Genomic DNA, 144,179 nt, shown 5'->3' with positions numbered 1-144,179 from the left:
CTTAAATATTTTTTTCTTTGTAATGTGTGTGAGTATGTGATACATAACTCTTACACGGCAAAAATTAAATTTGGATAGATGAGAAAAAGAAAACAAAAAGAAGTCCTGATTTCACTTTGACAGAAAAACATAATATTTTGTGTCTTTGCATATATTTACACTTGCCATTTTTCCTAATGAGATCATACCGTACATATCATTTGTTAACCTGTGTGTGTGTGTGTGTGTGTGTACACACACACCTCTCTATAGAGTTGGAACATCTAAGTCATGACATGTTCTTCTACCACATTACCTGAATGCCTGTTCCATAAAATATTGTATAGATGTTGGATTTATCCAGTTTTCCATAAGCAGAAGAGGCATTTCAGAGTGTCGCAGCTGGGAGCCTTGGTCAACTACACTCCTTAGAGTCAGAGAATTGTGAAGTTCATTCTCAAGGCCACCAAAGATGTGTAAACATTTATTTAAGCAGTAACGTGATACATAAGGTGGTTGAATTGTTTGTTATTATTAAAAATGCTGCAAAAGTATCTCTCTAGTTAAATTTATTTTCTTTTCACATCAAAGAATATCTTTTTAAATTAACTTCCAGGAAGTATAAAAGCAAGGTCAAAGGTTACGTACATCCGATAGGCATGAAAAATTTGCCTTAAAGAAAGGTGGAGCCAACTTATACTTCTGCCAAGAGTTTGGGAGAGGGCCCGTTTTCCATACTGGTATGGTCATTTAAAAATCATGAACATAGGGAGGGAAACAAAAAAGAGAGAGAGAGAGAGAGAAGGAGGCACATTGTAAGTAGAAAACAGGGAGGGGCTAGATGGGTGATGGGGACTAACCCTGGCACTGGCTGTGATGAGCACTGGGTATTGTATATAAGTGAGGAATCACTGAATTCTGGTCCTGAAGCCAATATTACACTCTATGTTAACTAACTAAAATTTAAATAAAAACTTGAAACGTAACACAAATAAAACAAAAAATCATTGCCAATTTAAGAAGTGAAAAATGCTGTCTCATTTTCAATCATATCCTTTTAATTACTCATTAGATTCATCACCTTCTTCCTAGTTTTTGGTCATTTATGTATTTTTTTAAAGATTTTATTTATTTATTTGACAGAGAGATCACAAGTAGGCAGCAAGGCAGGCAGAGAGAGAGAGGGAAGCAGGCTCCCCACTGAGCGGAGAGCCAAGATGCGGGGCTCAATCCCAGGACCCTGGGATCATGACCTGAGCCCAAGGCAGAGGCTTAACCCAGGCGCCCCATAGTCATTTATATTTTATAAATGACTTATCCATAATGTCCTATGCCTATTTTTTCTGGCAGAGGTGTTAAAGATTTATTTATTGATTTACATATATTCACATATGTAAGATTTGTTTATTGTGTAATAACAGCATTGAGATTATAATATATTCTTGCTGTACTACATAGATAACATATAATAGTATAAGAGATAATATAATAGATAAGACAATAATACACTTTGGTCTGCTTTAGAAATTGCAAATATTTTTCTTAGTTCATTATTTATCTTCTATTATTGTTTAGGGCAGGTTGGTTCTCATTTTGCTTTGTTTATTGTGTTTTGAAGTACAATTTTTTTAATATAATCCACTCTATCCATATTCCTTTCCCTTCTATTTTTCTTCCTTTTTTTAAATTTTATTTTTCATTTTTATTTTTTTAGAAAGGCCCACTCTACCAGAGATCATTTAAAATTGACCTATATATTCTTCTCCAATTATTATGGTTTCTAATGCAGCTGTACTTTATGTTGGTGTAGAATATAAAGACAAGATCTAATGTTCATTCCCATATACTTAGCTGGTGGTCACAACACCTTTCACCAAACAAATCATTATATTCTCTTGCTGAAAGTACTACTTTTTCGACTGATAATGATAGCTTACCCTGAGGGAAGGATAACTGTGTTCCAGGAACTATGCTAAGTGTTTTTCACATATTAACCCTTTCCTCCCCACTCCAGGGGAGCTATTACTATCTTGATTTCACGGAGAAAGACACAGAAGTGTTTCGTGACTTAAACAAGGCCACGCAGCAAGCCGGGACTCAAACCTAATCAGGCTAAGTCTAGACCCCAGACTCTTAAGTACTTACTATCCTATCCTGCATCTCTAATTTTTTTCCATATCCTTAAGTTCATTTCTATTCTCTTTATTTGTATCTTCCTACTATGCCATAATAGTAAGTCTCACAGTGTATTTGGGTGAGTCCCTGTGAGTCAGAGCCTGTCCTTATGGTTCCTTAGCTTGCCCTATGCAGTAAGGATGCAGTTGGCAGGAGCACATAGCTACTGGTCTCTGTGCTGGAACTGGAACCTTCTCCTCCTGCACTATCTCCATTAGACATTTAAGTTGGAAGCATTAGGGGCATTCTTCTGAGCATCCCTTCCACTGACTCTCAGTGAAACTCAAGTTTGTCGATGCTTGTACCATGGAGTCCATGCTCTACCATATCTGCATAAAGTTCCTTGACCTTTTGGGGATGCAGATGCTTCCTTCCCTTGTCCTGATGCAGTTGCTCAATAGTGATTGGGAAATAAGTGCATTAGCTCAGAACAGTCTTGAGCTGGACCACAGTAATAATGTTTTTATATTCATTTCAGACATACAAGATAACAATTCAAGGTTGTATATATTGCAAAATGATTACTACAGTAAGCTTAGTTAGCTTCCATTGCCACACATACTTACAATTTTTTTTCCTTGTGTTGAAAACTTTTAAGATAAGTATTACTAACTCTAGTCACCTCACTGTATATTCCATCCCCAGGACTGACTTACTTTATAACTGGAAGTTTGTACCTTTTGACTACTTTCACCCATTTTACCCACCACCCACTCCCTGCCTCTGGCAACCACCAATCTGTTCTCTGTATCTATGAGGTGATTCTCTTTTTTCTTTTCTTTTCTTTTTCTTTTTTTTTTTTTTGGTTCCATACAAGTCAGACCATATGGTATTTGTCTTTCTGTGTCTGACTTATTTCATTAGAATAATGTCTTCAAGATCCATCCATCTTGTCACAAATGGCAGGATTTCCTTCTTCTTTAAGGCTGAATAATATTCCTGTATACTATATATATTTATTCATATTCTCCAAAACATTCTACTCTCTTACTAAAACAAGATGTGATTCATTCTCAAAGAGGAGCCATCTCAGATGTACATACCAATAAAAGAAAACTTGGACCAAATACAACAAAGTTGTAAACAACCACACAAAGGGTGTATGTTTTCATGGAATGTCCCCAAGGATCTTAGGCAGGGATCATTCTACCTGCATTTTACTTAATTAAGTCTGTGGTAAAATTAGTTTCTGTTTTTTTTAATTCCCATGAGATTGCAACGCTGTGGGTGCTTGGGGGTGATCTGAATAGAGATAGAAATGTTGTCTGAGACCTTATATTTCTGGTGTGCTTAATCACTCCCACCAGGTTGATAGATTAAAGAACAAAATTGATCATTAAAAAGTCAAAATTGCCAGAATTTGTGGGGAGAGCTTTTCAGGAATTACCAACTCTGCTAAAAATAAACAAAAAATGCCCCATAGTATTACCATGGTGCCTGGAACCCAGCGGTCTCTCTTGAAATGTTTCTTTAGTATGGAGAGAGAATATATTTTATAAATTCAAAGGCAGTCAGGTGGGCCACATAAAGTTCACGGTTAAGGACCTGACATCTCAGGCCCAATGACTTTTGAAAAAAACTCAACTTTTAATTAAACTAATTGGGAAATTTGGGCCTTTCTTGATCTTTTTATGATGTTTTAGAGAAGGAATTAAATAAAGAGAGAAATCCAAGTGCTCACCCGGAGCTTTATGGAATTTGTCATTTACATAATCACTCTTTAAAAACCATGTCAAGTCTTGGAAGAACTTAAAGTCTCTTTGCCTATGTGCAAGTCCATTTCTTTTTACTTGGTATGAAATTATTATGAAATTATGTTATTCTACTTTCTGTTGACATTCCTCTAACACTGAAACATTCGCACACTCAGGCACGCTCACCCAAAGCACCAATGTTTCTAGCAGGGCATTTTTATAAGCATATTTGATTGGACTCAACTGAATTTTCTTCTCTTTATAATTCAGTTTGAGAGTCTAGATATGGCCAAGATCAAATCCACTCTCGTTTTCATTTATACTCTGTTACATTATGTAGATGATAAAGGACTGTTGTCTCCTATTGTAATCCTGAGTGAGAACAGATGTCAACACCACCTCTGTAAAGACAGAGGAGACCATAGTGTTCTCAAGTGACATTTCTTCACTATCATATTTTAAATTGAATTTATGCTTAGATTTTGGAACATTTTTTTCTCTTTTTTTAAAATTGATAATTATCAGTCAAAGACAGTATCATCTACATAGATAGCATCTCAAGGTCTCTCACCACCCATTTTCAAGTGACTCATCTTGACAGATGGTCTTTCAAAGGAAGATCTGTTCTATTTAAACTTATTCTGGTTACAATGACACAAATTTGTTTTTTTCCTGTAAAGTTTGTGCATTTTAAGCATTGTTTAACATCAACAGAGTCAAAGACCAGACTTATTTTCTCTCTCTTCACTCTGTGAAATTGTACAGGTTCTGATGATTTCTGATGTCTTCCTTAGTTTTATTAGAAGTGTCAGCTACAAACCAACTATTAACCAACTATTAAAAGCCTTGACTCGATGCTGTGTCTTTTTCACCTATTCATTTTGAATTTAGTTCTATGGTATCTGTCTTTCAAGGCAGTAAGGAATTCAATAATTCCTTGAATTTAACCCTCATATAAGATGATAAGTAAATCTCTAGCATGCAGCCCCATAAGCTGGAACCAAGGTAGCCATATAAAATACAGGACCCAAGGAATGCATGGGATAGACTTATATTAAAAAATTAAACCCTGGGGGCACCTGGGTGGCTCAGTCAGTTGAGCGTCTGCCTTCAGCTCAGGTCATGATCCCAGAATCCTGGGATTGAGCCCCGCATCGGGCTCCCCGCTCAGCTCCCTGCTCTGAAACTCAAATTTAACTGAGTATTTTGTGTTTTCATTCACCACCTAGCTCAAACGTTAACCAGAACAAATTCTTCAGTCATCAAGCAGGCTAGCCCCATAGCATTAGAAGAAAATTTCATCATCATTTCTATTAGCCATACATTATGTTCCACAATAGGTAAATTACAGTTGTCTAAAGCCCTGTAATCTCCAATAGTCTCATCACTATTTCCCCGTGTGCAGCAGGGAAGCCAAGAACATCTGATATAACAGAAACACTACTTATTAATCCTATTATCCCCTTGGCCTCTAGACCATTGTCTTATATGCACACTACACATCCAGGGAATCCTGTTAAAATGCAAGTTGTTGTTTAGGTCAGGGTGGTGTCCAGGTGTTGCATTTCTAACAAGCTTCCAAGAGGCGCTGCTGATGGTGACCACCATTAGTTAGCCTAAGAATAGGCAGGCTAACTAATACCATTCATTGGGCAATTTCACACCTGTTCAGGGATGGACAAGATACCTAGTTGTTCCAGTAAGGCAAGAGATACAATCAAATCACTTAAAGGTACCATGAAAATCATCGTAATATTATCCTTTCCCCCCATTCCAGGTAAAATTCCCCCTTTCTAGCTGCTTAGCAGCCCTAACACATAGCCTGAGGGCCAATTCAACTAAAACAGTCCTGGAGTAGATTAAATTTCATAATCTCTGACCAGTTAGCACTACATTTATTTACTACTTAAAAAAAATCATTATCGAAAAGATCAATCAGGAAAAAGACAACACTATTAATTGAAATGGCTTCCCTACTAGGCTTTTACAGTTTTCCTATTGATATGGTTGGTACAATTCCCTCACTATTGGGGCACCTGGGTAGCTCAGTCAGTTCAGCATCTGCCTTCGGCTCAGGTGGTGATCCCAGGGTCCTGTGATCAGGCTCTGGATCAGAGTCCCTGCTCGGTGGGAAGCCTGCTTCTCCATCCCCAGCTTCCCGAGCTTGTGCATGCTCCTCTCTCTCTCTCTCTCTCTGTCAAATAAATAAATAAAATCTTTTTAAAAAAAAAGATTTCCTTACTGTTAATTGCATAATCTCCTTGATTTATTCAGAAAAACGTTCTGGATCCCATAATAATCAACCTGTTTCCAGGACCCATTCTGCCCAAATCACTGCAAGGTCAATGACAAAGCTAAAACAGAAAAAAAAAATCTATTCTTTTCCTCAAACATAGAAACATTAAATGCCTACCAGCATTTTTCTTGACTATTTATTTTGCTTCTTTGAATTTTTACAAGAACCCTCTGGAGTGTTGATGATCCTAATCTCCATTCTTTTTTTTTTTTTAACTTTTTTTGGAATATTTTATTTATTTATTTGCCAGAGAGAGAGATCACAAGTTGGCAGAGAGGCAGGAAGAGAAAGAGGGGGAAGCAGGCTCCCCACTGAGCAGAGAGCCCCATGCGGGACTCGATCCCAGGACCCCAGGATCATGACTTGAGCTGAAGGCAGAGGCCCAACCCACTGAGCCACCTAGGCGCCCAATCCTATTCTCCATTCTAAAGTTGAAGAACTACAACAAATTCAAAAGCTTCTGCATAACAAAGGAAACCATCAAAGAAAGGAAAAGTTCATTTATGTAGTGGGAGAAAATACCTGAAAACCATCTATTTGATTTGGGGTTAATACACAGATTATACAAAGAACTCAAGCCATTCAATATAAAAAATCCTAACTTAAAAAATGAACAAAGACTTGAATAAACATTTTTTGAAGAAGACATATAGATGGCCAACAGGTATTTGAAAAGGTGCTCAACATCACTGATTATCAGGAAAAGACAAATCAAAACCACAATGTGGGATATCACCCCACATCTGTTTGGATGTCTTTTATCACAGGGATAAGTGGTAACCAGCACTGGAAAGGGTATGGAGAAAAGCAAACCCTTGTGCACTGTTGGTGGGAATGTAAACTGGTATAGTCACTGTAGGAAAGAATATGGAGTTTCCTCAAGAAAGTAAAAAAAGAACTACCATACGATCCCACAATCCCACTTCTGGGTATAATTCCAAAGGAAATGAAATCACCATCTCAAAAAGAAATCTATACTCCCACTACACTGCAGGGTAATTCACAATAGCCAAGGCATGGAAACAACCTAAGCACCTGTCAGTAGTTAAATAAGTAGATAAAAACAAAACAAAAGTTGAACTCCTAGAAGAAGAGAGCAGAATGGTTGCTTGGGGTTGTGGTGTGGGGGGAATAGGAAGAAGCGGGTAAAAGTGTACAAACTTTTATTTATAAGATGGATATGGTCTGGGGTCTAAAATATAATATGGCGACTATAGTTGATTATAATGTGTTGTATAATGAAAATTGCTAAGAAAGTAGAACTTAACTCCTCCCACATCACACAAAAGTAAATATGTCAAATGATGAATGTAGTAACTTGAAGTAGAAATATTTTAACAATGTCTATATGATATAAAATCATCATGATGTACATTTTAAATACCGCATAATTTTTTGTCAATTATACTTCAAAAAGCTAAACAAAATTGAAGAAACTGGGGACAAGTTGTTTATTCAGGGTCACATGGCTAGTAGATGGTAGATCAGGGCTTGAACTCAGAAAGTCAAGTTTTGGTGCCTGGATTTTCAAGCAGTGTGTTCTACTGCATGCCTGTCTCATTGAGGCAGCCATAGATATATCTACTTCTTGGAAAGGATAATGACAAGTGGATCTGGAGTCTGGAGAATAGTTTGCTATGCAAGTAAAGATACTAGGATTTCCCTTTCAAGGCCAGGGGCATGGGGGATGGCACAGAACACACTGAGCAAACAGGTGTGGTCCAGCCCTGGTGCCAGTACTTCTAGTGTGATCTGGGGCTGTGTATTCAACCTCTTTAAAATTTAGTTTCCCTTGCGTAAATGGGCCACCTCATGTAGGTGTTATTATAGATAAAGAAAATAATACAAGTATAGAATACAGGTGCCCTCCAAAATGTTAGCTGGTAGTGTTAAACAATGCCCAAAATCAGGTGGCAGCATGGAAATGAAGGAAGGGAATGAAGACACCTTTTGCAAAGACAATCCACACACAGCTTGGCAGTTAGATGTACGAGGCAAAAGAGAAAAAAGAGGGAAAATTCCTGAGGTCTCTATGACCAGGAAAATGGGAATGCCACTGATGTAGGCAGGACAGCAGGAGAGAGGGTAAGTCATGAAAAATATGAAATTCATTTTATTTAGCATTTACTATATGCCACCCTACTAGCTGTTTAGAACCACTGCTTTTTTCAGTCCTCACCAAGAGGGAGATACCATTTTTAGTATTAATATTATCATTCCTGTATTACATATGGGAAAATTGAGACTAAAGAGGGTAAGAAATCTGCTGAAGGTGACACAGCCAAAGACAGAGCTGAGAGATAAACCCACCTGTCAGACTCAAACCCATGCCCTTGGGGAGACTGGATGGCTCAGAGGCTAAGTGTCTGACTCTGATCTTGGTTCAGGTCTTCATCTCAAGATTGTGAGATCCAGCTGTGTTGGGCTCCATGTCTAAAACAAAACCAAACAAAGCCATGCCCTTAACCCTTCTGCTGGCTGTGACCTCAGAGGAAGGACTTGAGCAGGAACCAGAGCATGAAGCATGTGTTTCTCTTTCCTCAATACTCAAGTTACTCTTTTCCTATATATTTTTCATTGTATATCAAGTATTCATGTATATCAGAAGGATGTTTTATTTCCCCTTCTAGATTATAAACTCTTTGAAAGCAGACTCTGAAAATCTTGACTATAAGTGCCTAGCGCTTAGGAGGTGCTCTCCTATCTAGTGAATGAATGAATGAACAAATGAAAAAATAAGAAGAGTCATAAGGACCAGACAGAAGGATCTTGAAACAATTGTACAGGGAGCCTGGGTGGCTCAGTGGGTTAAGCCGCTGCCTTCGGCTCAGGTCATGATCTCGGGGTCCTGGGATCGAGTCCCGCATCGGGTTCTCTGCTCGGCGGAGATCCTGCTTCCCTCTCTCTCTCTCTGTCTGCCTCTCCATCTGCTTGTGATCTCTCTCTGTCAAATAAATAAATAAAATCTTTAAAAAAAAAAGAAAAAAAAAGAAACAATTGTACAGATGTAGTATTTTACATATTCATGAAAAGAAAGCTGATAGAAGTTGGTATTAGAATAGCATGAGGAAAAACACATTCAGACTAAGGCACATCCCTGAGGTCTGTGAGCATCTCTTATTATTTTCCCAAGCTCCTTAATTTTTCACAATTGCCTGCCATTGAACCCTGTGAAGATCAAATTCATGGGAAATGTCCACCATTTGTCAAGATGCCATCTATTGCAATTGTTCATTTTCTTTTCTTTTCTTTTTTATCTGCTTTGCCCTCCCATCCGGAAAATTAAAACAATGTGGGGTTTTTTTTCCCTATAATATTTGAACTTCTAAAGGACTATTGGCATCACCCTTCATCCATTTATTAAAGTCCTCTTCCTAATAACAATGACAATTGATAAAGAAACCGTGAATCCATCTCTACTACAATCTAGATAACTTGTATACAAAGGAAAGACAATAGTACAGAATAGAACATTTGAGTTTTTAGTCAAACAATAGTAATCAGCAGAATCTTCAGAGACATCTCAGCTCAAATATTCTCTTGTGTTTAACACCAAGAGATGGGAAATAAACTGAGGAAGAAGATTCTGTGCCAGGAACATTCCTCAGTTGGACTCTGACTCACAATCCAACTTGCCTACTTGCCTAGGATCAGCCAGTCATCTTGGGTAGATCTGGACCAAGCTTCCACTCAAATCAAGGCAGAGGAACCTTGTCTTCCAGAGTAAAGGCTATGTCCAGGAGAATAAAAATGAATGTGATTTTTCACTGCACACAAGTCATTTCCTGGCAAAACAGACACTTACCTACAAAGAGCTGAGTGCTGCAGAAGGACCTGCCTTTCCAAACACCTTAGAAGCCTGACACAGGGCTGCTGTCCACCTCCATGGAGCTGTCTGGAAATTTTAAGCTGGAGTCAGAACTTTGACCAGAGGATCAATGTTAGGCCTTTAAAATATCATAACGTTAATGAAGCATAGGCTGCCTGGATAAGGTGGAAGTTTTTTTCTTCCATCCTTCTTCCTGGATTAAATAAAAAAATATTTTCTATCACTGGAACATAGGCTCATGAGAGTCAAGACCTAAACTGTTGTGTTCACTTTAAGTTTCCTGCATTTATCACAGTGCCTGTCAAAGAAGAGGTGCTCAAAGAATATCAGGGAATCAGTACTCAAAGATTATTGTGAAGCAAACAGATGAATGAATGAGATAATTCATTAGCATATAGGATATGCCATCTGGTATATGCCTTCTGTGCCTGGTGTTATTAAAGACAACATTCTCTGGGCAATGCTAACCTGTCTTTTTCTTCTGAAGATTCCAGAATCTTACTCTAAAAGGTCAAGTCAGGTCCACTCATACCAGATACACACTTCTGAGCACAGGTGAAGGACTCTTAATTTGAGATTTATGAAAAGATAAAAGCCATTGATGAAGACTGAGGATGACGGATCCCATGCCCCAAAGGAAAACAAGTTCCAGGGTCTTGAACACAGTCACACATGAGAAACTATAAAGGAGGGACAATGGGTTTTGTCTTGGGTTTTCGTTCCTTTTCACAAAAAAGCTGGTTTCCAACTTAACCAGTGTGACTAAGGCTCTTCGTGAGTCCCATCTGTATCCTTTCTCGAGTGTTCTGTATTTTGTCTCCTAAGCTCCCCTTCTTGCTTAAGAGTCCTTAGTATCATCACAGAGAATCTTTAGCTTATGTTAACCTGTGCTCTTTGCCCTGATATCTTGTCTGCATTTCATGACCCTCATAGTCTGATCAGGGAGAGGCTTTCCCAGGGTGCTGGATGATGGGACAGTTTTGTTAGCTCCTTTTCAGGGAATCACTTTGTGTTCAGAGTCCAACAGAGATTGTGCTCCCCATTTGTTGACACCAAGACATTTTTCAGGCATCACCATGAAACAGCTCTCAGATGCTGAAACAATACTATTGTCTTCCATACCTGAAGCCCTTGCTTATACTTTCACATACAACTCCAATTAATCCTGATATCTATCCTGGGGGCAATGATCATTATTCCATTTTTCAGAACTTGCTAAAGGCAGACTTGCCCTAAGTGCACACCATAAAATACTACTCACCTAGATGCTTCATTTTGGAAGGAAAAAAAAAAGCATTCATTGATCAAAGAAGTTTGAAAAAAGATACATAAATCCCCTTCCTGTATATTCCTACATTAATCCTGTATCAAGGAAATTTATTTAACTTTGTTTAACCTAGAATATCCCACATTTGGATCTCTCTGTTCCTTTATAATGCCTTTGGAAATGCTGTCTTAAATCACAGAACAAATAAGGGAGCAGAGGATGGGAGAGACGTGAATCTACAGTCTTCACACAGCATACCACATGGTATACCTTCCCTTAATAGTTCATTAATGTATATAAGTTTATCTAATATTTATAAATTTATCACAATGTACATACTATACCACACCATCTTCTTCTTTTTACCAGTTCATTGACATGCAAAACTTTACCTGAATATCTAGGTACAGTATTGAAAGTAGAAAATATGAGCCTAAGGGAAATACATACAGGACCGTTTGGGGAAGAAGCAAGATTAAGGACAAGCACACAAGACAGAGAAATTTTCTCCAGACTAAGTGTCTCTGTAGTGACTTAGGAGAAATAGGAAAATGCTGTAGAAGTGGTCCAGCAGATTCCAGGCTTTGGTATTACCATTAACAATATCTTTCATATTTACATGATATCCTATTCCAACACAGGAAACACATTCTTGCCCCTGTGAGGAGTTACCCCTCCTTTAGTAGAGGCTGGTGGGACATTTGGGAATGTTGAGAATGAAATAAGTTTGGGCAAGAACTTTTACAGGTTGGGATCCCTTCCCCCAGAGCAGGCATTGAAGAAATTGGAGAGGCTGGTAAGCCAAAACAGGGTTAGGGTTCCTAGGCCCAGAGTGGGAGGATTTGAGTAATTCTGAGCTAAGAGGAAAGAGGCAGCTTGGCAAGTGGTAAAATTAAAAGTCCACACGTAAAAGGGAAAGAATTCTTCAAAAGAATGAGAACCAAGTGTTCAGACATCCCAGAAGGAGAAACTTCAAGGGAGTCCTAATTAAATCGTGATGATTGAGTCATAAATTATTTCCACGGGAAAACACAATGTATTTCCTTCTCTCGTGCATCATTTTCTTAGAATTTCTTTTGTATCTATTTTCCCAAAACACCAAGCATCGTGGCAAGATTAAAAATGGCTAGTCCCATTGACCATTACATGAAACAAAGCATAATCACCAAACTTTACTTCAAGGGAGAAAAGAGTAGTGATGCCTGTCTTTCCAGTTTCCTGTCTTCTTCATTTTTTTTTAAAGATTTTATTTATTTATTTGATAGACAGAGATCACAAGTAGGCAGAGAGGCAGGCAGAGAGAGAGGAGGAAGCAGGCTCCTGCTGAACAGAGAGCCTGATGTGGGGCTTGATCTCAGGACCCTGAGATCATGACCTGAGCCGAAGGCAGGGGCTTTAACCCACTGAGCCACCCAGGTGCCCCAGGTTCCTGTCTTCTATGTGCCATCCAAGCTCCCAGACTACATTTCCGCCCCCCCCCCCCCCCAAGAAAATTAAAGGTTAGTTCCTAAAACCCTGGATTTTGAGGTAGAAATAAAACTGTTCCTTTATCAATCATAACCAGATTTCTTCCTTCACATCTGCAGAATGTTAAGGCAAGAGCCTCCCCATCTTTTCTGGGACTCCTACTTCTCCTGGCAACTTGCTTCCAGAACTAGAAGCACCAGGAGCTTCCTGAATTTCCTCCAGTAGCCTGTGACACAGGTCAGAATCCATATACCCATCCAAACATGCAGCATGTCTGCCTCAAACCTCCACCCTACATAAAATACTTCAGTGGTCTCCCCAACGCCTGCTGGATAAGGTCAGAATTTGTTAGCATAATATGTAACGCCTTCATGATGTGTCCTCAGTCTACATGTCTAGTCTTAACTGCCAAAGGTCCACTCCCCAGTTTGCACCCTACACCTCAGACTCACTGGGATTTTTGCCTTTACTCAAGCAGGTCAACCATGTGCTCTCCCACCTCCAAGGTTTGGCTCAAGGTGTCACCCCAACTTGAAATGCTGTCCTCATAAGCTTCCACCCCTGTGTTCTCTGTTGGCCTATCACCTTATAATCAAGGGTTCGGTTTAAAGATCATTTCTGGAAGTTTTTCCTTATCCTACCTACCCCACAACCCAAACCACATTAGATGAACACGGGTGTTTACACTGCCATCACACTGAATATTGTAATCATTTTCTGACTTGTCCCATCAGTCTACATATATCGCACAATAGTTTTTTGAGTACTCACTAGATGTTGAGTAGTCAACGGTGAGCAAAACTAACATCCAGCTTATAGTCTAGTGGAGAAAATCAGCAATCAAAAGATCCCATATAAAAATAAAAGCATTGACTGTGTTGAGTGTAATTAAGGGAAAGGATTCCATTAATGCTTAAAATTATAGGCTGGAGGAGGATTTGGGGGGGAGGTGATTACTGTGTCAAAACTTAAAATATGAATAAGAGTTAATTAAATGAAGAGAGGAGGAAGCATTCCAAAGAGGACAGAAAGTCCTGCTTTTATTTATCTATGAGCCCTGATGAATGGAGGCATGAAGCCATTTGTTGGGAGATAGAAAGCATGAATGAGTGAGGGATTTAATAAATAAATGATAGCTGGAATGCTAGAGTTCTGAGAATGGCCTCAGGCCTCTATGTTAGCAGCCAAAGAATTTAATCTGAAAGTTGTTGGATCTGCCCTGTGAGCCTGGTGTCAAACCCCCTCTTCCCACTGCTGTAGGATAAGGAAAACTGTTTCAGTTGTCAATCCCAAAGGACCACCTGCCACCAAAGGATGGTCAAGAGGAAGTCAGTAAGAAAACAGCCTTTTGGAAATTGAGACCAAAAGTCTGAGGCTAAATTATCTGAAAAATAAGGACAACATTAGGAAAGGGGAAAGGAAGGAAGTACAGATGAAAGAAAAGAGTGGGAACCATGCAAAGATGGTTCTGGCCATAGAAAAGGCAGCCGTTGAACCCTTTAGTTTGGGCAGAAGCCAGGCATAATTATTAAGAATATAATCCTGTTCTAGAAGTGGTGAGAGGAAATCTGAACCCTTGGGCTCTGTGTAAGTAAAAGTTTGTTTTCCCAGCCCACAGTGTCTGTTTGCTTCCAAGCCTTAGGGCTATTTGTCGCTGTCAGACCCCTGGGGGAGAAGGCCAGAGTCTCCATGGAGAATGGGGAAACTTAGGGACTGTTGTTTATATTTTTGATATTATAAAGGGTGTCATTGTTATCCTGATCTCATTAAGTCATTTTCTCTTTCATTTTTCTAATTCACTATGCAGGGAGCCTGGGAATTTAATTTCATTTACTCTTAAACCTCTAAAGTCATGCCAGGAGCAGATATACAAGTGTTCCCTTTGGGAAGGAACATTGCCTTCCAATCTGGAAAAGCATGAAGGTGCTGGCCTCTATTGATTTTTAGTCAAAGCCATTGTCACTGGCATAATCATAAGCATCTGCCCCATGTTGAAGGGAGCTGTTTGTCCAAATATCTGCTTTTTCATGCTGTTGTGGACTCAAGCACTAATCTGAAATTTCTTCTTTGGTTTTATAAAATGACCCCATTGCTTTCCAGAAACAAGAGCACATTCCACTCCTTGGAGTATGCTATGAAGTATCTTTGACAAGAAACCTGTCACCTGAAATTTCAACTTTATAAGGAAGGTAGAAGGAAAGAGAGGAAGAAAGAAAGAAAGAAAGAAAGAAAGAAAGAAAGAAAGAAAGAAAGAAAGAAAGAAAGAAAGAAAGAAAGAAGGAAAGAAAGAAAGAAAGAGAAAAGAAAGAGAGGAAGGGAAGGAGGGAGGGATGAAGGGGGAAGAAGGAAGGAAGGAAGAGGAAAAGTGAGAACCAGAAAATTAAGTCCCATCAGCAGTAAGGAGCCACAGTGTAAGTGTCATGAATGGAACTTTTTACACATTACCTGAAAGAACACATTTCCAGGTCCTCACTAAAGCAAAATGACAGTAAGAAAAGAATGCTAACTCTAAAACTAGACAGAACTCAGTCCAGCCCCATCCCTGCCACTGATAAACCATGTGAACTGGAACAAATTTGGGGGATAGGCCTCTCCTGGTTCTCATTTCCTCCATCCATCAATGGGCAGTAGGAAACTTAGCTTAAAAGATTCTGATGTGATTAGGAGTTAGAAAATAAGACCTCAAAGTTAATGGTTACTTATTTAGTCTTATTTCCAACACAAATATAGCACACTTCCTTCTCTGGATTTCTCAAAGCCACCACTGAGCAGGCCTGGAATTCGAAGCAGGAAGAGGTTCCCCCATGTGGTGGTGAGAAAGGACCTGTGGTCAGCTGATAGCAAAGAAGAGCTGACTCACCAGAACTCAAATAGGCATTCATCTGCAGTGTTTGACCCCAGAGCCAGAGACACTGGTCCTACCCTTCTCAGTAGGCCCTGAGGACAACTTAAAAATTCAGCAAGATGAGAGTGGTTCAATATAACACTCCCCCCTACTCCAAAAACAACAACAACAACAAACAGTTTACGTTCTTTCTAGAATATCATAGTTAAGGAGGCAGGCAGTAAGGAAGATTTTGGAACCATTTTCATCTATGATTTTTTAAGTTTCCTTCATTCTACATTCACCCAGTTGAGCACCTGTCACATTCCAGGCACTGTTCCATACTTGAAATGTATCAGGAAATAAGACAAAAATCTCTGCCCTTGGGAAGCTTAAATTATTTGCAGAGAGAAACAGGCAATAACCAATGAATACAGCAAAGAAGTAAACAAATACATTATGGCCAAAGGGGCTAAATGTGATGAAAGAAATACAGGGCAGGGGTGACGAAAGTCAGGAAGAGAGAGACAGGTTACATTTAAAATAGAGTAATTGGAGACGACGCAAAAACAGTTCTGTACTTTTTGATATCTGAAAAACCTGAAAGGAGGCTGGTTCTGGAAAAGTCAAGAAGTCACAACTCTTTTTCTGTTATTGGATTCCTAAACTGAAGTCTATCGTACTGTCCAGGTAGACATAAATTCTTTAAGAATGAGCTCAGACGGGGCACCTGGGTGGCTCAGTGGGTTAAGGCCTCTGCCTTCGGCTCGGGTCGTGGTCCCAGAGTCCTGGGATCGAGCCCCACATCGGGCTCTCTGCTCAGCAAGGAGCCTGCTTCATCCTCTCTCTCTGCCTGCTTCTCTGCCTACTTGTGATCTCTGTCTGTCCAATGAATAAATAAAATATTTAAAAAAAAAAAAAAAAAAAGAATGAGCTCAGACATGTTCCCACAGTGCCTATGGTTATCAACAGACAGTTACACACTCAAGCTATTCTGACATGTGAATGAATGAGTACTCAGTGGGACATTCTCCTCTGAGAAATCCTGGCTTATTTTGTTCCAATTGAGCATCTATTATCTTCCAAGGGGTTTAGCCACCTTGTCCCCCAGACCAAGCATACTTCCTCTTCCCTTTCTCTATCCCTGGTCAATATCTCATTCACTGTCCCCCAGAGAGTAAATCTCTTGGGACCAGTGTGGCACCTTCACCACGGAAGTCAACTCAAGGCAGCATCCCAGCAAGCTACCTCATGGCTGGATTTCCTTATAGTTCTTTCCTGTTATGGCAAAGAACAGAGGTCCAGTCTATTGTGAGCAGGAGGACAGAGACCCTGGAGTAGGCAGGGGAAAATAAAGACTGAATCTCCTGAGCCACATTCTTCAGAAGGAAGCTACAAGAAGAACAGGCACCATAGTTTCAACAATAAATTAGAAGAGAAGGAACATGAGACCTAGGTTATTAGAGAAGCTCCTGACTTGTGTGAATTTCTATGGTTTTAATATTGACTCATTTCACTGCAAGCTGTAGTAATAACTTGAATAGGTTCAGGCAGCTGTACAAAAGCAGGCCCTTAGCCAGAAAACAACTAAAATAGTAAATTCTCAAATGTAGAATGTGTTTCATTGTATATATTTGCATAGAGTGGTGTTTCTCATACTTAGACTTAGCACTTCCTATACCATAGACCCATCTGCAAAATCCCAAATCTTAAGAGTCAGTATCATAAATAAGCACTGGGAGAAAGGCCATACTTAAGAAAATGTGTCCAAACCAAAACCAAAACCCCAGGAACTGAATTTTATGGAAGGGTTCACTGAACCACAAGTTTGGGCTTGAATCAGTTCCCAAACCTCTGAACTATATCTACCTTTTGTTGCCTTTGCAGGAAGATCCTTCTGGGCCAAGCAGGCATCTGTTTCCTCTTTGTAGCCATCTCAGGGCCCTGGACAAGACCTTGGGCAGAGTAGCAGCGGGATAGAAATGTGCTGAGGTTGCTCTAGTTACAAAGGGATGTGGTTAGGAGGATGGCCTGGTGTGAATCCATCTGGTTTCAAGAGGAGAGGAACACCAACTGCAGCCCTTTGGGTTTCATTTTTAAGGTGTGATGGCATATAGGATTATGTATCTGATAACGAACCTTTTCTTTGTTAGAAAGAATAAGAAGGAGACATTTGCAGTGGGCCTAGATCTGACACGAACCAATAGTAACACTCTTCTCTGACGAGGAGGTTTGCTTGGTTCTCCCCCAAGGGAATCTTTTCTCAAATGTCTGGGACTGTTTCAGACCATGCTCATCAGCAGTGAGAAAAATTTTGCCTGTGGGCATAATACAGGTCACAGGTAGTTTTGATGGGTCTGCCCTGACTTTGGGGAAAAAAAAAAATTGAAAATTGTTTCCGGTATTTAAAAACTGGGAGGTTTCATATAAAAATCCTGATATCCAACTTCTCTTGACAAATCAGAAGATTTGGCAGGTGACAGGAAAGCGGTACATGTGGGACTGGTCACATACTTTCTGATTCTCTTACCTGATTTCACTTATGGGACTTACCTGTCTTGCCCTTAATTTAAATCAGTGACAAACTGCTCCAACCATTTTGACAACTTGTCCAAAGCAGAGAGCAATGACCATCACTTATCAAGTGTTCATGATGAGCCAGACACTCCACTGAGGTTTCTTCATGAATGAACTTATTGAAACCTCAAAGGACTCCATGAGGCACATCCTACAGATTATAAGAGGGGAAACTGAGGCAAGAAAAACTCAGTATTTGCCTGAGGTCACAGAGCTAGTAAGTGGCAGAAATCCAAGGAAAACTAAAGAGGGTTGACTCTGGAATCCCAATGCCCGACTTCTGAGCTCTGCTGCCATTCAGACTGACCAAATGCACTCTCTTCTTAGAATGTTTCCAGTTCCGTGACCTCTCTCCAGTTTGGTTCTAGCCTCACAAGTTTATCTCACCATAGGTGTGTGCACATTGCACCTATAGGCTGACAGGATGTGTAATAAATTTCATATTCATGATATATGTGCCGGGGCCAGTGTGTGTGTGTGTGTGTGTGTGTGTACACCAATGATCAGATTCAATATTTTTCCATCTGTTCAAACTCTGAGGGTCCTAAAGGAGCAAAAGAACTGAGTAATAGTCACTGGAGCCACAACCTGCTCTCTGAGGAGGTGGTTGCAAGGGTGTAAAGAGTTGACCATGTGGCAGTGAGGGGACCTGAGAGCTTCCAACCCCGCTGGCTCTTTGGACCTACATGTGCCTGGGCCCAAACCACACACTGAGTGGAGCTTCTCAGATTCATCCCAGAACCTCCTTTGCTCAAGTTCCTGGCAACAACTTTAGGCCAGTCCCTCCCAGACCACCTTGCAGAGCCTCCACATCAGCCAATCTTGGCTCTCCCCCAGAAGCGGCTCCCTGGGGTTCCTCACATCCTGCCTGCTTCCCCTGCAGGATATTCACTCTGTTCTGAAGCCTCCTTTATTAACAAGGTTTGAAGGCTGAAATCGGGTTTTTTTGTTCTTTTGTAACAAAATAAACTTCTTCCATGTTATTTGTTTTATTTCTGAAGACTCCTGCTTTTGGGGTGATTTTTGTTGTTATTATGTTCTGAGGGTTGTTTAGGTTGTTTTGTTATTATTTGTTTAATGAAGCCCAGGCTGAAGACACTGTGACACCCCGGAGGCCCTGCCTCTAGGCTCTGGAATTTTCCTTCCTCCCAAGCCAGCCACGCCCTCCGCTTCCTGTGGGCCCTGGCTGAGGGCTGCCTCCCAGTGCCGTCTCGTGCTCCTCTGTGCTCAGGTCCTGCCTAGCCTCTCTGGGAAACTGGAATACCCCAATTCCCATGGTCCTCCCTGGACATTCTCAGATCCCTAATCTTCGTGGAGAGCATTACCTATCGTTATTGTCCAGCACTTCATAATTTAAATATTTCGTGTTTCAGGAGAGGTGAAATTGATATCTTCCGAAAAAAAAAAAAAAAAAAAAAAAACACCTTCTTGGGAAGTCTTTAAAATGAACACTCCTACAATGTGGTAGCTGTCCTACCTCCCGTAATTTTTAATTTTTCCTTTAAGCATGGGGTACTGCTATCAACACTGATAATCCCTGAAAATTGGGGAATCCTTTGGATTTCAGCATACTACAAAAGCAGGGCCCTTTGTTTTGTATACTGATACATCCCAAGTGTATTTAATAGGCAATCAGGAAAAAGTTTACAGAGGGAAGAAAAAGCCTCTTTATCTAAAAACCATTATTATAAACTAGAAAACATATGAAACACCACTGATGTGGCTCGTTAAGTATGAACACTGAAGTGGTCTCATCTAAGGTCCTTACTGAGACATAGTGTTCCCTTCAACCTGTAGTCACCCTATGAATTTAGGTTAAGATTTATCCCACTCCTTATGCTCCTGGATATCAAATAACCACGATGCCCCAAAGAAGAAGAAGAAGAAGAGACAAGAATACAGAAATTGAGGGTGTTAATTTTGAAACTAAACATCAAATTATCTTTTTTAATACTCCTGCAGTCCAAAATTTACCTGAATTTTCAAGATAATGGTTTTTGTCAATGTTTAGAGCAAATATATATGTAATAAAATATATCATTTGCTTAATACCATTAATTCTAAGACATTCCTAGAAAACTTTCTAGCAATAAAATCCTCCCTTTCTTCTAATAAACACAATGTTTAAGCAAAAAGGCTGCGTTTAATATCTTTATACTTACAGAACCTAGTACATACTAGAGACTCAATAAATATTTATCAAGGGAATGAATTCAGTGATACTTTTCCATCAGGTTATTAGTACCACATTTTGAAAGCTAAGTCTGACCAAATGGCCAGTAACCTTGGCATACAAGCACCATGGAGATACAGTCTATTCCCAGAAGATATTATTGTCCTATATTTTGAAAGAAGAACTAAATGGTTCAACCTGGTTTATTTTGCAGAAAAAAATAGGGTTGGTAGAAGTCTTCACTTACTTCATCAATCTCAGAGAGGGAGGATGTTGTGAGTGAAATACAGTAGACTAGAAAGTTCTGTAGATTTTTCTGAGAGTACTGACGGGTGCGGAATTGAATAGAAATCACAACGTTGTGTAGTCTTAAGATGGACATTGCTATCTGGGGCAGGGCCTGGGAGTCTGTATTTTTAAACAATCCCTACAGTGTATTTTTTTTTTCTTTGAGATTCTCAAACCCCTCTGCCCTTCCCCATATCCATGTCATTTGCAATGTGGCATGGCAGCTTCTCTTGCGAAGATGTAACGTCTATGTCCCCACATTGGATCTGGGCTGGTCTTTGGACTTGCTCTGACCAATAGAGTGGTGCAGAAGTAACACTGGGCCAGTTCTGAGCCTAAGCCTCAAATGGCTTTGCTTATTTTCACTTGTTCTCTTACTCGCTTGCTCCCAGGTGAGCAGGGCCTGTCTAGTCTGCTGCATTATTAGAAACACATGAACTCTATCACCCCGACACCCAATTGACAGCCAATCAGCCATCAGACATCTGAGACCATGCAAATCTGCGTGGGAGTTGAATGCAGACACACAGTGAGCCTGGCCAAGATGAGCCAACCTGAACTGACTAGCAGACACACAGTCAGCCCACAGGCTTGACGGCAATAATAGATGATCATTTTAAGCCACTGAGTTCTGGGGTAGATCACCAATGCACTCTTTTAATGATCCGTGTAATCATGCAAGCTTAGGAAATGTTAGTCAAGAAGATACTTGCAACTTTCTTGGAATAAAGAAATGTCTGCATTCCAGCTTCTATAAATCTCTTAATACATGGTTCTTCTGCCCCATTAATTGAAAACAAATTAAAATACAATTAGAAAAAAAAATTATACTGACTTTTAATAGCTTTTTAAAAAGGCCACTGACAGCTGTAAAAAACAAAAAAACAAGAATTATGACTTTTGGGGGTGGGTTTGGGGTTTAGGTTATGGAAATAACCACTAGTACTCAGGTGTACGATCATTACAAACCAACACATATTTCAGTTTCCCCATCCCCAGAAGTGATATATAAAGCAAATAATGGTGCTTAAATGTGTTAATCTTAGAGTTACAGGTTATGTATAGCAATGATATTCAGGTGCATAATTTGGAGGCCTGGAAATGGATACTGAATTCTTTATTTTTCAGCAATGGACACATTCCACACTCCTAATCCCTTGCCTAATGACAACGCTGTATTTTAATATTAATGATGAATGTCTATTGCTGATACATGCAGATTAATGGTTGATGACTGGACAGGAAATGCTGTGCATGTCCACAGGCAAGTTGCCTTAGTTAGTTATTAATCACCAAAAAGTGAACAGCAGCAAGTGAGAGAGAATAAAAGCTGGTTGCATTGATCATTTTGAATTTGCCTTTAGGTCAGCTGGAATGCATAAGGCAAGACATTATAGGAAAGTTATGTCTAGGAAAAATACCAGGAGCCAAGGTGCTTGAGTGATTTCACATTCCTCCTCCTTCTTCAGAGGCTGATGAATTACAACATGATCCTAATGATCTGACAACAGCAAGGAAAACGAACTCCTTTTTCAATTAGCACATTGATTAAAGATTTCACAAGTACTTTTATCCTCCTTTTACCAGCTAATTGATTTTCTTACTGAAATTAAAAAAAAAAAGGCAGCCTAACATGGTCTTACCTATTATGATATTTGGCTAAGATCTGTGACATTTTGAAATAATAAAAAGAAAATAGCACCATAAAGGTGATCCAAAAAGTAACCCCTTTTTGAAAATTATGCTTGATAATTTAAAAGTTCTATGATGTTTTATTTAGCATAAAATAGGTTTAGAAGAGGAAGAGTCTGTAGTTTGTGAGAAACTTCCTTTATGAACCTGGTTATATAAGACATAATAACCATCTCACACATGGGAGAAGACTGAGGGAATAAAATAAACCCTAGCTGTGTGCAGTTTTTGGGTTTCATAAAGCCCTTTGCATGCATGTGATAATTTCCTTTGATCCCATCTAAGTAGACAGGCCCCGTTTTTTAAATTTATTTAATTAATTTAACTATACAGATGAAGAAATTGAAGTTCAGTGATACCAACTTGCCAAATACTCAGGTTGCATATCCTAGAATCAATAATCAAGTACACTTAAAACAAATAGTCAACTTTGGTTCAAAGTGATGAATTAAACATATATCTATCTCCCTCCTACCTGAGCCTCCACTAATCTGTTGCAAGGAGAATAATAATAATAATAATTTTTGAAGGTATAAACTTACAACAAAGAAGAGAAAGGGGGTTCTCAGTAGATTTAAGGTGTCAATACATTTCTTAAAAATAGAAAGCTGATGTAGGCATTGTGGACAATCCAAGTAGAACACTTTGTGGTCAAAAATAGTCAGAGATGGGTGAGCATCTGAGAAGGAAGACAGCCTGCCTTGATTTCAGGAACCACAGAAAAGCTTGAATTTGGGGGTTCTAAGTGCAACAGAGGGTCAAGATGGACAACTGAAGTCTTTAGACTAATAGGTCAGTCCAACCTTCAGCCCAGGAGCAGATGCCCCAGTAGGTGGGAATTTACCCTTCCAGGAAGGAGAGTTCTCTTCTTAAAAATCCTAGAAGAGAACATAGGCAATAACCTCTTTGATATTGGCCAGGGCAACTTCTTTCAAGACACATCTCCAAGAGCAAGGGAAACAAAAGTGAAAATGAACTTTTAGGACTTCATCAAGATAAAAAGTTCCTGGATAGCAAAGGAAACAGTCAACAAAACAAAGAGGCAACCCACGGAATGGGAGAAGATATTCGCAAATAACACTACAGACAAGGGCTGATATCCAAGATCTAAAAAGAACTCCTCAAACTCAACACACACAAAACAGATAATTACGTCCAAAAATGGGCAGAAGACATGAACAGACACTTCTCAAAAGAAGACATACAAATGGCTAGCAGACACATTAAGAAATGTTCATCATCATTAGCCATCAGAGAAATTCAAATCAAAATCACATTGACATACCACCTTACACCGGTTAGAATGGCAAAAATTGACAAGGCAAGAAACAACGAATGTTGGGGAGGCTGTGGAGAAAGGGGGACCCTCTTACACTGTTGGTGGGAATGCAAGTCGGTGCACTCACTTTGGAAAACAGTGTGGAGGTTCCTCAAAAAATTAAATAGAGCTACCCTACAACCTAGCATTTGCACCACTGGATATTTACACCAAAAATAAAGATATAGTGAAAGGAAGGGCTGTATGCACCCTTAATGTTCATAGCAGCAATGTCCACAATAACCAAAGTGTGGAAAGAGCAGAAATGCCCTTCAACAGATGAATAGATAAAGAAGATGTGGTCCATATACACAATGGAGTATTACACAGCCATCAGAAAGGATGAATACCCAGATTTTGCATCAACATGGATGGGACTGGAGGAGATTATGCTGAGTGAAATGAGTCAAGCAGAGAAAGTCAATTATCGTATAGTTTCACTTACTTGTGGAGCATAAGGAATAACATGGAGGACATTAGGAGAAGGAAGTGAAAAATGAAAGGGGGGAATGGGAAGGGGAGATGAACCATGAGAGACTATGGACGCTGAGAAACAAACAGGGTTTTAGAGGGAAGAGGGGAGAGAGAGATCAGTCAGCCCGGTGATGGGTATTAAGGAGGGCACGTATTGCATGGAATACTGGGTGTTTTAAGCAAACAGTGTATCTTGGAACACTATATCAAAAATGATGTACTATATGGTGACTAACATAACATAATAAAAACATGGAAAATTCTAGAGAACTAAGGCCCTTGTGGGAGATGTTACCTTAAAGAGATGATCTGTACATTTTAAGATTAGGTTTTAAGAGCAACACCACTGGAATACTGCTCTTTCACCTAAATTAGACAATGAACAAGCTTCACCCCTTTCTATAGAGCTGCTTTCTTTAGAAACCTTTCTGGCATATTTGACTTTTTAATTATATATTTTTTTTCATTTTTAAAAGCTGTTTTCATATATTTGAAAATTAAAAACTAAAGTAACTTTCTTAGTAAATTCTCCATCATCTTAGAGTTCATTTCCCATTCATGTTTATAATTTGACATTAATTATGAATTATAACATTTACCATATCTTCAACCTTAAAAAACCCTACATACTTTAAAGTAACTTTTTAAGGATGTGAGTTGATTACCAGATTGATTTTCACAGCATCAAATATTATTACAAGGAAAATGTGGGGGAAAAGATAATATGGGAATGATTAATTAAATCACTTACATATAAGGATGGGCTATGAAGTTAGTCACATTTTTAGAATATGACTTCTTTTCATGGAGATACATGTATCATGTTATTGAATGAAAACATAAGTTACAAAATACAGTATAAGGTGTTATGATAGTTTTTATTTAAAAGTTATACTTAAATGTGTATATGCATATTGAGAGAAGTCTAACAAGATATTCAACAAAAAAGAAACAGTGCTTAGTCCTGGATGTTGAGATTATATAGAGCTTGTATTTTCTTTCTTTTTAAAATGTGTTTTCTAAATTTTCTATATAAACATGTTTTATTAAATGATTTTATAGGTTTTTTTCCCACTTAACATCATAATATGAGTTAAAGGGTTTTATTACAGTCTGCTGTTAGTAAAAATGTTTTATCTGATGCATTTAGACTCTTGTTTTTTGGAGACTATGTATATAAAATTAAATGACTACAGCATAATTTATATAAACATTTCCCTGTTGGATATTTTTGGGAATAATAAATGATGCTAAAAGAAAAATCTTTCTTCAAAAATCTTTATTTCATATCTGAGTTTTCTAAGGATATTTTCCTAGAAGTGGGAATGTGAATTTTATTAAGGCTTATGGGATATGTCACTGTATTTTATACTTATAAATCTTTCTCCAACTCTACTTTTTTCATAATCTTATGTCTTGGATTTAACTTTCATATTTTTGTCATAGCTATAAGATTTTAAATTTAATATTACCTCTAGATATTTTGTCAGTATTCCCAACAATGTTGTTGAAAATCATTCTTTTATATTAGACACAATATCTATATATGCACATACTCAGTTGATTATGGAACTACTTGCTTTTTCTGATGATTTTTTTACATCACTTTTTGGTACAAAGAATGACACTGTTTTGATTATCAAAGTCTTAAAGTAAGTTTTAATATCTTAACACACAAAGCCTTTTTAAATTCTTCTTTTTCAAAATATTCTAAGCAATTCTTACTGTATTAATTTTCTCTTGTTCTGCAATAGATTAAATCACCAGAAACTTAGTGGCTGAAAACAACACCAATTTATCATCTCACTGTTTTTATAGGTCAGAATTTCCCAAGACTGAAAGGGTTTTTTTTTTTCCAAAGATTTTATTTATTTATCTGTCAGAGAAAGAGAGGGAGAGAGAGCGAGCACAGGCAGAGGGAGAAGCAGGCTCCCTGACAAGCAAGGAGCCTGATGTGGGACTCGATCCAGGATGCTGGGATCATGACCTGAGCTGAAGGCAGCTGCTTAACCAACTGAGCCACCCAGGCGTCCCAAGATTGAAAGGGTTTTAAAGTGCCAGTAGGGCTGTGATTCTCATCTGAGGTCTGGCATTCTAAGTTCACTGGCTCCTGTGAAGGAGCCAGTGGTTCAAGATTCAGTTCTGTGTGGCCCTGTGACTCCATTTCCAGTAGTGAAGACAGCCAGTGATCTAACAATAAAGATACTCAATACATCACCTTTTGATACTCCTAATCAATGACTTATAAGAAGCATGGATCTGGATGACTTTACATGGATGACATTATGCTGATTGGACCTAGCCAACTAAGAGTAGCAACTACTCTAGATTTATTGGTAAGACATTTGTGTCTCAAAGGGTGGGACACAAATCCAACTAAAAACTGGGAGACTTCTACTCCAGGGAAATTTCCAGGGGTCCAGTGGTGAGGAACATGTCCAAATATCCCTTCCAAGGTAGAGAATAAGTTGTTGCTTCTGGCCGTTCTTACAACAGAAAAAGAAGCACAGCACTTAGTGGGCCTCTCTGGACATTAGAGGCAGCATATTCCTCGCTTGAGTGTGTTGCTCAGGCCCACTTACTGAGGGCCCTGAAAAGCTGCTAGTTTGGGGTGATGTCCAGAATAAGAGAAGCCTCTTCACTAGGTGCAGCCTGCACTGTTACTAGGGCCATAGAATCCAGCAGGTCCAATGGCTCTTAAAGCATCAATGGCAGAGAGGGATGCTGTCATCTTAGGCCCCTATATGTGACTCACAGGAGGCCCTTTGAATTTTGGAACAAAGCCCTGCCATCCTCTGCAGATAATGACCCCTTTTTGAGAAAGAGCTTGTGCCCTGCTGCTGGGCCATCGCAGACTGAACACATAACCATGAGCCACCAAGTTACCACGTGACCTGGTCTACCCATCAGGAACTGGGTGTTGTGGGACCCACTAAGTCATAAAGTTGGGTGTGACAAGCCACACTCCATCATCAAATGGATGTGGTCATATTCAGGACAAGGTCTGAGTAGACCCTGCAGGCACAAATAAGTTACATGGAGAAGTGGCCAAAATTCCTATGGTCTCTCCTGCTACACTGACTTTTTTGTCTCATCCTGTACTTCATTGGAAGTTCCTTATGATAAGCTGGCAGAAGGAGAGAAGATTCAGATGTCTGACAGATTATTCTGCACAGTATGTGGGTACCACCTAAAAGTCAGACAGCTTCAGCAGTCTGGAATATCCATGAAGGGCAGCAGTAAAAGGAAATCCTTCCAGAACTTTGAGTAACATACCTGGTTGTTCACTCTGCTTGGAAGAAGAAATGACCAGACATGTGATTATATTTTAATTCATGGGCTACATGCATTGGTTTGGCAGGATGATCAGGGACTTGAAAGGAATGTGATTGGAAAATTGGTGACAAGGGAATTTGGGGAAGAAGTTTGTGGCAAAAAGCAAACTGTGTCCTATGTGAATGCTCACCAAAGGGTGAATTCAGCAGAGGAGGATCACAATCATCACGTGACCCATTCTGTGGATATGAATCAGCCTTTTCTTTCCCCAGCTACTTCTGTGATCACCTAATGAGCTTATGAGCAAAGTAGGGATGGTGGCAAGGATGGAGGTTAGGCATGGGCTTAGGAACATGGCCTTCAACTCACTAAGGTCAAGCTGGATTTGGCCACCACTGACTGCTCAGCTGCTAGCAGTAGAGAATAGCACTTGTCCCCAATATGGCACCATTCCCCAGGATGATGAGCCAGTTGACTTGTAACAGATTGATTACATCGGACCACTTCCATCATGGAGGGGACACTCTTTTCTTTTTAATGGAGCAGACTTTTAGTCTGGATACAGATTTGTCTTCCCTACATGTAATGCTTCATTCAGAACTATAATCTGTAGGCTCACGGAATGCCTTTGCCACTGTCAGGGTATTAACACCCAGCACTGCTTCTGCTCAAAGAACCCACTTTACAGCAAATGAAGTGTGGTAGTGGGCCCATGCTGATGGAATTCAGTGGTCTAACTATGTTTCCCCCACCATCCTGAAGCAGCTGACTTGGTGGAACAGTAGTATGGCCTTTTGAGTATGCAGCACTAGCTAAGGCAAAGTTCTTTTGAGGGCTGTATATGCTCTGAAACAGTGTCCAAATACAGTGTGGCAACCGCCATTGCCAGGATTCCACAAGTCTCATAATCGGGGGTGGAAATGAGAATGGCACCATTCATGATTACCCCTAGTGACCCATTAGCAAAATCTTTGCTTCCTGTTCCAGAGACTATATGCTATGCTGGCCTAGAGGTCTTAGTTCCAGAGGGAGGAATGCTTCCACAAGAAGATACAACAATGATTCCATTGAACTGGAAATTAAGACTGCCACCCAGCCACTTTGGCCTCCTCAGGCTTCTGAATCATCAAGCAAAGAAGGGAGTTACTGTTGTCTGGGGAGATTGACTTTGCCTGCCAACAGGAAACTGGACCACAACTCCACAATGGAGGAAAAAAGAATACATCTGGAATACAGGAGATCCCTTACAGTAGCTCTTAATACTGCCATGCTCTGCCATTAAGGTCAATAGAAAACTATAACAACCCAATCTAGGCAGGACTACTAATGGCCCAGACCCTTCAGGAATGACAGTGTGGGTCATCCCACCAGGTAAACAACCACAACTAACAAAGGCATACACTGAAGGCAAAAGTAATACAAAATGGGTAGTGGAGGGGTGCCTGGGTGGCTCACTGGGTTAAGCCTCTGCCTTAGGCTCAGGTTGTGATCTCGGGGTCCTGGGATTGAGCCCTGCATTAGGACTCTCCGCTCGGCAGGGAGCGTGCTTCCCCCCCACTTTGTCTGCCTCTCTGCCTACTTGTGATCTCTCTCTCTGTCAAATAACGAAATTTTTAAAAAAATCTTAAAAAAAATGGGTAGTGGAAGAAGGTAGCTATAAATACCAGCCTTGATGACGTGATCAGTTACAGAGATGAGGATTCTAATTGTCATGAGTATTTTTTCATTTTTTGATGAATATGTGTGTCTCTTAACATATATACATATAAACACATATATATGTATATATGCATGTATGTGCAAACATAGCAGATATCTCTACATGTGTATTTATATACCTATACACACATATATGTGTGTATATAACAGATGTCTCTATTTTCTTTCCTCTATTATTCCCTTATCATGTAGCATAATATTTATATTTATTATTTATATCATATTTAAATACTGTTAATTTTTATAATAGTATTTAAATTACATGACATCAAGCAGAAGAGCAAGGACTATACCTCTCCTACTAGTTAGTGTGTTTTTAATTGTACATAGGATAGTTGGATCACGTTAGGTGGAATTATGACTGTTATTGTTTTTATTTGGAGATCAAGTATGGTTCAAGGAGATGCATATGGGTGCCAAGTTGACAAGCATTGGACTGTGGTGGTTGATTTTTGTGTGTCAATTTGACTGGGTTACAGAGTACCCAGGTATTTAGTCAAACATTACTCTGGGTGTGTCTGTGAGGGTATCTGTAAATTAGTAGGCTGAGTAAAGCAGATGGCACTCCATATGTGGGTTGGCCTCATCCAATCAGGTGAAGGCCTAAATAAAACAAAAAAAGCTAAGAAGGAACTGTTCTTACCTGACTAAGTTTGAGCTAGACATTTTGTTCATGCCTTGGGACTCAAATGGAAACACCAGTTCTTGCTGGATCTCCAACCTGCCAGCTTACACACTGCAACTATATCATTGGCTCTCCTGAGTCTCCAGCTTGCTGACTGCAGGTCTTGGGACTCGTCAGCCTCCACAATCACATGAGTCAATTTCTTAGAATGAATATATAAACATTTTCTTTGTGTTTCTCTGAGGAACGCTGATTAATAAATGCACTTACTGTTATAATTTTCCAAATAAGCTTCAGAAGAGTTTGGTCAAGTTCTAAAATAAAATCCTGTGGAACCATGTCTTTACTCTTTACTTGCAGGTGATGTACACATCTCATGAGTATAAAACATACCTACAGAAAAGTACACGTCATGAGTGTACACCTAATTTTCACAAAACTAGTACTTTCTTACTTAGTTTCCAAATCAAGAGCCCCTCATGGGGCGCCTGGGTGGCTCAGTGGGTTAAGGCCTCTGCCTTCGGCTCAGGTCATGATCCCAGCGTGCTGGGGATCGAGCCCCACATCGGGCTCTCTGCTCTGCAGGGAGCCTGCTTCCTCCTCTCTCTCTCTGCCTGCCTCTTTGCCTACTTGTGATCTCTGTCAAATAAATAAATAAAATCTTAAAAAAAAAAAAAAAGAGCCCCTCATGCCCTTTCCAGTCTTTACTCCTCCACAGTAGCTACCATTCTGACTTCTAACGGTACAGATAGCTTTTGCCTGTTTTTGAATTTTATATAAATGAAGTCATACAGTATGCGTTATTTTGTGTCTGACTTCTTTTATAAACCCTATGTTTGCAAAATTTATTCATGCTGTAGTGTAGCTGTTTTTTCCCACTGCTGTATAGAATTCCATTTTGAGATTACACAATTTTTTTTATATATTCTGCTGGCTTATTTCCAGTTTTCAGCTACACTTGAATTGTGCTGCTACAATCATTCTTGAACACGTGTTTTGGGAACATATGCCTATGGGGATTTTAATTGGAATTTTTGTTAACTCTATATGTAACTGTGGTAATAATTGAATATCTATACCCTCTTTGATCCAGGAACATGACCTTCCATTTATGAAAAATTCATGTGTCTTTCCATAATACCTCTCCCATAGTCACCCAGTTTGATGTCCATTGTTCCCGGTCAAAGAGACAAAAAGAAGACAGAAGCGAGGAAATTTTAACCTTTCTTTTATTGCTAATGTTGCACCATTTTGCAAAACATTGTTCTGAGTCATTTTTCTCATATTCTGTTCTGAGAATAGATATTATGCCTTTTGTTTTCTTGACTTTTCACAGTGTTAAATTGAGCCTAGTCATTAGCTTTTACAACATACTCCTTTGTTTTTCATTCTTGGTTATCTCTTACTCAATTTTTGTGTACATGACCTTTTCAAATGTACGTACACTGGAGAGCTCCTTGGGAGACTGTTTAGGCTGTTTTAAAGACTTCCTTTCCTGCCTTATGCGCTCTTGCCGATGCCCTTCCCTCTTGAGTCATACTCTTGTTTAGAACCCTTTCTTCACACTTAAGAAATATCTGTCTCAGTAAAATCTTGGAGACACATCTTCCTATGTCTGAAACTCCTCCCAAACAATGAAATGGCCATTAAGGCATGCCATGAAGTGACCAGAAGTCCTACTTTAGGCAAACAAAGCTTGCAGCTGATGGCGTAGTGTTGACACCTCCTGTCACTATTCTATCTTAATTTCTGAGCTGAGCTGGCTTGATAAATCTTCATTAGAAAATCATCAGTAATATGATTTCATTAGAAAATCATCTGTAGAATAGTCTACAAATAATGAGGTTTTGACATAGACAGTGACTTGTATGTTGGGACACTGAGCCCCTTCCAACATTCCCCAGGGGACATCACCTCTCTGAAACCTGGTCAGGACTACAACTCTGTGCCCTCCTCCTGCCTCTGTGCTCCTTGACCTAGAACATCAGGAACCCTGGAGGTTCTCTTTCAGGCTTTCTAGGGGCTGTGGGAAATGCCAGTTTTTTCAGGTACCTCAGACCATAGTGCATATTCACTCTTTTGGCTCCATCTGTTCCATTAAGCATTCCACCTTCAGGTAATTCCAGGTGAAAAGGAATTAACAATCTTTGTGTTTAACAATGACCCCAGACTCCCCCCAGAACCCATTAAACTCTAATAGTACTACTTCACCACACTGTCCATTCTGTAGCTAGTCAATCATCTATCATCTATCCAGGGAGCAGATAACAACCTTCCTTCAATGAAATCCCCCAGCTCTAGGAACAAATCTCTTGTAGACTCTGGGGTCACTTGGTTGGGCTGGATGGTGGTGGGAGTAGAGGAAGTAACATCCCAACATTCCACAAGGCCAGTAAACCCTGACCCGCCCCATCTCTCTCCCCATCCCCAACTATATCCAGAAACCTCTCCCCAATCTGTTGGGGGTAACAGGGACATATCTGCAATTATTTAGTTAGATCCAAGGGAAGGACCTGGACTTGATCTTTTATGGCAATTTTTAGAATTCGGGGGTATATAACAACTTACTTGTCCTCAGCTTTGAACCTAAGTCAGCTATTTAAAAATAATACAAAAGGTCTCAGTCAACAACAGGTTACAGAAGGAAACTCACAAGATAATGAGTTCAGATAATTATAAACGCTATGCAGAAAATGCTGTCATCAACAGCAACAGTGAACCATTTTAGCTATGAAGGTCAAGGACAGGTGATACCCAAGCACCCACTGGAGTGACAGAAATTGCCAAGAACTTTGGAGATCTGGGAGAAGAGCATTTTGAGCAAAAGAAGCAGCATATTCAAAGACTCTGAAATAGAAGTAAACTTGAGAAACAGAGAGAAAGCCAATGCTTCTTACATGCATTTTGCCTGAGCAGGCAAGACTACACCCCCATCCTCAATCTCCCAGCCAAATGACACCATTCATTTACCAAGGAGTCTACAATGAAGAGCGTCTCTTCACAATCAAGAGAGGGGATAGGTGATGCTCAGTGAAGCCATTCTTTAAAAGAACAACCTAGAAGCAAGTTTGACATAATTAAACCCTGGGCCCTTAGATCTCAGTAATGTAAAAATCATTCTTATCTACTTTTATGTGATCTATATGCTACTGGAAACACAACATGGGGTAATTATCTTCTGTTGTTGACTGGACGTTCTTTAAAATGAGGGAAATAATTGAAGCCTTCATAAAGGTCTCTGGTACCTGGGAAGCAGCAGTCTACAACTTTAAGTAATATAATCAGGAAGGCTTTAAACAACTGGGTGATCCAAAGAAAATGTTTCATGCTATGCATGTTATGAGCAACAAAGCAAAATAAGCTTGTGAACATTTCATTGCAATTTCTAGAAAGAGAAATGATAAAACCGTTTCTAGGAACAAGGGATGATAAAATAGAAATTAATTTCATGATTCCTATTCTGAGCTAGGATTAGGAAATGCAACTGATATTTCTTTACAAATGAAATTTTTATTAATTTTTTTTAATTTTAGAAAAGCCACTCAAACTTATCTTCTCAATGTGGAATAATCACCAAGATTGATTGTCCTCGACCTCACCATTCCCCCGGTGTTGTGAGGTCCTGTAGCTCTGACAAAATGGCTTCTTCTGGGTACTTTTACACTGAAGGTTAAAGTTAACATAGGTGTTGAGGGCTGTTGGGTATGAGGGAAGTTTGAGGTCCGCCACATCTGTTACTAAAATTTGTGTTCCTGATTCCCTGAACTCAGTCATTTTCTGCTTACCTATGCTCTTTCCTCATTCTCTATAGGGGCTCAGAGTCAGTTAGTTCATGGTGGTGATGAGGAATGTACAGGTTGTTTTCTTATTCTCTTCCCTCACTTGTGGACACCATTGACAAAAACAAGGCAAAACAAAAGTTCTCCTCTTTCTTTCTTTAGTCAAAAAAAAAAAAAAAGTCTCTACACATATCAGCTCATGTACTCAAATAAAAATCAAACATAGTCCATATAGACTTTTGCTTCATTGTCTGACCCTCCTGCTACACAAAGAGGGAAGTCTTTTAAAATACCAATAATTGTCAAGTTTTGGTACTGTCTACCACAATTGTTAGATGGTCCCCTCCTCCAAGCCCAATATGTACTCTCTGCATAGTTCATGTGACTGTGAACTATGGTGGATTTTACTCCCATGATTAGGTGATGTTATATGACACAGTTGACCTTAAGATAGGGAGATAATCAGGGTAGGGCTGACCTAATCAAATGAGCCCCTTAAAAGCAGAAAGTTTCTCCAGCACATCATAGAAAAGAAAGTCAGAGATTGGGAGCTGAAGAAGGAGGTCATACACCCTTGCTAGTTAAAAGATGGAGAAGACCAGGTAGCAGAGAATATGGGTGGCTTGGAAGAACTGAGAACAGCTCCTGGATGAAGGCCAGTAGGGAAATGGAGACCTCAATCCTACAACTTCAAGAAACTGAATTCTGCCAATAATCTGAATGAACTTGAAGTGAATTCTTCTCTAGACCCTACAAACAAGAATTCAGCTTGATTGATGTATTGAATTCAGCCCTTTGAGACTCAGCAGAAAACCCAGCATGTGCCTTCTGACTTATGACACTGAGAGTTAATAAATGGGTGTTGTTTTAAGCTATTCAATTTGTGGAAATTTGTAATGCATCCATAGAAAACTAATCACTCTTCAGGGAACTAAAGTCAAGATTCTAAAATAGCAGTGATATCCTCAGTTCAGAGTCCTATCCCCTGCTCCAGGAAGGATGAGACATTGAAGTACACTCCCAAGCCTTGGGAGAGTTGCAAAAGTAGGTTCTGGGACAGCCAGCTTGATCTCAGAGAACTGTTAGAAATACATTATTTCAATTTTTATGTATTTCCCAAATCTTTCTTCTACTATTCTCTGATATATAGGTACTGTGCACGCTCTCTCTCTCTCTCTCTCTCTCCCTTTCAGTCTTATTAGCTATTTCCTTCCTTTCTTAAATATTTTCTTAGACATAAGAATTAGTTTTTATTTTTTCTACAAGGGCTCAGCATAGGAGCACTGAATGAACAGATAGATGATGGTATATAAGACAGAAGAGGAAAAAAGGTAAGAGAAGAAAAAAGGAAAGGAAGGGAAAATAAATGGAAGGGGAAAGGGAGGGAGGAGGGAGGGAGAGGGAAAGGTAAGGGGAATGAGAAGTAGTGTTTTAATTACCTATTGCTGCATAATAAATCACTCTAAAACTTATGGCTTAAAACAACGGCTATTTTATTATCTCATGATTCTATGGGTTGGCTGGCTCAGGTCAGCATCTCTTCAGCTCAATATGATATTGGCTGCAGCTACAGGCATGAAGGGAACTGGCTAGGCTGACAAGTTCAAGAGGGCAGCTGACCAATAGTACTAACTGCTATCTGGGAGCTCCCCTGGGGTTGCTGACTGCAGCTTCATTGTTTTCCTCTACGTGGCATCTCTATATGCCTTGGGTTCCTCATAGCATGGCAGCTGAGTTTCAAGAGATAGAACACAGAAACAGTTCATCTTCAGGTCTGGACTCAGCAATCCAATGATTTTACTTCCCTTGCATCCCTGTGGTCAGAGCCAATCATAAGAAAAATTCAGATACAAGAAGAGAGGAAATAGGCTCTACTTCTTGTCAAGAGGATGAATGTACATGTTACAGATTGGGGAAGAACTGTGAGCCATTTTATTGAGACCAACTACTAGAAGGAAGAAAGAAGTACACACACCTTCACCATAGGGATCCTTCTAAAGCTTAGGTCAGATCATGTCGCTCCTCCACTCAGGGTATTACCATGATCTACAAAGTGGTGTACCATACGCTCTAACACTTGAGTCTTTCCTGAGTCCAACCCTTGCACTCTCTCATTGGCTCATTGCACGCCACACCTGCTGGTCTCTTAGCTGTTTCTATTGTCAGTCTCTCTCCACACACATTCTTATTTAGGGGACTTTGCTCTTTTGTCTATCTGGAAAGCATTCTCTGGTTATCCACAAGATTTCTTCCCATACTTCTTTGGGTCTCAGATCAAATGTCAGGGGAGCTTATCCTGACTATCCTACGTAAAATAGCAACTTTCATCATCTCAATGTGATACACTGTGTCCCTCCAGTATTGATATGTTGAAGCCCTAACTTCCAATAGGACTATTCTTGGAGTTAGGTATCAACTAATGTTGAATAAAATCATAAGGATGGGGACTCAATCTGATTAGTGTCCTTATAAGTGCCCCCTCTCCACCATGTGAAGAAGTATCTGTCTATAAGCCAGGAAGAGAGTCTTCACCAGGAGCTGAATCAGCCAGTACCCTGATGTTGGACTTCCCAGCATCCAGAACTTTGGGGACATGAATTTCTATTATTTAAGCCACTCAGTCTATGGTAGTTTTTATGGCAGCCTGAGCTAATTAAGACCACTACCAATATTCTCTCCCCTACTCAACTTACCTGGTTTTTCTTCATAGCCCTTTATTTCCATCTGAAACACTGTACATTTATTTTTTTTGTACATTGCCAGTCTCTCCAAACCAGACTGCCTTCTCTATGAGAAAAAAATTGGTTTGTTGAAATCCCTGCCCTCTCTCTAATACCTGAAAGAGAACTGCACAAAGAGACTACTGATAAATATTTGCTGGAAAACTAGGATGAATGAGTAAATTGGATTTTTAAAATTTTTTATTTTTTTAACATTGGTAAGGGTGGAAACAGCACATTTCTCCCCATTACTAGCAAAGACAGCCGATGTTTTCAAAAGATAGCAAGGATGAATCTGCAGAGATAACACCTTAGTTAAACCTTATGAGAATGGAGTAGAAGAGGAAATAAAATGGTCTGAAGATGGTAAATGACTTTGGACAGTTCATAGTCCAGAAACTCTGATATGGTGGACATACTTCGTTTTCATATTTGTTCATGTCTCTGTGTTGCACTTGAGTGCCTTGCACCCCCAGGAGCCTGTCAGTGTAGCATGAGTTAGGTAGATCTCTTCACTGGGAAAAAGTACTTCAGCTCTTTGCAGACCCATGGCGTGTGTTTTGCATCTATGGCAACACTAAAGGTATGTCTCAGTGCATCTTCTAAGAGCCCTGGGGGTTCGTTTCCATAGCAGGCTTGCTGCTGGTGCCCACTGAGACTTTGCCTCATGAGTCTGAATATTGTGATGCTAGAACATTAACCCTTTGCGGGGTGTGATCACGAACTCTTTAACACCACAGGACAAATCTGCAACAATCTCTGGGACAGAAAAACTGGAAAGCAACTGTGACACTTGTCCCTCGGGCTTAGTATATCTCAAGCCTGTAACATTTCCTAAATACAGACTACTCGATCTTTCTGGCCAATGGCTGAATAAAGCAGCTCATGGTGCAGTCCTGTTTACCAACCAGGAAAGTGATACTGATTAGATTGCTTAAGGTTAAGCCACAGAAGGAATTAAAGAAGAATCAAGATGAGGAGTTGGAAATTCAAACTAACCATCTGGTTTTTAGTGCCAGTTTAGACCATTCCACAGAGAATATAAAAGCTACCACCTAAGAGGTCACTTTAAGGAATGCATCTTCTCTAGTTCTAAACTGGAATAGCCAGCTCAGTTTCCCTCTTATCAAATCATTTCTCCAAAGAAGCTCCATAAACCCCTGAGAAAAACCTGAGAGCGATAAGAAAGCAGGTCCACAGACACGCATGTGATGGGCACTCCGTATTGGTTTCCTAGGGCTGCCGTAACAGATTACCATGAATTTGGTGGCTGAAACAAAGAAATTTATCTTCTCTTAGTTCTAGAGTCCAGAAGTCTGAAATCAAAGCATGAGAAAGACTAGTTGGCTCCTTCTGGAGGTTGAGGGAGAATCTCTCCTCTACACCTCTTTCCTAGCTTCTAATGGCTCTGAAAATCCTTGGTATTCCCTGGCTTATGGACAAATTACTCCAACATCTGCCTCTGTCTTCACATGGCTTTCCCTCTGTGTCTGTGTCTTATTTTCCATCTATTATACGATGCTCATCATATAGGAAATTCATTAGGTTTAAGGACTCACCCTAGTGCTTCATGATCTCGTCTGGATATTCTTACCTTAATTATGTCCGCACAAACCCTAATTCCAATTAAAATCATATTCTAATGTTCCATGGTTTAGAACTTGGACATACCTTTTTTTCAGGAGAGGAGCGTTACTACTTGACCCACTGTGCGCTTTTTTTTTTTTTTTAAGATTTTATTTATTTGACACAGAGAGAGAAATCACAAGTAGGCAGAGAGGCAGGCAGAGAGAGAGGGGAGGAAGCAGGCTCCCCGCGGGGCAGAGGGCCCGACTCGGGCCTCGATCCCAGGACCCTGCTGGGATCATGACCTGAGCCGAAGGCAGAGGCTTTAACCCACTGAGCCACCCAGGCGCCCCCCCACTGTGCACTCTTAACCCAGCTTCTCAACAGGTTCCCAGCTCATAGCTACAAATAGTTGCATTACTTGGTTTCAAAGGCACAGATAGGATGGGTGACATTGAGCTCTTTGTAATATTAATCAGTAGCAACTTCTCGCCACTCTAAAGCTCTTTCATTCTTTCCTCAAGTCTCAATGTGTACCTTCCTGAATACAGACCAATAATTTCTTAGATTGTAGCCTCTCACCCACCCCAAAACCCACTTGTTTCTCAAACATATATCTAGTTGTACAGTATATTGGCATTAGATCTGTCACTTTAGCTTTGTTATGGCAGCTTGGATGAAGTACATACCCTTTCTGAAGTTCAGTCTCCTTATCTATAAAATAAGAGTTGCCAGAGATAAAAAGCACCCAGTTCAATGCCCTGCTCATACACAGCAAGGGCTCAGTCCGTGCTAGCCAGTATTACAGTTCTGCTAGGGACCACATTTCAGTTGTATGTTGAGTGCCTACTCTGGTTAGGACATCATAACAGGCATTGTGGGAAGTTTTCTGAGGCCAAAGAAGAAACAGAAGGGCCCTTTGAAAACTCATAAATGAATTTTCCCATGTTTTGAAGTTCTTAGAAGGCGTTTGGTAATATTCTTGATTAAGAATGCAACTTGCATGGATTATGGCTCTTTCTGTGTCTAGGAAGGCATGCACTTTCACAATTACTGATGATGGGCATTTATCCTAATTTAAAACCTCTCCCAAAAAGAAATTATCTTTCAATAACAACCCTCTTTCTCCTGAAAACTTGCTTTCTGTAGCAGCTTTCTGGCAATTCCTACAAATGAAATAAACCCATCTCCTTCTAATTTCCTAGGTGATTACTGATTTTTACCCATTTGGTCACTTTTTAGCAATCTTCTCTTGTTTTAAGTTATGGTGTTTTGATTTGCCCAGAAAATGCCATTGGTCTAATCTCACCACAGCAAACCTCCTATTAGCTCTTGTACTATCAAGTGAAAAAATCCCTACAATATGAATATGACTCTTGGCCAAGATCATGCCCCAGAAACATTGCCAGCTTCCTCCAGTGCCTTCTGAATCATTGGAATAATTGATAATGATCAGTCTAGTTTGGAGGCTAAATATATTTCTCTCTTTGCAATTTCATGGGAATGGAAAATCTGCATATTGTTTGTAAGATAAAGCTGGATTATAACCACAAATCATGATGTTGATAAGCCAATTATTCAGTTCTCTAACCTTACTTGCTAGGAATATGCCACTATTTTCTAGGATCATCCTAGCTATTATTACTGAACTTCTGCTTTTCCTTTTAAGGTCAAGACAGGGATTACACACTGTCATGGCTTGTAATTAATTCAGCCCCCAAATAAATTGTGTTTGGAAGACATAGTATAAAATTTTTTCTTTTACTTTTAGGGGTCAAGTCCTTCCCAATTCAATACAATGTCTACCCCTCTATATTACATTTTTACCCATTTGTGCTCTTGCCTCAGGACTTTGAAATAGTGAGCCCTAGAAGGATTTAGCAATTTCATTGGAAGATGTTCAGTAAGATGTTGGCTAACAGGTCCATTCAGGGTTACTAATAACTCCTGGTCTGTAGGCACACCCATGCAGAGTCGGCTTGGTCATGCTGACTCATGGATTCATATTTCAAGCTTACTCAGACAGTTAATTGTCAGATTGTTTGATTCCAAGAACCACATGCTGAATTTCATTGAGTTATGGTACTTTGGTATTTCCTAAGCCACGCTGTGAAAGGACCAGAAACAATATGCTTGAAAACTTTTCCTCTGTAGAAAATTTTATTTTTTAATTTAGCATTTTAAATAAAATCTAAACTAGCCCAATAAAGCCCCCCCCCAAAAGTTAAAAATGTATCCAGGAGCTTGTGTTCATGTGGCAGAGCAAACACCAAACAGATACATCAGTCTCTCCTGCATGGAAAACTTGATCTACTCCAGTTAGTGGGTATTACACAGAATAAGGGTTTCTTGGTCAAATATATTGGGCAAACTCTCTGATAAATATAGAGAACTTCTTTCTTTTCTTTTTTACTGTAAAACATTTTGGGTTGTTAGAATGTTTCAAGAAGAGCTGCAGTATGTTATTTCCCAAGTTCATTTGTTTAGCAAATTCTTTTTTCACGAACAACTGTTCATCAGTATTCCAATGCACATATATATTTTTTATAATCATTTTTTAATTTATTTTCAGCATAACAGTATTCATTGTTTTTGTACCACACCAGTGCTCCATGCAATCCGTGCCCTATCTAATACCCACCACCTTGTTCCCCCAACCTCCCACCCCCCCACCTCTTCAAACCCTTCAGATTGTTTTTCAGAGTCCATAGTCTCTCATTGTTCACCTCCCCTTCCAATTTCCCCCAACTCCCTTCTCCTAACTCCCCATGTCCTCCATGCTATTTGTTATGCTCCACAAATAAGTGAAACCATATGATGATTAACTCTCTCTTCTTGACTTATTTCACTCAGCATAATCTCTTCCAGTCCCATCCATGTTGCTACAAAAGTTGGGTATTCATCCTTTCTGATGGAGGCATAATACTCCATAGTGTATATGGACCACATCTTCCTTATCCATTCGTCCATTGAAGGGCATCTTGGTTCTTTCCACAGTTTGGCAACCATGGTCATTGCTGCTATAAACATTGGGGTACAGATGGCCCTTCTTTTCACTACTTCTGTATCTTTGGGGTAAATACCCAGTAGTGCAATTGCAGGGTCAATTGCAAGTTCTATTTTTAATTTCTTGAGGAATCTCCACACTGTTCTCCAAAGAGGCTGCACCAACTTGCATTCCCACCAACAGTGTAAGAGGGTTCCCCTTTCTCCACATCCCCTCCAACACATGTTGTTTCCTGTCTTGCTAATTTTGGCCATTCTAACTGGTGTAAGGTGGTATCTCAATGTGGTTTTAATTTGAATCTCCCTGATGGCTAGTGATGATGAACAATTTTCCATGTGTCTGATAGCCATTTGTATGTCTTCATTGGAGAAGTGTTTAGTCATATCTTCTGCCCATTTTTTGATATGATTATCTGTTTTGTGTGTGTTGAGTTTGAGGAGTTCTTTATAGACCCTGGATATCAATCTTTTGTCTGTACTGTCATTTGCAAATAACTTCTCCCATTCCGTGGGTTGCCTCTTTGTTTTCTTGACTGTTTCCTTTGCTGTGCAGAAGCTTTTGATTTTGATGAAGTCCCAAGAGTTTATTTTGGCTTTTGTTTCCTTTGCCTTTGGAGACATTTCTTGAAAGAAGTTGCTGTGGCTGATATCGAAGAGATTACTGCCTATGTTCTCCTCTAGGATTCTGATGGATTCCTGTCTCACGTATTTTAAGAAAGGCTGATGGAGTCATCTGGCCATAGAGTCACCCCTAAAAACTATTAGACCTTTATGAGACCTTGGGCAAATGTCACAACTGCCATGAGTCACCCTTTTCTCATCTAGAAAGTGAACAGTTTAAGTTCTCTTCCAGCTTGAGTATTTTTTTATTTTCCCCAGAGCTTTATAATATTGTATTTGGTCATTTTCACTAAAAGACTACAGAGGAAGAAGAAAAAAAAAACAAAACAATGAGTACTACTCTATAAAACAGAGTTCCATGACTTCCCAGACCCACTTGACTTTGCAGAAATACAATTAGGACTCCAAAGCCAAATGGTTATTATTTTCCTAAAGACTCAATGCATTTTCCTTAAGTGGAATTTCAAGACTTGAGTATTAAAATCACTAAAAATTTCTACTCTTGGATGCTTCATTAATCCAAGATATTTTATGGTTCACCAGAACCCTGAGATAGTCTTACTTGAGTAAGGACACTTAGAGATGATAATGCATTTTCATTTCCTAACCTTGGCAGAAGTAGGTCTGAAGTTAGGCTCCCCCACCCCCACCCAGGTTTTCCAGTTTATCCATGTGTTGAGTTTTCTTTCTTCACTGTGGTGAATGAGGATGGAAATGGAGGTCATGGACCCATCTCCTCTCCTTCTGAGTCTTTACTTCCTGGGGTTTAAATATAATGACTCATCTTCAGGATTGGCTTAAGTGGCCTGGCAACAATCCCACTATTTTCAACAGTGATTTGTCTTTTGATGGTTCAGGAAGTTGTGGAAGCAGTTTGCACAAGTCACAAATACAGACCACCAACCTCTTCAATTTATGACTCTTTTTTATAAATCCAGGAAATAGAAAAAAAAATATTTCTGTTTATTTCTCAACCTAAGAAAGAGATAATTTTCTGGTTACAGATGAAAACAGAGCTTTGTCTGAAAATAATACCTACAATTATGTAATAGGGTTGTAATAAAGTACATTCAAAAGGAAAATTAATTCCCATTAAGCAACTCATTTTTGGCATTGTTTGCTCTTAACACAGACGCAAACATACCCTTTGACTTTTCTTCTGGATGGTAATCTGTACTTAAAGCATTGAAAGTCTTCTCTTACAAATTTGAGTGTGTCCAAGAAAACTACTCAGCTATCCTACATGAGAAATTGGCAATGTTTGGTGGTGAGAGAAAAGTTTACATGAATTTATATCTACTCTGTATAGCAAGATTTAGTGGAAATGAAATATACATACATACATACACATACACACTCTTTTGAAGTAGATATATATTACTTTGAAAGTATATACCTACTGATTGTAAGAGATACAAATCCAACTCAAACTAGCACTTAAGGGGCGCCTGGGTGGCTCAGTGGGTTAAAGCCTCTGCCTTCAGCTCAGGTCATGATCCCAGGGTCCTGGGATCGAGCCCCGCATCGGGCTCTCTGCTCAGCAGGAAGCCTGCTTCTCCCTCTCTCTCTCTCTGCCTGCCTCTCTGCCTACTTGTGATCTCTGTCTGTCAAATAAATAAATAAAATCTTAAAAACAAACAAACAAAAAAAAAAACTAGCACTTAAACCCAAAAGGTAAAGCATTGTCTGGAAAGTCTGAGAAATGCATCTTGCTTCAGGTATGGGGAAATCAGGGGGCCCAAGTTGTGATGCCTACACTTTCTTCCTCTTTCTCTCCATCTCCCCACTCACATCTGCAGTGTTAATGTCAGTCTTTTTCTCTGCCTGGAAACAAGGTGTCTGCCCATCATCCTAAACCCATTTTGTCCTTAAAGCTTCTAATCCTAGAAGGAAAGACTCTCCTCCAGCTTTCACATACCAAATCTGGCAGAAGAGTTCTAGTGGCCCTTGCTTGAGTCATGTGTTCATGGCTAAACCAATCACCATGGCCAGAGTAATGGTCTACTCTGATTGGCCAATCTTAGGTAATGAGTCCACCCTAGAGTCAAGGCAAACAGGGCCAACAACCTAGCAATATGATGGGAGGGGCAGTTTCTGGAAGGAATAGGGTTAGCAGGCATACACAGAGATGGCTAGTACAAAAGACACTAACTTCTTGACCAGCACAGGTGCTGAAGAACTGAAGATAAGCTCAGAGCTAAGCTAGACTCCTCTTTCCTACACAAGGTACTCCTGAGGACTCCTGATGGTTGGGGTAACCTATAGCACATTTGCAAACCTTCTTCTCCCCAAGTAGTATTACTCCTGTCTGACATGTTAGCTGAAAGGAGATTTGAAACCTGGCACTCAGAAATGTAGTAAGAACAAGAAGATAAATGAGACACAATGCTTAGAATTCCAAGGAAACATTTTTTTAATTTACTTAGTGAAAAATTGTTTCTTTCTTTCTTTTTTTTTTTTAGGGGCATGGAGAGGAGAGGTAGGAACAGAGGGAGAGAGAGAATCTTAAGCAAGCTCCAAACATGGAGACTGATGGGGCCTCAATTTTCCAACTCTGAGATCATAACCTGAACAGAAATCAAGAGTCCCAAACTTAACCAACTGAGCTACCCAAGTACCCCTGGAAAACTATATTTCATGTAGACCTCAGGAGCTTCCTTTTCTCCCCTCCAGTTTGCAATTTCTTAAAATAAGGCTAATAAAAATGCTTTTATTTTTTTATTTAAATTCAATTAACATATAATGTATTATTTGTTTCAGGGGTACAGGTCTGCGATTCATCAGTCTTATATAATACCCAGTGCTCATTACAACACATACCCTCCCCAATGTCCATTACCCAGCTACCCTATCCCTCCACTTCCTTCCCCTCCAGTGACCCTCAGTTTGTTTCCTATGATTAAGAGTCTCTTATGGATTGTCTCCTTCTTTGGTTTTATCTTGTTTCATTTTTTCCTCTCCTCCCCTATGATCATTGCCTTGTTTCTTAAATTCCACATATCAGTGAGATCATATGATAATTGTCTTTCTTTGACTGACTTATTTTACTTAGCATAATACCCTCTAGTTCCATACAAACATTACAAATGGCAAGATTTCATTGTTGATGGCTGTGTAATATTCCATGTATTTATATACCATGTCTTCTTTATCCATTCATCTGTCAGTGGACATCTGGGCTCTTCCTATAGTTAGGAAAAATATTTTTAAATGCTATCTTACTATCCTACTCAAGTGTTCCTCAGCCCAACAACTAGTCAGCTGGTATGAAAACTATAAATAACCTAATGATGAACATCAATGCCTGAAGACATACACTGAAGACTCAAGTAGAATAAATGATTCACAGTTAAACAAAAATTCTGACTTGCCCTCTGAGTCATGGTTTTCACACTCGCTATTCCCCTGCCTAGAGCACCCATCTTGCTGTCTGTGTGGTTAGGCATTTCTTTCCTACATTTTCACCTCCACAGAGAAGCTCTCTTGCCCTACGTATAAGAATATGTCATTCAGTTATTCACTGTCAAAAAGCCCCATTAGATTCCTTCATAGAGTTAACCGTAGTTGATTGTAGGTTTATTTATTTGTCTGTTTCCTGTTGATTTTAGTTTATAAGCCCTGGGAAGGCAGAGGTGTGCTTTGTGTGCCAAGGCTCATCCAGCAATTAGCATAATGCCTGGCATGTTGTAGGGAACAAAACATGACTGAATAAAATATACTAAAAGAAAGAAGTAACCAAGGGTTTCTTGGTCATTGGCCAGGCTGAGAGAAGCAGAGGGAGGCTAACCTACAGAACACGGATCATTTCTTTCTAGCAGAAACTGAGAAAGTGATGAGATCGAATAGGGGGAAAGGGTCAGAGGCTCTGACTTACCCATCATCTGTAATTCCTCCATCTTCTAGTTCCCATTTTTGTATGTCTCCTCCACAGTCTGCCTTAGCAAAACTTGTTCTTAGGAAGGAACAAATAAGCTTCTTCACTGTGTTGTATATAACTTAAAACAGCATAAAATGATAAACTTTTAATAAAAACCAAAGTCTCAAACTCATGGATAGATTTCAGTCACAGGGGCTGAAAAGGATAGGAGATATACTGGCATCCTTAGAGTGTGAAAAAAAAAAGGCAAATATGCAAACTGTCCTCCACAATATCTTCAATTTATAAAGAAATAACATATTATCTATGTTTCTATACTTAATATACATCCTTTTTCTATACTTAATATACATTATTTACTTCATATATATATACACATCTTATATATTATGTTTATGAAGGGAAGGGAAAGGAATCTTTAAAACACATTTTTTAAAAAGTTCTGAGGCAGAGGAAATTGGAGTCTTCTTGACTAGAAATAAAGAATGGATGTAGAGTTTGACTCTCTAGAGTAATTTTCATAAAAGGCTGTGGGGTAAGGGGGGGAGTGAAGACAAGAGAGGACTCAAGGCAAAGGAGAAGGATGAAGAGGAGGACAAAAGATCTCTTAATGAATTTTAAGAGAGTGGTTGTAAAGAAATATTTTTTGCCTGGGGCAGATTAACCAGGGTTGAAACTGTGTTTACTTACATGAAGGAACATTTTTTGTTGTTGTTGTTCTTACTGAGACTTGAAGCTGAGGCTTGAATAAATCCATCCTTAGCCAATGTCAATGGAATTCAGATTTTAAAGAAGTCAGCTCCTTCTGGGACAAGTCCCATTGGTTTACAGGTTTCTAATCTCCCTTAAAACACAGAAATGCATTTAATTTCTCTCTGGGTGTAAGTCCAAACCACAGGCCCTGTCACAGTGCACCATTAATAAAAGCACTAGTTCATCCATGGTCACACGGATAAAGTCTGGCCACTTTGTGTAGGGGCTCTCACTTCTAGACAAGCCATGCTCAGCTGAGGTGGTCTTTTGAGCCCTTACACCTGAGCTTGCTTTCAATCTGTTACCTATGAGTAGTATTTAGGTCTCCATGTCAACTAAATACTTGATTTCCAACTTACTTAGGAAAATATAAATATTGCTACTAATGATTATAGATGTTGGAAATTGCTTTCCATTTTTTTCCTTCTGGATGCCACCACTAGAGTTTTAAGAGTGATGAAATGAATAACTGGGTACCAGCAAGCATCTTAGTGCCAGAAAAGACTTGCTCATACCACAGACACTAAAAAAATCAGACATGACTTCCTTCTACTTGTGACGCTGATGAAACTGGCATCAACCTGTATGGAGGGACCTGAGCCCAATGCCATTTGCTCAAGAGGCAACTCATGTCTGGGTCATGTGTTTCCATGAACCCTTCTCTGTGGTCAAATAAAAGATGATGGTGATTTTATGCCTTTATCCTCACCAATGAGCCTGTAAGTGTATTTCTCAACTTTTCAATATCTCTGTTCTTAGCATGAAAGAAAAAATTGATACTCCAGTAAACACTGTTATTTCTTCAAACATTTGAAATATTTTGAAAAGATCACAAAAGCTTTGAGTTTCCTGTACCATTTGTAATCATTTTGAATGAACCCTAGTGCTTAATTTAATTTTTATTGGGGATTTCTAGACTGACTGACCATATTATCTCTGTAAAGTGGTTTTGGAAATCATGAATACTGGAATTTAATTACATGGACATATTTTTCCAATAAGAGCTTATTCAGTTTTGGCTTAGATATGCCTTGGGTCAAAACAAGCTGCTCCATAAAAAATGAGGTATATAAACCAGTTAGAAAGAGAAATTCTTGAGTAAGACTACTGTGTGAACACACAAAACTCCAGGATAATCCCAACCAGTTTCAGTTCTAGTCACATAACTCTGGAGCTAGGATGAACCTCTTCTAGCTTTACATCTTATAGATGACTCCCAGGGAGGTTGAAGGTCTTGTCCAAGGTCAAAGAGCTGGTTAATGGCAGAGTTAAGACCAAGTTCAATACCTTGACTGTAAAATGAAGTATTGCCATAACCTTATGATCCTTTTCAGGCCAAATCTGTTCAGTATAATTTATTCAATCAATGTAAATTTATTGATTAATCACAAGGTACCAGGCATTGGGATTTAACTGTGAAATAATACAGTTGGTCCCTGCCCTTATGGAGCTTACACTCAAGTGGCTGAAATAGGTGAACATGTAAAAAAAAAAAAAATTGCAAACTGGGATATACGCTACCAAAAAAAAAAAAAAAAAAAAAGTCAAGGTGCTGAGAGAGAGTAACGGAAGTATCTACTTTAGATACAGCTGTTATCTGCCAAATGATAGTTCCCAACTTTTGGCAGAAGGGGCATTGAAGCTCAGAGATCTGAAGGATGCAAAAGAGATAGCCATGAGAGGAGTTTGGAGGGGCATGAGAAGATTCCAGACACATAGAAGTGCTTTCAACGTTGTTGAGCATGAGGCCAGTCTAGACTGTTCTTTGATGAAGGACATATTTTGATGTCCAAGGATGAATCATGCCTGGCCCCAGTACATACCTGGTTCAACTCTTCATTCAACTGAAGACAATGCTTCTTATATTCATAAGAAGGGGGCTCCTCCTGTTACTTAGAATTAGACCCACGCTCTTACCCATCCTCTCCCCATCCATCTGCCATGAACAAGATAAGAAACTGAGTTCATTTCCTCCTAGCCTCCTAGCCCTGCTCAAGAAAGCCTGACTTTTTTCTGATTAAATTGAGGACACATCTTTCTAGCAGGTGAAAAAATTATAAAACATAGGACTTAGGAAGTGATTCAAATAGTTCATGAGTGGATGAATGAGAGGATCCACCTCTCTCATCGGTTATAATTATAACATAATGAGCTTGGTCCTCCATATTTTACACACAAAATAGAAAAATGATTCTCAGAAAGTGCAATTGCCTTGGGTTTGCTGATTTGATGACATGGAAAGTTGTGCTCACATCTGAAGCCACTGACCTTCAAATCTGTCCCATCAAGATATCCCAAGCTACTAATTGTCATCTTCCTTTTTTAAATTTTTTTTTATTTTCCATTTTGGACATAAATAAGAATACTTTCTCAAAGTTTCAGCCAACTGCCAGTAGACTCCCTAGTGTCAGACCTCACAAGCTATGATGTAACCATTTTGTAGATAACATGAACATAAACCCACCCCATCTGTCTGACTTTGTAAATAACTTGACCTCTTGAATAATCTTGGATTTGACTGCTACAGCCGGCCTGAAGCCTGGTTGTTCTCCAGCCAGTTGATTCAGCTGGGATGATACTAATGAAGCTGGAGCTACAGATTCAGTTCCCCTGGGGACTAATTAGATTCACACAGAGAAAAAAAAAATCTTCCAATTTTCCCTTATCACCCCAACCATTATTTTGGAAGTGCACTCACTGGGGAAGAAAGGATATTTTAATTCATTCTGCCCAAATCTACAGAATCTTTCTTCTCAGCAAAGTTTCTTGCAAAAGAGGTTTAGACTCATTAGCTCAGTTTCCTAATTTCAGAGTTACTTCTTAATGATCTGGATTCCTCTTTCCTCCCAGCATTCCATTGAAATAATTCCTGCTGAAACCACCAACAAAATGCTAACTGCCCTGAGTAAGGACCATTCAGGGCCAATCCTGTTCTCCAGGGAGGAAAAACAATGGCAAACATAGTCCCACTCATGGAAGATAAATGAGCCTCAGTTGATGCTGTGCTGCCAGATCCTTTCCCATCTGCCGGGCTAGCTGGGGGCTGAAATCTCTCAGCTGAGTTGCTCTTTGGAAATCCACATCAGCTAAAGGAAGCTGCTTCTCCAAAAGTCTTGTGCCTTCCAGGGGACAGCCATCATCCAATGACTGGTTGGCACGGGAGTGAATATGAAGGTGCAACCCTCTTGCCTTAAATAAAGACAACCCTGATGGCCCATTCTTGTTCCCAGTATCCCTGTGGAATTGACTGAAGACTCTGTTGCAACTGCTGTGATATGACACCAACCTTGGTGAGGACTACATTAGACTCTTTTCACCATGGAAGGGACGGCAATTGATTCTGATAGACATGTAAACACGTTGTAGAGGGTCTAGGTTTTGCCTTTCCTTCCCACAAGGCTTTAGCCAGCAACACATTTCAAGGGCTTACCGATCCATTGATATGAGTCCAATATGACATCATATTGAACCAAAGAACTCACTTTACAGCAAAGAGATGTGGAAGTTGTCACATGGCCATGGGATCTACTGGTTCCATTAGTTACTGGATCACTCAGAAACTACCAGCCTGATAGAGCAATGAGATAGAATTTTGAAGGTACAGTTAAGATGTGTCAGCTTGGAGATTACACCCTGCAAGGGTGTCCCCTGCACCCAGGATTCAGTATATACTCTAACTCACTCACCATTATATGGTATTGAATCCATAGAAGGTGAATACATATATCCAGAACCAAGGGGTGGAAGTAGGAGTGGTCTCCATTTACCATCATGCCCAAAGATGTTTTTTTAGCCCCAATAATTTCAGTTTCTATGGATTTAAAGATCCTAGTTCCTAGAGTGGAAACACTTGCACCAAGGGATAAAGCAAGAGTCCCTTTCAACTTTAAGCTACATCCAGTCACTTCAGTCTTCTCATGGTAAGAAACAAGAAGGCAAAGCAAGTTGCTTCCAGTCTGATTGGATTGATTCTGATCATTAGGAGGAGGTGAGGCTGCTGTTACACAGTGGAGGGGTAGAGAAGAGTGTGTTTGGCCCCCAGGCAACCCAGCTGAGCTTCTCTTGGAACTCCCTGTCTTATTTTGATAGTGAATGGATAAATGTGGGGTAGCACAGCCTGAGAAGAGCATATTTATCAGTGTTCAGAGACCTCAGAGTGGAGGTTCTGGGTTGTTCCATCAAATAAACCACCCAAACCAGAAGATATATTAAGAAATATTATTAAGATATATTATATATATAATATTATTAAGATTATTATATTATTATATTATTAAGATATATTAAGATATATTAAGAAATCTAGAATGGGCAGATTGATTGCAGCTTTAAGACCAGCTATGGTGGTTAGGCCTGTAGATCATCCTTGTAATTTATTTTCTTATAAGTTTGCCCAAGGAAAGAGATTACAGAATCCTCTGGGAGTTATTCTCAGAAGGTATTATATTTTAAAAATTGCATGTAAGCAGTGTAAAGGGTAGTAGTAGAGCACATTTTAGTACAACACTCAGATCCTCGCTCTCAAGATTAAAGAAGCCATTCCCCCATTCATTGGGAATGTTGATAACAGAAAACTTTCAGATTAGTTTCCCTCAGAAATTGCCTGTGTTAAGTAGAGTTACCTCACCCAAGGTAATGACTTCTTCTCATACTCACTTTTTCTCACTTCTCAATGACTGGGTGATCCTGGGAGGGTATGAAGAACAAGGCCCTTTGCCTCAAAGGCAATTCAGAAGGGCTATACCAGTTTCTGAGCTCCCCATGGATTAAAAAAGTGCATCATAGTTCAGTTTCTCCCGATGACCAAGGCTGCTTTCATCAACCTCCCATTATTATTGATATTAATGATACTTCCCCAGTGAATTTTCTGCACACCAATCTCCATCTCAGGGTCTCTTTCCTGGGTAAACTAAGATAGGAGCCCTCATAAAAGAAGAAGGGTTTTGAAGCCTCATAGAGCCAGTTCAAATCCTAGCTTCCCATCAACTCTAACCTGTGAACTCTTAAGTGCAGTGCTTACATTGTCTGAGCTTCTGATTCTGTAACTATACAATGATAATAATGTGGCACTAAAATGGTTATGCTGATAGAATATTGTACGATATAGTTCTTAACACAACGACATAATAAGTACTCAGTAAATGGAAGCACATATATTTAAATGTCTTCTGCTGGGTTCTTCCTGGAGCAGACCCTGAGCCAAGTATTTGCGTGTGAGTAGTTGATCAGGGAGGTGATTCTGGGAAGCACTAACTGGGGAGAAGGGAAATATGAAGAAGAAAGGGAAGAAGGCAATGCTGGATACAATAATGAGCAAGTTACTGCTATGAGCCATAAGAACTCAGTCCTACCAGTGGCCACTGAAAGACTGTCTAGAGCTTACTTCCCTCTAGTCGTACTACCAGAAGGCTAAGAAAGCTGGGATACATCTATCCATCATCGGTTGAATTATTTCCCCTGGTGCATTAATTCCTTGGTATATTTAATCTGCTTTGCTTGCTCGTGGGCCAAACACCATCCAGCAACCAGAGAAAACCCTTAGGCAGAATGAGAGAAGCTTGCAGGTAGAAGGTGTTGGTGTGTCTGGGAATCATTGCCACGGAGGGGCTATGAACAAGGAAGTCACAGTCCTGGCTACAGTGTGTGTATGCACAGACTATACAACAGCAATTTTCTTACATATTTTCATGTTTATGTACTTTCCTTTTCTCTCAAGCCCCTTACTTTTTATGTGTTGGGGTGTGTAGTGGATTCAAGGATGTGCCCTCTCCCTCAGAAGATATGTCCACATCCTAACCCCTGGAACCTGTGAATATGAACTTATTTAGGGAAAGGGTCTTTGCAGATGTAATTAAGCTATGGATCTTGAGTGGGGATGAGTCACTTGGGCCCTAAATCCAATGACAATTGTCCTTTATAAGAGAGAGACGGAGCATGTTGGGACAGAGGAGGGAAAGGCGATGTGACCACAGGGTCAGAGGTTGGAGTGATGCTGCCAAAGCCAAGGAACACCTGGAGCCACCAGATGATAGAAAAGGCAAGGAAGGATTCTCTGAAAGACTGGAGAGGGCACGGCCTCTGGAACTGCTCCAGAATCCATTTCTGCTGGTTTAAGCCACCCAGTCTGTGGTAATTTGTTATAACAGGCCTCGTAAATGAAATTAGGTTCCCTGAATTTGTTTCTGGCTCATCTTCAGAGAATGCCACCAGCCATTACAGTATTTGAGCTTTTTACTAGGGAAGGGAGAGTCTACACTGACTGTATTTCCAGGCTGGTACAGGTGAGGCAGGCCTTAAGACCAAGGCTCTGGTCCCCCGGGTCCTCTGGCTCTAGACCACAAGCATGGCCTTTCTCTGAGGTTCTCAGGCCATTTCAAAGAAGCCACAGAACATGTGATCTCTTCTGTGCTCACTCAGGGAGTCTGAAAGAAAATGATTTAAATTAAAGCTAATTGATGAAGTTGATTACTCCATCAGAAAGACTTCAAAATCCTTTCTGAAAATTGATGCAAAAGTTGGATATTTATTCCACAAACATTTATAAGCTTCTCTGTGTGCAGGAATTTTTCTGGGTGCTAACTTCCCAGAGGCAAGAATCCTTCAGGAAAAGTAACGGTTATTGTGTTAAATGTACATTTATTGAAGTCCACATTCCTACTCCAGACAAGGGCTATATGGTGTGTCAGGGTGGAGAAGATCCATTTTGATTCCGTTCAGAGTTCTGACCCTCTGACCCTTTAGTTGGGGACTGATGTTCATCCTTCAGTCCATTCAGTTCTGAAAGTGCTGTCTAGACACAGTGTATAAGAGGAGCACCATCCCCAGACAAATTGGATGCAAAGGCTGAAATACTCAGCACAGTTCCATCCATATCTTAACGAACAATAACTGCAACCTTGAAATAGAAGGAAAATAGGTACCTTTCCCCCTATCCTTCCTGGACCAATTAGTCCAGCCTCTTCCAGAATGCTTCCCAGACTTTTCTAACCCAAGTAATCCACCAGTGAAACCACCCAAGCTGACCCAAGCATTTATATTGTCATTTACCTGGTTAAGTTTTATCACTCCTGTAGTGGTTAAGTGTTATCACTCCTGTATAGTGGATGAGGACTGGGAAAGCAAAAATAGGACCCCAACACTGTTCTAGCTCAGGAAAGCTAATAGATATTCAATAATTTGTTTGAATGACTATTAAATGAAATTGATTAAGCACTTGGAAGAAAATGAATGAATTTCAACACTTAATCACTCAAAGCTTCCCACTGGCTTCCTGTTACACACAAAGGTAAAACCAAAGTTGTTACGGTGGACCTCAGGCTCTCTGGAACCCAGCTACCTGCCTCCTCTAGGTCGTCAACTCCCATCAGACTCCCCTTGCTCCTGTCTCGGGTCTAGTCAGTGTTCCTTAAACACACCCACTATATTCTTCCCTCAAGATTTGGCAAGGGCTGCCAGATTTAGCAAATAAAAATATAGCATGACATGAAAACACAGCATGACCAGCTCAAATTGAATGTTAGGTAAATCGTGTGTTTTTTAGTACAAACGTGTCTCATGCAATATTTAGGACATACTTATACTTAAAATTTTTGTTTTTTTAAATCTATAATTCAATTAAACCTGGGAATCCCATATTTTACCTGGAACCTCTATATGCTAATACTTCTGCATGGGCCACTCTTTCCCTAGGTGTCTATGTGGCTTAGTCCCTCACTTCCTCAGATGTCACCTCATTGGAGAAGCCTGCATTTAACATTCTGTCTAAAAGAGCACATCACCTTACCAAATCTGTTCCTATCCCCATTCCCAGACTAATTCTTCTTAGCACTTATGACAACTTGACAGAGTACATTTTTATAGGCTATTGTATATCTTCCCCCACTGACATGTCAACCACATATGAGCTGGGACTTGTTTCCTTCCCTGATATATTATTCCTCATTTGTGGGACAGAGTCTGGCACAGGGTGGGCCCCTAGTAACTACTTGCTGAATAAATAAATTCAAATGACTTCTAATTTGCTTTTAATTGTTGATTCCTATGAATGGGATTTGAAGGTAAATATCTAAGCTTTAAATTTTAATATCACTCCCCTTCAAGATTAATGCTCCCTTCCCTCTCCCCTTCATCCATCATGACAGACCCTCTCAATCAGAAAACATCTCAGAAGAGAAAGGATTTACCTTGACTCTTGGGATTCTTCAGTTCTGTCTTTTCCCTCCTTTGTTCCGTGCTGAATGCCAGCTTGGAGACAGATGTCATTTATTTAGAAGTCACAGAAAAACATTCAAGTTTTCATCCTCTAGTTGGCAGAAAAGTATCGTATAGAAGTCCCACAGACACTTAAATCAGAGGACTTGTTTGACCTTGAATTTTCACTGAAGTGTTGTGTGAGCCAGTTTATCTGTAATTGACAATCCAGGGAAGGCAAAAGTAAACATTAGTAATTGAGGGGATGACCCATGTTATTCCATCCCACGTTCCACTTTTCTATTTGTCCCTTGCCCAGGGATAGGGAGAGAAATTTCCTTCTCTCTTATTATAGAGCTTGGGTAGAAAGAAAATTGTAGCTGTGTATGAGCGCCAGGTGAGACATGCTGTTCTCATTCCCATTTCTCAAGTACTTAAAGGACTAGGCATTGCTTGAGAGCATCTAAAAGGCAATACCCTGGTTTCTGCAAAGTTGACAATAAGGGGATCTCAGATCACTCATCCACTATCCAATGTGACAGTTTTTGCCTTCTACATCTTTGCCCAAGGCAGAGGTTTGAGCCAGAATAGCACTGGTCAGTCTAGACTAGGTGGGGCTCAGAAGAACCTATAGCTCTCCCAAACTCCCATAGTGGAGAGTCATTGTGACTTTTTCCCATCCCTACCACCACCGCTGCCACCATATTGGGCCAGGTTCCACTACCATGTCCCTGACTCCCCGCCAACCAACACTTGATTCCAAGTGCTGCTCAGGAATCTGCTGGTCTCCTGCAGGGACTGATTTTCATGATCTCTTTCACTTATTTAAAAATTGTTAGTGATCTGTCTGTCAAGGGTCAATGGCTTGGCTCTCAAAATCCTCCATCTCTAATTTCTTCCTAGCTGATCAACCTCCCCACCCCTCACCCACTCATCTCTCCAATTTCTACCTTCTTTTCTCATCTACATCAACCCCCAGGCATTCATTCAGAGAGCCCCCCTTTGCCATCTCTCTACCTTGAGACTGCCTCATCTTTAGTGTCCAATCAGCCTTTATCCATCTCCCCTTGAAAGCTCTAAAACTCCAAATTTAGCATTTGATGAATACTTGCTGCATTTCAAAGTTTTCTATTGTCTTTTCTTCCCAGCGGAATTAAAAGTGCCTTGAGGGGCACCTGGGTGGCTCAGTGGGTTAAAGCCTCTGCCGTAGGCTCAGGTCATGATCCCAGGGTCCTGGGATCGAGCCCCACATTGGGCTCTCTGCTAAGTGCAGAGCCTGCCTCTCTCTCTCTCTCTCTCTCTCTCTCTGCCTGCCTCTCTGCCTACTTGTGTTCTGTCTGTCAAATAAATAAATAAAATCTTAAAAAATAAAATAAAATAAAATAAAAGTGCCTTGAGATCTGGAATAACTGTATGGAAAATAAAATCTGTATCTGTTGATTTATTTTTAAATGTTTCCAGTAGCACAGTAACTAACACCTAGCACCAACACCTAAATTGGTAGCTATCCCTTTGTTTCTCTCCTACAAGCAATAATGAGAAGAGAGTTCTTTGTTGGTTCAATGGCTTCCTGACCCTGGACTAAATAAGACAAGTTATTTTTACCGAATTTGGTAGTAGTTTGACACTGGCTCAGTAAAGGCTGTTCTATAACCCCTTTTTGAGGAATCATAGATGTACATTTATGTACTCAACACTGATTATACATTATCCTTCATTCTCAAAATAAACTCATGTAAAAGGATTATTAACCTCATGTTAAGATTTTTAAAAAAGCTTATTCATATAAGAAACATGCCCAAGCTCACATAGTAGAGTTGAAGTCAGGATTTGAATACAAGATAGGCTAACTTTCAAGCCCTCAGGTTTTGGCTTCCAGGGAATCTCCCATTCATTTGACAGGTATTTTTATAGAAGTCAAGCACCAACACCATTAGAACAGAAATGGGTGAACAAAAAGCATGTGCTCAGTGGAGCTGTCAAATGTTCAAATACATGGGCAGCATCATACCCTTAGGAATTAGTCAATACATCATTTCTTTACATTTCCATGGATATTTGGAAAAACCAAAATCACAAAGTCTTCAGAGAGCTCCATATTTGCTCAAAATTTTGACATGCTAAACCTGATGGTGCTTAAAAAATATTAAATATCTAAATATGATTGATTGACCTCCTTGGCAGGCAGGAAATCAATGTTTTGCTTTTCCTCTAGTTTGGAAGGGCCTTTTTTCTTTTCTTAAGCTCTTCCTTTAGAAATATAAATGTTTAATCCAAGTAAGTCCTGGGACCCCCACATAGCTCCTGTACAGTTGAATGGAAAAATGCATTGCTCAATAGCCAAAAAATTAACTTAATGGAAATTCCATTCTTTATTTGCATCTCTTATAGAATATCAGAAGGGATCAAATTCCTAAACCATGTAAACACATATCCAAACCCTATTTCCTCTCACACCCATTTCTTTTCTATACAGAAGTTGTTTGAAGCCTCTCATTTGCCAAATCCCCAAAATTCTTTCTGACATTCAACCCACATGAACTCTCACTCTCCTCCGCCCCCTCCTCTCTGTTTACTACCCCTCTCTGCCCATTCTTCTCATTTATGTTGCAAAAAATACCAGGTTACAAGGGCTGCAGCATTCCTAAGTGTAGAAAATTAAAATTGTCCACAATGTTTCATGCCTCTCTATACCCATACCTTTTGCAGTATGATTTCACAGCTCTTTTTGTTGAGATAGAAGTGACTGTGTATCAATTCCGAGCTTAGACTTCCAAAAAAATGTTTTGCCTGTCATTTCTCTCAGAATACTAACATGGCAATCTGAAAAAACAGAGGCCAGCCTACCAGAGGATGAGTAGAGAAGAGCCTTGTTGTTCCAGCTAAGAACATTCTAGACCAGCACATAGCCAAACCTCCACCAAGCATATGAGTATAGTCAAGATCACAAAGCCAGCCAGGAGCTACCCCTCAACTCATCCCAGATTCATGAGCAACCCCCGCCCCAGCTAAGACCAGAAGAACTAGCCAGCCAACCCAGAAACTCATGAGCTAATTAATGTTTGCTATTTGACACCCCAGAGCTGAAGTTGAGCAAAATAGAAAATATTCTCTTTTAAATATGTTTTGTTTCCTTTTCATACTTACCAGTGAGAGTTTCTCACTTTCAATGGCACTGGGTTCAATGTTATTTTCTTCTTCTTCTTCTTCTTCTTCTTCTTTCTCTTCTTCTTCTTCTTCTTCTTCTTCTTCTTCTTCCTCTTCCTCTTCCTCTTCTCTTCTCTTTCTTCTTTCTTCTTCTTTCTTCTTCTTTCTCTTTCTCTTTTCTCTTCCTCTTCCTTCTTCTTCTTCTTTTTCTCTTTCTTCTTTCTTCTTCTTTCTCTTCTTTCTTCTCTTTTCTTCTTCTTCTTTCTTTCTCTTCTTTTTTCTTCTTTCTTTTTCTTCTTCTCTTTCTTTTTCTTCTTTTCTCTTCTTCTTTTCTCTCTCTTCTTCTTCTTCTTCCTCTTCCTTTCCTTCTTCTTCTTCTTTTCTTCTTCTTCTTCTTCTTTCTTCTTCTTCTTCTTCTTCTTCTTCTTCTTCTTCTTGGTCTGATCTATCAACATAACATTGGTCAATTTTTTTAAATGTCCATGGACTTCCTATTGTAAATGTAAAATATTTTCTAGCCCCTGTATGATCATAACAGTTTAATCTGCAATCTCCCTTATAATCCAAAGAAAAGGTCCTTTGCCACCACCCACAAGGCTTCTGGTCAGAGTCCACTGCTTGAGGGTTTTGCTGAGAGCAGAGCCTACATATCAAAGAAGGATTTATCATAATCTGTGATAGGTTTATGTGTAAGTGACAGCAATGAGTAAGTCATTGGTTCCTGGGACAGAGCTATAATAAAATCTACATATTGGCTGCAGCCACTTAGGAAATATTCCCCTACTGAGGATATTTGTTTGCCTTCAAACATTTTGAACATAAATTATTTTGAAGTCAGGGTGCCTGTTTCTGAGATATTACCAAAGAACTGCTTTCATCACACCCAAATTCTGTCCCCACAAGACACTCTATAGCTAGGTTTTTAGACAGCAGAACTATAATATAATCATGATGATAAAGTATTTCCCCAAGATTTAACAAACACACATTTCGAGATAAATTGGATTAGGAAATAATATGTAATATCACCATCTGGTGACTCCCCCAAAATGTTACAACTATCTCCATGCCAATAATCAACATTTTATTAATGCCTTAAAGCAAGAAAAGATAATATTTAAAAGGACATATGGGAATTGTTTTGCTGAGTTTGATAATCTCATAAAGAACAGTGTATCGGCGTGTCTTTGGGGGTTCTTTGCTTACAACAGAGAAATGAACCGTAACTAAGTTAAACAAAAAGGAACACACTGGGAAGGATAGGGGATGGCTCTCAAAATCAGCAGAGAAGCTAAAAGGAAAACAAAACATAACAGACTCCAGAAAGATAGCAGAGCGCCAGGTACAAGATGCTAGAAACTATTTAATGTGTCACCTCTTCAAGTTGTTATTGTCATGATGAACCATCTTCAGCAGAGAGCATCTACTTGGCCAACCTTATGTCACTTACTCAATCTTGCCCAAGGGAGGGCTGGGCCATCTCAACTGGCAGGCCCAAGAGGACTGCTCCCAGTAGGGCAAAGAATGTGAGAAGGGAAGGGAGAGGGTTCCACACAGCTACAGGTTTTCCATAACTTGATTCATACAAAAAAGTGCTGGGAAATAAAAAACTAGAAGTCTACACAGAAATCCAAGCTCAGAAGACTGTGGGAAGCTGAACAAAACTGAGAGCAAAGACTCCTTCCCCTCATATTCTATCAGCTCTGTGTACAGACTTACAAATATTGTCAAAAACACTCCATGGACAAGGCCTGAGGTGAAGGTGGAAGACAAAGTGTTTTAAGGGCAATTTGAAAGGAGAAAGGGTATTAGTTTTCAGCTTAATTGATATTAAGAAGATCCTGTTATAATCACTAAAGTAATGTGAAAACGGGAGTAGAGCATGTATGGAAAAGGGAAAATGAATACAGATAATGAAAAGCGAAGAAGGAAGTAAATCTATTATCACTAACAAATGCCATAATAATTATAACTTCCTATGAAACCATGCAGACTAAATAGACCCAGAATGGATGCATGCCTGTGTTAACATCACAGCATTTTCCATGGGAAATGTGATTTTTTTTTTCTTTTTACAGAGAGAGATCACAAGTAGACGGAGAGGCAGGCAGAGAGAGAGAGAGGAGGAAGCAGGCCTCCCGCTGAGCAGAGAGCCCGATGTGGGACTCGATCCCAGGACCCTGAGACCATGATCTGAGCCAAAGGCAGAGGCTTAAGCCACTGAGCCACCCAGGCGCCCCCGGGAAATGTGATTTTAAGGATACCTAGAACAATTCCAATTTCTGTATTTTTTAAGCTGGTTCTTACTAGAACTATCTCTGTCTTCTTTTCTTTGTACCTCAACTGAATCTTTCTTCTTTTAATGAATTTAACTTAATCTTGTACTATTACTGGTGATGGTGTAGAATAAGATGTCATTACCCTTCCTATAAATATCTTCTCATATACTTACCATCCTTAAACCTATCCCCGATCCCACTATGAATCAAGCTGAAAGATTAGACAATCTTCTGCCATCAGTCCTGTGTACTCGGCCTTTAACAAGCTTTTTGGAAAGAAGAGGAGTCAACTTCATTGTGTTCCCAGAAGAGGCAGAAGTCTATTTGTTCTCCATTCAGAGTGGAAATTATTTTTTAAAAGGGAACAATCACATGGAACTAACTTGGGTTTGATCCCCTTCCTTCCTCTCAAATATATACACGTGAACATTCCCTCACACAAAGGTAAGGACAGAGTTTCAACCTGAAGGTATACTAGCATCTCAGCATCTCAGAAGGCTGAGGAAGAGCAGAAAGCCATAAGAAGGAGGATCCAGGACAAGCTTGGTGGGCAGCCCCAGCTATAAGATGAGCTCCCAATCAAATCAGACAATTGCAAGATTACTAATGATCAAGTAATATTGCTATGTGCTGGACCTTGCATCAAATGCTTTACATACATGATCTCATTTAATTCTCTTATTCACCCTTGATTTAGGGTTTTGTTTTTTTTTTTTACCTACAAATGAAGAAACTAGGGCTTAGAGGGTGAAGAAATGTACTGAAGATCACACTGGTGGGAAGTATCAGACCCTGGAATTGAGATCATGTAACCTGTTTCCATGGCCCAAGTTGGAAATTTCTGTCTTCCCAGGGGCAATACTCGATGCTGGAGGTGGAGACGGAGAACCCAGGCTGGTGGGAAGCTGCCTGAGTGTTCTAGGGGAAGGTAGAAGGGCAGGTATAGTAAATCCAGTTAAGTCTCCTGGGCTTTGCCTGGAGCCACAGTGGGAACCTGTAAGCCAAGAAGTGTCAGTCCCTGACTACCTCAGGCATGCCCAGGATGAGGACCAGTGACCTGTTACCTGATGGGTCATTCAGGCAGAGCTCCTGAGCCAATGAGAGACATGCCTGGTGATATATTAGCAGTTGCCAAACCACTAGCGTCATGCTCAGTGTTTGGCCCTGTACCTAGATAGACGACCACTCAAGAGTTTCAGAACTGGAACTAGAACCTATGTACTTACTCCCTACCCTAATCCCTGAATGTGAGATTCAGTACTTCATGTGCCCAGTCACTATGTCCAACCAGGCTCCTGATCCATCCCCTGCTGGACCAGAACCCTAAGAACCTGCCCAGCTTGTTCCTGTCCCCTTCTTTCTCCAGTGAGTGGAACCCTGTTCCTCAGCCTACCAGCAATTTTGTCAGTAACACTGTTCCGTTCCAAATACATTCTCTCTGGATTGAAAATGCTACTATCCACTACTCCTCGGAGAGCTTACTACTGTACCCTCAGTCCCCAAACTGGACCCTTAGGGTCCTGATGCCAGTCACATTAAACCTTTTTAAGATGGCTGCCTCCCTTTCTTATACAGGCTCTCCCAAATGGTCACTCCCCCATTGTATTAGTCAATGTGACCCCAGCCCCACTGAATCATCTTACCCCCATTCCCTGTGAGTTTGTGGGTGGGAACCCCAAATGCTTGGGAACAAAGATTAAACATGTCATCACAACACAGGTTGCAAAGCAGAAGTCCAATTTTATTGACTGGCCCCATGGAGGAAGGGGCAGGCTGTGGTGAGTGCAGACTGACAGGACTTACATGCAATTGCAGTCACCAGGATGGGCAGCTGTGAGCTCTCTGAGTCCACACAAGTATGACTGGGGATCATGGGGCTCACCAGCCCTACTCCTTCTCATATACACTTCCATTTCTTGGCATCCATACAAGACGTTCTATTACCAAGGACCTGCCTCTTAGCTGTGCTCCAGGTTTCCCCTGGATAGCCACTGGATTTTCCCATTTGAACTTTGCATCTATTCTCTGCTCATTGTTTTTGGAGAAGAATATTTATGAAATCCCTTTCTGTGGCTATCCCCTTGGCCTATCTCCAGGCAGCTAGGGCCCTACTTCATTCAAACACTGGGCTGTTGAAGCTGATGGCTTCATTCATTCGGGGCAACATGGAACCATTCCAGACAACCCTCACGAAGAATAACCTCAGCCTGGCTGCTGTTCAACAGGTATCAGAAGCTGGGATGAAGAGGCAGTTTTTCCAGTAGTCTGAAACTACTTCCCGAGAACCAGGATTTAAGTTCAGGAATAAGAACAGGTTTCAGGAGTCTATAACAAAAGTCATTATGATTATATAAAAATTTTTGAGGACACCAGGTTGGGGCAGTCAGTTAAGTGTCTGATTCTTGGATTCAGCTCAGGTTGTGATCTCAGGGTCCTGAGATTGAGCCCAGAGTCAGACTCCCTATTGAGTGCAGAGTCTGCTTGGGATTCTTTCTCCCTCTCTCTCTCTCTTCTGCCCCTCTCACTCATTCTCACTCTCTAAATCAATCAATCAATCAATCAATCAATCAATCTTAAGGAATACTTTTTTTAAATGTGAATTTCACTTAAAATAGGGTCCACAGCTTTGGTCAAATTCTTTCCCTTACCCTCTTCTTATGCCTTATCAGTACTATCCCTGGACTCTATCTGCACCTGTGTTCTTCTACTATCACCCTGGTCCAAGCTCTCAGGACTGTTACAATAGCCTCACAATGGCCTCCTGACCTATGCACGCTCTTGTCTGCTCCCCATCATCAGACTCAACTGCAGCCAGAATGATCTCTTGAAATACAGATCTGATGGGAAAATTAACTTATGCACTAAAAATTTTGGCTTTTGCTTCTTAATTTCCTCACCTTTTCTCTGCCCTCTATGGTTTTTCTGCCTTTGTCAGCCCAATTCCCAGGACTGTTGTGATCTTAAATCAAGATAAATGTATGGAGAGATGATACACATTAGGTGGGAGGGAAGGTGAAGGTAGACAGATAGAACCATGGTCCTGCAGGCTGAAAACTGGGAAAGAGTAATGGCAGAAGAAGGGATGGGCAAGGAAGAGGTGACAGGTTCCAGAGCTGCCCTGCAGTTGGGGATGATATAAGTGGTGGTTTTAAGAAATACCACTGTGTATTATAAATTATATCCTGGATCAGTTTATTGTAGTGAGGTGAATAGTGTCTTTCCAAAATGAATTTCCACTAGGAACCTCAGAATGTGACTTTATTTGGAAATAGTGTCTTTGTAGATCTGATTGGTTCCATTAAAATGAGGTCATACTAGATTGAATTGGGCCCTAAATCCAGCAGTGGTGTCTTTAAAAGGCTATCTGAAGAGACAGACACACATGGAGAAGAAACCCCTATGAAGATGGAGGCAGAGACTGGATGACGCAGCTACAAGCCAAATAACACCAAGGATTGCCAGAAGGACCAAAAACTATGAAGAGGCAAGGAAAGATTATTTCCTAGACCTTTTGGAGAAAGTACAACCATGCTGACACTCTGATTTCAGAAATTGTGAGAGTATAAATTTCGGTTGCCACTCATTTTGTAGTAATTTGTTATAGCAGCTCCAAGGAGCTAATACAGTTAAATTATACCACAGTAAAAATAAAGACTAAATCCTCAATGCCTTTAAAGGCAGGAGGGTTTTTTTTTATCACCTACCCAAAGTCTGATCTCTGCAGGTCACCACAGCCCTTTCACATCTTGCTTACTGTGACCTCGAAGTTCACAGTAGCAGGTAAAGCAAGGACTGGAAGATCACAGGCATGTTTTTAAGACTCCGACCTGGAAAAGACTTACATCATTAATGCCAAACCCAGTCTCATGGTCCCAAGGAAACTGTAAAGAAACGTGGAAAATGGAAAGGAGCAAACAGATACTGGGAGAGCTCTCATACTTTCTGTCAAGGATCCCCTTTAAGAGGCCCAAGTAATGATTAGAACATTCACTGACAGTATTATGCATTTGAATGCAAGACTATGGCAAGCCTGAGCCCAAAAGTGCCCAGAAAGTACTGGTTAGGTCATGATTCTCAGAGCCCATCATTATCTCTTTTTCTCTTAGGAGAGAAAGAAAAGTCCTTACTATGGTCTCTAAGATCAAGCCTCTGTCGTCTGGACCTTGCCAAATCTTTAGTCTTAGTTGTGCTACTCTTTGCCCTTGTTCCACAGATCTCCTGCAGGTTCTTCTAAGGCATCATGCTGCATCCCAACTGGAGGCATGGCACAGGCAATACCCCCTCCTTAATACCTTCCAACCCCTACAATGGCTCTCGTATCTCAGTTCACACATCACCTGCTAAGTGATATTTTACCTTAATGCCTCCCCTTCCCAGTCTAAAATGTATCTATTAGTTATTCTCACATAGTTCCTTATGCTTTCCCTTCTTCTTATTTATCATAGTTTGTCATTATATGTGCCTGTGATTATTTGCTCAATAGCGTGCTCTCTCTCTCTCTCCCTCTCTCTCTCTTCTGCTGCCATTTCTTAAGTATTTGTTAAAAATAAATGGATAGATAGATGGCAAGTTCTGAAAAGAGCTTTGGATCTAAATAAAAGCTAATAATTGCTTTAAAATATTCTAAAGTAGGACGTGATTATTATGATGCTTTCAGCTATAAGTAAAGGAAACATTTCAAATTACCAGGAGACTAAGGAATACTTATTATCTTATATAACAAGACATTACAAGGTAGGGGCATCCTTGGGCTGGTTAGGAGTAGCTCAATGACATCATCACAGACCGAGGTTCTCTCCATCTCTTGTCTCTTTGTCCTCAACGTGTTGCCTTAGTTCTTCTCATGCTCAGAAGATGGCTGGTGTAGTTCTGCGCAACAAGTAGACATGATCTCTTTCAATATGAATCTCTTTTCATTATCAAGGCAATCTTTCTCAGAAGCTCTCCCACCAATTGACTTCCTGTAAATTATTTCTGCCTATAAACCAAACATTGGCAAAGAAAATGGAATTATCATGATTGGCCAAGATTAACCAGGGTTTACTTCTGAAACAGCTATCAGAGAGATAGATGAATAAATGGCTGAACAAAATCCAATCTCTGTGAGCAAGAAAGGCGGATGGCATTTGCAGTTGTCATTATATGTGCGCATGATTACTCAATCAATGTCTCTCTCTTTTGCTGCCATTTCTTAGTAAGTATTTGTTAAAAATGAACGAATGAGAATTGTTTAGGTAACTTACATACTATATACAAGCATACCTGCTACATAATGGCTGGCAACTAATGTGCTGCTGAGTATCATAATCTCTCCACAAGTATATTCCAGATTTTGACCTGAGTATTGGACTTATTATATGAATGCCCAACTTGATGTGTTAATAGGTGTCAGAGAGAAAGGTTATATTGAGCTGTTTGTACTGCTGTGGTATGTACAGGAAATACTTTCCCATGAGTAAGATGCAAGAGGACATCACATATTACCAAGCTGTGTGCACTGGAACACATGAAAACCTTTTCTCGTGAGTGAATCAGAGTAAGCTCTAGAGATAGGACTAAAGAGGAACCATGTGGATTATTTCATACCTATGTGTATAATAGCAAAACTTTAACTTTCAAAACTGTTCCATGTCTTAGTATGAATAAACTCCCAGAGTGGCCATATCTTGGTTTCTCAGTGCTGCTCCGCAACATCAGGAACCAGGGCTCTTTGAATAAATGACTGATTCTAGGATTGGATAGGTAAGTAAGATGAGCCCGGAGAATCCTAGAGTTCCAGAAAGCAAGAAAGTGATCAAAAGACAAAAGCATGGAGGGGATGGAAGAGGACATCCCAATGGCGAACTCTGGACAAATCTGAACAACAAAATGAATAGGGTATTATAGTATTACAACCCCAACTCTAAAATAAACAAAAATAAGTCCATGGGCATATAAACAAATAACTGAATTAAGTATATCCATGAGGAAAAGGGACAAATCTTTGCCCATGGAAGATCTCCCGTTTAATTCAAGTAGATATTGCTACCTCCAGGAGGTGGAGCTCGATCTCCTTGAGGGTGCACTGAACTGAGTGGCAGGTAGCCAAAGAACAGAGCATGAGAAGGGGGAAATTGGAGAAACATGACAAACACTAGCTTACCCACATAACCAAGGTTAATGACACCAGTGATGTTATTGATAGAATGCAGTTCTGATATGTTGTGATGGGAAGGGCACCTCACATTTGTGGTCTTTTCCCCAAAACCCAGCACTCCAGTCTAATCATAAGGGAGACTGTAAACAAGCCCAAATCAAGAGATATTCTACAAAACACCTGCTCAGTATTCCTCAAACAGTCAAGATCATGAAAAACTAGGGAAAACTAGGAATCTGTCGCAGACTGAGGACGCTACAGAGACATGACAGCTAAATCATTTTCTCAGAGGAAAAAAAAACTGGTGAAATCCAACAAAGTCTGGAGTTTAATGACAGTGTGGCAGTGTACATTTCTAGATTTTGACAAATGTTCAATGGACTGTCTATATCATCTCTTCAGCTTTTCTGTAAACCTAAAATTATTCCAAAATAAAAGTTTATTTTTTTTAAAGTGTGGTTTGTAAAATGAAGAGAGAGAGAAAAAGGAAAAGGAAGGAGGGAGGGATAGAGAGACGGAAGCTCTCTAGAGACTGTATTCATCAACATGCTGCTGGCTATTGCCGGACTGGCAGGATTTGTGGAATGTAAAAGGATCCCATTGTCACTCCACTCAAAAATATCTGTGCCACGGGGTGATACATTGCTCACTATTTAGGGTTGATGACAAGAAAATATCTCATTAAAATGCAAATAAAAGCGAGGGTTGAACTTGATTTATCACCTTCCTTGGCCAGTTCTCTGGGATGAAGCACAGGGCAGGTGACTTATGATGTGTGGAGGAAAGGACCGAGTTTATTGGCCCTCCCAAGAGTCAGAGAGAGGAAGAGCTCCACTTGGGAAATCTGTGAGAAGCCCACCTGAGAATGTTGGAGGTGGGGGTCAAAGGATGCCTACAGCAATGAGACAAAGGAGAAGCACCCAAAAGCTGAAGAAGAGCGTGAGTGAAAGCCTCAGCCACCGGCATGTTTCTCCAGGGACTGGCTGGTTCTACAGGTCATCATGGAGAAACTGGGTTAGGGTACTGGGAGAACAGGAGTCTGAGAAATCTCCCAGGTGTACCATGTTCTGTTTACTTTACTCTGGAAAAGTGAGGAAACCCTTGTCCTCACTCTTTCAAACCCTAGAATCTAAATTAGACATAACAATCTCAAAAAGACCGAATTTATGTAAAACACTATTTCTCATTTCTTGCATGCTATATGGGAAGCCTATTAGCCTGCACAGAATCAGAACATCTCAGTTAGGATAATGATCATAGAAGTTGTTTCTAAGTGCTTTTTACATGCTTTTTATTGTATCTTCTCATCAAGCCTATGAGGCAATATTACTACTTTGTTTAACAACAACTAATTGAATATAGATATATATTTATGTATTTATAGATATTTGCAGGGAGTTACCTAAGACACTAAGTTAATAAAGGTGAGAGCCGGGAGTTGAACAATGGTCTATCTGCCTCTTACCCAGTTATCCCTATGGCCTCCTGGTCTACCTATGTGGCCTTGGGCATGACACTTGGGTTCTTGGACCCCAGCTACCTTGTATATTAGGTAAGTGGATTAGACCAGTATTCTTAAATTTCAATATTCATATGACTCAAGTGGGGATCTTATTAAAGTGTAGATTCTGATTCAGTAGGTTGGGGGCAGGCCTGACATTCTGCATCTCTAACAAGCTCCTGGGTGATGTTGATACCACTGGATCTAAAAATTGCATTTTTCAGAAGTAAGGGTGGTTAGATGTGTATGTATAAGTGACACCTGGCAGGCTTGTTTAAAATATTCAGATTCAGAGGAGTGCTGAATGACTCGATCTTCAGATGGATTCCCAGGTGCATTTTTAATAAGAGTCTCTCAGATGATCTGGCATTGACAGTATGTGTTAAGAGATGCAGTGAGTCAAACTCACGAGGACCACCTCCCGGTGGAGTTGCTTCTTCCTAGATCCTTTAGAAGTCTGCAGAGGGTAGACTGGAGAGGCTGAAGAGTGTCTCCAGTGGTCTTTTAGGAGTTATTGCTTAAAAAGTGACCATGGGTCTCCATGTCTAGTGTCACTTAATAATTGGCTTTTATTCTTCAATCAGAATCAGTCTTGGGGTACCTGGGTGGCTCCATTGTTTAAGCATCTGACTCTTGATTTCAGCTCAGGTCTTGATCTTAGGGGCTTTGGGGGTTTTTTTTTTAGGGGGGAGGGGCAGAAGGAAAGAGAGAGAGAGAGAATCTCAAGCAGGCTCCATGCTCAGTGCAGAGCCTGACATGGGGCTTGAATCCAGGATGCTGAGATCATGATCTGAGCTGAAATCAAGCGTCAGATGCTTAACTGACTGAGCCACCCAGGACCATTGTAATCTCAGGGTTTTGTGTTCAAGCTGCATACTGGGCTCCACATTGGGTATGGAGTCTACTAAGAAAGAAAGAAAGAAAGAAAGAAAGAAAGAAAGAAAGAAAGAAAGAAAGAAAGAAAAGAAGGAAGGTAGGAACGAAGGAAGAAAAAGAAAGAAAGAACCAGTCTGGCTCAGGGTCTCACAGAGATGAGGGCAGCATTATCCTCATTAAATCTAAAACGGTGCGCGAGGAGAGGTGGAAGTGGAAGCAGAAGAGGGAGGGGGCACTCAGCGTCCTTCCCTGCGGTGGGAGGCTGGTGGCCGGGATCTGTGAGAAGTGTGTTGTTGTGAAACAAGATTCAGCGCGTGTCAGCTCCTGCCCGGTAACCAGACATGGAGCTGGTTCAAGAGCCTGCAATTTTTAAAAATTAATTTTTTTTTTCTCTCCTGCTCAGAAGCTCTTCTTGAGAAGGCTGGTTATCTCCCCTCTCCAGTCTGAGTGTAATTTCTTGGTTCAGGGGGTCTTCCTGAGCATTTGGAGACATGCTCAGAAAGCTCTCGAACCTGGTGTAAAGGGAGGGACCTAAGAGAGTAGACCCTTTCCTCTACTTAATTGCAGGACACTTCGTTTCACTTTCCCTTCCCCCAACATCGATCCTTAGGGACTGGGACAATAGCAAATGCTATCATTTATTGATTTCCGCAATGTTCCAGCAGCTGTAGAACGTGTGCAGAAAGTGCTGGTAGGGAGCAGAATCAGCAAGGAACCAACTAGACTAATGAAGATCAATCGTTTGCTTCAGAATTAACAACAACGATGTTCTGGGCGGACTGTTTCTCCCTCACTCCCAAATTCATCTGTTGCAGCCCCGACCCCCATGGAGGTCTGGAGATAGGGCCTTTGTGGAGGAAACTAAGGTTAAGGAAGGTCATAAGGGTGGGCCCTCATCTAACAGGATTAGTGTCTGTACAAGAAGACACACAGAGCTCTCGTTCTCCGGCTTTCTGCGCAAGCACAAGGAGGTCAATGAACTCACTGAGAAGAAAGCCATTTGCAGCACCCAAGGGGAGAGTTGTGTTTTGTTTTGTTTAAGAGGGAGAGAGGGGGAGGGGAAGGGCAGAGGGAGAGAAAGAGAATCTTAAGCAGACTCCATGTGCAGCTCGGAGCCCCATGCAGGGCTTGATCTTGCCATCCTGAGAATATGACCTGAACTGAAATCAACAGTCGGATGCTTAACTGACTGAGGCTCCCAGACGCCCTTCAAGGGGAGAGTGTTACCAGAAACTGACCATGCTGGCACGCTGATATTGGATTTCCAGCCTCCAGAACTGTGAGAAAACAAATTTTTATTCATTTCGCCACCCAGCCTATGGTATTTTGTTAGGATAGCCCCACCAGAATAATCCAAGTACTCACATTTGTGAAATTCTTGGGACTTTACAAAACACTTTCACCTAAATTATCATATTCCTCTCTCACAGCCCATAAAAGGATTGTTATTCTTCTAGCAGACATGAAGAAACTGAGGCCCAGGAGAAATCAAATGACTTGCCCAGGATCACAATATAGAGGTTCCAGCACTGGGACCAGAACCCAGGCTCTCCTCCGCTGTGCCGTCTTCTGAGTTCTTCCCACGTGCAACGGTTTGAAGAGTTGAAAGAAATGGAAGACAAAAGAACATGAGAACTGCTCAAGTGCCAAACCTCGCTTGGTCTGTGAGTGGTCATCAGTTTTTGAAACAGTAACATTAATTGTGTTGTTGATTCATTCCACAAAATCTACTGTGGCTTTCCCTATGCCAGGCACTGTATGAGAACTCAGAGATATTTAAAAAAACAAACAAACAAACAAAAAACAACTATAGCCATTGCCTTGAGGTTAGAACCTACACCAACCAAATGCTTACATCCAAGGCAGGATGTGGTCATGTGAACTAAGCAACCCACACTTAGAGCTGCAGGAGTGCTGAGTGAGGACCCATCGAGCCTGGCCAGACTGAGGGAGGAAATTGTGAAGGATGGAAATTATTTTAGTGGCAGAGAAGTGTGGTGGGTGAAGTCCAAAAGTGGGCCCAGACATCCCTTGCATCCTGCATGCACCTTTGCCATGCGATTTTTCCACTCTTCTTATTATGGACTAAACTATGTCCCTCCAAAATTCATATGCTGAAGCCCCCAATGGACTGTGCTTAGAGCTAGGGCTTTCAAGGAGGTAACAGAGGTTAAACAAGGGGTTCTAATCCAATAGAACTGGTGTCTTTATAAGAAGAGGAAGGAGGGCATCTCAGTGGGTTAAGCCTCTGCCTTCAGCTCAGGTCATGATCTCAGGGTCCTGGGATCGAGTCCCGTATTGGGCTCTCTGCTCAGCAGGAAGCCTGCTTCCCCTCTCTCTCTCTGCCTGCCTCTCTGCCTACTTGTGATCTCTCTCTGTCAAGTAAATAAATAAAATCTTAAAAAAAAAAAAAGAAGAAAGAAGAAGAGGAAGGGACCCAAAAGATCCAACTCTCCTTCTGCCTCTCTCTCTCTCTCTCTCTAAGAACATGCATGCACACAGCAAGAAGGCAACTATCTATAAGACAAGAAAAGAAGTCTCACCAGAAACCAATCTTGATGGTATCTTGGTCCGGGATTTCTAGCCCCCAGAACTTGAAGAGAATATATCTGTTATGTCAGCCCCTGAGTCCGTGGTATCTTGTTATAGCAACCTGAGGTGCCTTGAAAATCTCTCATCAGGAGGGAATCTACTTCTTGAACCTAAGATAGCTCTGTGATCTGCTGTGAATGCAGCCGAAGTGACTTTGTGCTAAACCCAAGGCTAGTCCTTACGAGGTACTGCAACTCCTGTTTTCACCGTCTTGGAGTCTTGAGCTATCATATAAAGGAGTCTGAGGGCTGCTGGAAAATCTGTGTAGAGGGAATGTCCTCAGTCTGAAATACAAGGGGGAAAAGACCCATGAAAATGAAAACTCTGGAGGAGATCCGTGGCAGTGGGTTCCCACCGTCCTTGCAGACCATCCATACATGCGAGTGAGGCCACCTTGAATCCTGCAGCTGCACGACTGAGGTCAGACAGCACTGGTGAGTCAGAGATGAACTGTTCAGCTGAACCCTGCCCCACCAACCCACAGAATTGTGAACAAACAAAATGGCTACTTTAAGCGATTAATATCGGGAGAATATATAGTGCAAGAGGAGGTAATCGATACAGTAGGAATGAAAGAAAGGTATACAGAGCAGAGAAGACAGTTTGAATGATGGTACAGTGATAGAAAACTACAATATGGATTCAGGTAAATAATTCTGATTGGTAAAGACTTTACGACCATCTTAGAGAAAACGAGAAAATACAGCTAGCCAGGTAAGTTGGAGTTAAATTGTGGGGAGCTTTCATTGTATTAATTTTTTTATTGAGCACTTAGCTTACTCAGCTAAACCCCTTCATGGATTAACTACTTCTCATATAAATCCAGGTTAAGATTACATTATTACATTCCTCCATTTTACAGATAAGAAAACTAAGGCTCAGAGGTTAAGTTACTTGAAAAAAAAAATCACAAAGTGGTGAGAAGTGAATTTGAACACAGGTAGTTTAATTCTGGAAGCTGTGACCATGACCTCTACAGAAGATTGCCTAAGCCAAGGAATTTTGACCTTAGTGATAAACATGGAATCATTTTAAGTCAGGGCATTATGATTAAAGCTGGCAACGGTGGGTAGAATCTGAAAGCTGAGGGAATGGCTAGGTGCTATTGGAGAGAGGTCCAGGCATCAAGTGATAAAGCGACTGAATTAGTGTAAAAAAAAAAAAAAAAAAAAAAAAAAAAAAAAATGCGAGGGAATGGGAGGGATTTGGGTGAAAAACTATTAAACTATTAATCTACCCCGGGGAATGACTGAGTATGGATGAATAAAGGAGAGAGAAGTCAAAACACATTCCCATCTTTCTGGCCTCAGTGACCAAGAAGGCAGTCATTCCTCTGAAACACTTAGGGAGTGCATGGAAAGACCTGCTTAGAGGAGATAGAGAATAAGTCGGGTTTAGACTCACTAAGTGGAGGTGACAACAGGACACTAGGTGGAGGTGTCCGCCAGGCATTTGGAGAGATGCATGTAGGATCTGGGGACAGAGGCCAAGGTCATCTGTAGATATGGGTGTGGAATGCACTCAGACCTAAGCAAAGTTACACACATCAAGGATATGCCTGTTAGGGGATCCCTCATTGCAAGCAAAAGAAACAAAACCTGGTTAAAAGTGGAAAAGACTAAAAAAAAAATGAAGGGTCGACTGTTGACCTCTACCCACAAGGGGCAGGAACAACAACGGTTCTGGGGGGCCCCAGTGGGAAGAACTCAGGAACCCTTGCATCAGGCTGAGATGAGTCAGCTCCGGCTACTTTCCCCACTCCTCAGAATTCAAAGTCCTGGGAGGGGATCCTCTTGGCTTGGACATATACCCACCACTGGGCTAAAGGAAGAAAGGACACTTCATCTTCCATTCCCAACTATGTAGTGCAGAAAGCAGAAGTGATTTTCCAAAGGAAACCAGATTCAGCTACCAAAAGATGGGGGTGGGAGGGTGGGGGGGGGTGGGAATAGACGTTGTGTGGCCACAACCAGTCAATGGTTACTCCTCTGAGCGAGTGTGCAGAGGAAAGGGAGCTGCCGGCAGCTTGCATGGCAACAGGCAAGGTGGAGGAGGATTTGATGAGGGAAAGATAAAGGCTGGCTAAGAAACTGGAAGAGAGAGAATAGGCTGAGTTTCGAAAATGGGCAAAACACCACAGTTAAAGGCTGCCAGGAGATCAAGGGTGATAAAGAACGGCAAAACACTGCTGGGGCTGCCATCATTGGAAGTCATGGGTAGCCTTGGGGAGACAAGGCGGGGAAGGATGAAGGGGCTGAGACAGGCAGAAGAAGACCCAGTGACGCAGGAGAGAGGCAGATCAGAGAGAGGGGCAGGGGTCAGGTGACAGCATCCATTGTTTGGTGGTGAAAGGAAGAAGACCTACGTTGGGGATTGAAGGGGGCAGTACCCCAGTGATCCTCAGCGCCGAGGGCTTTCCGTCTCATTTGGTCAAATATAAAGACAAAATAATGCTCAGTGTGGCACTACTGATATCTTTTCTCTGAAGCTCTTGTGAAAAGCAGTGACAATGGGAAAGTGTGAATTGATGCTCTGCCTTCATCTGTTTCAGAAGTTACAGAAAAAGAAAACTGGATTTATTTAAAAGCCAACCAATAAGGTAAACAAAGAAGACAAATGCCTTTTGTAAGCTTAAAAAAAAAAAAATTATACAGATGCAACAGTCCCAGAAACTAGTTGTCCAACTGAACTGTTATAAGTATTCTCCTTTCCCCCAGTTGAAACAATCTTACATAACAACATTTGCATCCATAATGTTGTGTAACAAGTAGTCTTGTGGTGTAATGTGTTTTAAATGTGTTTTAGATAGCAGAGGAGTGACTACTACCTTACTATCATGATATCGGTCACTCTTCCAGACAAAACACCATCACCCGTTGGGAAGTAGGGACAGTTTTCCTTAAATACAAGGTCATACTGTTTGGTTGTATGGGGGAGCAGTGGGGATGGGGCAGGGGGATTTTCATCTTCTTCCAAAGCGCTCAACTCTGGATCTCTTCCAAGAGAGGAAACGAGACTAAATAGATCATTTGTTTTATTCTGTTTGGGCATTTCGTGTGTTTCTCTCAACTGCGGCTTACAGACACAAAGCCAAACTTAGAGACTGGCTGGAGCTGGCTAAATTCCAGGTCACTTTTGAAATTTTTTTAAGGAATAAACAATTTGAAGCTCTATCTGAGGATTAAGACAAGCCACACAATTGAAGGACAAAATGAAATTCTGCTGTGAATGTGAATCGCAAAGGAAGAGGAAGGTAGGATAATTATTTGGATTTCTCAAATAAGACAGAGGTAGAGACAGGAGGGAAATGCATGCTTAAAGTACACATCGATGAGAAATAAACTTCAAAGAGGGCCAAATATGAGAAGAAGGGCTGTTTCTGGGCACCAACTGAGGTAGGAACACAGCTGCTTTGGGGCAGCCCCCTAATGATGAGTGTCAAAGTGGCTTGTCACTTGAATGTCACGGAAAGCTTAGGAGATTGCTTCTGTATCCTCTTGCTGGCATCAGGAGGGCCGGCCAACACCAGCCATGCACATTCTGTAACAAGCGTAGTTGGTATTCCCCACATATCCTAGTGGCAGAATGGGTCTTTGTCTTGAATCACTTCCCTTTGGGAGACACTCATTGGCAGTCCCATCCAATGTCCAAGGAGAGAGAAAGGCACATTCGTGGTTGGGCTTAGTTTAGCAGATTAGTTAACACTGCATCCTGTCTGATTTCAGAATTGACAAGTCATGTACAGTATTGCTCAAAATGTTCCTTCGACAGTACTGGGTAGGACAGGGAAGTGAATGGCAGTCATTAAAATGTAAACAAAAGAGGTAAGTCCCAAAGACTTCTGACTGTCTTTTATAGCTGAAGAATTCGGACCCTAATTACACCCTAATTGGGAAAATAAAACATTTTCCCCCTAAAAAATGTTGGCTCCATTAAAACAAGAGACCAAAACCCTTTAAAATAGTATCTGTGTATTCTTTCAAAAACTTAGAGTAACTTTACTCTAAATTTTAAATTGCAGAAAATTAGCCAAAGTGTTTGAGATATAAATCAATACATAATCTTCTGATTGGGATATCATATAATAGCTTTGCAAAATGTGAAAACTGGACAAAGCGTACCCGGGAACTCTCTGTGTTATTTCTTACAACTGCACGAGAACCTACAATTATCTCAATAAAAATTTTCAATTAAAAAAAGTGATTTGGGGGGGAACCTGTGTGGCTCAGTGGTTTAAACCTCTGCCTTCGGCTCAGGTCATGGTCTCAGGGTCCTGGCATCGAGTCCCACATCGGGCTCTCTGCTCAGCAGTGAGCCTGCTTCTCTCTCTGTTTCTGCCTGCTGCTCTGCCTACTTGTGATCTCTCTCTCTCCCTCCCTCTGTCAAATAAATAAATAAAATCTTAAAAAAAAAAAAAGTGATTTGGCGGGGCGCCTGGGTGGCTCAGTGGGTTAAGCCTCTGCCTTCGGCTCAGGTCGTGATCTCAGGATCCTGGGATCGAGCCCTGCATCGGGCTCTCTGCTCAGCAGGGAGCCTGCTTCCTCCTCTCTCTCTCTCTCTGCCTGCCTCTCTGCATACTTGTGGTCTCTGTCTGTCAAATAAATAAATAAAATCTTTTTTTAAAAAAAAGTGATTTGGGAGGAAATGGGTGCAGGGAATCAGGCAGGCTTTCCTAAAAGGGCTCTACCCACACTTCTTCATTCTAATTTATTTCTCCATCCACTAGTTCCCTGAATGACTCCCTTCCATCTGGAAGAGGCTACTCCCAGCTTCTCAAACACAGCTCTGGGCTTTTCTGCTCTTAGCTCCCCCCTCTGCCTCATTCCTCCCAGCTCCAGCTGGGCCTCCCAGTCTAGAGTAAGTCCTAACATGATGCCTGGAGCAATACTTACCATGTCAGTAGTCACTTGGCTCTTGTTCACCCACAAATCAATAAATATTTATTGAGCAACTACTGTACGTGTCATGTTGGCTCCAGGCACTAGGGATGGGGTGAGGTGAGAACCATGGTGAAGTGGTTTCTCTTCCCTGCTTTCTGGGAGTATAGTTTCTGAGGAAGGGTGGAAGAGAAATTAGCCAAGAAAAACGCAGAAGGAAAAAAAAATTAAATGATGATGAGTGCTATGAAGAAAACAGTAAGTTGGAAAAAGTTGGAAGTGATTTTAGTTCAAGCGGTCAGGGAAGGTTTCCTAGAGAAGGTGACATTTGAGTTGAGACCTGACATATAAGGAGGCAGTCATAGGCCCATCCCGGAGCGTGGGAGAGCATGTTAGGCAGCGAGAAAAACAAGGAAAAAGCATTTATATCCTGCCCTGTAATTAAATATGAATATCAGGCATGACTGTAAAATAATGAAACAGGTTTTCTTTTTGTGGACTGTGCTTCCTTTTTATTTGAGGAGCCAACCCTCCCATAGCATGTTTCCCTGTAAGAGAGGCTGTGAATACCCTCAGGCTGGCCCAGATTTTACACTTTTAAAAGTGACTCCTTCACCCCAACACACACACACACCCACACACACACACACACCCCCCGTCTAGCATGGCCTCCTACACACCAATTCTAGATCATGAAGTTGCTCTAATCAGTAGATGCAACCTTATTTCACAGCTGTGTCTAGGAGATTTACCATATTTCCTTCTCACAGTTGGGGCCGTGGGCCTGTCGGAGAGGGTTCTGCACTGAGGGTAACATAAATTATGTCATTAAAGTTGTGTCCCCACAAACCCGCGTGGACGCAAAGGAGGACTGCATATACGAGGTCTGGGTGTCAGAGGGTGGTATGTCGCCCGCCTCTGGGATCTGAGCCTCTGTTGCCCACAAGGTCCCATCCGTTGTAGTTACCGACTGGGAAGGCCGGATTCCCAGGACTCTGCGGGTACCTCACGCTGTCACCGCAGACACGAATCCAGATTTCTAGATTCCCTTGTCTGCCATCTGCCTACGGCGACCAGCCGACCAGTCGACCAGAGGTCGGCTCCGGGACACCCTGCGAAGCGTCTCGAGGGGCGATCTGCCCCTCCCGGGCCGCGACCAGACACCGTTATCCCCATCATCCAGACCGGTGGGCACTGTCCCGGGGCAACCCCCTCCCCCCGTATCTCCCCCAGGGGGCGGCCAAGACGACCTGCCTGCGTCCTCGGGACGCGCCGCGGGCCCTTGGGTGCCTCCCTGTCCCCACACACACCCGGACCCCGGCGACCCACGTGCAGCTCGGCGGGGACTGGCGCAGCACCCCGGGCTCGGCGCGTCTCCCGGCGCGTTCCGGGCGCAACCCCACGACGTGGAGCCCTTGGGGGCGGCAATCGCGAGGCCGCGGCCGGAGTGGGGGCGTCCCGGCGTGCGGCCGCGGGGACGCTGCGGCCCGCTGGCACACAAAGGAGGCGGCGGGAAGGCGGGGCGGGGCGGGCCGGGGGCGGGGGCGGCAGGAAGGGGCGGGGGCGGGGCGGGCGGCGATAAAGCCCCCGCCGCCGCGACCGCCCAGCTTGCGCTGTGAGAGACTGCCGGGCCGCTCTGGCTGCGCATCGAGTGCAGGCGCCGCCGCCTCTCCGCTCCCCCGAACTGCCTCGCCGCCGCCGCCGCCGCCGCCGCTCTCCGTCCTCCGACTCTCCGCCCCGCCGCCACCCGGCTCCGGCTCCGGTTCCGGCTCGGAGCGCTCTCCGCCGCCGCCACCTGGGGATCGTGCGAGGGGTGGTGAGTACCGGCTGCGCGCCCCGCGGCCGATCGCGGGCGCCCGGGGGCTGGAGGGGCGCGGCCCGGGTGCCCCCTGCGCCGGCGACGGTCCCGGGGCTCTGCGCGCCTGCCGCTCGGCGACCTTGCGCCCGGCCCGGAGGCTGCGGGGCGTGCGGGGCAAGCGGGGCAAGCAGGGCAAGCGGGGCCCCGGGGCGGCGACGTCGAGGCGGAGGAACTTTCTCAGTCTCCCTCGGGCTGCCGCGGCCGAGACTGCGTGCGCGCCCGGCTCTGTACCCGGCCCGCGGGGAGCCCGAGGAGGACCCCGGCCGGGTGAGGAGGGGCCGCGACGGCTGTGGCGTCCAGGTGTGCCTGCAGCTAGGAGTCCCGGGGCCCGCGCTGCTTGTACCGGCGCATCCTTGCTGGCGCCGGTGACCCTCAACCTGAGGTACCCACGTACTAGGCAGGCTTCCTCTACCCTGTACTTTGCGTGTGCGCTGCCCGATGGGGAAAGACAAACCGACTCTTGTGGTTACCGCTGCCCAAGCAGGGTGGGGGTGACCGATGTTTGGGGGGAGAGCCTTTAAATTGGCCTCTGGCAATCAGTTCAACCCTATGGAGCAGATTTTTGCTATATTCATCATCTGTAGAAATGGGAATCGAGACATTGATTAGTGGCTACAGGTAAGATGAAAGTCCTCAGAAATTCTGGGCGGAATCAGGTATTTCATTTGCCGACGAACTGATCGGGGATGGAAGGCTTCTATTACATAAGACAGCACCCCACCTTCAGGTGATATGGGCGATGCTATTGAAGGTTTTAGTGTTTTAATGAACGAAAAATAATCTTCATGTGTGTCTCTCTTGAGAAATCTCAAAGGCTGCTGTGTCTTGCTTTGACCACTTTGCAGGGATCGTTCTTATATTTAGCATCAACATAAAAAGGTGTTTGAAGGTCTGACTGCCTCTTTTAAGCCAGGAAGCAGTTTACTTCTCTGAACTGTTTGGGAACAATTTACGTGATAATTTTGTACTTTGGAGGTTTTATATCCAAAGTTGAACAGAGATAACTGGAAGGAATGAAAGCATTGCTAATTTGTATATCTAAAGCATACTTCAAAAATTGAAGATACTTTCAATGCTGTCTGCATATCTAAATCAGTATTTCTGTTTGCAGTATTTCAGCAAAAATTATCTTCAGCTATGCAAATGAAGGTGTTAGCCTAACTAATCTAAGGATCCTTTCAACCCCCAAATTTTGATTCTAGATTTAAATGATGTTTGAAAATATTGTACAGGGTAGGGCAATTACTGAAGGTCATAAAGATGTCATACATCCTTTATTCTAAACAAAAATGAATCTATGCAGAAAATCTCTGCCCCCTATGACTTCATATATTAGTGTAATTTTAAAAGAACAAAAATGACTCAGTCTCCAAAGGACGTTAGTTTTGAAGTTCCCCACATGGGTGAATAAATACCAGAGAGAGACTGAGGTATTAGAGTTGGAAATGAACCATGTCCCACCTACCCCTCCATGTAGCCATCCTCTGCCAGCTAGTCATTCTCCTCCAGGGACTTTGGCTCCTGGGCTTCTGCTCCCCCTCTGGTCCCAAAGTCCATGTAGGGAATGCTGTCTGTTGCCGCTTCCTTGACCATCTCAAATCCAGTGACTTCCTCCCACTCTAGCAACAGAGTCCTCTAACTATATCTAAGTCTTGTCCTCGCTCAGAGATGCTCATCAGAAACATCAGCATCTCAATGTCTCAGTCACAAGCTCCTGCCTTCCAGGTTGCCAACTGGTGCTCCTGTTGCAACTCTTCCTTAATACAAGAGACCTCTTCCCCTCCCTCCTTCCAGTTTAACAGGTGGCTTCATGGCCCCCTCTACCTGGAAAGTAGGGGCCACTGAATTGAAGTCTGCCCATGTCCTACTCCATTTCCCTCCTACAGACTTTTCCAAATTTACCCCCTCATCCAGGACATCTTCTTTAACTAATCTGCTGTGTCCAGGTGGCTTGCCTGGCCCTGATGTGTGATAAATACAGCAGATCCTTGCTGTCTTGGAACTGTCATTCTTGTGGGAGGAAACAGATGAAAAGCAAACATAATTATGTTATGATAAAATGAATTGGGTAGAATAATAGAAGAAAAATCAAGTTGGGGCAGGAAACTCAGGGAAAATTAGAGAGAAGGCCTCCCTTTGGCACTACCTAGTGTCTCCCCATGAACGCTTTTCTAATTGAACAGTATTTATTTTTAGAATGCCATCATCTCCCTTGTCCCTGTACCCCCACTTGCTCTCCAGCAACCATTGGATCTCCCTAGCTTCTCAAATAAGTTAACATTTCCCCCATTCTCTGCTCTCTTCTCAGCTCCCTGTGAGCTGGCCAGGGGCTCCCCAGAGTAGAAGACCCCACACTACCTAAACAGCGATCCTGCAGATTCTCTCTAGACTTCCCTGGAGCATTGGATATGGACCTTTCCTTCCTTTCTGGTACTTTTTCTTTCTTTCCTAGTGCCTGGTTTTCCCTCTGTCTCCATTGCCTCTCTAGTCCCTCCCGGGGTTACCCAGGGCTCTGTCCTGATCTCTGTTCTGCTCTGTATAGAGTCATTCAGTGAAGCACTTTTCCTCAGCTTCAGCTGTCTCCAGAATAATGTCCAGCAGGTTATCTACAGTCCAGTGGCTTACCCATCCACACCTTGTAGACAAAAAAATCCCAGAGTGAGTCCAAGACTGACTGATTTTAGTTCTTACCATCCACCCCATACCCATTCCATCATCAGCCAAAATATTTTTTGTTTGTTCTTTGTTTTTGGTGGTGGCTCTGCTAGTCACCAGGATGTTAAAGCAGAAAACTTCTGGGAATGCTGGACTTCTCCAGCACTCCCCACATGCAGTCACTCCCCCCATATTGCTTCTCCATGCTGTGAAATCACCTAGCCCTCTGCTGTAGTCATGGTGGCCTGGCCCTGCTTCCAAGTCCAGAACCAGCAAAATGGTGGCCAGTGTGCCATTTCCAGTTGGCAGATGTGTTGTTGACCTGCACAAAGTATAGAGAAATTGAGTTAATATTAGAAATATTAAAATGCCACTTGCATTTATAACTTCTCTTAAAAATCAGAAGACCTGGGGTGCCTGGATGGCTCATTGGGTTAAGCCTCTGCTTTCAGCTCAGGTCATGATCCCAGGGTCCCAGGATCGAGCCCTGCATCAGGCTCTCTGCTCAGCAGGGAACCTGCTCCACACCCCCCCACACACACCCCCGCCTACTTGTGATCTCTCTCTCTCTGTCAAATAAATAAATAAAATCTAAATTAAAAAAATCAGAAGACCTGGAACACGAGGCCTCCATTCCCACGTGGCAACACTTGGCTTACATGGATTTTCCAACACCCAGCTCCGCTGGCTGTTGCTTGCTTCCTGGTTCTCCCTGGACCCACGGTGCTCATTTATGGTAGTCCCCTGGCTCCTGCAGGCTTTTGAGTTAGCAGCCAGCAGCAGTTAGTTGAGGCCAGCAGCAGCCTGTGAAACCCTGGTGCCTAACTGTGCAGCCTCCCGCCAGATTTCTTACATCCTAGCGTATGTACCCCTTTCCACCGTCTCCCACAGCAGTGCTGGGTGACTTTCCTCAGTTGCTCCAAATCCAAATCAGCTGGGGTCCCTCCTGATAAAGACTCAGTTTCCCTCTTGCGTTTGGGGCAAACCCTGACTTGGAAGGAGAGGCTCTGTTGTATCCGGTCCGGTAGCTCCAGTGCAAAGGGAAGCTATTGTCTCTACAAGGTACTGTCCCTCCTTTTCTCAGCACACCTTGAACTCCTGTAGGGAGAATGGGGAATACATAATTCCAGTGTTACCTCACCTGTGCCGAGATGCCATCTCTGCTGTTTGTAAACCCTTCACACAGACCTCACCACCCTCTTGCCTCCTCACAACCGCCCTGGGAGCAGATGGGATGCAGTGGATTCCACAGTAGGGAGACCCCTGGAACATGGCAGGCTCCATTTAATCCCTGATGCCCAGAGTCCTACACTGTGCTCCTGAGGTCACTCCTTGGACCCTTGTGTCGCGGAACTTCTCCACATTCAGCCAGGGCACTTGCCACAGCGCCCCACCATCCTTCCAGCAACTCCTTGGTCTGCTGGCCGTTTGCAATGACCTGACAAAGTCCAAGTTTCCTTCCACTCCTTCCCACCTCCCTGCCTCGTGCCCGTCCCCAAACTTTATTTTCTTGCAAAACCGAGCTTCCTGCAAGCTCCTCACACCGTGGGGCTGCCATGCCTCTTTGCCTGTGCTCCTACTAGACCTCGGCCTGGAATTCTCTTTCTCCATCCTCCGCATTCATTGTCTGGCTAACTTCCCCCTTTTCAAGACTCGGGTCCAGTGTCATCTGTACCATAACGTCTTTCCTGAAAATCGCTACCCCCAACCCTCTCTGGCATGTGTTGCATGTGTGCACACATGTACGCCCTACCCCAGGGAGGCCTCTCTGATGGCAGGTACTGTGTTGTAGCTACATGCTTTCCCCACTAGACTCTAAGTGCAATGAAGACGGGCCTATGTTTTAGCTTCATTTGGTCTTGTAGTGGTGCATCATCCAAAGGCACTTAATGGCTATCTGAACTGAACCATATTTATATTTTTCATAAGTTTACTAAAGCCTTTACGAAAGAAGACTTGTCTTTTGGACTTGAAGGGGAGCTTCCCCCTGCCCCCACCACACCAGGACCTCCACTTCTGTTTTGGTACTTCTGTAGTAAATATATATAGTTTCACAGCAGAAAAATTTTTAAGAAATTAAAAAATCAAAATCTTTTTGATCAGTCATGTTTTTTGAGACAGAACGTACTTAGAAAAAAGCAAAAGTCTAACCCAGGAGTACTTCTGTCCCTATAGTCACTTCAGTTATCCGTATCTGAACCTCTTTTTGGCTTGGTTCTGTCTTCCTTGAGATCCACTGGCTGGGCTGTACTCCCTATTTTGTGGCTTGTACAAGGTAGGAGAATTCTCTCTGGCTTCCGTTAACCTTTTCAATGATGGTGATGCATGCCCTCTAGCTGACTTTTTTTTTTTTCCCTTGCTAGTTTTTTGACTAATATCTTCAGTCAAGTTTGATGGAAAGAGCCCTACATTGGGAGAGGTCTGGGCTGTGCTGCCAATGATTTGTGTAGTTAATCATCTAGAAATTAATTCTTTTGTCTATACAATGGGTGTGATGAAATCAAAGATGTCATTTAAAAAAAAAAAAAAGAACAACCAACCTGGGGCGTCTGGGTGATTCAGCTAGTTAAGCATCCAACTCTTGATTTCAGCTCAGGTCATGAACCTCAGGGTTGTGAGGTGGAGCCCCTTATTGGGCTCCATGCTCAGTGAGGAGTCTGCTTGTCCCTCTTCGCTCCTCCCCCCACCCACCTCTCTCTTTTTCTCTCTCTCTAAAAAAATAAATAAAAATTAAAAAAAAATAAGAACCTATAACTTCTTGACTTATTTTCCTCTTTGGTCTGGCTTTCTCATAAAGATCAGATCTAGATGAAATTTTTTCTTAAATGCATTATTTTATGTTTATCTACATGAAATTCTTATCGTCTCTCTCTCTCTCTCTTTTTTAAGTCTATGAAAACATTCGGCTTGGCTCTTTAGTATTCAGAAATAGTGTTAAGGGCCAAAATGGAGATTTAGTTTGTATTCCCACTTAAAGGCGTTTATAAAAATGTTAAATCAATTGGGTTCCCTATACTTGATCTTTGTAAACCACTGTCTCTATCCATGAATGTGCCTATCTTCTCTTTCCCAAACCATTTTTCCTCATGAGTAGATGGCATGTCTGATCTGAAAGTCAATGTTGGGTTTAAAAAAAAAAAATTACCCTTAGGTGTAGAATAGAGGCAAATGCAATAACTACATCTTTAGCTTATTTCTTATCTCTAAGTTCACAGTTTGTCTAAGAGCACTGAAAGAGTAGTAGGATTTTATTTCTCTTTTGAGAAATGCTGCCTTTCACCCAACAGGGCAAGTCTATTTACACAGTCAGTGATTCTCCCCTTATTCTGCTGTTAGGTTTCTAGGTCTGGATGTAAGCCCAGTCCAGAGAAGTTGGCGTTGCTTCTGGGGCTCTTTTTTGTGCATGTGGATGTACACTGAGCCTAAGAAGTCCTCTGTTTGCAATTTCATTCCTGCATTTGGACAAATATGTCCCCTGTTTCATCCTTGAATTCCTTCAAAGGTTGGGGTGCACGCCCCAGTTCAAGGTCAGTCCAGGAACACCTCATGCTCTCGCTTCAGGTTGACCTCAGACATTGCCCTTTGCCTCAGGAGGAATAATTCCAGAATCAGAACCCACTGTACCTTTCTATTTTTACTAGTTAATTCCTGGGAGAAAGATAGTGTGGAGGAGATTTTAATATAAAAGGGAAAAAAATCCTATGAAAAGGCAGAAAGGATTTCTTGTAGCGACTGCAAATCTTGGGAAATGTACTTTGTTTTGTTGTTGTAATGCCCTCCCCCACTTGCTTCAGTGAGAACTCTGGTAACCTGGGGAATTTCTCTTAAGAGCATACCAAAAATAGCATCAGTGCTTTCTCCCCCCACCCCCAACTTTCCTTTCTATTTAGTGCCAACTAATATAGCTACAGAGAAAATAACCACTTGTTTTTGCCTAAGTTTTTATGGACCAAATCTTGAAAGTGGGTGTGGGTATGTGAGAGCGTTTAACACCCAACATGAAGCCCACTTGAAAATGACTAAGGTGACTGCAAATGAAAATAGATTTTTCCTCCTTTCTTTTGAGAAAATGCTGTATAAATAAAGGCAGTGCTTGCTTCTTCTACTAAATTTATTTTTCATTCTTGAAATAAGGAATCTGCTTAGGAAGAAACGATCATGCAGGTTTGGTCACTGTTCGGATTATATGAGCTATTAACGACTGCCTTATCTTTTGGTTACAAGCGCAGAGACCCAATCAGTGTAAGTGATGCAAAAAGATGGGGTGCAAGGGAGGACCTAGTGGCTTACGCCACAGACCCTGAGATGGTGGGGGTGCCTCTGGCCCCGGAGGTGACTGAAACCAGAGATTCAGGGCTTTGGGGCGTTCTTCTCTCCATGTGTGTCTCTTTGCAGGTGGTCTTCGTCCTCTCAGGGACCAGCCTAATGACCCAAGAGAGAAGAGGGGCTTCCTTCCAGTTCCAGTTAGAAAAATCCTAGGGAGGCATTCTGATTGGCTCAGTTCGGGTCATTTGCATTTCCCTGGACCAATGGCTGTGGTGAGAGGAATGGGATACTGTGATTGGCCAGAATCTGAGTCACATGTTCAAACCTGAGGTCAGGAGGGGAGAGAGTACTGAGAGGGGTGTGCTGGACAGACTAGTTACCCCAACTGCCATTAGTATTTGTTTTCAGTTGACCAGAGGCTCTCTGTTGTGTCCTGGAGCCTCATCTGTGTCTATAGGACAGATAGTATCCTCCACTCGCTCAGTTGGGAAAGAAGTGTTGGCAGCAGCTGAAGTATCCATGGTCCTACCTACAGCCTGTATGTGTCAGTGCCAGAGCCTGAACCCAGGTGTGTAAATGTGCGAACTGTGAGCTGATACCATGAATTTTCAAAGATTTATACCTCATCAATATCTATAGCTTTTCAAAATAACTTCTTGTCAAACAACATGCCTCCTTTCAAAAGACCATCTTCTCACTTGGCTGCTAGATAACCTTCAGTAACACAACCAGAACTCACCCGAAAGAAGCTAATATTTTTGCCTTCTGTTGGAAGTATTATTTTTAGACCTGTTGCTGCCCCACACCCCTGCCCAGTTTATTTCTTAGACACTTGTTTTTTTTTCCCTAGGACTCAAACTCTAAAATTAGTACTGACCTTTGGACTGAAAGGGTAGAGTGCATTTACCCAGAGTGGAGGGAATAATTTGGGCTGAGCTGGGTTTAAGTCGAGGTAACCAAACAATGGCTGTGACCTGACTTTTAGAAGATGCCAATAGAGGGGAACCTGGGTGGCTCTGTTGGTTGAGTGGCAGGCTCTTGATTTTGGCTCATGTCAGGATCTTGGTGCTGGGATCAAGCTCCTGGTGGGGCTCCTTGGAGTCAGTTTGAGGATCCAATCTCCCTTGCCCTCTGCCCCTCCCCCCACTTGTGGTGCATGCTTTCTCAAATAAATAAATCTTTTTAAAAAATACCTACTTGAACTTCACAAAGGTGTAGAGGTTTATCTTAGAATATTGTTTGAGATCTAATTTTTGTTTTTATACCTTTTTTTTTTTTTTTTTTTTTTTGAGAGCAAGAGAGAGTGAGAGAAAGAGCGCAGGCACACAGGAAGAGGGATGAGGGGCGGAGGGGAAAAGAGGGAGATAGAATCTTAAGCAGCCTCCATGCGTAGCTCATTAGGCTCAATCTCATGACCCTGATCATGACCTGAGCCAAAACCAAGAGTCAGGCACTTAACCAACTGAGCTACCCAGGTACCCTTTATAGTTTGTTTGTTTTTTTAATAGTTACCTCCCCCCCCCCCAATTTGTCTATCTAAATGGTGTACTTTCCCTTCCCTCCCCTGTCCCCTTCCTTCCTTAGTACAGTACAGTACTTAAGTGTATGGAGGGTTTGGAGGCCAATAGACTGGTCTGAATCTAGATTCTGTCAGTTACTAGCTTGGGGTCAGGAGGCCATAAACTTCTCTGAGCCTCGGTTTCTTCATTGGTGAGTTGGACATGAAGGTAACTGTGTCTTAAGTTTGGAAGGACGCAGTGGAATGTATGCTTTAGGTGCGGAGCACCAGGGCCGGAACGGAGCTGCCTTCCTGGTGGTGGGGTTCTCTGTGTCACAGGTGTCCAGCTAAGCATTTCTCTCCTCTGGGACTCCGGTTGTCGTTGCATCTTTGATCCAGTGAATGAGGGGCTTGCTGTGTGTGTTCGTATGTTTGGTTTCCAGACCCGTAACGGTCTCTGTAGGGAGTACTCCCAGCAATCAGCTGGTCATCTGTCCTTTCGCCAGTCTTCCAGCTCTTCCAGTATTGGCTGCGGGGCCAAGAATGGCCAGCGTGGGTAATAAACTCCCTCTTAAACCTGTGTGAGGAAATGTAAACAGTTGTGTTACCAGAAGGTCTTTCTAGGGCCACATTGCAGGCTAGCCCTGTCAGCTTGGGTGCTTTTATATATGTATGTTAGTTATGAAGAATTAATAAATGTCTCTGCAGCAGAAAAAGAATCTATTTGGTTTAATATCTGGGCCTTTGCAAATGTGGTACCCAGAGTCTTCTCGTTTTGTTCTTATTTTCCAGGCTGTGAAAAAGTCCTATATCCAGTGATATCCACTAATATCCAAAAACCCAGAAGTAATCATTTTTGAACACATACTGAATATACTTTCAACACATAGTCATTTAATGATGATTTGATTCCCTCCATATACGGAAGAGTTCGATGAATGTTGGACGAGCCCCAGCAAACTTTCCCGGATAGGAAATATATTTTCTGCTGCCATTAATAAGATATTTTAGAACTTTACTGGCAGATAGCCATTTGGGACTTTGTACAGCACACGGTGTAAGCCCACACCTGAATTGTCGCTCGGACAATGGAATATGAGGTGGCAGGGAGATTGATTCTGTGTGATGACTTAATTATAAAGAGAGCTTCCTTTCCCTAAAGGTGTGGATTTTCTCTTTGAAATTAATTTACTGATAGACTCCTATCATCTTATGCCAAACCTGTGTTCATTTCTTAATGACACTTAATTAAAATAGCAATTTAGAGGATTGGCCAGAGATGCCAAAGTATGCATAGCCAACATGTCCTTGTGCAGCACAGTGGTAAATCATGAATATCAAAGTCTGATCATACTCATGGTGAATTAATCCAGCAAGTACTGAACACATAGTTGTTTCCATGCATGTGTGTTACTCATTAACCTACAGTTTCTTTTGGGTAGGATAAGTATGTAGTTTTTCCATGTACAGTGGCAAAATCATGCTTTTTGTCTTCCTCTCTGTCTTGTGTTGTGGTTCTTTGTGTCTTATCTGCCCTGTTAGGAACCCTTGAGGATTTTTGGTCTTTCTTATCCTCCTGGGTTCTTTACACAATACCTGACTCCGAGGAGCCCAAAAGGGAAGAAGGAAATGAAAGAGCGTGGATCATCAGTGTGTCAAGTACTGTTAGGCACATTTTATACATGAGCTTATTGAATCTCAGCTACCCTTGGAAGGTTGAAATTAGTCCTAGCTGGCAGGCAAGAAAACAGAAATTAGCGTATGTGGAGCACCCTGCTGAGAATTTGACCCATGGGATATTCACTCTAAGATCTTTCATCCTGAAACCTTGTTTTCAGGGAGTGACTGAGACTAGACAGTGGTGTCTGAGCAACAGTGCAGAGCTCCACACATGAGAGGTCAAAGCATGCTGGACAAGGTGAACTTGGGAATCAGATGCATTTAAACCCCAGCTCTACAATTAGTCATTTGATGTCCACAAAGTATTTTCCTCTCTGGGCTTCATTTCCAGAGCCGGAGAATGGAGCTGATGAGGTTATTCCCTTCTTTGTAGAGAAAGCTAGCACTGTCCCTCCTTCACATACAGGGAGATAGCAAATAGTGACTTAAATCACGTGGCAAGATCAGGGCTGAGGCAGGTTGAGAACTCGGGTCTCTGCTCCTATCCCTTGTCACCTCTGCAGTCACCAAGTCTGGGTACAGCAGCCAGAACTGCCATCACCTGTCACCTCCCCTTGATTAGCCCTCAGAGTACCCCGCTGACTTAGGGACACTCACCATCCATCCCTTAGAACCACTTGACTGATTTATGTCTCCTCTCCTCTGTGTTGTTCAGCCCCATCTTCCTGAAGAGGATTATTCCCAGAGACTAAAGAGATTCCCCAAGACTTATTCCTGATGCATCTGCCCCACACAAGACTTCAAAGTGGCAGCCCTATTGTGTTTGGGTGCATTTGGTTTAGAAACTAGTTTTTCAGCCAGGTGCTCTGAGGGATGCAGAAGTCTCCACAACATCGATTGACCTTTGAGGGTCTTATATGTTTCCATTAGAAAGGGCGTATCTGTGATGCTTTAACAGTTCAGAAACCATGGTACACTGTCCTGGATGGACACAACAAGGGGGTACATTTTCTGTAGAGGATTTCAGTGCAGCAGTAAAAATACCTCAAAATTGTTTAGCTTTTTATATCATCAAGTACCATGGTGATCAATTCTTCTTCCCCTGGAGCAGACCCATCAGTCTGACTGACCCCCAGTACTGCACTAGGTCAGTAATACACAGCCAGAATGAGTGCTTCGCATGAGATGTCTAGGAGACCAGACCGGAGGGAGTTAGTGTGGACTCAGTCACTGGAAAGGCTGTGCAGAAGCCCTATCCCCTCCCTCTTTGTGGGGAAGGACTCCAGGAGAGCAGTGTGTGACCCCGATGACTAGTCTAGTTGTGGGGCCACCATGAGTCATGGGCTGTGGAAGCTCTTTACAGGCATGTTCCCCCTGCTTTCTCTTGACAGCCTTGAAAGGCTGGCAACCCAAGGTTTTTCTGTAGAGGGTCCATGAGATTCGGGAATGAGGGCAAGTGATGGATAGTCTCTGGGTCTCTGTTTCCTTCTGCATGAAGTAAAGGTAGGAATGCCCAGCTTTCTGGGAGTGTAGGAGGCTCAGCAGTGCTAATGCTAAAGCCCTTTACTGATAGAAGGTTCTTAAATATCCGTTACTGCCAGTGGTCGTGCATGGGAGAGTTAAGTCTATGCACAATGTGAAATGTTGTCAAGTAGGTGATAAACGCAAATGTCTAGATAGCCCTCATGGGTAATGCAGTCCTTATTTTTTTCCTTTTGTATTTACTCTCCACAAAACCCTTTTTGCTCTAAATTTTGTCGATTGCTACTTACTAATTTGTAATAAGAATAATAAGAGTGGGCCGTTTAGTCTCTCAAGTGCTCTCCATGAGTAAATACAAGGAGATAACTCCTTCATGGAGGAGAGATCAGTTCTCAGAAAGAAAGAAAGAAAAAAATAGAATAGAATTGAATTTTAGTGGGCAACTTTGCAAAGGGGTAAAGCATTACAACTTCCCTTTCATTGAATGCTCATGAGTACAAGACACTTGAGAATGTAAAACTGCATGAGAGCTGGGTCTCTTCCGGGGCAGGCACGCAAGGCAAAAGTGCCAAAGCGATTCCTTAGTCAGTCATTAAAAGGCATCAAAATGTATAATTTTTCTCTGTGGAAAAAAGTGTTTTCTCATTTGAGAACTCTGTGCGTGAATACAAAAGGAAAAATTTTCTCCAGAAACATTCCTCAGGGAAATTGGGGGTTGCTATATTTTAGGGGCCTTTCAAAGTCTCCCATTTGCAAAGATCATGATAAGTTCATTAGTCAGAGTTCACCAAAAGCCCTGGTTGGATGAGACTAATGAATGAGTCTTAGGAACAAAGGGAGAAGAGCGCATAAGCCTGCCATCCCCTTAATCAGTATTTATTCTGAAGACTCATAGAGGTTGTACCATACAAGAGGGTTAAAAAAAAAAAAAAGGCACAGAATTAGAATACAGATTTAGTCATTATTCCTGAGGTCATGACTTCTCAATTGCCTAATTTTGAATGCTGTGTTCATTAAGATAATGCTGATTGCTGTAATAAATAACCCCAAATACGTACTGTGGCACAAACTTCCACTTGCATAATGCCCGAAATGGGCATGTCTGTTCCAAACCTGGTGATTCAGGAAGCCAGCCTCTTTCCACCTTCTGGCTCCACTTGATTTAGCAGGTGGTTTCCAAGGTCATGATGCTTGTCAGCGTCAAGCTGGTGGAAGCAGAAAGATCACGGAGGATTGCATATGGCGACTCTTGGTGGGCCAGCTCTGAAAATGGCATATATCACTCCTGTTCCTGTTTCATCAAATACATTTCAGTCTCATGGACACTCCCACATACAGCAGAGGCTAGGAAGTGTAGCCCTAGCTCTGTGTTTGGAAAGGAGAAGAAATGGGTTTTCCAAGGAGATAGCTATTCTCAGGTAAATGAAGTTTCATGAAGACTCTAAGCCACTTTAAAAAGTCACATAGTAGCATGCCGTAATATGGCAATCATGTATGTATTTTCTTCTATGAAGGCAACTGTCCTGAAGGCCTACGAAAAGCTTCTTATGGCTTAGGAGAGGTTTTTTTCAGTGACAGCATGACACATAGATTTGAAAAGTGCTGTATCATAGGCAGTTTGGACAAAAAGGATGTGCTTGGGAAAGTTGTTAGACAGCTCGGAGTGATGACAGGCTTGGAGAAGATGTCTGGGAAAACGCCGAGTAAGATTGCGTCATGGAAGGGGAGACTGGAAAGAAAAGTGCCATTTCTAGATCATAATATATGTGATTCCGCATGTTCATGAAGTTTGTTTAGTCAGGTTGACCAAAACTCAGGTGGGTGGGAACGGGAGGTGTTGGGGCTCTTCTCCCTGGGAAAGAGAGGAGGTCTGTCTTAAATGGGAGCTAACCATCTACTCAAGCACATGTGGGGATTAGAACTTAAAGAAATAAAGACTTTCACCCTATGAGACAGGGTGTCTTTCCAGTGTGGGAAAGGGTCATCAGATACGCTGGGAACACCATGTGGGAGCAAAAGGAAAGACGAAAGCTGGGGAATGGGGTCAATGCCAATGCTGAGCTCTGACAGGAAATGAAAGGACCAGGGATTGGACAAGGAAGAAGCAGGTGACAGGAGCAGCCCTGCCCTGTTTGGGAGAAGCCTCTGGCAGCATCTGACATGTGGGCATATCCGTGTGGTTTTTTTGCTGTGTGATGTGGGCAGATTAGTCAGTCTCCTTGCCTCTCTGTTACCTCAGCTGTATCCGGAGGGGCTTATGTGAGATTCAGTGAGATGACATGTTCACAGGGCTGTGAACGCAGTAGGAGCTCTATAAATGCCCTTCCCTCCACCCATTTCCTGTGCGGCTACTCCCCAGCTCCATTGTTAGTGAACGTCGTTTCCGTAGCTGCTTATGAGATATTGGGGGAGACGGTTCTCCCCCATAAAATGTGACTTCATAACCAAAGAAGCTCAGCGCCCCCATCCCTAGAGATCCCTCCATGCGATCCATATCTTACAGCAGAGTTTAGGCTGAAATAAGAACTTTCATTATGTCACCGATTTTTAATCCCAGAATTCCTTGTTCTTCTGCCTCAGTGCTGGATGTGGGGACGTAAAAAGCTGCTCTTGTGAGGAGAAGCTGTGCGATGCCTAAGAGTTGTCACGTCATTGCCCAGGATGCTGTCTTCTGTGATCCTCATAGCAGCCTTCTGAGGGACAGGATGGGAGAGGAGGGTTGTCATTGATTTTACAGATGAAGAAACTGAGTCACAGTCTATGCAGTTCAGCCAGTGCAATTTGTCCCATGCAGGCAGGCCCGGGACTAGACTGTAGGCCCATCCCCCCAATTGCGTTCATGCTGACGCAGGTTTCTCCTATGAACTGGCTGAACATACCCCTTTCCAAATCCTTTCAGAAGGCATCAGCGGGGGGCTCAGCAAGAGAAATAAAGTCAGGCTGAAGGAAGAACCTCAGGACTTGGGTAGCTAAAGCCAAGTTTGGAATCATGCTTCCCGTCACGTCAGATGGTTTCTGAGCTTTGCAGAACTTTGCTCATTCCATGGTTGCTTGCCGGAAATAAACATGTAAACATAGAGGGTTCATCTTTTTAAAATATTACTTTGGGATATTGTTTGTTTATAAACTCTTTGTGCTGAAAGAAGTGAGCAGAGAATCTGAGATCATGGCAGAAGAGATTTTCTTAAAGTTATTAACTATTTTCTCTTATCTTATCCCATCCCTTATTCCCTCCTCCTACTTCAGAAGTATCTCCAGATCCTATGCCTATAGTTACGTGTGGATTTATTTCAGAAGATGTCTGCCTCAGATGATTCCCCCCCAGAAGTTAAAATGAGGGGACCAGGGAAGCTTATGCCCATTCCCAACCTCCCCTGCATGACTGTTTTCACTTGTAATAAATACCAAAAACTCGTTCTGAGATTTAGATGGGGTTAGCCTGTTTGGGTCTCTCGAGCCACGTCTGGGTAGAGAGGGGGCTTAGTCACCAGAACTAGACACAAAACTGAGGGAAGAGAGAGAAAAGTGTGCCCAAGTGTCACAGGATCACTTCTGGGGGCTCCCAAAACTTTACCTCAAAGCTGCCCCATAGCCATCTAATGAAAAATGGAGCCTAATGGCTCTGTGTCCACAACCGACCCCATTAATACAACATCATTAATCTATTTAGAGGGAGGGTAGGAGAGATGCTACCTGTCCATTTTCCCTAAGCCTTTCTTTCCTGAACTGTGTCCTTGAACCTCCCAGCGGATGGAGGTGGGTCAGGAGGCCAATGAAGCCATACTGCTCTCTTCCTGCCCCTTCTTCCTTCTCAGGCTCCTCAACACAAGTTCAGCCCTTTCCTACCTTCCTCTTGTTTGCCTGGGAAAAAAAAGATCATAAATAAGTACCCAGTGGTGCCAAAGGAATAAGGAAAACACAGGATGGGTCAGTGAACGTTGTCGTATTTTATTTCCATGATGTCAGAGAGGCGGACTTTCTCAAGTGGGCTCCTCTGAGATGGCCTCGCTTGCGGGGTGCACGGTGTGCAGCACTGAGGAAAAACTCAGATTCTGTCAGGAGCCACAGGAATGTTGCAGAGCAGAGAGGCTCACAGTTACCAGACTCATAAGAGATGGAAGACTAAGAAGATGGTCCTTTAGCTAATTAGCCTACTCCCCACTCTAACGAAGTCTTCATAGAAAGCCCACTTGCCATGGGAAAGTTCTTTGCACATGGGACAATCGATGGTCCAAGTCCTAGAACTCAGTCTGGGTCAGTTCCAAATGGCCTGTGGGGAAGTTCCTAGTCCACGAACACTGGAGGCTAAGTATTGTCAGCACAGTTCCCCACGGTAGATACCTTCATTCTCAAGCGGCAGGGCCGTCTGTGTCTTAATTACAGAAACTATAAAACATTAGCCCTTGGTGACAAGTTATTAAAAGAGGTCATTTTTGCATCTTTTCATTTTTTCTAAATTCTATTGTTTAACTTTGTAGAACAAAAGCTAGGGGTTAAAGTTTGCATACCCGAGGAACAACATTAGTTTGTGAGTGGTGTTGTCATTTATTGAATAAATATATATCGAGTGTCCATATTTGCTTTAAATTCCAGTGCTTGTGATTCTCTGCTAGTTTGGTTATTACTTGTCGGTTGCCGCCATTGCTGGTCACTCTTGTCTTGAGAGGGGAGGTTATGGCTGCTTTTCTGGTTTTCATCTCGTCTGACTAATCTTCCCTATAGAGAGATACTGATGGTCAAATGCGGTGCTATTGAATGTAAAATAAGGCTAACTAACACTTTTCTCATTTGCTTGGAAGTCTCAATACTACATATCAGGTCCACTTGGCTTCTTACTCCATTAAGTACTTCTGTCTCTGGTTCGCCCGTAGCTCTTAAGGTCAGACTGTGCTTTCCCTTCATTTTGTCATTTCTACCGCTGTGACTTACTTAGGGCGCAGGACCAAGGAAACTCTTGTTGACTGAGAAAACGCATGAGCATTGTGCAGCAATGGAAAATGATCGTGACTTTTGCAATTCCCTTTCCCCTGACCCAAGAGTCTGGGCACTCCTTCTTTGGCACCTGTTACTCTGACAGCCCCTCTCATTATGGCCACATACTCTGCTAGCCACCATTTGATCAACCATCAAGAATATTGAAGCATCCTTTCTCCCTCCAGGGCAGTGCTGTGGGCACTGAAGAGAATTGAAGTTTGTATTCCTGAGTGAAGGATGTTCTACACAGTCCCTTACTCCTAGCAGGCATCTCACTGCCGTTTGGGGAGTTTTGTCTGGGCTGCAGATATTTGAACCAGTCAAGTCTAAGAGTGTTTGTTTTCTCGGGGAAATGCAGCCCTATTAAAACTATTGTTTTAAAAGTCGCTGCGAGCATTAAAATCCTCAGTCATCAATTAGTAGTGTGAAAATGTAGAAGTGGTTGGGGCTTCAGGCAAGCAATATTGACTTAAATGTGTAGGGCACTTTAAGACAGCTCTTGATTGTACATTTTAAAATAGGGAATGCAAATTGAAATTCCTCCTGGGTGCTTTAAATCATGCATTATATGTGCAGTATTTTCAATTAGCTGCAGAAAAAATATGTTCCGTGTGGCTCTATTTTTACAGCTGGGAATTGCTCTGAGAACACAATTGACTATTTCATACATGTGAGATTTATTTAAATGACTCATGGGGCATTTGCAGTTTAACCAATAATTGAAAATATTGTTGCAGTGTGGCAGGTAAAAACTAGGATGTCATTTTGCATTCCTGAAGTGGTGTTCCAAGCTCAAGCATTACGTTAGTCAGAGGGGTGGGCGGTGGACAGGAAATATTGAGATTCAGTCCTTCACATTTCATTCCTGGGCTGTGCCACACCACGAAAAGACCAAGGGTGCTTGACTGTTGGAGGGTTCTGTGGGTTGTGCTCTCACAAAAGACCCCAAGCATGAAGGCATTACCTTGTTTCTCTCTTCTGTTTGCATATACCAGACACAGACAGAAGATTAGGTCAGATGGGGGAACCCCAACCTTCCCCCAACTCTTCTCTTACCTCTCATTCCTTCCCTACCATGCTTTGCTAGCCATCTCGTATCAGACATCACCTATAGAGCTGATGCAGAAAGCTACGTTGACGCTCAGGATGGACCAGCCAACCTCCCTGTGGTTGTTTATAAACGTTACTGGGGATTTGGAATGCATGTCCTCACTGAAATGGTGTTGTAAATGGTGGTTAGGTGATTGTTAGAATGCATTATTGCTCAGTGTGATTTGAAGTATGGGTTAGTTAGGTATTTTGTGGTCAGCATTAAAGTCCTAACCACCAATTTTTAGTTTTTCTCTGGATCGGTGGTTCTCAGCCAGGGTGAACCTCCCTTTCACCTCAGGCACATTGGTCAGTGTCTCCGAACATTTGGTCGTTGCACTTGGGTGGGGGCTGTTACTAGCATATAGTGGGTAGAGGCCAGGGATGCTGCTGAGCACCTACAACACACAGGACAGTCCCTCCCAACAAGGTATTATCCTGTTCAAAGTGTCAATAGTACCCAAGTTGTGAAGCCTTGCTCTAGAATTCCTTTAAAAAAAAAAAAAAAATGACTTCCCCAAATACTTTAGAATACAACCTGCTCATAACATGGCGGTTTCTATAATTAACATTAGCACATAAAGGGAGTTAAGGTCATGGTTGAAAACTTGGCTGTTTCATCAATGCCTTGACACATTGAGCACCTCAGTGTCCCCATGTGCTATGTTGGATGCTGGGGAAGAGTGGTGAACAGGACAGACAGGGGCTCCCCTCACTCACAGGCACAAAGAGAAGGGGAGATGACAAGTGTTCCAATCAGGGGGAGCATAAGCATGGAGGCCTGAGGCTGGAAGGAGCCTGGCAGATCACGTGAACAGCCAAGAGGAAAGTGTGTCTCTAGAAGAAAGCCAAATCCGGACAAGGCAAGTCAACTCCTAGGCTGTGGGAGGGAATTTTATTTCATTGTAAGAGTTAGGGCTGCCATTAGAGGGTTTAACGCTGGTCTTGGTGCTGAGGGTCATGGTCAGGTTCCTGGTCAGCAAGGTCACTGGGGTAGTACAGACAATGAGTTGAGTATAAGAGACTCATGTTCTATTCCAGGAATGCTGGTGGCTTGACTCTGGGGGCAAAGGAGGTGGAGATAGTAGACCATTCAGGAACTGTGTCAGAGATAGAGTGGTAGAGTTTTTTGATGGGTCAATGGGGAAGAGAAGGAGGAAGGGTAACTCGCACACTTTCAGCTTAGATTCTTGGATGGATGGGGTCCTGCACCAACTGGGTTCTAGAACCTGGAAGTACAGCAGGTTTAGGAATGAGTGTGTACTCTTTCCTCCCATCTTAGAATTTCTATGAAAATTTCTATATGTCTTTTTACTTACTACGAGTCAGCCCTGCTTACGAAATGTAAGGTATTTCTCCTGTAGTACCTCTGTTCTCTGCTTACCATCATAATAGGCTTTCCACTGTAGCTCAGGATTCTTTCTAAATGGCTTCTTTGGGAAATTATCAAGCATTTTCTATATTAGATATTTTTCTATCTAAGCAAGTGGAACAGAGATGAGAGTCAGCTTACCATCAGACTTGTACCACTGAGACTTTCAACCACTAAGGCAGGTCTCATCTGACTTTACCACACTAAAAATTTTTAAAATTGTTTTAATCTAATCCCACCCTATTTCAGTTTTAGCCAGAAGAAAAACATTTTATCTTATTCTTGAGCCTGGCAGTCTTGGAAAGAACATAAGGAAAGTCCCCAGAGCCTGAGTCTAAGTCAAAGTCACCCAGTGACCATCAGTCATTTCCTGACCCCATCACCAGGGCCATTTTTGGAAGCTGCATGGACCCTAGCTGCTGCCCCCAGAGCACAAGGCTACCTTCCCTGAGGACTTGTGACCAGCTGTCAAGCTCTGATAAAGTCACATACTAGACCTTTGAATTCCTCCTCCAGCAAAGAAATGAAGGAAACAGCCCACAACTGAAAAAAGACTGCAAGCAAATAGAAACGTCGGCTTTTAAGTTTTCATTTTGATTTTTAAAAATTGGAAATTGGGGATATTTTATGATTGAGAGAACTATGAAGATAGGTTGGCGTGAGGACCTTAAGAGGCTGAGGAGAGACCCAAGGACTCTTGAGCTACCACGATGATGGTAGTAAGTGGCAGTAATGGCAAAGCTGGCTTTGGTTGAGCTCTTAGTATCCTCAAGAACTGTCTAAAGAACCTGAGATGTGCTGCCCTTTTTTATTCTCCACAACAGCTCATAAGGCAAGACTGCTATTATACATACCTATTTCACAGATGAAGAAACTGAGGCACGGTAATGTGAAGTACTTGTCAAAAGTCCTGTAATTAATTGGTAACAGAGCTGGGATTTGAGCTTGGGTGGTTTGTCTCAGGAGCCTGCAGAATCCAAGAAGATTAATCAAAGAACTATGAAAAGTCATAATCATCCAAAAACATTTTTTTTTTTTTTTAGAATATTGAGTTTTTCTTAGCATGTTTGCCATGTTGGGAAAAGAATTAAAGTAAATTCAAAAAAGATGTCTTCAGGTGCATTTGTTTGCTGACAAACCTTTTTAGGTAAGGTTTTTTGTTTTTTACTTTATTTTTTTTTTTTACTTTTTATTTTGAGATAGTTGTAGATTCATATGCAGTCATAAAAAAAAACGATGCAGCGAGATCCCTTGTACCCTTTCCCTAGTTCCCCTAGTGCTAATATGTTGCATAACTATACACAATAGTACATGCCACAGCTGGGCAATCGACATTGGTATAAGCCATCCATCTTACTCAGGTTTCTGCAGGCACTCATTTGTGTGTGTGCACACTTACTTGTCTGCAGTCTTATCACGTGTGTCACCACCACAGGGAAGATAGCAAAGAGCTCCGTCATAAGGACCCTGAATGTCACCCCCTCCACACACTCCCAGCCTCCCTAGCTCCTGGTAACCATTAATATGTTCTCCATCTTTATAATTTTGTCATTTTAAGAATATTTTATAAATGGAATCACGTGGTATATAACCTTTTGGGAATTGACTTTTTTTCACTCACCATAATTCCCTTGAGATCCATCCAAATTGCTGAGTGTACCAGGAGTTCATTCCTTTCAAGCTGAGTAGTGTCCCGTGTGTGGACACCACTGTGAATGGGCCTGTGGATGGGCCACAGTTTCCTTAAGCATCCACCCAGTAAAGAACATGTGGGCTGTTTCCAGTTTGTAACTATTACAAATAAAGCTGCTATGTACATTCGTGTACAGGATTTTGTGTGAACATGAGGTTTCATAAATGTGCAAGATTGCTGGATTGTATGATTAAATGCATGTTTAGTTTTGTAAGAAACTGCCAAACCATTTTCCAGAGTTCACTGTACCGTTTTACATACCCACCAGCAGTGTGTGAGTTACCCAGTTTCTCTGCCTCTTCTCCAGCATTTGGCATTATCACTAACTTTTATTTTGGCTGTTTTGATAGGTGTGTAGTGATAGCCCATTGTAGTTTTAATTTGCATTTTCCTAATGGCAAATGATGTTGAACACCTTTTCATGAACGTATTGGCCATCACTATATTCTCTTCAGTGAAACATTTATCCATCTCTCTGTCCATTTTCTGATTGGAGTGTTTGATTTTTCTTTTAATGTTGCATTAATAGAGTTCTTTATGTATTGTAGATACTAGTCCTTCGTCAGATATGCAGTTTCCAAATATTTTCTCCCAGTATGTAGCTTGTCTTTTCATCAACCTCATAGAGTCTTAGAGCAAATATTTTTAATTTTGATGAGGTCTGGTTTATCAGTTTTTCCTTTTTTGAGTCATGCTTTTAGTATCAAGTCCAAATAGAATTTTGATTCCTGCCTCTCCTAATGCAGTGGTCTAATTGTTGAGAAAGAAGGCAGTGGGACAGGATGGACATTGGAGCATGTATGTTTCTTCCAGCTCCTGTCTAATTTGGTCTCTGGTGTGTGTCATGAACAGGTTGTCACATTTATGGCCCCAGAGTAGACCTCGTCTTAGAAACACTATAGGATGATGATAGTGTGCAAAGAATGGTATTTCCAGAGTCTCAGTTTCCAGAACAATTTATGATACCTCCTAGCACAAGACTTTTTTGCACTTGAGATCTTCTGTGTGGAATATTCCTTCTTGCCCTCCTTTGTGTCCCCCTTTGTCCCATCATATCCAGCTCACACTCTGATGTCCCCACTATGCGGCCCTTCCTCAGAGCTCCCCCTCAGCCCTGTTGACATTCAGAGCAGACAACTCCTTGTTGTACAGGGCTCTCCTGAGCCTTGTAGGATGTCAAGCAAGATCTTTGGCCTCTGCCTTTTAGAGGCCAGTATCACCTTTCCCCAGTTGTGACAACCAAAAGTGTCTACAGATGTTCCCTGAGGGACACACCTGCCCAGGCTGAGAACCTTGGCTCCAAGCCCTCAGTTCTGGGAGAGTAGGTGCTGAGTCTGTCTTGTTCATGTTCTCACCTTGGCACCGTGCCTGTCACACTGGTATCCACTAATGTTTGTGAGAAGTAAGTGGACAAAGTGTAGCTACTGTCAAACTGTTCTTTATCTGGCAGCCTTGGAAATCCCACCCTGACTGCAAAAGAATCAAGTTGTGAATATGAGCCGTAGAAAACTAGAGTCCTCTCTATACAGAGGAATATGGGCTTCCTTGTCCTTCTGCCCACTGGCTGAGATGAGGATGCATGCCTCTTCCAGTTCCTGCCTGATTAAAGCCCACATCCTCTCCTAACACTGCCGATGCAGGGGCCCTCACAGCCACTCACTCTAGACCTCCTTCTGAGAAAAAGAGGGCGTCCCCGCAGACAGGAAAGGAGCTCCTGCAGGTGGCATTTGGGGTAATGTGGTGCAGGGCACTCTCGGAGATCCAATTCAGCGTTCACCTGCTGGGTCCCCTTTTCCTCTAGCTGAGCCCTGCTCCCTTTTCATGAGGCAAGGGAGGAAAAGAGGGGTTTGGTCTCCATTTTGCTTAGCAAAGCACATAACCAGATGTAATTAGTGCAGAAAGTTCCCAGGGAATAAGTACAGTGGCCTTAAGAATAATTTAGGGTATGTGTGAGTGATTTAGGTTTTTCTCTCTGTACCTGGTAGTTCTGCTCCCTGAGCCTGAATGATAGAGCCGGCCGTGGCTTAGCAAAAAGCCTGCAGTGGGGGTGGCTGGCGGGAAAGCAGACAGCCATTGAGGAGGACAAAGCCTGGTTATGTCACCCTGGCTCCCTGATTCTGCTTCACGGGGAGGCTGTCAGGGGCTCCCAGAGGCTGACTGCACAGCATTGGGAAGCTTAGGGACTCACCCTTTCTCCTGTGGAGGAGTCAGTGCCTGGTGGAATGCCTTCCCCGATGCTTATGGCTCAAAGCTTGGTATAACATGGGCGTCCCCACACCTCCTGCCGCAGAACTTCTGTACAACAGGCTGTAGGTGAAGGTGCTTCGATGGGATGGACCAACCACCCAGAGCTTTAGATACTAGTAACACAAACCTTCCCCACTGGGATTCGCAGAAGGGAAGCCACTGGTTTCCCTCCTCTCCCACATGGAAAAGGCTCGGATGGAGAATCCTCGGGAAAGCCACCATGACAGTTGGTGTCCGTGCAGTTGTTGCTGTGACAGAAAACCATCTTTAACTTCAGACAGAAGCCTTGATTCCAAATGAAGGAAAGTCAGTGTGTCACGGCGTGACAGTGTTGGGGGGAGAGTGGGAAAGTGTGCTTTCTTGTGCACTAGCCAGGTTCTCCCCCTTGGCACTAACACACACAGATGATTCCTTGTGTGGGGTGTTTTCTCACACATGGTAGGATGTTTAGCAACATCCCTGACCTCAACCACAGGATGCCAGTAGCACCCCTCCCAGTTATGACCACCCAAAATGTCTCCAGACATTGCCAAATGTCTCCTGGGGGGTAGTGTACCACCCTCCCAGTGGAGAAACCACTGCATTAGAGTAAAAACATTCTGTTCAATTCTTGTGCCTCGTAAAGCTGTGGTCACTTGTTTACTCCTAGTATTTGATGATTTGATGATTTAAGCGCAGGACAGAGAGGTAGAAAGAAGGCAGTTTCTCTTCTTTTTTTTTTTTTTTTCCCTCGGTTGACCCTTTAAACTCCATCACAGTACGCGGCATGACACATTGGCTGAGCGTGTCCATTTTCAGATGTGTCTTCACCACCCATGATCTGGGCAGGCTACTTAATTTTTCTGGGCTTCCGTTTTTGTCCTCTGTAAAGTATAAATACTAATGTCTACTGAAGTTGAGGATTCAGCTAGATGTTGAATATGTAAAATTCTAGGTAGGGTATCTGGTGTATAGGAGACATTCCCTGAATGATGGCCATTATTCTTGAGTACTTAAGAATGTACTCTACAAGTTGTTTTGTTGTTTTGTTTTTTTAAGAGAGGATGGGAGGAAGTGCGGAGGCAGGTTGCAGAGTAAGAGGGAGAAAGAGAATCTTAAGAAGGCTCCATGTCTAGTGCGGAGCCCAGTGTGGGGCTCGATCTCACCACCCTGAGATTATGACCTGAGCTGAAACCAAGAGTTGGATGCTAACTGCCTGAGCCTCTCGGGCCCCCTCTGTACTCTACACGTTTTAAGCAAACTGGATTTTTTTTTCTTTAATTAGCACTAACAGTTGCTGCTGCTACTTCGAATAGTGGCTGGAACAGTTAATTTCCGTTGAACTACAATGTGTTTCATAAATACTGAGTTCCTGCTCTGTGCCAGGTATTATGGTAAATGTAGGGAATAAAAAAAATTAATAAACTGTTAATCCCTGCCTTTAAGTACCTAATTGGTAGATTTAGCTATATAAATGTGTCAGATCATGTTCATCAAAATAGAGCCATCACTTACTTAAAAAAACTCGCTGCGAAGTGATCTGTGGGCTGGAATGGGGTATGACATGCATCTAAGTGTATATAAAGGGATCCCGCTGTATTTCTCAACTTTCTCCCTTTCCATTAACTACCATTTTAATTCAGTTTTCTATGATCCTGTGACTTAACCACTGTTCTCATGCTCTGTAGTCTTCTCTGCTGTCCCTTAGTATACATTTCAGCTGACCTAAGTTCCCACTGCTGTGGTTTTATAAACAGAAAAAGGGATGCTTGTTCTAAAGTGATGTGTTCACTGTAGAAATTTTGAAAAATACAGAACAGTATAAAGAATGATAAACTCCGGGGTGCCTGGGTGGCTCAGTGGGTTAAGCCTCTGCCTTTGGCTCAGGTAATGGTCTCAGGGTCCTGGGATCGAGCTCCCCATCAGGCTCTCTGCTCAGCGGGGAGCCTGCTTCCCTCTCTTTCTGCCTGCCTCTCTGCCTACTTGTGATCTCTGTCAAATAAATAAATAAATAAATAAATATATAAATATATAAATAAATCTTATTAAAAAAATAAAATACAATAAAAAAGAATGATAAACTCCTCTTCCCACCACCAGAATAATTACATAGATCATATCTGGATATCCATCTTTCTAGTCTTTTTTTTTCCCCCTGTGGTGTGTATTATTTTTACATAGTTGATTATATCATAGTTTTCCTTTTCCCATTAGGATATATCCAGAATCTATTACCATATCTTCAGATTTTTTTCCAGTATAGTTTCTCAGCAGCTGGTTGATATCCTGTTAGGTGAATGTCATGAAGTGACCCTTATGCTCTCCCAGACGCAGCCCCTGAGCCAAGGAGAGAGTATGAATGATTCATTGAGGAAGTGCTCCGGGGTGAAACAGTAAGAGGGTGGTGGAAGTGGGAATTGCAGAAGAAACAGCTGGCTAGGGAGTGATAGTAGCACAATCCCATGTGCACAATCCCACAGTCTTCCTTCAGGTGGTCTCTGCCACCTGGAGGGTGGGGCGTGGGGGGTGGGGGAGGTAGCAGAGGAATGCTGTATGGAACTCCCAGCCACTTAAGGCTCACCAAGAAAATGGGCTCCAACTCCCAGACGCAATCTGCTGCTGCAACGGGTGCAAATATTGGCAACAAAGCCCACAAAGCTGGTAAAAGGTCACCCACAGGGTCCCCTTCATTGAAAACTGAGATTGCAATGATCATTGTTACTCCAGTTATTTATTGCAAAGACTATTGCAGTGATTCTGCTCTTAGAAATAACTCCACAGGGGGCCTGGGCGGCTCAGTGGGTTAAGCCTCTGCCTTTGGCTCAGGTCATAATCTCAGGGTCCTGCATTGAGCCCCACATCTGCACAGCAGGGAGCCTGCTCCCCCCCCCCACAACCTCTGCCTGCCTCTCTGCCTACTTGTGATTTCTCTCAAATAAATAAATAAAATCTTTAAAAAAAAAAAAGAATGAATGAATGAACTCTACAGTAGACATTTATAGGCCCAAACCTATTTGATTATTACCTTCAGATTGATTAAAAGAAAGAGTATTACTGTTCTGATAGGTATATACATTTTTAAGGTTATGCATACCCCAAATTGCCTTTCGAAAAGCTGTTTTGTTTTATTGATTTACACTCCCAACACCTACTGATCTTTTTTTTTTTTTTACTAGCAACAACCTGGAGAGCATTGATTTCTGACCTATGAATTGAGGACCTGTAGACAACATTGGAGCTATTCTAAGGGGTCAGAAAAGTCATGTTGGTAGTCCAACTTTGAGTAGAGATTGAATAAATAATACCTCAAAATATGATTTTTAGAAATGTTTCTAGATGCTGTTATAGATAAAAAGATTCTGTATTTTATTGAACTGTTTATGAATTCATAGTAGTTTTTCTCCTGTAGTTTCACAAGTACTTTTTAAAAACATAATTAGTTGGGAAATATCTGTAGTACTTGTTAATGTCTAAAGAAGGTGCTACCTTGTTTTAAAGATTGAGAACCACTGGTCAACATCACTGTAACATCTTAGATCGTCTCTTGGCTGTCAATCAGGAAATCACACATTTGAACTCTTACATCTTAATGTGCTAATAAGAAAGTGTATAGAACTTGATACCATAAATAAATTAGACTTAGTGACCTGAGACAACAGACAGAAAAACATATCTCAGAACAAGTAAACGTTTTTTGGAACATACCCGCCTCTCCTCCCATCATAATGGAACGCCTCCATTCTCTTATAGAGACAAGGAAATACGCTAGCATTATCTTACTCTGTCTTAAAATATGTTATAAAGATACAGACAGGGCTATATCAGAGTGGAAGTTTTGTGTTTGATGCATTTTCTTAGCCTGATCGTTGACACTTTTTAAATTGCTATTGAAATAAAAATCAGTTTATTTCAGGTCTTGAGCATTGAGGAAGACAGGGGGAAGGGAATGAACATTCATTGCGTACCACTCTGAGATGGGTACCATTATGTTAGTTACTGTCTTATGTTTCTGTTCGTGCTTACAGAATTCCCGTGGCCGGTGCTGGAATTTGATTTCTAATATAGTGTGGAGGGGAAAACTGAGGTTGGGAAAGACTGTGACTTGCCCTGGATGTCTTGGTTAGTGGATGGTAAAATTGGAATTTGAACCTTGGATGAATTTCTCCTTACACTTAGAGGAAAATAGAATAAATGTCCCACAATCTTGTATTCTAAAAGATAGACAACTAACAAAGCCCCAATTGCATTCTTCCTCCTAGCCTTTCCCTTTACCCCAAAAGAGATTTCAGATAAATGATCTGTAGATGAAAGGCACTTTTAGATGTCAGAGAGTACTTAACAAAATGTGTCTCTTCCAAGGAACCATTTAAACATTGTTGCCGTATATTTCACTGGCTGGAAATTTCGTTCCTGACTATTTTTAGGTTCCTTTTGGCTAAATTCATTAGTGTCACAGATCAATCAAGCAGTTTGAAGTGTGATAAAATTTTAAGAAAAAATTCCTCAGAGGTCTGTGAACATCTCTCAGTAACCTGAAAGAACATTTTAGAACCACCAGGCTGCTGTCGCGGTAATCAGTGGGCATTTCCTGTTTCCTAAGTTGTAAAGATGCTGATTCATTCTGCTAACACTCCACACACTTCCAAGGGCATCAAGATGCACTTCAGTGACGCTTGATCATCTGTTGTAAGAGAATGTGGTAGATATTAGTAAAACGAGGGCAGATTTTGATGTGGAATCCTTTTCAGTAACGTTAGCAGAAGTGTGAGAGACCAGAGTCATCCTCTTGCATTCATAGGACCATATTTGAGGCTTAACGTCAATTATTCGCACATAACAGCCTCTATTACTTTGCAGATCCAGCCTTAATCACCATGGATCACCTCCTCAAGTCCCTAGAAGGCCTCTTGCCAAACACCCTTCAGACTTAGACCTGTGCCTGTTGGCAAAGTACTGAAGGGCAGGCAGTATTTGGGCCTGATGGCTGGGCGGCACAGACTTAAGGCCACTTGGACAGCTGTCTTTGGCAACCCAGCACTTTTCCTTCACATTTGTTTCTCTGGGAAGAACTGGCGGGAGATGGCACAATTCCATATAACCTGATGTGCAGTTTTCCTCTGCCTCCTGTAGCCCCCATAGAAGAAATGGTCCAGGGGCACCAGGGTGGCTCTGTGAGTTAAAGCCTCTGCCTTCAGCTCAGGTCATGATCCCAGGGTCCTGGGATTGAGCCCTGCATCGGGCTCTCTGCTCAGTGGGGAGCCTGCTTCCCCCTCTCTCTGTCTCTGCCTGCCTCTCTGCCTGCTTGTGATCTCTCTCTCTCTCTCTCTCTCTCTGTCAAATAAACAAATAAAATCTTAAAAAAAAAAAAAGAAGAAGAAGAAATGGTCCCAAGGCAGAACAATATGGGGCCTTGGTTCTAAGAATCAGGAGCCTACAAACACAGAGACCAGAGGGATATCTGCAATTTCCCAGTCCAAGAGTAGTGGTCAGCCTTCATTGAAGAGAGGGGATGGTTGTCACTCCTTCCCACCTAGATAAACTGGGGGACTCTCCTTGTCATGCTGGATAACAAGGTACTCTCATTGTTTGGTTCCCACAAGCCATCAGGATGGGTTTGATCCAGGAGACAAACTGTCTTCACATGAGGATGATCCATATTTATTATCCCAGCCCGGCTTTGAATGTCCAGCTCTTTTCCCCATCTTTTTCTCATCTGTGGCCAGTAAGCAGTCTCTCTTTCATAATTTGAACTTTAACATTTGGCTATGGTCCAGAGAGTGCTGTCAGTGGATTTTGGATTTTCCACATTGCCTGGGATTCCCACAGTTAATTTAGAGTTTATTTGGTGAGGATACTCAAATTGTCTCTAAATTCTGTCTCCCACTGAGGGGAACCAGAGCTCCTTCGGGAAGTGGCTGATTCTACCTAGGGCAGGAAGGGTGCAGAATGAGCCTGGAACATCTTGTCAAAGGAGAAAACAAGGAAGCTCTTGAGACTATGAGGTTATATGTGAGCTCCATCTGAAGAGGCTCATTGTGAGCATCAGAAAAAAGAATAAAATTTCAGTGGATCAAGACCCTTTATGATGTGTTGAAAAACATAGTTTCATAATTATACTAAGCAAAGAAACTAAAAAAACCCTCTGATCAAGTCTGAGATACAGGGTAACCAAGTCATCATTTTAAGAAGAGTCTAAGAAATGAATCACACATTCATCCTGCCCTTGCTATACAAGCTGAACGTCACAATAAGGGAATGGGTTGGTTATGGAAAACGTCTTTTTATAGAAGTGTTCCAACTAATAAAGTTAGAACCACAGTAGCATCATTTGGCAACCCTAATAAGTGCACTTAGGCAGTGATCATGAGCAGCTTCTAACATCACAAAAAAGAGACATATGGCCACTTTCTCCTGCTTCCAGCACCCGCTAGAACACCTCTGTGAAACATTTTTGCAAAAAAAGATACTTGAATCCTATCAGCCTCTAGAGCAGAGGAGGCAAACCTTCTGTAAAGGGCCAGGTAGTGGATGTTTCTGGCTTTGGTGGCTGTATGGTCTCTGTTGCAAGTGGGCAACTCTTTTCCACTTGCTGTAGGAGCTCAGTGCAATCATGGACAAAACAAAAAGTGTGAACAGGGTCTGGCCAGGAGCTTGCAGATCTCTGCTCTGGGTCTAACTGTGAACTTACAGGGAAGTACGGAAGTCAGGGCAACTTGTTAACCAGCATCACATGAATGCAGTTAGCAAAATCTAGACTGGGGGAAACTCTACAAGATAAATAACCTGGTTTCTTCAACGATGGAGTTCAGAGGACGGCACCTGGGTGGCTCAGTAGGTTAAGCTTCTGCTTTCAGCTGAGGTCACAATCCTGGGATCCTGGGATGGAGCCCTGCATCCCGCTCTCTGCTCAGCGGGGAGTCTGCTTCTTCCTCTTCCTCTTCCTCTGACGCTCCCTTCTGCCAGTGCTGGAGCTCTCTCTCTGTCTCTCAAATTTAAAAAATATAAATAAATAAAGTTCAGAGGAAAAAGCTAAAGATAAAGTAACTGAGGTAAGATTTTTTAAAGGGCAAGAGACCTATCAACCAGTTGCAATGTGTGGACCTTACTTTGATCCTGATTCAAATAAACTATTAAAAAAATTTTGAACACTGCCTAGATATTAACATAGTAAAGAGTTACTAATTTTTGAGGGAGATAATGATACTGTGTGTATGTATGTGTGTGTGTGTGTGTGTGTGTGTATTCATTCCTTAGGTGTTGAAGCTATTTTGAATAATATGTCTAGAATTTGCTTCAAGACAACTGTTAATTTTAGAAGAAATAAAATAAGCCATGGGTTGATCATTATTTTTTTTTTAAGATTTTACTTATTTGACAGACAGAGATTACAATCAGGCAAAGAGAGGAAGGGAAGCAGGCTCCCTGCTGAGCAGAGAGCTCCATGTGGGGCTCAATCCCTTGACCCTGGGATCATGACCCGGGCCAAAGGCAGAGGCTTTAACCCACTGAGCCACCCAGGTGCCCCAAGTTGATCATTATTTTATAAAGGATGGTGGGTACTGGGGATTTATGTTTTTTTCATATATGTAAAATCTTTTATGACATAAAGATTTTGATACATAGATTTTATAAAATATACTACTTGAAACATTTTAGAGAATGAGAAGGGATGGAATATTTGACAATTTAGTAGACAGTCCTGGGTCCTCCTAAAACAGATGTGAATCATCAGAGGAGTCCTCCAGCGTTTCCCCCCAAAAGTGTTCACATACATCTTATTTGTTATACTAAATAGAGCTGACAGCCTACTATTTATCAGCTGACCAGTATCACTTTATCTTTTGCTCATGTCTTATATGTAAAATAGGTTTTATTTTGTAAAAAAGACAATTAGGTTGAACATAAGCGACATAGTACATAAGAACATATACATAAGCGACATAATACATAAGAATACATAAGCGACAAAGAACATAATCTTTTGTGACCCGCTGGATTAATCGGCCATTGTTGAATCAGTTAGTACTGATTCAGTGCAGGAGTCTGGTCACAAGCTTGCACAGCCTGGAGAGGTGATGTGAGTGGTGGCAACGATGGACAAGGTGCCTGGGAGTGGAGGGAGCTCACACACAGCCCCTAGCGGTGGTTTGGTTGCTGTGCAAGATGTCTGCCCTAGGAAGGAGGGCCCAGTGTTACCAAGGTCCCATTCATTTTCATTTTTCCTGAGAATAACTCCGAATCTAGATCACATGTGACATCTTCCAAATTGTAGCTGCTTAAGATATTCTAAGAATGCCTTTTATTCCAAACCAAACACATGAGCATTGAGCAGCTGGGTTAGTCCCATGAATCAACCTCTGATTCAGTGACTACCTGTGATAAGGCCCTAAAGAAGACCCCGTAGCCACTAGGGTTTTAGAGTCCCATGGCCTTACTTTCTGTGAGCTTCCAGTCTAGTTGGGAGGGAGATGCACACTGGAAAAACAAGATGGAAGGTACAGTTAGGAAATACTGTGGAAATTCAGAGAAGGGGGTAAATAGAGCCATCTGGGACAATCTGGGGAAGCTTCCCACAGGCTGTGGACGGAGTTGGGGAACCACAGGCTGTCACCAGGTGGCAAGATAGGGAGAGAACCAAAGACAAGAGTACATGGGCGAGACCCAGGCCTAGACCCTTTAAGAAGACAGTTGGCAGGTTTCACAGACCAGTGGCTCTCCATAATCTGCCCATGAAGGATTTTTCAGGCCAGGATAATGTCCTGAACAGTCGGGTGAGCGCAGGCAGCAAATAGATGAACGCATACCCTGAAATTCAGCGGAAGGTTTGAGGATTTGAGCTGCAAATCTGAGCATCGCCTGTGTGGACGTGACAGTTGAAGGGATGGCGTCTGTGGAGGGCGTGTTTCTCTAATGTCTGCCCTTGGGAAGGGAGATGGTGCTCAACGTTAAGGATATGCTCCGAATCTGGCATTTGTAAAACCACCAACTCTGGCATTTACTACACTGAATCTCACTTGAAGCTCAGAGCCATGCCTAGTTCCTGCCCAGACATCCCCCACACTGGAAAGGAAAGGCTTGGAGTAGGAGACACTGGCAGTGCACGGGGAAAGAGAATCCCACATTTGAAAGGTTATGCCTGTGGTGACAGCTTTATTTATAGGTTTATGATCTCCCTCTAGTGATGGCCTCAAACAGACTCTTGGGGTGTGTGTGTGAGTGTGTTTTACTGTTATGAAAAGATTATTCAAGAAATGGAAACATTTAAACAGATTTATGATCTTCCATACTAATGCTCTACATTTGGGCAACAGCTTTATTCCTTCTCTCTTATTTGAAAGTTTCAAGTGTAATTTCTCCTAAAAATAAACAGGAGGTTACTATGTTCTTCCCATAATGAGAGTCTCCTCGTCGTAGAGAGTAAGCATTTTAGAGCCTGATTAACTCCAGCAGATACTTCATGTAAATGAGTGTCTATTTGGATATGAATATGTATCAGGTAAGAATTTCATAAGCCAAAGTAATTTATGCATCAGCACCCGCTCTCCTGGCTACTGAACTTTGGAGAGGAGCGAAAGCTTAGTCTCAGAAATGTACGTAAGCCAGGTGGGCCTAAACGAGGGAGCATTTAGCCTAGGAAACTGAGGCCAAGAAGAAGTTATGCCCAGAACATCAATCAAAAATAGCTCCGATTCCAAGTTCTGCACAGTTCTGACACTGTCCCGGTGCACTGTTAGGAGACTGCGCATAGACCTCTCTCAAAAAACTTCCCAAATCTAAGAATCCAAGAAAAACACCCAAGGCAGCCTTCCCCCACTTCATAATGAAACTGTTCTTTTAGCAAAAAAAAGTCCTAACGAAGCAAAATTCTGCTAAATAAGATGGCTCTTTATTTGCGAGACGATCTTTGCTGACTCTGAGAGGTTGGCACTGTTAAATGTTTCTCTTGCTGATCCCCTCTACCTCTTTCATAGTTGTCTACACGAACCTTTAGCATGTGGGTGAATCAGCTTTAAGCAATCAGAGGCAAAACCAGTTTGATGTCCTTTCTGAGTGTGCACATTCAAATATTTTATTCAAACAGTTGCTAATCCAGGAGGATTGCTTTGGGAGGCTTGGGGAGTAGAGAGCAGGCATACGGGATACTGTCGGAATGGACTCTAATGCGAGAATCAACAATTCAGATTGATGAAGCTGGCGCTAGTGACCGGACTTGACCATTTGTAACAAAGATTGTGCACATTGTTTTAGACTTTTAATGGCTTTGTGGCATAGTAAGTTTTAAAAAGGAGATTTATTTCCAGAAGGAAGGAAGGCTAATTTTTAGATGAAATGAGTAAAGCCTACATAGTCAGCATTTGGAAGCTCTCCAATGTCCAGGAGACTGAAAGAAACTCAGGGGATTGTCATGGTATTAGAGACAGTCCTAGGTGCCAAAGTCAAAATAGGCCACACTGGCCATAGGGGAAAGCCCCAAGTAGGAGGGTATGTAGGTCACTTGCATGTTTTGAATTTAGACAGACTGTCTTAACACAATTAATTATTTGACAAGTAAGTCCTGGAGAAGCTCTGTATGTTCTAAATTTTTTTTAAAAATGTGGTTGTTTCACAACATATGAGAAAATTGCAACATCACCTTGAATGATGGTCTTAGCGATATGCCTTGTGGCCCTGGGTTGGGAGGGTGGGTGCAGTGGGGGACTCTGCACTGAAAATGTTTGAAGCTCACTGTGCAGCTGAGGACTAAACACAATCACTTTCTCTGTCACGCTCAATAAACATTATTTTGATGCAGTTAAAAAATAATTAACAAAAACCGAAAGTATATAAGCCATTGGGCTTAATCCCACGTGTATTTATTGAACCTCTACTATGACCTGGAGCGGGAAGCAGGACAGATGAATAGAAAGGAAGACAAGGAAAGCCAATTTTACCTAATGCTCCTGGTACCCTTTTCTTTGGAGCACAGACACCTACTTTCCCTGGACTCTGGGTCCCCCGTTTCCTAAGAGGCTCCCCTCTTACGTTTTCTTTGCAGACACTCCGGGTCTCCCACTTGTACATGCGCACTCCTCTGGGAACTTGTGCTTCGCAAAGTTCGGGTCTCCAAGGGAGGAACCAAATTAGCCCCGTCAGGAATTCTGCTTTTGTTTTGCTGACTGCCTCCTTTAAGCTCTTATTTAATGAAAGTATTTGCTTTTCTGTAAATACATGTAAATTTCCTACCTCTTACTTGTCACAGCCAAAGGAAGCTCAGTAAGTGGTAATCAAGGAAGAAAGTGTATTTCAGACAAATCACTGTAATTGAGAAGTACCATTCTCACAATTGACAAATTGACCAATTGTTCTGCCCTAGTGTAGATTTAAGGATACCATTGAAGTTTATTTTAATTAACAATCCCTCAATTAAGAAAGTAATGTGCTTATAGTAAAAAATAAATAAATACATTGAGGACAACAGGTTTTATGGTAGTCATAGCGACCCGAGGGATTCACTCCCCCTTTTTTTTTTTAAACCCTCCTGTGGTTTCTTGTGACCCTTAGAAGGAAATCCAAGGGCCATATACACTGGGTATCTGGGCCTTAGGGATCTGGGCCCTTCTTCCTCTTCATGTCCTCCCCCAACTCCTTCCTTGGTGGCCACATGCTGGGGGAGTTTGTGGGAGTGGAGGATGCTTCTTTGTCATTCAGGACTCATCACAGTGTTCCCATGGCAGAGATGTCTTCCCTGACCCGCTCTCCCTCATGTCCCTGCCTGGTCCTTCATTTGCTGGCTCAGTGTTTTATCGCCCTGGCCCTGATCCCTCCCTGAAGTTACTTTATTGCTTACTGGCTGATCTTCTGTCTCCCTTCTACGGTGTAAACTCCAGGAAGGCAGGGGTCTTGCCCATCTATTTATAGTTGTATGCCCAGCGCACACCCTAGTTCTCCATAAATACTGCTTCAGTTAAAAATGAAGGGTAGTTGTGAGTTCAAATGTCATCTGGTGTGTAGTTGGGAGCCTACTAGGTGGAGGATCACTTCCTCTCCCTCACCCAGCCCCCTAACAAAATATGGCAAAAACTGATTTAATCTATGCCATTCTATTTTAAATAAATTAATAAGACCCTCAGTTATACTGAGTACAGTGAATCATACCTAGATTGAATATAAAGTAGTCCCCCCCAAAGGTGTTCATGAAGAATTCACATATTTTTTTTTAATCTGCTTTTTCAGATCGCCCTTCCCGAAAGGAACCATGAATTGGCATTTTCCTTTCTTCCTTGTGGCCACAGTGACGTTGCCCTCTGTGTGCTCCCAGTTCAACCCCCTGTCTCTGGAGGAACTGGGCTCCAACACAGGAATCCAGGTTTTCAATCAGATCGTCAAATCCCGGCCTCATGACAACGTGGTCGTGTCCCCCCATGGGATCGCGTCCATCCTGGGGATGCTTCAGCTGGGAGCCGACGGCAGGACCAAGAAGCAGCTCACCACGGTGATGAGATACAGCGTGAACGGTGCGTGCCCTGTGGGCTCTGGCTGCCGGGGCCTGGAGCAAGTTCTGCCTCTAGAGGGTTTTCTCTGGTGCCATTCTGGCACCCAGGACCAATGTGGCTGTCCTGGAAGTCAGGAGGCCTGGATTCTGGGCTCTGTCCTATAGTCTTGGGGCTTTGGGTCAGTCACTTGGTCTTGCTACACCCCCTCACTCATCTCTAAAAAGAAAGCTTCCCATCTGCCCCACCTCCGTGGTGCATCATGGTTGTGAACACACTTTTTAAAGTTGGGAGCTGGGGAGTTGGGTGGGTAGGTGTGGCCATGGATGGCAGCAAGGGAGAACCTCCATCCTGTGTCTTTTTTTTTTAAGTTTTTTTTTTTTTTTAACTTTATTTATTTACCTGAGAGAGAGAGAGAGGGAGAAACAGACCCCTCCTGAGCAGGGAGTCAGATGTGGGACTCAATCCTGGGATTCCAGGATCATGACCTGAGCTGAAGGCAGATGCTTAACTGACTGAGCTACCCAGGTGCCCCTCCGTCCTGTATCTTAACTATGCGGTCACCACATGAATCTGTGTAGGTGAGAAAAGTGCAGAGAGACATGCATATGCACACACAGACACACACACACACACACACACACACACGAATCCCTGTAAAAGGCATGCACTGTGCCTGAGCACTGTGAGCTGTACCAGTGGCGGTCTCCAGGTCCTGTGCTGTAGTCGTACACAGTGTTACCACTGGGGAAACCGAGCAAAAGGCACAGGGGGCCACCCTGTATGTTGTTTTGCAACTTCCTGTGAATCTATCATTATTTCAAAATAAAAAGCTAAAAAAAAAAATCTTTTTCTTTTTTTGAAGTCAGGCCCAATGGAGAAGGTTTGAATTGTTGTTTTGAATGATCTGCATACACTTCAAAGTCTCCATCTCCTAGCACTGGTGCCTCGTGGCTCCAGCTCAGGTTTCGTCCCCCAGCACCCACCTTGCACCCGCCTCTTGTGCGAGGGCCGCGTGTGAGGGAGCAGAACCCTGAGCACTGTGGGCCTGGCAAGTTCCTATGCACCTCTTGCGTCTCTGCTGCTTTATTGGAAAATGAGGGACTTGCTCTTTCCATGTTCCTCCACTCCTGCTAGCCTCATAAAGTTCTAAGAATCTTGACTGCATTGATGCCTTCGGCTGGAAGAGGAAGATGAGAGGGGCGGGCAAGGTTGAAGAACTCCGTGCCTCGCTCCGTGCCCTTCGGTGGCTGTGTTCAGTGTCACCTCCCAAGCTGCCAGCCAAATGCCTAAGCACCGCACTCTGTTTACATGGCCTTCAGTTTCACAGGAGTCTGCAGTTGGATCACCTGTCAGAAGCGTGGAAGGACTCCGTACTTGAACACACCATTCTACCCCTTGCTTGGACACTCGGAAAACTGTTGGTGATTTGTAGCTTGACACTGAATCACTGCTAGGATTTACAGCCCTTCCCAGTGCCATCCAGACCCTGTCAGCCAGTACAGTTCCAGCTCGGCAACTGGACTCTTGTTTCACACTGAGCCACACTCCTGCAAAGCGGTATTTCTAAAATTTGGACAGTGTTGCCTTTGGGTGGCTTCCTTACCCCGCCCCTGCTTTCTCCTGAGTTATTGGCTGTTGTGTTGTGGAATGGGGCTGCAGGGAGCTCAGGGGAGCCCAAGTGGCTTCTCAGGCCCTCTGAGAACTCAGGATAGTGATACGCTTACTGAGGGCAGAGACAGAACTGTCTGGGGCAGGGGAGGAAGAACTACACCGCTCTTTTCCTGGCAGGAGACCAAGGCATGTGGAGGAGGAGATGGTGTGGCCAAAAGGGACAGGTGCTGGGTCTTGGCCTCTGCTATTCCCTTACTGATAAAGTGGGCCTGCCCCATAGGACAGCATGAAAGTGGGGTCATGAGAAGCCAAACAAAGGGCCAAAGGGTCACCTCCCTGGGCCTCATGGCCAGCTCACCGTGCCCTTATTGAGTGGGTCTGGAGAAGAGACATGGCGTGTGCCAGGTCAGCTCTCCAAGAGACCATCACCGTGACACCTGCAGGCTGTTTTAGGACAGTGTCATTTTGAAAGGACCCTAAGCGAGGAACCCAAGAATCTGTAATTTGAGCTCACTACAGAAACACATTTCATCCTTACAATTTATTTTCCTCTTCATGTTCTAAAACCAAATGGAGCATGTATGAGTGGCTCGTGTAAAATAAAGCTATGTTGCCATAAAATTAATCCCCATGCTTTTTGAGCTTGAGATCAGGTAAAAATCACACTGTTCTTGGATGGTGGCACCTGGTAATTTTTTATGGTCTTTCTAATGCTCATTTTATTCATTTTTTTTCCAAAATAGAAAAAAAAAGAAATCACAGTGTTAAATCTTTGGCAGGAAAGAGCACCAAAGATTGTTAAGAAAGAAAAAGAATGAATCAGGAAGATTCCTTGGATTTATTCCCCCATGGCTATGTAAAAAAGCACTTGCCAGTCTTCCTAGTGACCTGGCACCAAGAAAGTCTCCCAGGAGGATAAGTTCTATGTGGGGAAGATGTTGAGGTGCCTTGAATATGCTGTTTTGGTGCTAAAAGCACCACAGATTTTTAAGAACTACTAATAATTTTACTTAATTTTACCATTTACCCCCTCCCCCTTCTTAACACAAGGCCACTGAGGAAGCACAACACTTGGTCTCTTGTTACTCAGGCTTATCTCGTCTATACTGTTCTTATTTGCCATCCTAAGAAAGATACTTTAAAAAAAAATAGCTTTTCTGAATTCTCGCTAAAATACTGCTGCATCTTTTCATTTCTCCTCTAGGAGTCGGTAAAGTGTTAAAGAAGATCAACAAGGCCATCAACTCCAAGAAGAATAAGGACATTGTGACTGTGGCCAATGCAGTGTTCGTGAAGAACGGCTTCAAGATGGAGGTGCCTTTTGTCACCCGGAACAAAGATGTGTTTCAGTGTGAAGTCCAGAATGTGAGCTTTGAGGATCCAGCCTCCGCCTGTGATTCCATCAACGTGTGGGTTAAGAACGAAACCAGGGGTGAGTGGCCCTGGTTCCCCAGGACCGGCTTTGTACAATCTTGTATTTTGTGAATGAAAACATGAGGGGGACTCTGAGGTTCCAATGGGTCCCATGGCCATTCCATTGTGAAAGGCCTGGACTCAAGCAGGTTTCATGACTCCATACATCTTCCTTCCCCTTTTTTAAAATTTATTTTTATGTATTTTTTAATTTTTTAAAAAGATTTTATTTATTTATTTGAGAGAAAGAGAGCATGAGAAAGAGAGGTCAGAGGGAGAAGCAGACTCCCCGCTGAGCAGGGAGCCCGATGTGGGGACTCAGTCCCGGGACTCCAGGATCATGACCTGAGCCAAAGGCTGTCGCTTAACCCACTGAGCCACCCAGGCGCCCTTCCTTCCCTTTTCTTGCCACCACCACTCCCTGTGCTGTTCAGGACGACTCTCCCTGGGGCCCTGGCAACAGAGTAGAATTCAGCTGCGCTGACTCTCCCCTGTCCTCGCTACATCTCCTCCCTAGAGGCCTTGCCTGCAGGCCGAGGCCTGCTCTGAAGGTTCAGCTGCTCAGTCCTTCCTACGTGCACCTCTGCGACTGCCCCTCTCCACCTGCGAGATTCGGGATTGGTCTCCCTCCTTGCTTTCCTTCCTTCTTGCTGGCGTCCCCTCCGGGAAGTAGGTGCTTCCTCTTGGCTTATGATGGGCATGTGATTATGCGTTGTCTATGCCCCTCTATTACAGCGCTTTCCACGCTGCTTAGTGATTACGTGTTTACACGCATTTCTCCTCTCATTAGACCAAGGAGATGTCTAACGTGGGTGTTTTAAAACCTGTTAATTTGTAAACTGGAGGTCTAGGTAGAAACGTTCTGGACTAGAGATGGGTCCAGAACAATGGAGGAAAGGGAATACTGCAGATATAGACCGGGGAAACTTTTTTTGTAGGAGGTTGAGTTTAGGCCACAAGAAGAGACCCAAAGGCTCCATTGGGACCCAAGGACAGAACATGAGGAAACTGGCTTTTCAGGTCATATGTTTCCAATTGTGGTTCCGGGGGCGCCTGCGTCAGGATTATCCAGGGCATTTGTTCTGAAGGCAGGTCCCTGGACCCCAACCTCCTGTATCGAATCTCTGAAGGAGGGGGCCTGGCTTTCTGCATGGAAATGGGTGCTCGCCCAGTCTACCTCCGCCCCCCCACCCTCCAGCAGACTTGTATACGCAAATGTCCAAGAACGTATGGCAGACTAGTGCAGAGGTGGACCAGGAGGGCCGGGGAGGGTAGAGGGGAGCCGGAACGGCATTCCTTCTCCATAGGGTCCTGGATAGCGCGATCTGGGCTTCCTTCCTAAAACCACAGAACGATCAGGAGACCTACAAGTGTGAAGGGTTTAGTGGTTCTTTCTGGGCCTAGAGGCCTAAGAACAGGGGTTGCTGGCGCTCAGAGCTAGATGGCTGGTTGACTGTGGCGTGTCAATGCTCCCTGCCAGCCTTCTTTACCAGTGTGCTAGGAATAGTCAGTCATGCTTGTGTGCCACGTGACAACACTCAAACTGCCTGGACACACACTGACTCAGTTGCTTACTGCCTCTGGGGAGGGGGGAGTATGGTAAGACTTGGGCATGCTTTTCAACCCTACAGGCCCACTCCCGTCTTTATAAACAAAGATTTTATATTTTATAAGATTATATATAATTATATTTTATAAGATTATATATTTTATAATCTTTTTGTAAGATTTTATAAGATTATATTTTATAAGATTTTATAAACAAAGATTTTACTATTCACTCTGCCACCCTGAAATGAAATCCACAGCTCACATAACCTGTGCACATGTACACAAAATTTTTATTATTTTTAAAAAAATTTTTCAATTCTTTTTTTTTAAGATTTTATGTATTTATTTGACAGACAGAGATCACAAGTAGGTAGAGAGGCAGGCAGAGAGAGAGAAAGGAGGAAGCAGGCTCCCTGCTGAGCAGAGAGCCCAATGCAGGACTCGATCCCAGGACCCTGAGATCATGACCTGAGCCGAAGGCAGAGGCTTTAACCCACTGAGCCACCCAGGCACCCAATTTTTTTCAATTCTTAAAGATCTTATTTATTTATTTATTAGAAAGAGTGCATGGACACACAAGTGAGGGGGAGGAGCAGAGAGACAAGCAGGGAGCCTGATGTGGGACTCGATTCCAGGACCTTAGGATCATGACCTAAGCAGAAGGCAGACACTTAACTGAGCACCCCCCCAGCTGCCCCAGAAGTACACAAAATTTTTAGAAATTAGTATACGCTGAACTGTAATACAAGGAAAAACAAAACTAATTTATGTATGTAGTTCAGTAGGTAAACCCTTGGGCACCAGCTGCACCTGAGAACATAATAAAGCCGTCATATTCTTAGAATAATTGTGAACTGACAGCTACAAAAACAGATGGAGACAGCTTTGTCATGCCAGTAACACGAAAACCACAAGCTGCCTTCCGCTTTCTCTGAAGCACTTTTTTCTAAAACGGTGCAAAATTCTTTGTAAATTTCAGAACAAAATAAGAAGAATCTCCACTTGATATGCCCGGCAGTCACACACCTACAAAATTCCCTGTACGATAAGAACATGCCCCCAGGGGCGCCTGGGTGGCTCAGTGGGTTAAGCCTCTGCCTTCAGCTCAGGTCATGATCTCAGGGTCCTGGGATCGAGCCCCGCATCGGGCTCTCTGCTCAGCAGTGAGCCTGCTTCCCCCTCTCTCTGCCTGCCTCTCTGCCTACTTGTGATTTCTCTCTCTCTCTCTCTCTGTCAAATAAATAAATAAAAAATCTTAAAAAAAAAAAAAAAAAAAAAGAACATGCCCCCAAACAGGTAACTTTGTGTTTACATGGAGGAGAAAGCGAGGTTCTGGGCTCCGGGGGTGCTAAGCCAGTGTGATGCTAGTGTGAGTAAGCCACACAGCAAGCAGGACGCTTCTTTACCACGTGGGACCATTTGGAGCATCGCAGGACAGGTAGCTTCTCTGGCCACCTGCCACGCATCTGAAAACTCCCCCACAAGGTCCCGTGTTGCCCCCTTGGAGCAATCAGCCCCACTGAGGGGCACTTACCTACCTGGCAGAGCCCGCAAGGACCCTGGAGATCCAGCAGTCCACATTTGGAAGACTGCCCAGTCCCATTCCTGCCCCTGCAGAGGGGGTGAGCCAGACATGAAGGAGATGTCCCGTGTGATGGGGTGATGATGGCCCAGCCAGGGCTGCCCTGCCTGCGTCTCCACCTGCGCTGCTCCTTCCCCTCCTCTATGCTCCAGCCATGTGAGCTTCCTCCCTGTCCCTCCAGCTCACCGGGCTCTCTTCCGTCACAGCCCACTACCGCTTGCCTTTCTTCCCCCCTCCCCTTGCTAATGCCTGTTTATTTCCAACCCGCCCAGGAACGGCATCATCACAGTTAAAAGTACAGGCGCTAAGTTTGAATCTCAGTTCTGCCGCTTCCTAGCTGTGTAACCTGGGGCAAGGTCCCTAACCTCCCTGTGCCCCAGAGTCCTCATCTATAAAGTGGAGATACGACAGTGACATCTACTAAAAGTTATAACAACATTAAGGTTTTTATGGAAATGTAAATAATATGCATAAAGCATTTAGCAAAGTTCATAGCACTTAACAAATGTTCAACAAGCATGAGCTGGGTTTTTTTTAATGTTTTTAAATTTTTTAATTAACATATAGTGTATTATTAGCCCCAGGGGTACAGGTCTGTGAATTGTCAGGCTTACACACTTCACAGCACTCACCATAGCACATATCCTCCCCAATGTCCATAACCGCACCACCCTCTCCCTGCCCCCCCCCCCCCCCGGCAACCCTCAGTTTTGTTTCATGAGATTAAGAGTCTCTTATGGTTTGTCTCCCTCCTGATCCCATCTTGTTTCATTTTTTCCTTCCCTACCCTCCAAACCCTCCACTGTGCCTCTCAAATTCCTCATATCAGGGAGATCATATGATAATTGTCTTTCTCTAATTGACTTATTTCGGCGTGAGCTGTTTTTATAGCTATTAGGGCAAGTAATACTTCAGGGAACCCATCCATCCCTGACCCCACTGACCAGATCGGATACCTTTCTTATTTGCCCTCGCATCTTCGAGTACTTCTGCTTCAAGGTATTTATTACTATTGAATACACTTTCCTAAGTCATTTATGCCAACCTCCCACTCTCTCTTCTTCATAGCTTTCTGAGGGTAGGCCTCATTTTTTGTTTGTTCATTTTCTTGCCTAGAAGAGCACTTGGCACATGGTAGGTAAGTATCCAAGAATGGATGGTGGGGCGGTGGTCGGATGGATGGAAGGAAGGAGGGTGGGTAGACGGATGGGTGGGTGGGTAGGTGAATGCATGTTTACTGCATAGTTCTGTTCGTAGTTCTTGATGGCAGGTCCTCCAAGTGCTTCATTGCGTCTAAACCATGCATTTCTTACCTTTTTATCATTTCTTGTTATTTCTTCATTCCCCTTACTATATCTTGATTCTGACAGTGTCAATCAGAGGTGTTATCTACCACAACAAAAAAGAGTCTGTGGAGACAATAAGTGTCTTCTTAGACACTTAAACACTTATTAAGCACTGACAGTACACTCAACACAGAGGTTGACTTGACTTTCAGAAAGTGAATGACAGGGTCCTTGCTCTTGTGCAGTTTATGGTCCAGGTGGGAGAGAGAGACACATTAGGTGGGTCTAAAACCACACGTATAATGGTGGTGCTGAGCGTTGAGCTTTATGGAAACTCCCGGGAGTTTGGGAGGAGGGTCTGAGGAAGTTTATTATAGATACAGAGTGGACCTGTGTCTTAAAGACACCTAGGGGTTGGATTGGGTGATGTTTCCAGCAAAGATAAGATACAACCTCCACTATCGGGATCCAACTCTGAGGAATGTGCCATGGCTGAAGCACAGAATTGTGACTTCCTCCCACAGGACAGAGGCTGCCCTTTCATAGAAATGGCCATTTAAGCTTGGGGATTTTCCTTCAGACCCTGACTGATGGTGGCATTGGTGCCCCCTTGTGTAAGTAAGGAGTAGTGATGAAGCTCTTACTGAGGACTCTGGAGTCTGGGCAACCTCTGTGTGCATCTTGACTTGACCATGACGTAGGCAAACGTTTGTTTATTGGACATCGACTTCTTGAACATCATCTAAAGGGACTCAAAGCCCTCGCACCTGAATTCGGCAGTCTTGCTTCTTCAGAAACTATTGATTGTACTCTAACCATTTAAAGAATTACAACTTGCGTTTATATTATGGCACTATGATTTTCTTTTTTAAATGCTGGGGCCAAAAGCTATAGTTAAACTAATTTTTAGTTTAAACTAATTAGTAAGCTGATTTTTTAATCACTTTGGGTATTAGTAATCCCTCATTTAACACATATACAGCTGAATCTTCAAAGACCAAGCAAAAGGAACCTAAATGAAAACCCAAACCTTCAAGCACAGGTCGCATTTGAGAAAGGTCTTCGTGGCCTCAGAGAACGTTCCAAGACTGTCACAGTTGTTTGCTCCTTCACTCCTGACACAAACAAGATGGACCATTCTTGACATTTTGTGGAGCAAATGTCCCTTCAACTCGGGAGGGCTTCTAGGACAGACCCCATTTCTTTTTATTTCTATAATATTACACCTAGCTCGATCCCTAACTCATAAATGTAGACACCAATTTGTGGTTCCAGCCCTTCAGTAAGTAGCTGTGAGGCCTTGTGTTACCAGGGATGCCAAGCGAATGCCCGGCATTTCTAAAACCTTCAGAGAAATTAAACATTTATCCTTGATAAAACTGCGCAGGCCAAAGAGCTTCATTTTTGCCCAGGATTAAATCCACTCGGTGGTTGAAACAGCAACTGCATCTCTTGTGCTGATGGTAAACCCTCCTTGGGAGTCGCACCTGTCAGTTATTAGCAACGATAGGGAAATTCATCATTAATTAAGTATAGCTTATTTAGATGAGTAAAATTTTCTAAAACATGGGTTTTGTAGGCAATGAGTTATAAAATAATTTCTTTTTTGTTTTATTTCTTTTAAGATTTTATTTATTTATTTGTCAGAGAGAGTGTGAGCACAAGCATGGGGAGTGGCTGACAGAGGGAGAAGCAGGCTCCCCACTGAGCAGGGAGCTCAATGCAGGACTCGATCCCTGAACCCTGGGATCATGACCTGAGCAGAAGACAGATGCTTAATCGACTGAGCCACACCCAGACATCCCAGTTATAAAAATACTTTGATGAAATTTCTGGTAACCCTCAAATAGAGGCTGTCTAAAGTCTTTTTTTGGATTCTCTGATTTTATCTTTAATTTTTCAGCTTTCATTTTTAGTGAGGAAAAAAAAAATGAGAAAGGACCAAAAGGCTGTTGTAAACAGTTCCCTTCCAGTCTTTTAAAAATTTCTTCCATTTTTTTTTTTTTCACTGTCTGCGCTCCAACACTGCCTTTTGCCCTCCAGTGGACTGCCAATACTGAGATCTTCCTTTGCTTGTTCTGTGACCTTCCAGGTATGATCGACAACCTGCTCTCCCCAGATCTCATTGACGGTGTGCTCACCAGACTCGTCCTGGTCAATGCCGTGTATTTTAAAGGTTTGTGGAAATCACGGTTCCAACCCGAGAACACGAAGAAACGTACGTTTGTGGCAGCCGATGGGAAGTCATATCAAGTGCCCATGCTAGCCCAGCTCTCCGTGTTCCGATGCGGTAAGTGTCCGCGTGGCTGTGCGCCCTGCCCGCGATTTCACTTCGTCCAGGGGCAGAACTGACTGATTTTTTTTAAAAAGCGCAGGGGAGAGGAGGGCAGGACATTTTTTAAAGCTCAGGGTAAAGTTTTGTATTGTTTACAGAGGTTATGTATTAACATATAACATATAGGCTTTTAGGTTGACAATTTAAAGAGAGAGGACAGCTCATAAAATATGAAATATAAACAGGCATTAAGCCTACAAAAGCATCATCAAATCATCATTAGCCACCTTACATTACCAAATTAAAAATAAAAGTAAAAATTTGATTTTTTTTCCACTTACCGATTCGCAAACATTACAAAGATCGACAAAGCCCAGTTGTAGCTCTGGTGGGGGCTGGGGGAGATGTGGGCACCCCAATTGTGGAGGATGGAAGAGGCTGTGGGATGTGAGACTTCCTAGGAGCCCACGTAGTGATCCCACACCAAGGAACGTAAGCTCTGAAGATCCTCTCACCCTAGCAAATAAATAAAACCCAGATACGTATGTATAGTGGAACATATGGGATAAATAGATTAAGATTTACATAAGTAGAAAGATGATACAATATATGGTTGATTTCAGAAAACAAGTTCTAGAACAGCAGATGCTGATTCATCTCATTTACGTAAAATACTTTCTATATATTCCTCCATCTGTAGAGACACGTCTTGGAGGATGTTCAATAAAATGTGAACAGTGGTACTACTTCAAATGATTATTTTTCTTTATTTGAATCTGCATATCTTTTAAAACAAGCCTGTGTCTGTTTCACGACCCAGGAAACAATGACCAGCCCCTGCTGTCATTACCACAGCATTGACACACGAAGTCTGCTGATTCTTTTTTTAATCCTGGTTTCATGGAAGCATTTGTCGTCCAATTTAAATTGATCTTTTTCCTCTGTAAGTTAGCCTTTGTGTCTCCGATCAGAACCTGAACACATGGGCCCCGAGTATGACCTTTGCATATTCGGTCACTGAAAGCATCCGGTGTTGCTCGGAGTCCTGCCATCTGCATAATTGTCTAAGTGAAGGAATGGCTCCCGAGAGGGGAGCAAGGAACAAAGTCCTTTTCCTTCTTGCTTATCTTTCGTGAAGCTTCTAGATGAATTTTTGTCATTCCCTCAAAAAAATTTTTTTTTTTAGAAGATAATTTGTATTTAAAAGCCCTGCAGGAAGATAACATGCTCAGCAAGTGAGAATAATAAAAGGCTCTTTCTGCCCAAAAGTCATCCCCTCTTTCCCATGGTAGCCCAGCCCTCCCTACTCCCTGCTGGTGTTGCCGGGAAGACCTCACTGGAACGCCAGCAAAGCCACCAGCTCGTATCCAAAGCAAAGCCATTTTATTTTAGGTCAATCTTTATACACATTATCTGTTCTAATAAAAAGACTAAAAGTGAAAGGCCTTCAATGATTGTATGTTTCTGTTGCTGAAAAATAAATATCAGTCGTGAAAGATTAAAACACAAGGATCCTGTAGACATATGAAAGACATATGGAACACGAATATGTTTGTTTTTACAGGAATGGAACATCTTTTCTTCATTATATAGTATGTTCCTAGAGAGGCAGTTACATATCCGGGTAGCCTTTCCATTAAGAACTGATTTGTCTGAGAGTGTGTGTGTATATTACAGACAGTAATGCACGAATGCATTCTCGCTGTCAAGGATTCTAACCGTATAGAACCACAGTAAGCTGGTACCTTCTCTCCGCCTTCCAAGAGTCATGCCCTCCCTTCCCCACCCTCTTCCCTCCTGTTCTGAGGCCCCAGGAGGCTGCACTGGGGCTCCCCTGCCTCCCGTTGCGTTGGCTATGAGGTAAACTGGCAGGTGATAGGGTTGCAGGAGGAGAGGGCTTGGGGCATTGACTTCCAGGCCCTTCCAGGCCCTCCCTGCGGTCCCCAGGGCAGCTGCTCCCCTGTAAGAAAGGTCTCTACTCCTGTCAGCAGGTGTGGCCAAGAGCGCTTTCTCTCTGGGTCACCATGCTGCCCTCCCGCTTCCCAGCCTACGTGTGGTAATATTTATAGCCCAAGATACTATCTGGAATGGCTTCTCTCTTCTCTGCCCATGCTTTGTAAATACTCCTGTCATTAAACTCCTTTTCAGTGACCCAGTGATCCTCTCTCTTCCTCTCGGACCCTTACTGATCTGCACTGAACTCAGAGCAGAAGGAAACCCGCTTCTCTGCACTGTTCTCGTTCCCTCACAATAAACACTGTGGACAGCCGCCGTCCTCCTTGCCCTCCTCCCTGTGCCTCTCACGGGGGTTTGCTGAGTAACTGGGAAGTGGAACCCAGTCTCTTCCTGGGCCATGTGACAGAGCACACGGGGGTCCTATGTTCCCTGGTTTCCCCCTTGGGCCAGCACAGCTGCTTCTCAGGGTGACACAGGGCAGACTTGTCATATCTGTGAAGACAGCACAGCAGCTACTTGTTTTCATGACTACAGACCACTTAGCTGGCCACCCCCTTGCTGCCTGTCACCAGTCGGGCTGGCACGACCAGCCAGTGCTCAGAGATGGGTCATTGCCGCTGAGCTCAGAGGCTGCCCCGCGTACTCACATGACCTCTGCCAACCACCCTCCGCCCCCCTCCCCCATCGCAAGTGTTCTGGGTCTCACCACGCCCCTTCCATCACTTTGCAAAAACATTGGTAGTCCATGTATCTGTCCTCTGGACCGTCTCCCCAAGACGCCATCAAGATCTCTGAGAAGATTCACTTAGTAATGTTAAGAAGAAAGGGTGGAAAATGAAAGATGAGGGGAAATCCTTCTGACCATGTCCCATAAAGTAGAAGCACACTAAGGATAAAAACTCTTCTAATTTAAAAAGAAAAGTTCTTGAAATCTTTTTTTTTAGAAGAAGTGTATTTCATGCTCATTGCAAAAATCTATAAATAAAACATTGCAATGAGGCAAAAAATAAATGTTCTCCTATAATCCCGTTTCCCAGCGTAAGAACCCCTTTAGTGGTAGGTGTATTATTTGAGACCTTTTTTATAGATACAGAAAGTATGTTTATGAAACTTTTTTGCATAATAGGATTATACTGTAATTTCTATTCTATAATCTGCTTTATACATTAGATAGTATATTGTAGAAAACTTTATGTTAATTCATGTAGGTTTACTTGATCCTTTAATCAGCTGTATATTATTCCATGGCATAAATGTATTATACTATCCTATGGATATTATTATATATATTATTACATTTTTCCTGTAGTAAACACTTCAGCAAGTATTCTTATACATAAATCTTTAGCAACGGTCAGAATTTATAAAGGTATTTTCCTTGGATAGGAATTGCTGAATCAAAAGTTGTTATAATTTTTTTGATTTATGGTTATGAATTCAGACATTAAAGACTTCATTTTGGAAAAAAACCACAAAGAATTTCAAATATATATGTATATATGTGTATATATATAAATATATTTGAATATACAGTATATTTCCTGTTTTCACTCTCCTCTAAGCTTCCAACTCATACCTACCTATTCAAGTTACCTCTCTACCTGGTTGTCTATTAAGTTTTAGTTCCATAGATGAAACATATTATTGTCCTCACCCATCTGGTTCTCCCTCCACATTTGTTAGCTCAGCAAGTGTCACCTGCACTCACCTAGTTGCTTAAACCACACCTTCTTCCCCATTAATTCTCCCCAGACACCCTTGCATTTCAGCTAGAATATGGACCACTGCATTCCGTGGTTCTGTTTTTTGCTCTCAAATCTGTATTTCAGTTTCTTCTGAAGTAGAGCTGAAACAATTCCCCAAGAGCTCAGGAAATCCATAAAGCTGCTTGTAGTGGAAGGTAATTGGAGGAATTTTTATCTATAAAGTTTTCCTGATATTCAATATTTAAAATATTCTCTCTGAGTTTAGAGGCCAAGAAAGAGTTCTTAACATTTCAAGCAAGCCTAGTTACTTCCTCCCTTGTAGGATTTAAAGAAGGGATCAGAGTCTTTTGGGGGTTTTCCAGAATATCTGGATCATCCCCAAAATACCACTTATAGAAAGTTCTAAATCTCCATGTTTTTAATACTTGGTTCTTTGTCAGTTACTTCTCATTAAAGGTTTTGTTGATCCCCATTCATCTAAGAGAAAAGATTTCTCTTCCCTTCTAATCTGTTTCCTCCTTTCCAGCATGAATGAACCTACTTCATTTACATTTTTCTACACTCCAGCATCAGTCCTTATTAGAGAACACTCCATCTACTTCCCAGATGTTAAAGCACAGAGAGCCTGGCCGGGACTTTTTAACAGAAAGACTCTGGGACAAAGGCAAGCTGCCTGCTAGGACACAAGGCTCCAGCTCCCCTTCCTTGCTCAATTCCTTCTGCCCTGGAGCTGTGCCTACTGCAGTCGCTGTGGTTGCTTTTGGTGGACTGAGGCTGCGTTTCAGCTGTTTGGGCAGTGAACAAGCACTCAAGAAGAAATGCATTTTATAAAGCTCCTTCCATCAGTAGATGAAAGTTTTTACTGGGTATAAGCAAGCCTCTGTGCTGAGCACTGTGCTGCGTGTATCACCTGGTTGAATCTTCACAGCAATCCTATAAGCCAGGCACTGCTATCCCATTTTACAGATAAAGAAACTAAGACTTGGCATTAAGCCACTTGCCCAAGATGCAGAGCAAGCGTGTCAGAAGAGCCAGGATTTGAATCCAGATTCTAGACCTCCCGATGTCATGTGTTTAACCTCAGCCCTTGTTCTCCCTAAGACAATGCTGAGAAAGCAGTCTTACAAGACTGTGTAGTGATCAGGTTAGGAGAGGAGAGGTGTCAATTTGTCCCCTACCTCCTCAAGCCACCAAGCAAAGATTAGCATGGAAGGGGTGTGTGCAGCGGGGCATCTGTGATCAGAAGCAGAAGTAGGGCCAGGGAGAAAGAAATCATCGGGTAGATGTGAGTGCCTGGGTACGAATGCTTAGGGGTTATTCATGGAACTGATCAGTCACTGGTGTACCCAGTGCAGGGTGCTTGGGTGGCTCCGTCGGATAAGCCTCTGCCTTCAGCTCAGGTCATGATCCTGGAGTCCTGGGATCGAGCCCCACATCGGGCTTCCTGCTCAACAGGGAGTCTGCTTCTCCCTCTGCCCCTTTCTCCTGCTCATGATCTCTCTCTCACTCTTTCTCTCTCTCACTCTCTCATAAATAAATAAAATCTTAAAACAAAACACGTATCCAGTAGAGGCTGGATTCACCGGTGGAGGTAGAAGCTGTCTCCCCACTGGAAAAACACACCCCAGCTCATAATTTTTCTTTATTCGTGACCCCGATTCTTCTTATCAGAACAGTAAATGTTTCTAGAAGTGGTTAACGGATGCCTCCAGGTCCTTATTTCATGCCCTGAAGCGATCATTAACTGCTCCCCAAACCGCACAGTTTCTCGAAGAGCTCTGCCAGATCAGGGCCTCCTGTTTTCTTTGAAGATTAAAGGGCTCATTAGGAAATGGTGCTTTTTTCTGACTCTCCCATTGATTTTCCAGTTTCTGCCGAGACCATTTTATTACTCAAGGTAAAAGGAAAGTTAAAGAATCCCATCTCTGATTCTTAGGCAGCCCAGAGACAGAACTGGCCTTGAGTGACAATTCCCGGGCATCCGGAGCCAGCCGGACAGGTTGCTGAACGGCCCCGCCGGCAAATGCAGAAGGATGGGAAGGGGATATCCTGAGCACCTCCTGAATTGCCCAGAGTTTTCTTCCTGAAGGAGAAACTTGAATGTCATCCTGTCATGTCACATATTCTAATAGCGTTGCTATTCTTTATCATATTTTATAGCTAAAGGTGTTCATTATGTAACAAAGAAAGTTCGAGGTCTCTCCCTTTCTCCCGCCCTCCCAGCCCCCTCCTGTGGAGAACTGGCTTAATTGAAGTTCCCTGTCTCACACGCAGTGACTGGCAGAGTTCGTCCCCAGAGAAAAGACAAGTGAAAATCGTGAGAGAAACTCTCTTTCTCTTTTCCTTAAATGCATTATTCTTCTAGGTCATCTAGAGCCGGGGGAGGAGGCGGAGGGGCCCCGTGTTCAGCGGGCATCGGCCGTGGGCCCGGTCCTGCCAAGCGCCTTACATATTTTTTCTCATTTCATCATCACGGCGACCCTGTGAGGGACGTACTTTTAATGTCCCTGATATCTCCACTCTCCATAGTAAGTGGCATGCAGAGGTTAAGTGCCTCACCAAGGTCACTACGTTCTTAAAAAGTCTGAAGTGCTTAATAAACCATTTCAGAGATCCGCCAGAAATCTAGAAATGCTGGCTTTCCATTCACATAGTTAATTTTAATGAGTCTCTCATTACATGACTGATGTAAAGTTTTCATGGGATCCTAAGGTGTGTTCCATGAGAGGTTCTTTCCCGGGGAGTCGGTGGCCTCTGTGGGCCCCGTGCCCCTGAGCTGAGCTTCCAGCTGGTGCCTTCCCGAGCTCAGTAGCACCAGCTCCCATCAGTCAGTGCGCAGCCGTGCTGCTCAGCTGCTGAATGTTTTGAATGTTTTACACGGGATGAAAGGGTTCTAGGATCAAATGAGTTCAGGAAACCTGGGGATAGCCAAACAGCTTTTCCTTCAGAACCGTCTCAGAGCCTTTACAGCACTGGTATATATTACGAATCTGCAAGAAGAATCAGTCCAGTGTTTTCTAAACTTACTCGGACGTGGAATCTGTTTGTCTCCTGGGCAACGTGCAGGTCTCCTGGGCGTCTGTTCTCCAGACAACCGCCATTTTGAGAAGTGCAGGTGTAAATCAGTTGTCAGGTTTTTATTAGGAAGTACAAGTACCATAAGGTATCTGAAAGCCCTAAGGACGGTTACTGGAGTGGGTGAAGTGTGAGGAGGGAGTGGGGTAGTGGACTAGGAAGGTCATTGTTGGCGTTAGGCATACTGAATCCAAGGCCTGGCGTTCCACTTCTTAGCCCACGTGTCTCTAGGCAAGTTACTTACTTTCTCTAATTGTAGCCTCCTGGTCTATGAAATAGGACTGCATTATTTTATGCCAAGGATTAGAAGTCAGACTGATTGGCCAGGGGAACGAGACTGAAACAAAGTTAAAGTTATGCAAAGCTTTATCCTATGCTAAGCATTAGAAGTCAGACTGACCGGCCAGGGCCATCTCCAAAGAGAGCGACCACCCCCAGCTTACAGGCTTAAGAATTGACTGGGGCACCTGGGTGGCTCAGTGGGTTAAAGCCTCTGCCTTCGGCTCAGGTCATGATCCCAGGGTCCTGGGACCGAGTCCCGCATCGGGCTCTCTGCTCAGCAGGGAGCCTGCTTCCTCCTCTCTCTCTGCCTGCCTCTCTGCCTACTTGCGATCTCTGTCTGTCAAATAAATAAATAAAATCTTTAAAAGAGAAAAAAAAAAAAAAAGAATTGACTGACCCATCAGGGCCGCCTCCGAAGGCAGTGACCCCTCCCAGCCTCACAGACTCACTTTTATAGAGTAAAAGCCTGGCCGCACGTAGGTGGCCGATGAGATTGTAACATTGCATAGTCATGTTAGGCCACACGCAGGTGGCTAATTGAATTACAATTTACCCTTTAGTAGCTGTTTGAACTAACCTATTACTCTGGTCAGAATTGGCACTCAAGTTTGGCGCCCAAAAGGCGGGGTTTACATTCTTTGGTGGTTAAGGAGATAGTATGTGTGTTTTACTGATTGGATGTTTTTACATGGCCCGACTCCTCCCTGTATTCTGGGCTCCGTTATCAGGAACTGGCCGACCTGGCCTTGTATTCTGGGCTCTGTTATTAGGAACTGGCCGGCCATATTTTACTGGTTTCTCAGACTTGTTTCTAAGTAAGTTCCTCTGGTGAGGGTGGGGCAGGGTCAGTTTAAGTTTTACTGCACATACAACAAAATGGCTTTTAACCAAGATGGAGTCGCTCTGGCTAAATAGGCCCTTACAATACTACTATGTGGGGCGCTGTAGCTTCTAAATGTGTTGAAATGGTTGGTGTGGGCCCTAAACAATGGAGCCGTTCATCCCTTTCTCCTTTCTCTTCACTTGCTCACATAGGTTCAGCCAAAAGAGCAATTCTCAGGCAGCTCAAATTCATTCCTTTATTCACATGATAAGGGTTAGCACTTGCAAAGCACTGTATTCTAAGTGCCTCATGATCTCGTTCAATTCAACTCAACAGAATTAATGTTATTTTAGTGACGCCAAAGGCGTTTTGTTAAGACATGTCTAAATTGAAGAAAGAATTCTTTACCAGGGAAAGAAGAAATAATTGTCTTTATCTTTGTCCTTTTAAGGAAACTATATTTAGAAAAGAGAAGTTTTCAAACTGAATTGCCCTCTTCCCTCTGAAGCTACCCATGTGGTCAGCAAACATTCAGGCCACTTCTAGAAGTCATCAGGGATACCCTGAACCTGCCTCTGATTTCTTTAGGGTCTACAAGCACCCCCAATGATTTATGGTACAACTTCATCGAACTGCCCTACCACGGGGAAAGCATCAGCATGCTGATCGCCTTGCCAACCGAGAGCTCCACCCCGTTGTCGGCCATCATCCCTCACATCAGCACCAAGACCATAGACAGCTGGATGAACACCATGGTGCCCAAGAGGGTGCAGGTCATCTTGCCCAAGTAAGTTGTCCCTCTCCCTGAAGAGAAGACATTGGGAGTACTCCGTCCCTGGAGCGGTTGTGTCAGATACCAGATAGCATGAGGCTAGGAAATGGCACAGCCTAAATCCTAAAGCCGGATTTACTTTTCAGAAGTTGCATGGTGGAAATACAAGGCTCTGCTTTTGCGGAAGCTTCTCCATCCCCCCCCCCCCCCCCAGTTCCTGTGCCTCTCATGCAGCAGGATAATGATCATCAGGAGGGAAGGAAAGGAGGCAGCCTGACCTCTGAGTCTCCATAAGACCTCAAGCTCCTTAGTACCATTTTGAGGGCTTTTAACTTACTTAATTTTGTCCAAAAGACTGAAAAACACATGTATAACCATACAGTAAAGGTTAGTCGTGTTTTGATAAGGAGTTTCATTTTAGTCTTTTTAAGTTTTAGCTGGAAGTTCCTAAAGACCAAGTCCAAAAGCTAGGTGGTTAAGGAAACATTTTGAAACCATCCAGGCAGAATTCTTACATTAGTATCATACTTTGGCAGTTCCTTCTTGCACCATCATCCCAAATTCTGCTTGAATCCCAAATTTCTAACAGGTGAGAGAATGCCTTATACCCAGACCTGTGAAAGAGGCAGTGAACCTCCCCTGTCTGTGTTCCCGGAGCTTTTAACCAGCCACGTCTCAGGGTGGGAAAGACACCTTCCAGTTCTAATAGCTTTTACTTCTCTGGTCACTGAGTTAAGTATAATCCAAGGAGTCCATTCATAATAAGTATTAGTAATCCTCCTAAGAATTTTTTTATTGTGAAGTGTGCCTTTATGTAGGCAGTGCTTGCTATAAATGAATAAGATTTATGACATTATAGGTAAAGCACAATTATAATGGTAAATTATCATTAGAGCCCATCTGTGATGAAAATCTGCTCGCCTACCCTGATTGCTCTTCCACCAAATGGGAGAAAGCCTAAAAAAAAAACTTCCTCTGATGGTAGATTTAATAGCTGACATTTACGTAAGTGTGACTCTAAGGCCAGATAGGTCGCAAGAAACTCCTGTGACACCCAAATAGAATGCATTGTCACCAAGTCCTGTTGTTAGTTCGTATTTTCCTAGTAAAACGCTTTCAAAATCCCATCAAGAAGGAGCAGGAATGTGTCTCCTCTCTTCAGACCATCCCCAATATGGCAGCCACCATGATGCTTGGTTGGTTGGAAATGGGGAAAACCTGTAGATAATCCTGTCACTATTCTGGATATCCTCCCATGAGCGTGAGGGAAAGTGCTTCCGAAGCTCTCCCTAAGAACTGGAATGGGGGAGCCTGCAGCACATGAGGGTGAGGTCACCCTCGTTTGCCGTTACGGGGTCCTGCTCCTTTTGCCGGCTAAGTGTTTGAGAGAGGAGTCGTTCTCTGCTTAAATCTTGGAACTACAGTTTCAGACACAGTTTAGATTGGTGTCCAGAGCATACTTAACAAAGAATCCGTTTATCAAGCCTTCTGCACCGGCACTGATAATATCGTTTTACATTGTTTATGGTATGATGATTTTCCCTCATTTTCTCCTTTCCTGCTAGGTTCACCGCTGTAGCACAGACAGACCTGAAGGAGCCGCTGAAAGCTCTTGGTATCACCGAGATGTTCGATCCATCAAAAGCAAATTTTGCAAAAATAACAAGTATGTTCAATTTAAAACTTCTTCTTAAACTTGGAGACTGTGTTACAAACTGGGTCTCTGATTTGTTTGGAAAGAAAAGATCAGGGGCGCTTGAGGGGCTCAGTCCACCAAGTGCCTGGCTCTTGATTTCGACTCAGGTCATGATCGATCTCAGGGTCGTGGGATCAAGCCCCGTGTTGGGCTCTGCACTTAGCCAGGAGTCTACTTAGGATTCTCTCTCTCCCCCTCTGCCCCTCCCCCCGCTCTCTCTTTCTCTCTCTCAAACAAATAAATCTTTAAAATTAAAAAAAGAACAAAAGAAAAGATCAAAATTAGGAGTGTATTGCCCTGAAATTCCCCAGGATTTACTCTGATTTATCACCAAATGATGCTGTTCATCCTCAGTCATCTAAATCAACAGAAATCATTCATCCTTGTGTTTCATGTGTACATTTCATGGGAGGCCCAGGTGACTCTGCAGTTACAGAAGACCTTCGTGTATCATCTTTAATACTTACAAATGTAGCTCTTAATTAGATATTAGTCTTTCTTTTTCAAATGCAAACTATTTCCCTGTGTTTGGAAAATGAAGATTTTTAAACTCTCAGATCCTTGCTTCCATCTAGCAACAAAAGGCATGTGCTATATCCAGATGAGTATTTTGGCATTTAATGCTCGTTAATCCGAAACAGTATAAATTCAGAGGGGTCTGACTGGAACCTTTCTTTGCCAAAGCATCTAGGACGCAGCTGGTATTCTGTCACTACATTTGCCAATATATGTACCTTTTCCTAGAGTTATAGTCCTATTGAATATAATTCCGCTCCTGGTCCTTTTAATATGGAGCTCAGCAACCTCCTTCCAAAGAGAAGTCATAGAGTAAACATTATTTATGCTCCTTTTGTGTTTTTCCCCTTGAGAAGTTCATTACTGAGCTTGATGGCCTGCAGGTGAGCACCTGGGTGCCCGTCCTGGGGCTACACACGACATCCCTGGTGAACTTGCAGCTGTAGGGATATTCTGACGCCCTTTCATCCCTGGATAACCCAATGCATCCCAGGTACGGCAGCCTGAGTACCACCTGGGAGCTTGTCCAAGGGGCACAGTCTTGGGTCTCACCCAGACATACTGAATCAGAATCATTTTAACAGGATTCCTCAGCCCAGTAACATTAGAGGGCATTGTTTGAACCTGCACGTTCCCCTCCAGGGTTCTCTTGTATGGCCCACCGTCTACACTGGCAGGGTAGTTCACAGGTGGTCAGAGGGAGAACCAGGTGCCTGAAATTCTCCTAGATCTTATGGTTAACCTGCTGGTGACTTTCATCCTGCAGACATCCCTCTCATTCTCCGGTGGTCGTATTAAAGCCCAGCATCTGTGCAGACAGTTGAAAACCGGGTGACATGGAAAGCACTTTTTCGGTTTGCTTCCAGACCCGTGTCCCATCAAGGCTACCGTTAACTTCTGTTTGCATTCTCCTACAATGCCGTGGCCAGTGGGTATTGCTGGAATGATAAGGTTTTGCTGAGAAAGAAAATGGGTTCACTAGAAGGTTCCAGAGACACAATTGCCATTCCGAGTCTGGTTCTGAACTCTTCTTACACTCAACACTCTTCTCACTAATATGGCAGTGAGATGACTGGCTTTTCCTGTGGAAAACCACTCACTAGCCATATGATCTGAGAGCACATTTCTTAACCCTCTGGGCCTCAGTTTCCCCATCCATAAATGCCATCTGAAATTCTTTCTGGATCTGACATTTTGTCCCTTACAAACAATATTGTTGCCTTGCTTCTTCTGGAAATCTGGACTTCTTTACTAAAGCTCTGCTCTTTTTTATTTTTTTATGCAATGCTGAGTGATGAGAGTTGAACTGATAGAGCTACTAACACATTCAGGGTCGGTGAATCCCTCCTCAGAAGTGATATCACAGTTCACTTACAGAGACTGAAATTCACGGCAGGTGACCGTCACCCTACAGCCTTCAATCTCCAGACTATAAGAGGTCACTTCCCCTGACACCTTTTAAGAACTGGAATTTGCCAAGGATTTGAAGTTACTTTCTGAGCCAAATGGATGGCCTGTGTATCAGATAAATGCTGTGTTTGTTTTATTTTCTGGAAACAGGGTCAGAAAACCTACATGTTTCTCACATCTTGCAGAAAGCAAAAATTGAAGTCAGCGAAGATGGGACCAAAGCTTCAGCAGCAACAAGTAAGAACTGGGTCAGGAGCCAGAACGAGCCATGACGTAGCGGGGGTGGGAGCGTGCTATCGCTTGCACAGCCACTTAGCCAGTTGGTAGCAAACCCATTACCCCCAGCCCAGAACTGGGGATTGCCCCCCAGGTGACAAGGGTGAATTTAGATAGAATGAGGACTGGTCTTCTCAAGGCTTGGAGCCTGTTCCATTAAGGAAAGCCCCTCAGGATGAGACCTTCCTCCAGGACGAGAGTTGGCAAGCTTTCTCTGTAAAGAGCTTAATAGTGTGTATTTTCTGCCTTGTGGCTGGTACTTTCTCCACCTGAGCTTCTCAACTCCCCCACTGTAATGGGAAAGCTGCCGCTGTAGCGGGAAAGCCACAGAGCTGATCGGAGCCAGTGGACGTGGCTGTGTTCCAATAAAGCTTTATTTATAAAAGCAGGATCTGACTGTCTCAGACTCTGCCCGAAGGCAGGGGTTTGCTGACCCCTGCCGTCAGAAGGTTAAAGCATATTCTGGCTTCTTATTGGCAGAAAAGCCCAATCTTCATATTGCAACCTAAAATAATAGCAACTACTGATCGGGGCTAGGCAGGTCTATCTGGGACAAAGCGAAGAAAGAGCGAGCAGCTGTGGAATTACGGCAGGATTGCTGGGCCACCCCCTTTGATAAGTAGAACATCTACATCTGCTTTCTCCTCGTGGTGGTTTACATAACGAAGGAGAAAATAGAACAATCTTAGGTTGGTTTTCGTAGCCCCTAATTATCCAACTGAGATTGGGTGGATCTGGCCATGCTCTGAACTCATAAAGGGAATATCCCAGCTCCGCTTGTAACTGGGTCACATATTTCTGGTCATGAAAAAGTACCATTTATGCTCCAAATAGACACTTTTTATGGCCTTTCTAGAATAAACATTTAATTTGTAATCCTTTAAAATAACATTAAAAACAAAGACCTAGAAGATGAGCGCTTCAAATTTCTCAGATGCCTTTTGTCTCTTCTAGGAGGTACTTGTAAGTTAGAGCTGGATTTTGCCATTATTGACCAATTTTGCCAATTTGTGTAATTATCGGGACTGGCTCCGTAATTTGCAGGGCGCTGTAGACCATAGAGATGGAGCCCTCGCTGAACACTTATTAAGAATTTGGGGGCGCCTGGGTGGCTCAGTGGGTTAAGCCGCTGCCTTCGGCTCGGGTCATGATCTCGGAGTCCTGGGATCGAGTCCCGCATCTGGCTCTCTGCTCGGCAGGGAGCCTGCTTCCTCCTGTCTCTCTGCCTGCCTCTCTGCCTGCTTGTGATCTCTCTCTGTCAAATAAATAAATAAAATCTTTAAAAAAAAAAAAAAAAAAGAATTTGAAGACAGCAGTAGCCGAGCACTGAACCAAGTGAGGGCCTCTCGTGAGTGTGACCGGCAGGCCACGTGCCCAGGAAGCCAGCACTGCTGGCTTAGTTCCTAGGGCTGCTTGTAGCACGGGACCACAGATGGGGTGCGGGGGCTTATACTGCAGAAGTTTATATCAGTTCTGGAGACTGGAAGGCCAAGATCAAGGGCTGGTTTCTCCTGAGGCCTTGCTCCGTGGCTTGCCAAGGGTTGCTTCCTCCCTATGTCCTCACGTGGCCTTCGCCCCAAGCACCAATATCCCGTGTGTCTTCCTCTCTTCTTAAAAGGACACAAGTCCTATTGGATCAGGGCCCCGCCTTCGTGCCCTCATTCAAACTTAAATACCTTGGGGTTTAGGGCCTCAACATAGGGATTTTGAGGGAGTACGGTTTAGCCCAAAAGACCTGCTAACTCCTGATTGCTTTTCAGTAACCCCAGGTTTAGCTGTAGATGGTTCCTTTGTGATATCAAGCCCAAGTCATTAGTACTTCCTGGGGTTTGAGGAAGAAAACTGGGCCATTGCGGAAAGAGTGGTACAGTTTTATCCCAACACCTACCTTCCTGCAAGGCCCTGTCACAGGCTTATGAAATTGAAGCCGCCATGGGGAAGCATGGCAGAGCAAGCATGTCTAGGGCCGTGGCCTACGGAAGTTTGCTTTCTGAGTCCAGCGGCTACAGCAGCGTGGGGTAGGGGTTCCAGAGGAGAGGACTCTGTTACCATGGAGAGGGGACCCACCAGAGGAAAAGGCACAGACGAAATGGTTGAAAACACAGCTGGGCCTTGATGTACAGGAAGGCTTTGGCTGAGCGAAAAGGACCAGGGAGCCTTCATTGGCAAGGCAGACGGTATAAATAAAAAACAGCTGATAATAACGGTGAGTATGCACTAGGTGTTAAGTGACAAACACTGTTCTCCAAGCTTATAATGTGTAGGTCATTTAATCCTCCTAAAAACCCTATGGAGTGAGTACATTGATTAAAGAAGGTGGTATTTGTATAGACTGAATGAGACATGGAGTGGAAAGGGCCTGGCCCATGGTAGGGGTTCAATAAATGAGGACCATTGGGCCAATCTAACCTGGCCAGCCTATGGGACAGGCATTGTGTCCTCGAACTTCAGCATGGAGGATCCTTGCTGGCCTCACGCGGGGTGTACAACACATTTTCTTTTTCTCCCTGTAGCTGCGATTCTAATTGCAAGGTCGTCACCTCCCTGGTTTATAGTAGACAGACCTTTTCTGTTTTTCATCCGACATAATCCTACAGGTAAGCGACTCTTCTCTTCCGTCCTCGTCCTTCACGAGCTGTTAGAATTCAGAAAGGTCTAGAATCGTAGGGAAACCCAGCCTTGTTTCTCTTAACCCATCTCCCTTGTGTCAACAATTGCAAACACTTTGAGTAATAGACCACCCACCTTGAAGAGATAAGAAAACCAAGGCTGTGTTTACAGAGTGTGATGGAATCTTTTAAACATTGATTTTAGGTTTGTTGTTTGGTTTGTTTTTAACATTGAGAGAGCTCTGCAGCCCTTTTGGGGACTTTTGACAGTTATTGATTTTTTGTCCACATTTTTGTAAGTGCAGTAGTTAAATTTTATAAGAAACTACGTGTCCTCAACCTCTGGAAGCCCCCCTCTATTGTTATGGCCCGAGAACTGTTAATTTGATAACAGACTGGCTCCCCAAGTCATGGGTTCAATGTTGGCTCTGTCCTTTTAGCTTCATCTTTAAAATGTGGATAACAATAGTTCTTACCTTTTAGTACAATTATGAAGAATAAGTGAGTTTGTCTTTGTGGAGAGGTTGGCTTCACATTGGTGCAGAGTAGAAACTCCTACATTTCAGCATTTACTCTTTTTTTTTTTAATCAATAACACAGGCTAGTTCCTTATTCTTTTGTCTTGTATCTTTAATGTCCTATTTCGTGTGCTCCTGCACAGAAGTCCGATATGGGAGCCTCAAGCCACACGAGGTTATTTAACCTTAACTCTCGATAATGAAAATGAAATATAATTTAAAATTCAGTTTCCTAGGGGCGCCTGGGTGGCTCAGTGGTTTAAGCCTCTGCCTTCGGCTCAGGTCATGGTCTCAGGGTCCTGGGATCGAGCCCCACAACGGGCTCTCTGCTCAGCAAGGTGCCTGCTTCCCTTCCTCTCTCTCTCTCTGCCTGCCTCTCTGCCTACTTGTAATCTCTGTCTGTCAAATAACTAAATAAAATCTTTAAAAAAAAAAAAAATTCAGTTTCCTAGACTCGCCATGTTTCAAGGGCTCAATGGCCACACATGACTAGTGGCTACTATATTGAACAATGAAAATAGAGACATTTCCATCATTGCAGAAAGTCCTATTGGATAGCACTGCTTGAGACCAATTAATCGCAGCCTAGGGACTATCCCTTAAACACACTTTATATCTTATTTTAAGAAATGTTTTTTATAGAGTTGTGCCTTGTTTCCTTCTAATTCTGTAGGTGCTGTCTTATTCATGGGGCAAATATACAAACCCTGAAGAGTGTGCAGGAGAAACCAGGCAAAGCTAAGCTCCTTTGCAATGAAAATAAGGCTCCTTTCCTACATCTTTCATAGTTCTGTTAAATATTTTTGTACATTACTTTCTTTTTCAAAACTAGTTCTTAGGAACAGAGACTCAGTGATGCAAGCATTTCTGTTCTGGGATATATATCAAAGGGAAAAGGGGCAGGATGGCTGGAGCACTGTACTGACAGGTGAATAGAAAGGCTTCAAAATGTCTAAAAAAAATCCTTTAAACTACTGAGCTAACCCTCTTGAGTATTTACCGTTCAGTTCAGGAGTTTTGTTTTGTTTGTTTTGTTTACACGTGTGGCATTTCAGAAGAAATTGAATCAGTGTGATGGGGAAAAAATAAAAAAAATAAAAATAAAAAACACAAAAAAACACATTTTATGGTAGCTTTTACTTTTTTTATGAAAAAAATATTATTGGCCTTTTTAAATTCTTTTGTTTGGGTCTCATCCAAAGTCTTGGTAGGAAGCATTATTTCGGGGGTAGAAATAGTAAAATCTCTAGCCTCTTTGGGTGTTTTTGTTGTTGTTGTTTTTCTATAATGCATGTATTCACTAAAATAAAGTCTAAAAAAAGAATGTCTTGCTAGACAAGGTTTGCTGTTCTGCAGTGTGCCTGTCACTACTGCTCTGTACTCTTTGGATTTGCATTTTTGTATTTTGTACAAAGTAAAAAATAAAGTGTTATGAGTAGTAAAAAAAAGAAATGCCGTTTCTCTGTGATTGAAAATACAACAAAAGAAACAGAGTCTTTTAAAAATACTTTAACTTCAAGGGGAAGAAAATGATACAAGATGGGATCAAGAGGGAGACAAACCATAAGAGACTCTTCATCTCAGGAAACAAAAGGTTCCTGGGTGGTTGAGGGGTAAGGATAGGGTGGCTGGGTTATGGACATTGGGGAGGGTGTGTGCTATGGTGAGTGCTGGGAATTGTGTAAGACTGATGATTCACAGACCTGTACCCCTGGGGCAAATAATACATTATATGTTAATTAAAAAAATACTTTAACTTCTTCTACTAAATCTTTGTGCTCAGGCAAGTAGCAGAAAACCCACAGACCCCCACGATTTCTTTTCCTCTAACCCTGGCAATCAAACACTGTTCCTTGCTTCACCACCCCTTCTAAGTCACTGCTGAGCACTAGAGGAGGATGCAATCACAGCCCTCTTCTCAGCAGTGGCTTGCTAAGGGCAGGATTCAACAGTATTCCCAGCAAAGAGTAGTGTTTTCTATAGCAAGTGCACAGGAAAGGTGCTGGGTCCTGAGACACTTTGAACTCGGAGTGAACAGTGCATGTTACAATTTCAGTGATGGGCCGGAGTGTTTGTTTCCTGATAGGGCAAGATTTTTTGTTTTGTTTTCTTTTGTTTTGTTTTTGGAGACCTCCTCACAATTCCTCATAATTTTTTATTTGCCTGGTTTGTTGTCATTGTTTTTACTTTTCTAATCTCCTAAAGGCTTGAATCACCTAATATCAGAATTGGTTTAAAATATGTATCAAAACTTAAAAACTTTTTTAAAATCCATGAGCTCTATTCATCCCTCTTTATACATTAAAACTTTACATCCAACACTCTAATAATTTGCCATTTGTGATTCTTACTTGTCAAGTGGGCTGAGCTCTGCTGTTTGCAATTATTTAAGTAGGGATACTTTGGTTAGCAAAGAGAGAAAGAAAGCGGGTGGGAATTGCTTTCCTTAATTAAGAGTTAATGCCTGGGGCGCCTGGGTGGCTCAGTGGGTTAAAGCCCCTGCCTTCGGCTCAGGTCATGATCCCAGGGTCCTTGGATCGAGCCCCATATCGGGCTCTCTGCTCCGTGGGGAGCCTGCTTCCCCCTGCCTCTCTGCCTACTTGTGATCTCTCTCTGTCAAATTAATTAATTAATTAATTTTTTAAAAAGGGTAAATGCCAGAAATTTATTTTGAAGGGTTTACACAAACTTTTTAATCTAGCAAACATGCTAGTAGTTATTAATGCTTTTATAGCCAGTTTTACTCATTTTCTGGTCCCATTCTGTTATATTATTTTGAATAGTTTAAGATAGAAATAGTGTTAGCAGTAATCCAAGAATTATACTCTCCATTTATTCATTTGGGTACCTACTGGGTACCCAGCATTAGGGGGTACAGAGATAAATATGTCCTTTCCACAGATAACTTAATCATGGAAGGGAGAGAGTGAATTCTAGCTTGACCAAATACTTAACCTGTGTTAAGTGTACTTACAAGATACACAAGTAGGACCAAGTGGGCATAAGTCCAAGAGAGAAGCCTAGAAGTGGCAACAGGACCAAGACTAGATCCCCAAGCTCTTGGCTTCAGCAGTGCTCACCACAGAAAAGACCAGAAGAGTTTGCTTTGCTTCCCCTGACCCCAAGTAGGCTCCACACCCAGTGTGGAGCCCAGTGCCGTGCTCAAACTCATGACCCTGAGATCAAGACTTGAGCTATGAGATCAAGAGTCAGACACCCAACTGGCTGAGCCACCCAGGTGCCCCCAAGGGTTTGCTTTTCTAATATCACCTAGTAGAGTGTGGCCCTGTTATGTGTTACAGATAGTCTACTCCCCCAAAATAGAAACTGGTCGCATTTTACTGAGCACATTAAAATTTGAAGTATCTGGTGGCATTTCTGAATGCCTCTTTAGTATTTTAGATAGTAAAGTTTCAAATTTATGATATATAGACCTTGGAAGAATCTCATGGAAGAGTTGTAGAATCAAGATTCCTAGACTATGTTTCTTCTGTTCAACTTTATCTTCCCAGCTCATCTTTAACCCTCTCTTACCCATCAGCATCCATATTCTGACTTGACTCTAGCAGCCTCTAGAACTTGTTGATAATCTCTGGACTAGAGGAAAGTTCTCAACTTATTACTTTTACAGAATTCAACTTTGATCTTTTGATACACTTCAGTCAATGAGTCTATAGGTCTTATCTTCAAAAAGATAAAATTTAGAAAAACTCCTTTACTTGAGGGAAACTGAAATAAATTTAAGATATGGAGACAAAAAATTGCAGACCTGGGGAGTGGGTTGGGCCTCTCTCTTCAGCTCAGGTCATGATCTCAGCCCACCAAATCTTCCCCCTGCTTCCCTCTCTCTCTCTGCCTGCCTCCTTGTGATCTCTCTCTCTCTCTCTCTGTGTCAAATAAATAGATAAAAATCTTTTAAAAAAATAAAATAATAAAAAATAAATTTAAAAAAATTGCAGACCTGTCATAAAAGTTCACATTTTCTGTGATACTGTGATTTTTTTCTTTCTTTTTTTTTTTTTTTAGATTTTATTTATTTGAAGGTTTGCCTCGGTGGCTCAGTGGGTTAAGCATCTGCCTTCAGTTCAGGTCATGATCCCGGGGTCCTGGGATTGAGCCCCACGTCGGGCTCTTTGCTTGGTGGGAGCCTACTTCTCCCTCCCCCTGTTGCTTCCCCTACTTGTACTCTCTCTCTGTGTGTCAAATAAATAAAATATTGGAAAAAAAAAAAAGATTTTATTTGAGAGAGAGCATAAGTGGGGGGTGAACAGAGGGAGAAGGACAAGCTGACTCCCCATTGAGCACAGAGCCACACACTGGGCTCAATCCCAGGACCCTGAGACCATTACCTGAGCTGAAGTCAGATACCTAACCGACTGGGCCACCCGGATGCCCTGACACTGTGATTTATAATAAGAGATGTATGTATTTGGTTTTCATCCACATTTCTGGCACAGGGCTCCCCAAACCCTTGGAATTTACAAAGTGATAGCTATAAAGAGCTTTTGTTACGTTAATGAGGTAACATTTGGCCAAATAAGGCAAGTATCCAGAGAGGCGGAGTCATGGGAGGGAGCCCTTGAGGTTACAAGACATCTACCTGATTCTAAGCCCTAACCTACACAGATGTGCATTATTTCCACAGAAGGCACACCTGCAGTAATCTGGACTGCCAGCCAGGGCTGGATCTGGTGGGCTGGCCAGGGTATCCTCCAAAGAGAGACCTGAGAGCTCTGCTGGCTGCAGATTGGAGGCTGGTTGCTAGGAGACCCCACCACGTGACTGGAGGGCCGAAACTTTCAGCTCACCCCCACTGACCCCTGGGGAGGGGAGAACAGCTTTAAGTTGAATCATGGCCTGTGGCCAAATCATTTAACCGGCTGTCTTTGTAATGAAGCCTTCATAAAAATCCAAAGGACAGGTTCTGAGAGCTTCCGGGTCAGTGAGCCCCCGGGGATTTTTGTGAGTGGTACACTAGGAGGGCAGGGGAGCTCCTGGCCCTTCCCCAGACCTTGCCCTATGCATCTCTTCCATCTGGCTGTTCCTGAGTTACATCCTTTTACGAACCAGCAATCCAGTAAGCAAGATGTTTCTCTGAGTTCTGTGAGTCACTCTAGCAAGTTAACAGAAGCTGAGGAGGAGTCCTGGGAACCTCTGATTTATAGCCTAAGGGTCAGAAGGAGAGGTGACAACCTGGGTGCCAACTGGCATCTGAAGTAGGTGGGGGAGGGGAAGCCTTGTGGGCCGGAGCCCTTAACCAGTGAGATGTGATACTCCCTCTCAGTAGATGATGATAGAATTGAATTCAATTGTAGGATACCCAGCTGGTGCCTGAGCATTGGTGATGCAGGTGGGGGGGACCCCACATATTGGAACTGGGTGTCAGAATCTTTATTTGCTATGCATGTAGTGTAGACATTTGAGCCAACAATTTATCACATAGATTACATGTCACATTGAGTTTGGGTAGGAGACAAGCTGCAATTTTCCCAAAGTAACAAAATGGTAGACTTCTGGAACTGAGGCCAATAACCAGGAAAATCACTCTTTTGACACTTAATGAAATGAGGATTCTTCCATTCTGCCTGAAAAAAAAGAGTAGGCACTGACCCAAATAAGTCGAAAGCTCTAGGTCTTACTGGCCTTTGAGTCTTTGTCCTAAAAAGGAGATGACAAATAACTTGAAAATAATGCCAATCCTAAGACACAGGGAGTGACTTTTGTCCCAGGAACTCTGCTTTTCTGAAAGTGAAAAACTGAATGACCCATGAGCTCCACATTCAGGGGTCTAAGAAATTGAAGTGGGAGGAGCAGGGATTTGCCCTGAGCCAGCAGAGCAGCAAACACCACTTCCTAGGGCTGGTCTTTGGTGGCTGTCTGGGGAAAGGCACCGACCAAGTCAACTTAACTGGCAGAAGACGTCTCTGGCCTTGGCCTCCCATGACCACTGAAAGACCCCGTGTCCCACCAAGAATCCACTTCAGGCCACCCAAGAGTGAAAGACACTACTGGCTCTATAGCCC

At 42.6% G+C, this 144,179-nt stretch overlaps 1 protein-coding gene and 1 long non-coding RNA gene across 2 annotated transcripts; one reads left to right on the top strand and one right to left on the bottom strand.

Annotated features, from left to right (window-relative positions):
- Positions 1 to 64,305: 64,305 nt before the first annotated feature.
- Positions 64,306 to 70,384, bottom strand: LOC125095413 (uncharacterized). The gene is made up of 2 exons (XR_007125874.1): positions 69,490 to 70,384; positions 64,306 to 64,589 (listed from the first exon to the last, which is right to left on the bottom strand). It is a non-coding gene; the product is annotated as an uncharacterized LOC125095413 (long non-coding RNA).
- A 6,894-nt stretch (positions 70,385 to 77,278) lies between these two features.
- Positions 77,279 to 139,604, top strand: SERPINE2 (serpin family E member 2). The gene is made up of 9 exons (XM_047721792.1): positions 77,279 to 77,409; positions 112,540 to 112,820; positions 115,615 to 115,842; positions 122,335 to 122,532; positions 130,948 to 131,146; positions 132,697 to 132,797; positions 134,904 to 134,990; positions 137,543 to 137,626; positions 138,830 to 139,604. The coding sequence occupies exons 2-9, from the start codon at positions 112,562 to 112,564 to the stop codon at positions 138,865 to 138,867; spliced, it is 1,194 nt and encodes a 397-aa protein (XP_047577748.1). The 5' UTR covers positions 77,279 to 77,409; positions 112,540 to 112,561; the 3' UTR covers positions 138,868 to 139,604.
- Positions 139,605 to 144,179: the final 4,575 nt, after the last annotated feature.

Source organism: Lutra lutra, chromosome 3, assembly GCF_902655055.1.
Source record: "Lutra lutra chromosome 3, mLutLut1.2, whole genome shotgun sequence".
NCBI lineage: Eukaryota > Metazoa > Chordata > Mammalia > Carnivora > Mustelidae > Lutra > Lutra lutra.
Note: the sequence above shows the minus strand (reverse complement) of the source record. Positions and strands in the feature narration are given on the sequence as shown.

Coding starts and splice junctions, on each gene's coding strand:
- SERPINE2 (XM_047721792.1), top strand. CDS start 112,562: ATGAATTGGCATTTTCCTTTCTTCCTTGTGGCCACAGTGACGTTGCCC. Junction 115,843..122,334: donor GGTTAAGAACGAAACCAGGG/GTGAGTGGCCCT, acceptor GTGACCTTCCAG/GTATGATCGACAACCTGCTC. Junction 131,147..132,696: donor GTGCAGGTCATCTTGCCCAA/GTAAGTTGTCCC, acceptor CTTTCCTGCTAG/GTTCACCGCTGTAGCACAGA.